Below are 128026 nucleotides of genomic sequence, written 5' to 3'. Positions count from 1 at the left end.
CTAACAAGCTAAATAAAATTTAATTCACCTCTCGTAAACTCCCCGGCATGGCTCCCGGCCACACTGCCGCCTCACACACGCACCACGTCATGCACACACGCACAACACTATAATTCTCACCCTACTTCTAATCGTTATAACATGTAAACTTATTCCATAACACAAATGAATGAAATTCTTACCTTTTTCTTCAAATTTCAACTTGCATAAGCGTGATTTCTTTCGCTAAACTAAGTATGCCACGTCAGAGAGCGTCTTGAACTTGTTAATAATTCAAGAAAGACAAGATTTTTGGATGAAGCTAAAGGGCTTGAAATTTTTTTTTTTTCCTTTTCTTGTATACGGCCGAATGCCCCCCTTAAACTCTTGCTCTCTCTTGTGATTTTGTTTCTTGAAGTTTCTAAGGGGATGAACACATATATAATCATCCCCCTTGTATTAGTATGTCACATGATTGGCACATGACTACTTGAATGGGTTTGGGCCAAGGCCATGTTGGCCGGCCACCCCCTAATTTTGGGCTTCAATTACTCTCTTTTTTTTTTTCGGCCCAATTGACTTTGGTTCCCATTTTGTAATTCACGGAACTAATTTTTAAAATTCCAATTTTTGCCCTTGGCCTCCTCCAACGTCTTTGCGCCAATATTTTTCCATGAACCACATAGACATATTAATTAAAATCAAAATATTGACTTATGACATACACGTCACAATTATTTCAAAATTTCCGAATAGGCGAAAACACAGGATATAACATTGGGACTCTCCCGAACTTATAACTAACACTTCCTTTTGTCAACTCTTTCCTTTTAACTCTTATAACCAAATTCTATGCCTCCCTAATCTTCAATAGAAGGTAATGATCTAAGAAGGACTCCGAAAACTCTCCCCACTCAGTTGTTGATGCATTCGGTCCCCTGGACCGTTCCCATGCTTCAAACCACATATGCGCTCTAGCTCGCAGCCTAAAAGTTATCAATTTTTCTGCCTCAATTCTCTGAGCATGCATGACTTTAAATATTGTGTTCGGGTTTGAGTAATAAAATTAAAGGGATCTTCATCTTGCTTTGTCCCTGAGACCTCTAGGGGACTCAACCCGATAAACTCTCTAACTCTAGAACTTCCCGGCTCTTCTAGTGGTCCCGTATAAGTTGGCACTGCGAGGGCTATTCTTGAGCCTAAAACGGCTACTAAGCTGTCAATTATTGTATTATTCTCCTGGTAGCTTGAGTTGACGAAAATGAGAGCGGAACTATAAATGTTGGAGCTCTATAAGGCTCCTAAGGTACTAGATGAGTGGGAGATACTCTAGAAAGTGACTCGCCCCGATTCCCAGATTAATCTACATCAGTCGATGGCGGTCTACTCATACTTCCCCTCTCAGTTGTCTTAGCCTTCTGGCTAGCTGTAGCTTTTCCTGTCACAGGCATATCTATATAACATAATCAAAGTAGGGACTTAGTAGCTCAGTTGGTTGGCTACTTGAAATTTCACCTTATTGGTGAGGGTTCGAATCCCCACGTTGTAATCCCCTCCCCCATTTCCTCTTCAGTTTTAAAAAATATATATACATATAATTTGGGACAAGTGACATCTGACTTCTTATAACCCAGTTCTATAGCACAATTTAAGGGTAACCAATTCCTAAATGTCCTATAACTTCATGTTTATATGATGTGGTGCATAACACACTTATAAATAAGACTCTACTAGACACGGCTTGTAGATTCTCTAGGACATAACTGCTCTAATACCAAGTTTATCACGCCCCAAACCCGGAGAGGCGTCGCCGTCACCCAGCCCCAAACTCTGCCCGAGCATACCACAATCTCTCAAGGTAACATAATTAACTTACTTTGTATAATTTCAAGGATGATCTCATTTCCGAGCTTACGTCAATTAACTTACGACGTACTTGACATATGAAAATGCGGGATGTAACACTCTATAGGCTGCTATCCTCAAGATGGTCTAAGCAGAATTTATGTTTGTTGTGTGGAATGAGAGAAATGCAAGGGTGTTTAAAACAACAAATTTGGACCCGATAGCTAAAATTGCAATAAACTGCAGCATCAGAGCACCTCGAGAGATGAAGACCAGATTGAGTAGCTGCAGATTTTAAGATAGCATTCCTAGTGTTTGTAACTATAAGTCTAGACTAGTATTGCTCATTCATAGTTACTTGTAGTTACTGATTAGAGTTTCTTTGGGGTGATCTCACTCAGTTTAGCATGTTGAGTTAACATTGATGGTTTGTAAATATTACTTGGTAATTAGTGAAAGTTGACTATTATCAAAAAAACAAAAAACAAAAAAAACAAATGACCCCTTACCACAACAACATACCAATGTAATTCCAGAAATTATGTATGTAGAGGATGGGATGTACACAGAACTTTTTTCCTAGCTTTATGGGGTAGAGATGTTTTCGATAGACCCTCGACACAACGATGCAGTATAAAAAACAGGTTAAAGGAAAAACATAAAAGAATTTATCGTGTCTAATTTGTTTCCCTTGTTGATGCAACTCTGTTTTGACTTGGCGATTGAATGAATATTTGTTGCCTTAAAAATAAAAGGTTTTACCGCTATACAAATATTTCACACATTTTCATTATCCAGCAGAGCTCTAGGCTCTAGCTAGTTGACTAATTTTGTCGTGTTGGGGCTCGTTAAACGTCACATAAGATACGGAAAAAAAAAATACCTAACCCATCTACTCTCTTCATTCTCACTAGCCAAAAACAAAATAACGCCAATGGAAAAATTAGACTAAATATAGCAAAATTCAAAATAAAATTAATCACCTGTTATTTTATATAGCTGACTTCAATTAAATTGAGATTGAAACTTCTTCAACAGCTGAAAACAAAGAAAAGAGGGACTAATGATTTTTGCATTTTTAAAATACATTTTTTTTTTTTGGTGAGTCATGAAAAAGATAGATGCTTATATTATAAAGACGGAGTAATTTTTTTTTTTCGAATAACAATAATAATATCAAGTTATCAACTAGTACTAGTCTACTACTACTATTATTGCGTATGCATTTAAAGATAGTACTACTATCAAAATTACATTTCAAAATTAATTAGTGAACTTAATGATGTATGTGTCAGATATCAAGTTATTCAACTATGACTAGTCAAACATTGCACCAATGGCATAATCATTTGAAGTGTTACCTGCTCAAGCTTTTAGGGCCCCACAAAAATTAGAGCCCGTTTGGATTAACTGAAAAAAATGACGTGCTTAAAGTACTTTTAAATGCTGAAAGTTATTTTATAAATAAACAATTACGTATTTGGATAAAAAAACTTAAAAGATTTTTAGAAGTAAGGGTAGTATTGAAATTAACTGAAAAGGATAAAGTTGTTGATCAAATCAAAATGGCTTTTAAGCAAAAAAAAGTTGGGGTTAAGTAACTTCTTGATTTTGACTTATTTTAAGCACTTTTTAACTTAATTTAAATTATTTTTTATTTTATTAAACACCTAAATAAATTAAAAATGACTTATAAGCTAATTTTTGACTAACTTATAAGCCAATGCAAACAGGCTCTTAGTCACTTGTTTGTATCCCACATCAGCCTTGATAAGGATTAGATCCATTATAAGATAAGACACCACTTGGAAACTAGTTATTTAAAAATTTATTCACAGTCGGTATTTCTATTTTCATTAAGAAAAATACATAACATGTGTCTTTCCATGCACTCATATGATTAAATTATAATTAATTATAACATAATTTTTCTTTAACATATTATTTAGTTATAATAAATATTACGTGCACGTAAATTTTATCGTTGAAAATAAAGGCCATACTATGTTGAAGTAATGTTATTGCATTTTGTAGGATTACATTTTGAAGTTACTGTGTTATACTGTATTACCTACTTAGTTTCTTGTTGTCACATCCAACTTTATTTCTTTTTCCATTTTAAAAATTTCTAGTACTATCAAATGCATGACATTATTGCATTTCCAATAAGTTGAAAAAAGTTTTATTTTGTGAGGGCTTTAATCAATTCCTTGTTACTTTATGTCTATGATGGGTTATATAAGATAAGATTGAATATTATTGCCTAAGAACTTTTCGTATTCATAATCATATGACATGATTTTAGTTAGAAAAATTATGCTTCTTGTACAACCAAAGAACAGAAAAAATTACCCTTGTAATCACGTAGGTCACTTTATCCTTTATACCATCTTATCTTGCCATCTTTTATTCTTAGCAAATGACTTGTAATGAAGCTTGATAATCTCTTATGTCCCTTAATTATTGGTAAATTTTGATTTTATTCCCTAATATATCTAACTAAGTATATAAACTTTTGAACTTATTGAATTTGCACTTTTGATCATTTTCTTTATGAAATAAATCTATCATGATTACTAACTGTTTCATCACTTAGTTACTTATATATTAGGCAGAATTACCCCCTCAACTTGACAATATGGAAGACCCCCTAAACCCATTGTGACACACGCATTGTATTCGATTTTTTTGTCCATGTGGCATTTTTAGGATAACATATATATATTTTTTACCTTTTCAAGTTCACCAATTATTTAGATCATTTTTTGGGGCCAAATGCGAAAAAAGAATTTGACAACAATATTTTGACCATACTTTTTTTATTTGGCTAAAGATAATGATATTCTAATCAAGTTATTTTTATATATTTGGACGTGTGAAGAAATACACAGTTAAAGCAAATAATCATTGTATCTAAAGAGAAATAAAGAAAATATCAACCAAATATTTTAAGAATTTGACATAATGGCATTTTTTAAGGATGAAAATATATATATTTTTTTTTTTTTTTTTTGTAGAAATACATAATCAAGTTCATTACTTTTGCAAACTTATTTGGCTAAAACAAATAGAGTTTCATTATTTAGATTTGGATCCAAAAAAATACGTAGAAAACATAATCATTATATCTAAAAAGAAAAAAATACAATTGGGATAAAATATGCAATGAATATTAAGAAAAACCAAAAAGAAACACAATTGGAAAAAATAAATCATTATTGATTATATGGCGATTAATAGTTGAAAAATACTCCATCAAGTTATTTTTTTTTATTTTTGATTTCACGGCCTAAAAGAGAGTGTAGTCAATACACGGCGTTAAACTATCAAATAATCATTGTATCTAAAGTTTGGGTGTGCACTAAATAAAGAAAATATCAACCAAATATTTATATTATAATTAATTTTATACTATTACTCCGATTTAATGGTAATATAATTCTATAAAGGCAAACTTGAAATAAACCTTAAAGGTCCAACTTACTCCCCATAGAATCTTTTCTAATTTATCATCCGTAGCTAACATTCGATTTTTTTTTTTTAGTATTTTTTTTATGTAAAATTTTTTTTAATGTATTTTAGTGATTTTTTTTTTTTTGTTGCTTTGATGTATTTCATTGTCTTTTTTTTTTTTTTTATCTTCTTTTGTATTTGGCTAAAATAAATAGAGTTTCGACTAAGTTATTAAGATTTGGATCCAAAAAAGAACATAGTTGAAATACATAATCATTATATCTAAAAAAAAAAAAATTTCAAAATACAATTGTGTAAAATATACATATGAATATTAATCAAAACCAAAAACAAACACAATTGGAAAAAAAGCCAAATCATTATATTGATTATAAGGCATATGAGAAAAATACGTACATATGAGAAGACAAGTGTTTTTGACCCTTCCACGCGCCTGGTTCAGAGTGTGGTCAAATTTTTGTAAAAAATAAGTAGAGAAACTATCATATTACCAAGTTTGTACGGGTAATTAAGCCAAGCTCATCATAGGTGTGCACTAAATAAAAGATGACAAGTTCAGGAGGGTCCTAAGTTATTCTACCTATATATTATACTATATTAATTTTATACTATTACTCCATATTTAATGGTAATATAATTCTATAAATAGTCAAATATAACATATTTTTTATAAAGGGACCAAAAACACATATTTTAATTAATTAAAAGTTAAATATACTCGGTCATATTTCATAAGGACCAAAAACAAAATTTATCAATCACTTACGGACCAAAAATGTATTATTCATTTTTTATATATTTGGGTAGTATTTTAATATAGCTACCAATTGGAATTAGCTACTAATTATAATTAAATAAAAGGGTAGAATTGGGTGTAATTAACATGCCAAAAACACATATTTTAATTAATTAAAAAGTTAAATTACTCGGTCATATTTCATAAGTTTGACCAAAAATGTAATCACACATTTAGGTGAGCCACCCGTTTGGAATTGGGTAATTGACGATTTGGTGTAATTACACTCTCCAAATCTCGGGGGAGGGGGGGGGGAGAATTGGGTGTAATTACAGGGTTACTTTTTAGTTTTTTATTTATTTATTTACTTTAATTTCTTTTTATTTTTAATTTCTATTATTTTAATTTTTTTGATTTTTAATAGTTTTTATTTCTATTATTTTAATTTCTTTTTTTATATTTACTTTTGAATTATTTTTATTTTTTAAAATGTATTTTTATTTTTATATTATTTATTTTTCATTTTCTTTCTTCTCATTCCCAACCTTTACTTCTTGTGGTTCCATGTAATTGTTCATATTTTTTTTTTTATTTTATTCATTTAGCATAACCATGTTATTGTTCTAATATTTGAAACTACACCTCTTAATATTGGAAAGAATGAGTCATTAACAAACTTGACATATAACGAGTGACGTTATTAAAGTATAATTTCATCGTGAATGAGGTTATAGACTTATATTTTTCCTTTCTTTTGAATTATTTACTTAAGTTACGTTGGAACTTACTTATGTAATGTTGGAATTTGACATAAGAGTATTATGTTGAACTTTTCTTTTGGATTTTAAATTTAGGTTATATTTCCAATTTTAAGCTATTTGCTTTCACATTGCATGTTGTTTATTTTTCACTTACATTTGATGGATTTTTTGTGTCAAACATTTGAATAATGTTATGGCATTATATTTATTAATATTATTTTTTTTGTCAAACATCCAATCCATGACGTTCTCACAAAAAAAGTCTTCTTTAAAGTTTTATAATTAATTAAAATTAAATATTAATTTGAAAAATATATATCAATTATTTTTGTTACAATATTATTTACAAATATATGATTATTAATTAATATATTTTCAAGAAACAATGTGTTATTAAATAAATAATTTAATATCATTTATAAAGGCAATATTTTTAAATATTAATTTTAAATTTTATTTTTAAATTAAAGTGACTGTGTAATTACACTTGTGCAACCAAACGAAGACGCTTGTAATTACACCGTAATTACGTTATGACAAACAAACGAGTTAGTTGTAATTACACTACTGTGTAATTACTAGGCTGTGTAATTACTACCCTAGTAATTACACCAATTCCAATTACCATGTGGCTTTCCAAACAGGCCCTAGGAGATGCTCATTATGTAAGATATTCCCATAAACAAAAGAAAGGTAAAGAAGATATGGTGAAGTCTCTTGCAAATTTTATTTTAAATATCTTCAGTCTCATTTATTAATAGTACTAAAATAAAAAATAAGGTTGTCAAAACTCATGATTCTCCGCACGAAGTCGTATCTCGTATCATGTAGTACTATGCAAGTAACAAGTCCTTATTACGTAAAACATTTTCTTTGAATTTTTAAAATGTAGTACACCCTTTTTTAACAAGCTGAACATTATTGTATCATACTCATCTATTATGTTATAAAGATATAAATTATTTACTTCCCTATTGAAAAAAAATGGGATGTCTGTTTGGTCAAATTAATAATACACATTAAGTTAAGTAATTCATTCTTACAAAGAAAAAAAAATCGGTAGTGTTTGAAATACGCTGGTCATCACATTTAATTTTGAATTTTCTAGTTAACTATATTTAAAAAATTTAGACATATCGTCACACTTTTTTGGGATTAAATATTTGTCAATTGATTGATGAATTAATCAAACAAATAGGAGGAAAAGTTAATCAAAAGATCGTTAAAATCTCCACATAAAATAAGGATATTATTTTAAATATTTCAGAGAGGGATATATTTCAATATTCCTTTTTCATTTATGAACATATTCTATATTGTCAATCACTCCAGCCCAATCAGATTAGCATGATGAGTCAACCAAATTCCTTTAACTTGATTAGAACAAGGAAGTAGGTTCCATCGTCCTGATACGCAGTTAATGCCAAATGGCAAAAGAAATAAGTGGTCAAAGCAATTAAGATACGTAGTTAAAACAGGTCATAGCTCGAAATCATTTCTACATAGTGCCATTTGGTACTCCTGGTCCTAAAAATGTGATTTTGATCATGACTTGAAGTATTAAATGATTGTTTTTCATTACGATATTTCAATTTGTTCACAAGAAAATTATGATTTGTGAAAGTGTTTGACAAAGTATTACATTTCAAAAATTAAAAAAGACTTTTGATATATAAATAAAGTATATATTATAACGTATAATTTTTATACCATTAAATTAATGGTGAGAGCTCCATGCATCTTTTTATTTTATCTCTCTTTATAAAAGAATAAACTTTTTATCAACTGAGTCTTAAAAAATCACACCATTAAGATGTGGAGGTTCAATGGCAAAACCACCTTTGTCCAATATTTGTTAATTAATACTCTTTTGTTGAAAAATTACACTGTGTAAATAATTAATTTCTTTTATACTATATGCAACGGTGGATATAAGGGTAGGCATGGTACGGTATATACCGATTATCATACCGAAATCAAAAAAATTTATACGGTGGTTTTGGTATTATGGTATTTGGTACGGTATTTGGTATGCATTTTTAAAAAATTTGATATTCGGTACGATATTCGATATTTATAAAAAATATACCGAAATACCAAATACCATATCGAAGTATATAGTTACATATACAATTCATGTATATTAGTATTAAAATGCTAACAACTATATAATATAGCATTAGTACAAAATTAATTGTTTAGATGTTTGAATTTTGACTAATGAAACTTGATTGAAATGCCCTTTTTGTCTAATTGATTTACAAAGGGGATTGCTTGTGCTTTCTTTTGAATATTTTTACATGTGTAAGGTGTTAGCGCGATATTATTGAGACATTTCTTAAATAGCCGAAGTCATAATTCTCTATTATATGAGTATATATAAGTCGAAATCGAATATACTATGGTTACCGATTTACCGTACCGCAAAATACAGAAACCCAACTTCAAAATACCAAACCATACCAAATTAATTTGGTACGGTACTGATATAGTATTTTTAAAAATCGAAAACTGAAATTACCATACCGAAGTTTCTAATACTGTATCATATCGTACCATGCCCACCCCTAAGTGGATATACCTTGCGTGAAATGCTGTTACGGGCCACCGTTTTGTCGAAAGGACTTATTAGATATGTATATATATATAATAAGCAAAATAAAAATATTTGATACAAATATAATAAGTGACACCGCTTGTTATTATAGTGATTTATTAATTTGTTTACTTCATTAAATGTTGGCAATGTTTGTGAAAAATCTTATGTACACCACTAGTATATGTGTTGAATTCCTTTTGATTTTTTCGTGTGTTTTTCTTTATATTTTGATTCCCTTTTTGAGAAAATTATGACTCAAGAGTGTTTACAAAAAGAAAAACATTTCATTTACTTTGGGACAGACCAAAAATAAAAGTGTGTCACACACAACGAGAGTATAATCTTTATGTAAATCTTAATTATGTATATTTTATTTCAAACTAAATTGTGCTACTCCCTTCGCCTCAACTTATCTGTCGTTGTTTCTTAAAATAATTATCTCAAATTATTTGTCAGTTTAGAAATTTAACATAAAATTAATATCTTTTTCGCATTTTATCCTTACTAATAATTATTCTTGAAGACTACAAACAAGTCAATGATGAGGAAAAGACATATAAATAGAGTAAAACACAAATTATATCTTATGTTTTAGCAGCATATATAGAGGGACCACTCTGTTGGTTGAATAATGGAGTTCAGAAAACCCCCTATTTAATGAATTAAAATAGTGAGACAAGGAAATCCTAAAGTCCTATCAATTGGTCCACCTAACATAATCGTTAGGGCTAGCTTTGAAAAAAGAGAAGATGTGTTTCAACACAAAGATTGGTGGCTTCAATTTATCCTGTCCGAAGTGATGATAATACTACTTTAATCCCTCCAGTTACTTTCCTGATTTATGCAAGTACTTATTTATGTTAAAGATAAGTTTCTGGATTTTAAAGGTAAACCAGGCCCTGATGCTAAAATTTTATCCGCACTTACATCAAAGCCAATAAATGAAAGACAAATGTCTTGCATAGACGATATATATTCACTTTGATTTGTTGATTTTCAAAATTAATTATTTACCTAGGTATAAACACCTAATACCAATCAGTATTTAGTATGTCCTCATTAACACAAGCCAATTAATTCAAATCTTTCCAGATTCTAGAGAGATGGACCGTAGAATTATATAATTCAAATATTGTGTAGTATTTCCTTTGTACGAATTTATATTAAAGTATTTGAGTTGAAAATGATCTTTACAATAAAAGATAGATTTTTTAAATTTATGTTTTAAGCAGATATATATGTTATTGTATGATTGAATTATCTCATTAAGGTAAACCCCCTAAGTTTAATGAATTAAATTATTGCGTTATATAGAGTCTATCAATTCCACCTAAATAATCGTTAGGGCTACTCTTAAATATGTAAGTTAGAATAACAATTGAATTTGGATTTGAAGTTAAAGGGCACGCATATTATAAAGATCAAATATTAATTTCTTGATGTTGAATGACTCGCTAACAAGGATAATTAAAAAGATAAGTTTCTGGATATTGTAAAGTAAGAGCTTGAATGTCTTGTGATGAAAAATATGAGCTTAATATACAATGTTTGTTATGAAAATCAGATGTCTTACAAGTGAGTATATTCACTTATATTTATAGTCTAATTTTAAGTAACGAGTTGCATATATTCAGTATAAACACCTAATGATCATGATCCGTATTTAGTATTACACATGTGGATGTATAGGCACAAGCCAAGTAACCCTAAATTTCCCGAATTCTAGAGAGATGGACCGTAGAATTATATAATTCAAATTTGTGAGTACCTTCTTGTCATATAATTTATGATTCAAAGTATTACATCGGTTTGGGGAGAATCCGAATCTTAACCCTGACATGACCATATAAATTTATGGGCTAAAATAAGTCATAGATATATATGTTATTGTATGATTGCACGTGTTATCTTTATACTTTAAATCGTCAAATAAGTATTTTGAAGTTAAATTAAATTGAGATGGAGGGAGTATATAAGAGCATTCAAAGAAGTTTATAAAGGTGTTATGTACTTTAAATATGTAAGTAACAATAACAATTGAATTTGGATTTGGTTTAATTTTTTAAAGGGCAAAACTCGAGATTAATTAGATCAAATATTTTTCTTCATTTTTAATACCCTAACAAGGATAATTAAAACAATGAACAACAACAACATATTGTAAGGTAAGAGCTTGAATGTCTTGTGATGAAAAATATGAGCTTAATATACAATGTTTGCTATGAAAATCAGATATGTTACAAGTGAGTGGAAGGGGTATATTTATAGTCTAATTTTAAGCCGTAAGCCCGATTGCGTATATTCGACTCCTCTTAATTAAAAAAGAAAAAAAGAAAAAAAAGATAAGTACTACATTTATTACACATAAATATTTTAAAAACATTTATTAAATTAGAGTGAACCCTAAATTTCTTTAAAATTGTATTTTAAAGCGAGCTAGCAATATACCTTTGATCGGTATATAGTATGTATTAGATTGTGGTAGTACTTATCTCAACAAATATACCTTTGATAAATCATATAATTTCATGAAGTGATTCAAGCTTCCCCCCCACCCCTACATCGGATAATTGGGGAGAATGGACTTGTGGAGATATATGTCGTCACATAATGTTGACATTTATACCTTGACTCGCCTCAAAATACATCCACACCGCACTTGAAGTTGATCTTCGAACTTTGACTCTCAAGTGTCATAGTTGAATAACAAATTTAGATAAAGAGAGAATATGGAAAAAATTGTGTGAAAATGAAGAAGAATGGAGGGGTATTTATGGAGGGAGAAAATATGACCAAAGTGAAGTTATTCATAAATTTATAAATAAAATTAGCAACGACTAATTTTTAAATTTACAACGGCTAGCTTTTTGAATTTATGGTAAACATTTTTTTAATTTAGCAATTTTATCATTAGATGTAAATAATTTTTATTATTATTAGTAAATGTAAATGTCTATTTTTGTAAAAAAAAAAAAAAAAAAAAAAAGGCCCACTATAAACTCGAGATTAATTAGACCTGGTTTTGTGGTACTATTTTTATACCCTTCATTGCGCCCATAACCGGCCCAAACCCTTAATCCGAAATTACTAATTTCAAGATCAAACATCAAAATGACTTTCCCATAGGTCTTCTCCCAAAGTCCTTCAAAAAATCTAAGACCAAAATTGAAAATAAAATAATTTCTTAACTCATTCTAGGATAATTTCAAATATATGTTTCATATTATACTCTTATATCTTATTTTTTGTCCAATAAACCAAACATTTCTCAATAATTATATATTCACTAAATTATCCCTTCACTATTTAAACCCTTCTATAATCCGGAATTCCGGATTAATATATTCACTAACTAAACGACCTCTAACTATTGTCTTAAAGATAAAGAAATTTTTGATCCCGAAGAAGGCTAGAACCTACCGCATCTTAAAATTATACTTCTATTTGTCAAGAGCGTAACGCTATTTTAAAATAAGAAAAAGATTTATGAATGAAATAATAAAACATATACTGTTGCGAGAAGAAAGTAATTAGAATTGGAGTATTATGAAAATAGGGAGAAAAACCTTTTATGTTAAATGTTCATATTCTTCCAAATATTATTATAGAGATTGGTAAAACTTGTCTTCAAGTTTATTTTCTTTTATCTCCATTTACAAAGAAGTACTACAAACTAACCCCAGTCAGAGAAATTTAAAAATAATATAAAATCAAGAAAATGAAACAGTATTTTCATTGATTTGGCAACCCTCCACTTGTATCCAAGAACGATTACAAATGATGAAAAATGAGAGATAGAGATGAGAAAGCGTAAAAGAGTGGGTCAAAAAACTTAAAAGGGTTTGTCTCTGGCAGACAAGGTTACATTCACAATTACTTCCTTCAAAGTACAATCATTAATTAGAAAATGACAAGGCTTTCTTACTGTTTGTGCTCATCCTATTATTTATCAACAAATGAGAAATAGAAAGAAAAACTCTGGATTTTTTTTTTTGGAAATACATAAGAGTCATAATATAGTTTTGGGACTTTTTTAAGGGCTCGTTTGGTATGAGAAATAAGGAATAATTTTGAGATTAAACTTGAGATAAGTTTATCTCACGTTTGGTTGGGATAACATCGCAGTATAACTACTTAATCTCGAAATTAATTATCCTGAGATTGTAGTGTTATTTTTATCCTTGTAGGAGGGAGGAATTATCCCTGGATAATTAATCTTGGGATAACTTGTTCCCCAACCAAATGCACAAAGGGATCTAGGGTCCGCCAAGGGTGTTCACCCGAATACCCTCGGCAAAATATTCCACCGTATATACAAGATATTTTTTTATGTATATATATAGATTTTGAATACTCTGCACACAAGAGAAGAGGTTGGTTCAATAGTTTAGGGCGTTCAAAATTCACCTTGAGGTGCCAAGTTCAAATCTCAGTCACTATATTTTTATTTTTCGGACCCCCTCAATGAAAATTCTGGATCCGCCACTGCAAACGACCCCTAATTGTCATAGTGAAAAATTTATATCCTCAAAAAAAAAAAAAAGAGTAATATTTGAAAACCTTAGTTGTCATAATATACATAGTTTTGGGACTTTAAATTGTCACAGTGTAAGTTCATGACACGTATTGTTCTCTGCTGAAGGCATTGAGCCCAAAAGCGTACATACCATATGAACTTGTGTTGTCTTAGGTAACTTTTTATTTTTCTCTTTCTTTTTATATGAAATTTGCCTAAAATATTATGTGTACCCATTTCCCAAAAGGAATTAGTAATATATTGCCAAAATCTTTTCTTTTTATTTTTGCATAAAGAAAATGTGAATTATTTTTTGGATGATTTTTTGCTTCTAATTAGAGATGTTCTTTACTTTGGTCAATATATGACTTGCCACAAACGCCTCTTTCTTTTTTTTTTTTTTTTTGAGACCCTCGCTGCTTTAATTTTCTTTGTAATCTCTTGTAAACTAACACAACCGACTAATTAGGCATACTGGAAAGTAGAGGTGTTCATGGTCCGCTTTGACTCGATTTTTGGTTAAAATCAAACTAAATCAAATCAATTAAGTCGATTTTTTCTAATATTCAAATTTACTACAAAAAAATTGGGTAATTTGTGGAGGCTGAAAGTTGCAATTCGCGGAGGTTTTAGCCTCCGCTATTTGCTAGAGGAGGCAAAAACCTCCGCTAATTGCAACTTTCAGCCTCCGTAAATTACCCCTTTTTTTGTAGTGCAAATCAAACCAAACCATTATAATATAAATTCTATCGGTTTCGATTTTGTCAGTTTTATCGGTTTGGTTCAGTTTTTGCAAATTTTTTCAGATTTTAAGAGTGTATTAACAAAGAACCTTTGAATCAAATGGTAACTAAATACGGCTTTGACCGTGATCCATTCAAATCTAAGAATCTTCTTAATTAATTCATTAGCTTTATTTAGGTATAGGCCTATGGCTATGAGTATAGGAATTACAGAAACGTAACATCTACTTTTCATAATTACTGTTCACTCACCTCTACATATAACCTTTGATATTACGCATTTTCCTTCGAATTTTTATTATCTAGACTCATCATGGTTATGCAACATTGAGAAGAAAGCACAAAAGTTAAAACGGAAAATGATAAAACAGAAAGACAAAGTCATCTACCAAATCTTTTTAAATTTCAATTGTAATTTTTTTCCCTTTAATTTGTTACGGATAAAATGCTAGCTTATTAATAGTAATTCATATGACATGTAAATGAGGGAATCGTAAAAAAGCGAATAAGGGGAAATTTATATTTTACCTTTAGCAAATTTCTTTTTATTTTACCTTAAACTTAAATGGGCTACACTTTTCTTTCTAATTATTTGAATTTGTACTGGACTTGGAATGAGCCAAAATTTTGAAGAAGATATATATATGTATAAAATATTTCAAATATGTATGTATCTATCGGTTTGGTTCGGTTTTGATTCGGTTTTTTTTTTTTTGGTTTAACACCAAACCAGACCAAATGTTATCGAATTTTCAAAATGTAAAACCAAATCAAGTCAAACCAAGTCGGTTTTCGGTTTATTAAGTCGGTTTGACTCGGTTTACCTGTTCGGATCTATTTTCGGTCTCATTTGAACACCCCTACCGGAAAGTTTAGGAAATTAACTTAATGTATTCCTAATTAGACTTGAAATCACTTTGCTTTTTTGACTTTAAGTAAAATTAGGATACTTAAAATTGGAGTTATATTAGGTTAGGTTCTTGTCATACCTCAACAACTCTTCATTAAAATTATCAATTCTATTAATTACTACTACTTAATTATTAGATCTAGAAGGAGAGGAATTCGGTACATGCATGATGCATCCCGTTTGGAATAATTCTGCATGGCTTGATTGACATGACTGAGATAGGTATGCCGTTTGATCTTGACGTTTATGATCTTGATTTAGTTCAAATATTTTTTCATTTTTTGCATGAACCATACATCAAAGTGTAGTTTAGCCAAAGGTGACGGTGCTTTTTGTGTGGACATAGTGTCTGCTACACTCAATTTTCCCCCTAAAATTCTTTAGAAATTGAGGCCCCAAGATATTTTTCTTTTCTGTAGCCACTCATAATGTCGAATTACTTTTATTTCGTCAAAAGTAAATAATCAACCTAAAACTTCAATAAATGAGTGGAGAATTCAAGATAAATAAATATGTAGGTGAAATAGTTTTTACACTATCGTGTCATCTAAAGTAATTAGTGGGTCATAAAAAGTGCGATTAGTTTTCTGGAAAACAAAATAGGTTAGTGCTATAATAACATTGTTTAGTTGAAGGGATTAGGTGAGTTTTCCCCATATAAATTTTAAATTAACTTTATCTCATATTTAGTTGAAGATATTAGCTAAAATCAGTATTGTTTTTGTACCAAAATTTTGGTATAGCTTGTCTCATATAAGAGGTGGAATTAATTATTCAGGTTATAATCTTGATATAATTCTGAAATATCCTTATTTCGAACCGAACGACTCATATCAATTATAGTGGTGTAAAAATTTCTTTACTTCCTATATATACGTTAAATCTGAATAAGGATGGGTAATTAAAGGTATTACTGAGTAACTTGTATTTTGTATCCTGGGTCTAACAGCATCTTCTCACCGACATTAAATTAGTCATTCTCATCTAGTAGTAGAGTAATTGACTTGTATATCATCATTGTTGATTTATTACTGGCTCAGTTCTATATTTATTTACTGTGGATTTGTCCTGAAATAGTGTTCACTTTCACCCAGGAAAATTTTACTTAGCAAAAACATAATGTGAGGCGTAGACGGTAATAAAACATGCAATAGAAGATGCATCAATATACAGTACAAAGGGCAAAGTTAGGTCTCATTCCGAGTTAAAAGTTTTGTCGAGTGACCAATTATTATTTGCCTGTCTTTCCTCTCAAAAACTTTTCTTTTGTTACTTCATTTCTGTGTTTTTATCATTATTAATGGATATTAAAAGAGCTTGATGTGATGCCCACCCAATTCCTTGGCCCATGTCGATGTTGACCCAGATTTTTGCCCCACCTCTAAATTTTTTTAGACCTTTTTCTTTACAAAAGAAAAATTGAGAGAAAATACAATGAAGAAAGGGCAACCCCGTGTCAGAATTTCCCACATTGGTCTAAGCGTTTCGATATGCGATTTCATCTTATGAGATAAAATTAGCGTTTGGATATGCGATTTCATCGCATGAGATGAAATCCCAAATCATTCAAAAAGGCATGATCTGGGATTTGAAATCATGATTTCAAAAAATATAAATATAAAATTTGATTCATACGTTTATATTTTGTCAAAAAAAGACCCAAAAGTTGGTACATATATTTACCAATCATAAGTTGGTAGATATATTGTTCGTACCATGTGGGAGGATTATATTAAAGAGGAGTTACATAACTATTCATGTTAAATTTTCCTTTTTATTGAACTAAAGTTTCATAAATTGATGTTGTATTTTTTAGAAAGACCTTGTAGTAGCGTATTAATTTTATTATGAACTATGATTTACTCATTTGATAAGATTTTATAAGAGTTGGGAAAATTTTGATGGTTTTCACAACTTGTGGGATTTTTATGTTTATAAAAAAAACTACAACTTAAGAAATTCAAATTGCATGTCCAAACATGATTTCATCTCATGAGATAAAATCATGTCCAGACAGCTCCTTAATGTGTGATTTTTATCTCTTTATATGATATTGTGTAATTTTCACCTTATAGTTGGGTTGAGTTAGACACAATATTTATTTAAAATTCACAAACAGTCACTTTTCAATTCATGTATTTGAAATAATAGCCATTATTGTACTGTTTCAGATTCAAAGATGAAGCTGCAAATGGTCAGTGAGAGCCATCTCTATACTCCCTTTGTCCCAATTTATGTGATACACTTTTTTTTTAGTCCGTTCAAAAAAGAAGGATACATTTCCTTATTTGACAACAATTTAACTAAAACTTTATCTTTTACGCTTAACGAGATGATTTAATAGCACACATATATCTTTGACTTGTTTTAAAATACAAGATTAAAAAATCTTTTTTTATTTCTTAAATTCGTGTCCAATCAAACTATATCACATAAATTGAGACGGAGAAAGTACTTTTTATCATGATATCGATCCCATTTTTTGATTTTTTCGAGATTGGATTTCTTCTGTATCTCTAGTTAGTAGTAGGTCTAGGGGTATGAGAAGTGTCGGGATTTTCCACATGAGTATTTAGTAAATTGGTCTTTAGCGATTCTCACTTTATGAGCTAGATTTTAGAATTAAATTAGGTTCAATATTAATTTCTTATCAGCCGGTCACTTAGATCTATGTGCGACATCTGAAGACGGTCCATACTACATCGAGCATGCAGTCTAAATTTTGTATTTTTTATAAGATATTTTTTTCATAGTTAGAACTCGTAAACTCCAACAACTCTTACTGTTGAGCCAAGACTTCATCTAAAATAACAGCTGCTATATTATCTTTTTTCACCTATAATTACTGTATTCGGTAGTTGTGATATGGTAAATCATGAAATCTGGGTTATAAAGTATGGCAACAATAAGAATCTCCATTTAATCCACATTTTTGCTCCTGAGATGGATCTGAGTTTAGTTTGTAATACTTCCTTTTCTGGTATGAATGTACATTGTTACTCTCGCTTATGGCCCAATCTGTAAGTGTAGGTTAGCTTAGCTTAGTTAATCAATTAGGTTCTGGATCAAATTTCTCCTGCCCATATTGGAAATATTGAAATGGTTCTAGGCCCATTTTGCGTAATCCAATTACAGTATTTGGTTTATGGAAGTCATGAAGTTTGAGTAGACATAGCATCCACCGGTCGTTTTTTGGTTCTTTGAGAAATAGCAATTGTCATTGCAACAACAACATACCCAATGAACTCCCACAATGTGGGATCTGGGGAGGATAATGTATACACAGACTTTACCCCTATCTCGGAAGATAGGGTGGTTGTTTCCGAAAGAGAAATAGCAATTGTCATTCAGTTTCAAAAAATTCGCCGGTGAAATTCTATGATAATGTCCTACATTTTCACCTAGGAATTTCAACGAAAGATTTTGTTTTGTAGTCCTTTACAAGTGTTATTTTAGTTGCACAAGATATCCGTAAAAAAAAAAAAAAAAAAAAACGGATCTGCAAACATGACATAGTATAACTTTGTAGGATTATTTTTTTCTATTCAAATTATAAATAGGTATCACTTCCTCATTTGTTGTTGATGGGTTCTGGTCTCTGGGTAGTCATTTCTGTGAGTTCGGCGCTCGAAGTATAGTTCGAGTTTTGGGAATAGAGAACCTTTCAGTAGGTAGCCCATCCCTTACTGGCAGAGGGGTGGATCTAGTTTATAATTTGTGAATTCATTAGGACTCATTAGCTTTTAGCTCGGACCTTATATACAACATATACGTACTACTAAAAATCAGTTAAACAAGTATAAATAATAGATTTCGAACTCAGTAAATTAAATAGGTTATGGTAGAATCTCGAACTCAAACACATAATGTTCAAATCTTGAATCCCCCTCTGCTTATTATGTTTACGAATCGGTATTAGTCCAATAACTTAGTTACGGACACCAGACAGTTAAACTAGACTGATGTATAGAACATGATTAAATATCTTTTGGAATATGGAAATACTAGGTGTAACCTTTAATTTGAACATTAATCTTGTTCAAATGTTGACTGGTAACTGGCTGCAGGAGACCTTAATCATGCAGAACTCTTCCTAGAAGGTTTCTGTGTTGGTTTTAGGTACTCTTTTGTTAGGTCTGATATTTGTTATTTGGATTTTTCGTTTGAATGGTAATATTTACAGTTGTTACGAAAAATACATTCAATATTCATGCTAAATCTTGTTTTTCATTTTTTTGCAGAGAAATCTTGGAAAGCGGCAATAGAAATAGATGGAGAATCCACTGAAATCACCCTGAGGCCAACGGAAAAGTCAGATGAGGAAGATCTCAATGAGTGGACAACAGAATATAATGCCAATCGTTTTTGCACCGTAGAGGCTTACATTCCCAAAAATGACCAATCTTTAAAATATCGCAAATATAGAGCCATTCCCTGAGACCAATGGAAAAATCTTTTGACAAGAATTTCATGAGTCAATTGGGCAGCCCAAGTTTTAGCTGAGCTGAAATAAGCTGAATTAATAAATGAGTGGGTCACAGGTTGGTCGGATTATATTTTTGTGGACTAATTTTGCCACTCCTATACAGATGCTCCTCTAGCTTAGTTTTTTTTTTTTTTCCTTCTAGCTTAGTTATTTCTAAAGTGGAGCAAAAAAATTTAATTTATGACTTCTGAATCCCATTCCTTTTTGCTTATTGGATTTTAGATAAACTAATTAAACACATGCCTTTCTTTATCTGGCTTTTGGAATTGGGAAAACTTTGGATTAAAGTTCTTACCTAGAGAAAACGGGTGACATGCGGACAATGAAGTTTAGTTCAAGTATTTAGTGAGGTTTAAGTTTGAACATTTATGGTCCTAGATGTACCTTTCCTATTGCAGCTACACCAAATTTATGTGATAAATTATTAAATGTGAGCACCAAATTAAGAAATTGTTGCTATATTTATTTTTACATCTGTGCTTAGTAGAGAAGTATCACTTTAAAGAATTTTGTGTGAAAAGACAGAGGGTTTTGACAAATTTAGTTCAAAACTTAGAACACAATGTTGTATCGTCTAACAATCACATATGAGCTTAGAAAGTATTCTAATTTTTGCAAATGGATTTTTAGACAAGGTATTAATTGCTTAGACTTTAAGTTTTCATACTTGTTCCAATAATTGGTAACTTTGTTGTATCCACTAATTAAAGTATTTTATTTATTTAGAAAACAGATCAAAAGGGAAAAAATGGGGGAGAGTGACATAAGGGTTGAAGCAAAGAGAAAAGGGGTTTTGCTTAAAGATTAAAAAGGTTAGATGGAGGGACAGGTAGAAAAATGAAAAAGAACAAAGAAAATGACTCTGATTTTGTGATCAATATATTTTATATCAAGGAAACCAAAAAAATTATTACCGACTTTTTACCATCTGCTTATTCTTAGAGTGCAGAATCATCATACTGATGGAATTATTTATATATTAAATAAAAATTGTTAATACAAATATGAGGTTGAGCTAGAGATACTAGTTCTGTCGAACCCGTAGCTATACCCTAATTACTTCAGTTTCCAGTTAGTCCATAAAAGAAATTAAGTTATATACACTAACAATATTAATAAAGTATTATTTATATCATACCTTTAGTGAAGGATTATCTAATAAATAAAGTATTATTTATATCATACTTTAGTGATTATCTATTGGATTATCTATTGTCTATTTATTGTCTGTTCATAGCACTTAAACTCGCACTTAAATTATTCATCTTTTCACCTTAACTTTGTCATGATATAGCCATAAAGATTTGTTATTCATATTTTAGAAAAACGACTTCTAGTGAAGGATTATTTATATTTATACATACTTAGATCTTTAACACAAATGTTAAAAAATTCATGTTTTCCCTCGTGGATTCACCAATTGAAATATACAAGCGACAGTATTCTGAGTGGCTGAAAATTTTAAGACAAGGAGCCTCAAATGGTGGTACAAATGATCATAGTAATTTTGAAGATTAACTATGAGAAGCAACCCTTTTTAGGCTATAGTTTTCACAGAATTTGATCAGTTGATAAGAAGCTATAGATGAACATATCTCTAATTTCACCTTTGTTAAAACCATACTTAAACTCGCACTTTCTTGAAACCAACCTTTTCTCATCTTTTTATAGGTTCCACCAATTAAAAAATCTTTGTCACAATTTGTATAGCCATCTTTAGTGCCACAGTAACAATTCCTTGTCCCCAATAATCAGAACCAATGGCATAGCCAATATGAGTTTATAAGTTCTTGAATTTTCATCCAGAAAATGGATCGACGCCATGGATGAATTTTTGGATATATATTTGAATTATTTATATTTATACATACTAAATAGATCTTTAACACAAATAATACGTTTTTAATTTTTTTTAAGCGCCAAAGCATGTGGCTTTTTATTTTATTGTTAAAAAATAGCTCATGTTTTCCCTCGTGGATTCACCAATTGAAATATACAAGCGACAGTATTCTGATTGATGTTAAAGTAACTCGGAGCGATTTTAGAAAATTTTTCTAAGACAAGGAGCCTCAAATGGTGGTAAAACGTGACACACAATAACACAGTAAAGTTTTGAAGATTATAAAATATAGAGAAGTTCAACCCCAACAATTTTCAGCTATAGTTTGTGGCCTATTGTTGGAACAACATTAAAAAATTCAGTTGATAATTAAGTCAAATATGTTGTATATGAAATATCTCTAATTTCACCTTTGTTAAAACCATATTAATAATAATAAGTGTCTTATTTTCTTGAAACCATGGCCAATTTTGAACATAATGTGAGATTCTCTGTTTGGGGTGGCGAAATTCCACCAATGCTTCTAGCCTCACCAAATTGGAAAAATCTTTGAACACAATTTGTATAGCCATCTTTAGTGCCAAATAGTAACAATATATGATTCCCCAATAATCAGAAGTGCAATGGCATAAGCCAATATGAGCTTTGTCATTTTGTGACATTTACTCCTTTCCCTTTCTGTCATCTTTTTATTTACTGATTTAAATGTAAAACGATTGAAATACTTAATAACATTCCAAGCAAAAATATATTATTTAAAAGAAAATAACTAGCTAAACAAAATTAAATCCTAGAAAGCATATTTTTTTTGTGATATTTCATTTTGAAACACCAAACTTGTACTCTAGAAATAGAAGTATTTTTGTCCCATTCTTAGATAGTAAATAAACCTAATAAATAATTATAGAGTAAAATCGACATATCAAGACTAAAATTAAAAGAAATATTTAATAGGTCATCAGCATCAAAATCTTGAATGGCTTATTGAGAGAGACTAATCCCGCTTGAGTAGTCCATATATATGAACTGATAAAAGTTTTAGTCCTATGGCAAAATATTATTCTTTGTAATTGACTTTTTTATTATAGTGTATCCTTTTATAAATCAAAATAAAAGTGAGGAGAAACATATAGTTAGGCTATTTGAAGGCACATTTGTTTACTTTAATCTTTACTCTGGTAATCATATATCAACAATTACTCAAAACAAAATGTGGAAAATTATCAAACATACCTGGATGGTTCTTCTAATTGTGAAATATGATGCAAGTGAACAATCACTAAAAATTGTCATAAAGTATGGATGGGTCAATTAATAATCATGCCATTTTGTCATTGTTTGATTTTTGATTTATTGACTTAGATCATGTATCTACTTAAATATATTTTTCAGTTTTTTGTAGCTTTTTAAATTTTTATTTAAATATATTTCACAATGCTAAAATGTGAGAGAATCCATTTAGTTTCCATAGGCACACAATCGTTTAACTTGGCACTAACACTGAAAGTCGGTGTGCACTTTTTGTTATCCTTTCTGCTACATGATATGACCCAACCATGTGTTACTTCCAGTTCCACTTGAAAGAAAACAATGTTTCAGACCCCAAACTGAGAGAGAAAAAAGCCGTCTTAGACATGAAATTGATTTATAATTTTTAAACAATTCCAACGTAAGAAATTAATCACTAAAAAACATTATTACTGGTAATGTTTGGAATTAAAAACTCAACATAATACTGAAATAACATCGACAATCACCTAAAAATTTGAATGCATAAGCTATGACATTTCCGAATATAGTATGTAAGTTTAAGAATTAGTTCATAATTTAAAAGAGTCTACTACCGGACCGGAAAAAATCAATGGAGTTTGGGAACTAGATAACAAAGTGTAGAATTAATTATGAACCTCATCACTTACATTCCTAACACCTACACGATGTATGTAGACACTAAATTGAAAGTACCACATCTAGGGCACCCGAAGTCCCGTTGACAACCCATGAAACAAGACTAACCTAGGATAAATAATTACAACAAAATGTAGTGAAGTAAATGAAGCCATTCATTTAACCAACACCGAATTCAATAAGCGGAACCGAGTCATGAAATCTAAGCTATGCATTGAAGCCGAATTTAACCGAAGACATGTATTTTAAAAAGTTTAACAAACAATGACATTTGCAAGTGTGGGAATAGTTGGCCTACCCCCATGAAAGATATATGTATTCACACTTGGGATCAAATATATCTAGGTTGACATGACTTCGTATATATATGATTATCAACATACTTTCCTATCTTCCAAAATTTCCAAACCTAAAAACCATAGACAACCTATATATAGTATATATAGTATATAAATATATATATATATATATTATCACTATATATAGTATATATAAACTCCAAATCGTATATATAGTATATATATAATATATATATTATATATATTTGGCATCCTATATATAACAATATATAAAAGTATATATAGTATATAATGAAAATATATATATATATAAGTATATAAGTAAAGTATATATATATATAGTACATATATGAATATATATACACCATATATATTGAAGTATATCCACACATATATATTCATCGTATATATAATATATATACAATATATAGTTAAGTATATATATACGTGACATATATATATTAGATTCAACCAATGTTATATATACTATATATAATATATATATATAACAATATATATACTATATATACTTATATATATACTATATATAGTATATATATATATAACCATATATATATAAATATATTACTATATACTATATATATAAGACACTTATATATTATATATATAACGATATATATAAATATATATAGTATATATTTTAACATATACAACATATATTAATTATATATATATATAAATATATATAGTATATATATTAAGTTTATATAGTATATATAGTTGGAATGTGTTTGAACATTCGTATATATATATATATATGATCTGTGGTATATTCAAATATATAAGGAAGAGGGACTTTAGTATATATATATATATATAAGTTTTACATATATACGTATACTATTGATCACATATATATCAAATCGATATTCCCAAGTATATAAGTAAGTATATATAGTATATAGTATTATATATATAAGTATATATAGTATACGGAGATATATTGCTCGTATATGGATATATAAGTATATATAGTATATAGTGTATATATAGTATATATATATAGTATATATAATATATAGTGTATATATAGTATATATATTAAGTTATACATATATATAAGTATATATAGTACATATATATTAATATATATATAAATATATATTAAGTATATATAGTATATAAGTATATATAGTATATATATTAAACGTATTATTTTGGTGAATTGTATATATAGCTTATTTTAGTCATATATAATAGTATATATATTATCAGAAATCTTGAATGGCCTGAGAGAGATATATATATATATATATATATATATATATTAGTATATATCTTCTTTGTAATATATACTAAGTATATATGGATATATAAGTCGTAGTGAGTGATATATATATATATATCTGAAGGCACTATATATCAATGTCACATGTGATAATGTGGAAAATTACAAACATACCTGGATGGTCTGTAGGGACCTGAACCAGAGTATGGATGGGTTTAATAAAATATTGCTTTAGAGTAGAATATGACTAGATATAACAAAATATTGTTTTTCTTTTTAAATTTTCTTACAAGCTAAAAGGAGAGAACCCTTCGTTTAACTTGGTAATGAAAGTCGGTGTGTGCACTTTTTGTTATACTTTCGGCTACATGGTAATGTGAAGTTCTGTGTTACTTCCAGTACCACTTTAAAGAAGGAAAACTGAGAGAGAAAAAGCTCTTAGACGAGAAATTTTCAGGTAATCTTTAAACAATTTCAAGCGTCATGGTCCATGAAAATGTTTTGGAATGTATTAGACACTGAACTGAAATAACATCCTACCGTAATACTCCCTCTGTCGCATATTAGTTGTCCTGTTTCATTTTTCAAGAGTTAATTTGACCAATTTTTAAAACTAAATTGGATTAGATTAGTTCAATATTTTAAAATTATATTTTACATATTTAAAAACTACACGAAAAGTACTATAAAATGCAATTTTTTTCATATAATATGATGAAAAAATATATCTCAAAATATTAATCAAAATTTATTTAATTTGACTTTTTTAAAAAAAAGTAAACAATTAAAATATGGGACGAAGAAAGTATATTTTTTAGTACTTAATAACGGACTTTCCAAGAAAAGTTGGAAAGTAGTCAGTGGGGCGGCTATAGATGAAAGTGAAGTTCTCTTTTGTCGTCTGCAGATGACCGGTGATGGATCCATTCCTTGGTCACCAAGTAATAGAAAAGGTAAATAACTAGATGACTCCTTTCACACGGTTTTATTTTATTTTTGTAATTTTGTAATTATAGGCTATTCGAAATTTACTAGCCTAATTAATCTAAATTCTCACCGTGTAGAGCTTATTATAGAGAAAGTGTTTCTATCAGGAATTTTTTAATTTTCCTTAGACCTCTCTGATTAAAGGTGAAAGAATCTCATTTCAACTTAAACAATATTTTATGCGGTTTCTAGGCCAAAGTAATTTCCATGAGGATTCTTAATTAGCTGAGTCCTCCATACTAATTCCAAGAGTAATAATATAAATAGGCCGTGTGTCACTGATCTAGAACTATACAATCTTATAACCTCTAGAAACAAGAAAACTTGGTTCCTTTTTGCTCCAGAAAAAAAAAATCATTTTGAGCAATGGAATCTGATTCATCCTCTGATCTTACTCACCTTAATGAAGAATTGCCAAAGAAAATTGAAGAGAACAAAGAAGATGATCAACCAGACATAATAAGTCTCAGGTTATTGGACAAAGAAGATGATCAACCAGACATAATAAGTCTCAGGTTATTGGACCTGACAGATGTCGATGATTTTATGGAATGGTTTGGAGATGACAACGTTAGCAAGTTCTGTTCTTGGGACACTTTTAAATCCAAAGAAGATGCCATGAATTATGTTATTGATGTTGCCATACCACATCCATGGTTCAGAGCAATTTGCCTAAATGGCAAGCCAGTTGGTTCTATTTCTGTATCACCATTTCATGGAACTGATAAGTGCAGGGGTGAACTTGGATATGTGTTAGCATCAAAGTATTGGGGCAAAGGGATAGCCACGAAGGCGGTGAAGATGGCGGCGTCCGCCATCTTTGTAGAGTGGCCTCACTTGGAGAGGCTCGAAGCTGTGGTGGATGTTGATAATCCAGGATCACAAAGGGTGTTGGAAAAGTCTGGTTTTACAAAGGAAGGTGTATTGAGGAAGTATTATCTTCTGAAAGGGAAACCAAAAGATATTGTTATGTTTAGCCTTTTATCCACTGATCAACAAGTTACCTACTTTATGTAAGTAACTAGTAAGTTAGTAAATCTTTAATTAAATTGTACTTTTCAGTCCCACAAAGAAGTCACCAGAATCAGAAAATAATTTGAACAGCCTGAGAAGTATTCTTGAGAGTCCAATTTTAGAAGTGGTTCTTGCTATGATCTCCTCTGTTATTGGATTTGTAAGTTATAGTAGTAGAGTGAGTTTTTGATGCCACATTAGTGATTTGAACTTGCCAACTAAAGCAAAATTTTCAGCCATCCTTGCGGTTTCGCTGAAGTATACTACTATTAGTTTCCCTTATATCAAGGGAATACAACAATTTATCTATTATCAAAAATTTTGCTGAAGAAAATTCAATTGTCCACTATCAATGCTTTTCTTGCATTTAAGTTCAAAGCAAATTGCTACTTTGTCCTTGTGCTTCTTAGCTTTCTAGTATCATTCAGTGTTCACACAGTCTTTCAGCTCATCTAATCATCTAGATGATGAAGATGCTACTGTAAAGTACTCTAGATAGATTTTCACTTAAAAGAAGGAAAATAAAAGAAAATGGCTCACAAATAAATATCCTCCGGATGTAGCCTTCAGATTTTGAATGGAACTCTTTGAACATTGAGCTACTCTTTAAAGAACTTTTAAGCTAGTATTTACAAAATTTCAAATTTTCAATCATTTCAAACATCATGGTATTATTGCAATGTAAAAGATATTGAACTGAAAACAACATCCTAATTAATTTATAGTATTTATGATGAATTCTCCAAGAAAAATTGGATAAAAAGACCTTGTTGACTCCGTGTACTAGACCACCAAAGTATTTTCCCGGTGGATTGGTTATTCTTCATGTTGAATTTTATATAGGGTCAGCTTGGTCATGTTTCAGTACTTCTCTAAAACTATATGTAATTTGTATCCTATAAAACCAAGAAAATTAATGAAATTTGAGGACAGGTTGAAGTTGAGTGGCCATGAACATGCTGCTGCAGATGATTATTCAGACATAAGTCTCCGTTTATTGGACCTCAACGATGTTGATGATTTCATGGAATGGTTTGCAGATGAAAACGTTAATAAGTTCTGTTCGTGCGACACTTTCACATCCAAAGAAGACGCAATGAGATGCATTGCTGATATTGTTATACCACATCCATGGTTTCGAGCAATTTGCTTAAATGGCAAGCCAATTGGTTCTGTTTCTGTGTCACCATTTCATGGAAGTAACAGGTGCAGGGGGGAAATTGGATACGAGTTAGCATCAAAGTATTGGGGCAAAGGGATCGCCACCAAGGCAGTGAAGATGGTGGCAGCTGCCATATTTGCGGAGTGGCCCCACTTAGAGAGACTTGAAGCTATGGTGGCTGTTGATAATCCAGGTTCACAGAGGGTGTTGGAGAAGGCTGGTTTTAGGAAAGAAGGTGTTTTGAGGAAGTACTATCTTCTTAATGGGGAACCAAAAGAAATTGTTATGTTTAGTCTTTTATCGACTGATCCACAAATCACTTACTTTATGTAGGAAATAGAAAAGGCCAAAGTCATAGATAGACCCTCGAACTTGTCCTAATTTTTCATTTAGACCCCCCAACTGAGGGTTGTACCATATGAACCCTTCAAGACATCTGTTAATGTGCCATTTAAACACAAAATTAATATGCAACAACACACAAATGGTGCGTGTAATTCACTCTCGCTGATGTGGTAAAAAAAAGCCAATGAAAAAGAGACATGTGGCGTTTAATTCCACATAATCCAAATATAAAAACAAATACAAAGAAATTTGTTTTTTCAACATTGAAATTAAAAAACAAAAAGAAAAAGGCAACTATCTCTCTCCTCATTCATGTTCCCAATCCCTTTTTCTCTCGTCTGCACACTTTCATCCGCCATTGACGACCAAGGTTCCCAATTTCTTCTTCCTTTTCACGCCTTCACACTAACCTTCACTTTTTAATCCACAAATCCCTCTCCTTTATCCCTTTTAATTCATTAGAAATTTCATCGTTTTTCTTCAATCATGAGATACTAACATGATTCAAGTATTTCTGGTTCTTCTTCGTCCTCGTTCAGTGAAGGTTATGGCAATGGAGTGTCGGGGTGGCGTGTATGGTGTATGACTTGGTGTTTTAGGGGTTTTATCTTTGAAAAAAATTGAACAAAGTTATTTTTTGATCAGAAATGGTATTTATATATAGTGATAACAGGGCGGTATGATTTTTGATAGACGAATATTGACTAATTTTAAATGAATGTTGGCGAGATGATGGTGGTTTGGTGGAGGCGGTTATGGCGGCAAAGGATCTCTGACACCCAATTTTTTATTGTTGGTGATATTAAATTATGTTTATAGATGGGCTATCTAACTTTTTTTTGCTGTTGATGTTTAATTTTGATTATGTGGGCGTAAGGTGTTAGTGGAGCAATCAAGAAGTGAAATATCGGTGGCTTCAAAATTTTTGAAGAGCAAAAATATTATAGAGATGGGTGGGCTTGGTGCTGGAGGAAAACCATGACGGTTTGGTGGTAAAGCCGGTGGTTTTGGCGGTGGAGTCAGTCAATGACGACGGGTGAAGAGAAGATGAAACCAAGGAGAAATAGAGAATTGTGTTTTTCTTTTAATTGTTTTTTCTCTCGTTGACACTTGTCATTGGGACCCATGTCAACAACATTATTAATGCGATTCACGCTCTCATGAGCAACAGCGTAACACGCATAGTGCCAAGTGGCCCGAGGTGTCTAAGTGACACGGTAAAAGTGATCTTAAAGAGTTTAAATGGTAGCAGTCTCACTTGGGGGGTCTAAATGAATTTTATGGATAAGTTCGAGGGTCCATCTATGACTTTGGCCAATAGAAAATCTTTAATAATTGGTTTCATCAGCATAAGAATGTTTAACCCCCTGTTTGGATGGTGGTTTCCCGTGGTTCATTAATGTATGGTTTTCTATGACACCATGTTTGTTTTCATTGTTTTTAAAATTATGTGGTATGGTGTTGTAAACCCGTGATTCATTTCATGGTTATATAACCATGAAAAATCTCAATTTTTGAGACCACGGATTTGGTGGTTTTTTCGTGGTTACGTATTTCATTTCTCCATTATACCCCACCCTCCACAACCCCACCCTTGCCCTACCACCCACCCCTACCCCCAACTACCCCACTCCTCTGCCCCCCCACCACCCACTACCCCTCACCACCACCCAACCCCACCCCACAACAACTCACCCCCACCCTCATTCCACACCACCCACGTCACACCATCCACCCCTCTACCACCCCCACGTACTACCCCTCACCACCACCCAACCCTACCCCCACAACCACTCACCTCTACCCTACCACCCATTACCCCCAGTCTCATCCTACAACCATCCACCCCTCCACCACCCCCACCCACTACCTACTTATTTTTTAAAGTTTCTATTTTATTCTTTACATGAGTTTTATTAATATATATAAATTAGTTTCTAATTAAGAGTTAAGGATATTTTAGTGAACTTACAAGTTATTATATAGTATCATACAGTCAAACCAAACAATACAAATGTTATTAAACCACAACAAACGATACGATATCCAAACATTGTGTTCATTAATACAGTACAATACAATACAACACCATACTGTACCATACCATACTATACATTAATGAACCACGAGAAACAACCACCCAAACAGAGGGTAAATGGCCTGAGATTCTTGAGGGCTCCATTTCTAGTTCTAGCTATGATCTCCTTTGTTGACTCTGTTATTGGTTTGTAAATCTTAAATGAGTGAGTTTTGGACCATATCAGCATGTGATCCTGTGGAGAAGTGTAAGCCACCAATATTTTGTAAATGGCAATGTGAAAATATGGAAAAATAGGGTCATTTGCACTTGGCCCTCATAGCAAACAACTTTTCCCACAAGTTATGACCCACGACATTAAAAACTTATGCCCTGATGGGATTCCTAAAGGGAAACTCTAGGAATTCAACACGAAATAAATTGCAAGAAATTAAAGCATAAAAGCAAGACACAATTAGTAATGGATTTATGGACAAACTTGGATTGGCTACCAAATCCCCCCAATCAAACCCAATTATAGGCACCTATACTATTCGAAATTAAGTAAGAATTAACCCAAATGAATCCATAAGTGAGTAACTCTAAATGAAATCAAGGATAAAGGTTCATTCAATAATAATGAAATCACAATCTAGAACTATGCTTAAAACTATGCTCTCGACTAAACAAACTATCACGCAAATATATTGTCATGGGCGGCTTTCCAGCCATGCCCCATGACCCCTTGGATGCACCCCATGGCGCCATGGCAAGCCTCTCAGCGCCTAGCGCCATGGTCGGCCCCGTGGTCTCGGACGCGCCAAGTGACAAGGTTGCTTCTGCCTATGTCACCCCATCAATGTCCCTCGCTCGCGCCCCTATGCTGGCCGTGCCCCAACACGTGCCCAGCGCCCAGTGTCTGTACCCCAGTGTGCGCGCGCCTTGTGCCTGCGCGCGCACGACAGTGCCACGACCGAGGGTGCACATGGACCTGCTCTAGTTAGGTCTCTTTTGTTGTAAATATAGAGTAGTTTACTTTATGTATTTTTGGTTGTGATTCTCTAGCAAATTTATGTCTAGTCCTGTAACTTGGGTTTTTATTTTTAAAGCATTATTAGGGGGGATCAAGCAATCAAAACTTTCACGCAAGCATTCAATTCTCTGTACTGGTGTCTCTCCCCCTCGATACTGCTTGCTATCATTGTAATAGTTTTCATTAATGCAAACAAGCTCTCTTTCTTTCTCATTCTCAATTCACTTTTCTGTTCTCTCAATTGCTCTTGACATTGGTTTTTCGGCACGACACTGATAGTCTCGTCTAGCGTGCGGAGGGGACCCCGGTTGGCAGATAATAACCTTGGAATCATTGGTTGCTTAGCCTTACGTCGCCCTTCCAAGAAGTCTCAGGAAGGCGCCGCGTAACAGTTGGTATCAGAGCCTAGGCTCGATATCGGACGAGGGAACACGTTGCTATTATCATTATTTTCTGACCATGGTGAACCATGGAGACCGCCTCTTGATTTTGGAAACTGCGGTCAACAGACTATGACCCGTGACTGAAAGAGTGGAGGACCTGGACCGCAGGATGCGGCAGGCCGAACAAGACATTGTAAATATTGCTACTGACACAGATGCAGCCGCGCAGGCAGCTGCCACACAACGAGATGAGGATCTGGCCTACAGGACTCAGGAGGCAGATAGAATGACTGCCATGCAAGAAACCATCGACAACTTGACTAATCAGCTCAATGTTGTCAACGCTGCATTACAAGGCCTACTCCGAGGAGGGGGCAATCCTATTGGGGGCGAGGCAAACATTGCCTCAGCACCCCAGAAACTCAAGATTCCTGAACCAAAGCCATATCAGGGTGCTCGAAATGCCAAAGAGGTAGAAAATTTCATCTTTGACATCGAGCAGTACTTTGACGCTATGGGAGAATTGGAAGAGCCCAAGAAGGTAGCAACTGCTGCCATGTATTTACAAGGTGACACCAAACTCTGGTGGTGTGTGAAATACGAAGCCATTAAAGCTGGTGAGGATGCTCTTGAGACATGGGAAGAACTAAAAGCAGCTATTCACTTACAGTTCTTCCCCGAGAACGTCGAGTATAATGCACGGAGGAAGCTTTGAGAACTCAGGCAAATGAAGTCAGTCCGAGATTATGTGCGCGAGTTCTCCGCACTCATGCTGAACATAAGGGACATGGGCGACAAGGACAAGCTTTTCACGTTCATGGAAGGTTTGAAGCCCTATGCCCGCGTGGAAATACAAAGATAGAGGGTCGATTCCTTGCCCAAAGCTATCCAAGCTGCAGAATGCCTTAGTGACTACCAAGTGGACGCTCGAAAGGATAGACCTCAACCACCAGCCCGTGGGGGATTCAAAGGGGGCCAATCTCACAATGCTGGCCCCAGCAGAAGTGGAGGAGATCGTAGTACAACCAAATCTAAAAGCTCCTCCTCAGGCAGCAATAGTGCTGCATCTCATAATAATGATCGGGGGTGGAAGCCCCCCTCAGGATGTCGTCATTGCGGTGGACCACATTGGAATAATGAATGCCCACAGGCACAGATGAATGCCCATTAAATTCTGCATGATGGGACTGACGACGATGAGGATGATGCGGATCAGACAGAACCGATAGGTGCCTTCAATGCACTTGTTTGTTCCATTTCTAGTACTGTAGAGGGCACCAGTGCCGGTATATGCAAAAAGAAAGACCCAAGCTCAACTTCCAAGAAAAGAAAGATAAAGGCAGGAGAGGGGCCTCCTCCCAGAAAGGAGAAAACCCTGATGTTTGTCGACTTGAGAGTAAATGGCAAACCTATTAAGGCCATGATAGACACAGGTGCTACGCACAACTATCTGGCCACCACAGAAGTAGAACGCCTTGGCCTAGTGGTTGGAAAGGGTAAGGGTCGCGTCAAAGCTATCAACTCACCGCCCCAATTGGTGGGTGGACTAGCCAGAGGAGTGCCGGTGAAGATGGGTCCTTATGAAGGCAAATTCGACCTGCGGGTAGTAATCATTGACGACTTCGACTTGATAGTGGGGTTGGAATTCATGAGACAAACTAACATCATTCCCATACCCTACGCGGATGTGCTACTGATGATGGGAGCAAACGGGGCCAAACCCTGCATTGTCCCATGCACAACCGTAAAGATGGCCTCAGGAAATATCTCTACATTATCGCTAAAGAAGGGGGTCCATCGATAAGAACCCACGTTCCCGGCTACCCTGTGCATTGAAGAGATTGAGCATTCTTCAGGCCCCATTCCTGCGCCTGTGAAGGAGATCATGAAGGAATTTGAGGATGTCATGCCGCAGGACATGCTAAAGCGGCTTCCGCCTAGGCGGACGATCGATCATGAAATTGAACTGGTGCCGGGTGAGAAGCCACCTGCCCGAGCACCCTATAGGATGTCACAACCCAAACTCACCGAGCTTCGGAGACAGTTGGCGGAGATGCTGGACACGGGGATCATTGTGCCCTCCAAATCGCCTTACGGGTCACCTGTGCTATTCCAAAAGAAGCATGATGGTACCCTAAGGCTCTGTGTTGACTATCGGGCTCTCAACAAGATCACCGTGAAGAATAAGTACCCCATACCACTAATGGCGGACTTGTTTGATAGATTGGGCGGTGTCATAGTGTTCACCAATATAGACTTGAAGACAGGTTATTAGCAAGTCCGCATTGCAGAAGGAGACGAGTCCAAGACGACATGTGTGACAAGATATGGCTCGTTCGACTTCCTAGTCATGCTGTTCGGCTTGACCAATGCTCCAACCACGTTTTGCACTCTGATGAACCAGGTCTTTCGAGAATACATTGACGAATTTGTGGTGGTATACCTGGATGACATTGTGGTGTATAGCAAAACGCTGGGCGAACACCTGGAGCACCTAAGGAAAGTCCTAACTCGGTTGCGGGAGCATGAGTTGTATGTGAAGTTATCTAAATGCTCCTTTGCCCAAAAGTAGATTGACTTCCTCGGACATGTTGTCGAAGAGGGTCGCATCAAGATGGACCAACAAAAGATCCAGGCTGTTACAGATTGGCCGCCACCCAAGGATATCCATGCCTTGAGGGCATTCCTTGGCCTATGCAACTTCTATCGACGGTTCGTCAAGAACTACTCTCTTATTGCATTGCCGCTGACTGATAACGTCCAAATTCACTCTATTAATTAGAATGAGTACGGTCGTATGCAAATATAATTTACCCAACTATGAGTCGGGGTCGAATCCCACAGAACAATATATAGGCGATTAGGAAAAAGTATGGAATTTTCACCAACTAAGCTAAACCCAAACGATGGATAATATTTTGGTTTTTGGAGAAAATTATAACTAATGCGAAAATGTAAACTAACCTAGAAAGCAAGTAAAATGATCAATGGCCACAAGCACGGATACAAGGGAAACTACGCTCGAGTAACGATCCAATGTATTTCATGATTTACAAATAATGGTGAGTTTATATTACTTAGCCTCGGATAATGACTCTAAATTAGCATTTCCGAAGACTAACTAGACTACCTAATTGAATATCCCTAAAGCAATTAGGAGCATTAAGAACACCCGAATATGGCTACAAGTGGTTTACGCCTATTCTAGGTCGAATTCCATTAGATGAGGGTTAACGCCCCAAATTCTTGTTAATTAATCTTTCCCAATCTCGAGTTTGCCTCTTCCAAGTTTAAACCGAAATAAATGGGCAAGTCTTAGGGTTAGCTACTCCCTAAGAATCATTCAAGTGAGATTAATTAAAACAACAATAACCCACTTCATTAAGAATAGAATCATTCAACACATAAGCAAAATAAGAGATTCAATCTAAACATAAACAATGTATACTTCCATAAACAAGGTTCAAGTATTGAAATGAAATACCACACATCTAAATATTCAATACAAAATAAGGAATTGAAGAAAGGATTAAGAAATATCTCATTAAAGTGCCTCCAATATTCTCCTCCAAGGTGTTGGTGATGAAACCCTAGCCTCGAACTTGTGTTGTGCAAAAAATGAAAATGTTTTGCCTAGTCTTCCTTTTATGTTTCCCAATTTTTCCAAGTCCAAAAATGACAAAATATGCCCAGATTTTCGTTTTGCGTTCTGCCGTTTTTGCAAATCTGTCCCGTTTTTTGCAAATCCACTTTTTTGACAGTTTTGCAAAAGCTGATTTTGTCCAATTTGACCTCTTTTTGACTTTATTTTCACTTGGTTTCTTCCGATCACTTCTAAATCACATAAACCTGTAAAATAGATGTAAATGATATTAAATGCTATTTTCTCACAAACATAGCAAAAATATAAGATTAGAGAAGAGATAAGTTGGTAAAATACCAACTTATCACTGACAGAGCTCCTTAAGAAGATCATACCTTGGGATTGGGCGCCAAAGAGAGAAGAAGCCTTCAACTCACTAAAAGTGGCTATGTTTAGTAGCCCTGCGGACCAAGTTCGAAACAAGGATGCCTACGATTATGCATTGGACGGAGTCTTACTACAGGAGGGGCACCCGGTCGTATATGAGAGCCGGAAGTTTAAGGATGCGGAGCGGCGCTATGCTGCCCACGAGAAAGAATTATTGGCTGTCGTCCATTGCTTGAGCCTTTGGAGGCACTATCTTCTGGGGTTCCCATTCGTGGTGAAAACGGACAATACGGTTGTCAGTCATTTCATGACCCAGCCAAAGCTAAATGGCGACAAGCCGGATGGCGAGAACTCTTAGCGAATTTCACTTCAATGCTTTGAATGAAGACCAATCATGTTGCGGATGCACTAAATCGAAGGGCTGATTTAGCATCGGTATGTCTGCTTGCCACCTTTAGGGGGAGTGAGGTGGCTACCACCATAAAAGATCAAATCTAGGACCTCCTCACCAAGGACCCTTCTGCACAGTACTTGGTCGACCTAGCAGGTCAAGTAAAAAGTCGCCAGTTCTACATGGAGGATGGGTTCCTAAAGGCAAAAGGAAACCGTATTTATGTTCCTAAAGGAAGGGATCTGCGGAGTACTCTCCTGATGGAATGCCACGACACTCTATGGGCAGGCCACCCAAGAGAGGAACGTACCATGGCACTGCTATGCCGTGCTTATTATCACGGATAATGTTGCTCGGTCGATGTATACTTGCCTAGTATGCCAAGTGCGAGGATGATATTGGATTTCATCTTTTGGGAAAGCGTTTACATCACCGACTTGCCCAAGGTTGGAGATCACGACTATCTTGGTTGTGGTCGATCGGTTCTCTAAGTATGCCATTTTTATTGCGGCACCCAGTATATATCGCGGATACAACTCGACTCTTCTTCACCCAGCATCAAATATTGGGAGTCGCCCAAGGATATCGTTAGTGATCGCGACTCTCGCTTCACTAGCAACTTTTGGACTCAGCTCTTTAAGTGCCTAGGGTCCAAACTGAGTCACAACTCAAGCTTCCACCCGCAATCTGATGGTCAGACGGAGCGATTCAATGGCATGCTGGAGGAATATCTGTGGCATTTTGTTCTCGGCTCGTAGAAAAATTGGGTGAAGCTATTGGATGCGGCCCAACTGTGTTTCAACTCACAAAAGAGCTCTAGCACAAACAAGAGTGCTTTTGAAATTGTTATCGGACAAAGAACCGCTACTCCCACACACTGTGAATGCCCCAAATATGTCAAAATCTCCACGAGTAGCTAGCTTCTCGAAAGAATGGAAGCATAATTTGTAGATAGTGCGGAGCTCTCTTGTGGAGGCGCAAAAGCGGATGAAGAGACATGCTGATCAGAATCGTCGCTTTGTGGAATATCAGGTCGGGGACAAGGTGATGATGAAGATCCCAAAGAGATACCTATTTGCGGGGTCCGCTGACCCCCGCCCGCGTGTAAAAATACATTGGACCTCTGTCCATTGAGAGGCGCATTGGAAAGGTAGCATACCGGGTGGATACCCCAGCTAGGTGGAAGATTCATCCTGTGTTCCATGTCAGTTTTTTAAAGCCTTTTCGAGAAGACACGGGACCCTTCACGAAGCCCATTTCCACAATACCCGCATTCGAGGCCCGCAAAGAACCGGGAAAAGGATAGTAGAAGCCATCATCAACGATCGAGTCATACATGCCTCGAGGAAATATCACCAAGAGTTCCTGGTGAAATGACTGGGATGTGATGCAGAAGAGAATACATGGGAGAGGGCACCTTGTGCTTACAAGCACCTGATCGATGAATATCTTGCAAGTAAGGCGCTGAGGACGTCGCCAACTCAGGTGGGGGAGAATTGTTAGGACCCGTATTTTTTCTTGTACATTGGAACAATCCGGATTAATTATGACAAGTTAAGGACAAAACTATTTCGGATACAAAGTCGGGATTTTTGACCTTTGATTTTTTTAAGACATAAGTTGTGCATGAATTGATTGGTATGGAACAATTAGGAAAATTTGGGACCAAAAGTGATAAAATTGGAAGTTGAAAAATCATCCATTTTCCATAGTTGGCCATGTGAGTGGATTGAGGCCCCCACACAATTTTTGTGTCAACTTTTGAGTGAACAACACGTGTGGGCCACAAGCAAGTGGAGATATTTAGTATGGCTTAAAAGATGACTTTCAAGTCATCTTTCTTCTTTACACTTAGCCAAAAAAAAAAAGACCAAGAAGTTGGAGAAACAACCCCAACCTCACGGCCAGCCCTCCAAAAAAAATCACCTCCCCTTCCAAGCGTTCAAAAATTGATTTCTTGGTGTTAACCCATTATTTTGAGGTCCCTAAGTAGAGTGGAAGCATCGTTGGAGCGATCAACCTATTAATTTTTCATCTTTTGGAAACCCTAGCCTATTGGAAGTTGAAGAGAAAAAAGGTAAGATTTGATCTTGTTTTTGTGTTATGAAGGTTATATTCATGTTGTAGTATGTTAATATGGTTGAAAATTATGAAATAAAGTATGTTGAAGTTGAGGCCATATGTATGAGGGTTGGGCGTGTGATGGGTGTGTGTGTTGTGTGATATTGAAACTATGAATTAATGCCTAATTAGTATATTATGACCATTGTAAGGTGAAGAACGATTGAGAATCATCCATGGGTGTATGTTAGTGTGCTAGCCGAAAATGGGTCACCTTATGTGCAAGAATTGAATTAGTATCGCTTATTGTTTTAGTCGTCGTCGCCATGAATTCTATGTTGGAAATGAAAGTTTATTGACTCAAATTGATGTTGTAAATGTTGCGGACTGATTTGGAGGCTATTGTATATTTAATGTAATTGGTATATGGATGAGATAGCATTGTTAAAATAAATTGTGAATACAAATCATGACGTGAAAATGAGGAATGGGTATAGGGGGCTGCTCTCGGTTTAGGGGCGTTTTCGGCTAATTTGGAACAATTTGGGTTGTCGGAAATGTTGTACGAATTGCTTAGAATGTCCTTAAATATTGTTGGTAGGGGTTTGGGTTAGTATGTGAATGTATAAGCGTCGATTTTGGCTTGAAGGTAAGTCGTCGAATTGAATTTACGTAAGTTGTTGAATAATGGAAAAAGAAAGCTATTGTTATTGTATTGCTTTCCGGATTGGTTGTTGATGTTGCTAGGTTGGTTATTGTTGTTGTTGTTGATTGATATATAATGAGTTAAATTCTCGGGGTGTCCTATTTATGAAATGCTGCCCGAATTCCGTAGAATTAAAGGGCAAATTTGGAATCTAATGCCCAAAAAGTCTTTAGCCAATATTTGGCATTTTATGGCTTGTTTATAGATCGTGGGCAGCCCGAATCATAGGTTGGGTTAGCTTGAGTTTGGATCGTTTTGGAGAGCGTTTGAGGTATGTAAAAAGTAACCTTTCTTTTGGGCATGCCTTAGCTAAAGTAGGCTATGATACGAGCCTCTAAAAACTCTATTCTCGAAATCCGAGCTTGTCTATGATTCGCATGTGTTTCCTTGGTATTCTTGTGCTCATATGCCATAACATTGATCCTTATATCCTTGGAATTCATAGTTTGTAAAGATTTCTTGAAAGCTGATTTTTGGTTTTAAAGCTTATTCTTTAGTGATTCCAAAAGTTCAAACGCTCATAACTTTCTCAGAAAAGCTCGGATTGCTTTGAAATTTTTGTAGGAGTTTGTATGATGTAGGATGAGTATGTTTTTCATAGGCGGGCCCAGCTCGGGTCTACACCCATCCGTGGGTCCCGCGATACCCTTTTATGTAATTTAGACAATTTTTGAAGAAAATGTTGTAATGATTATTCCGATTTCAAATATGACTATTTTAACTACTTTATTGAGTTTGATAATAAAGTTTGACACATAAGGACGATTTCAGAAGGTTGTAGCTTTGATGTACTAATTCCGATAAATCTGAAACTTGTTTCTGCACTTTCCGATGTTAGTAAATATATTTGGTCACCGGATTTTTGAAAGGTAGCTTAATTATTTATTTGCTCATATGCATGTGATTTTGATACGGGATTATGATTTCTGAAGTTTGGCTTGATATGCTTTCGAGGGACATTCGGAGAAAATTTGAATTGACTATTTCCTTGGGTTGGAAATAGTAGTACGCTTTGGTTATTCTATTGGGTTTGTAATAATGATTTGTATGTCGTTATATGATATTGCCGCTGGGTATTCGGCCGCGGTATGTTATGTTATGTTATGTATGTTATGTTACGTGATATAGCCGCTGGGTATTTGGCCGCGGTATGTCCTGTGATATTGCCGCTGGGTATTTGGCCGCGGTATGTTCTGCGATATTGCCGCTGGGTATTTGGCCGCGGTATGTTATGTGATGTGATAGTGCCGCTGGATTTTGACCGCGGTATGTGGTGACACATTTGGTTCTATGCATAGTTCGTTTTCTTGAGAAAATATTATTAATAAGTAAACGTTTTGGTATTTTGGATATGTACTTACGCTTCGATTATGGCTCAGATTTGATATATTGTATATTTCTACTTTGCATACTCAGTACATATTCCGTACTGACCCCCTTTCGTCGGGGGGCTGCGTTTCATGCCCGCAGGTCTTTTGGTGATCCGCCGGCCTAGGATTTTCATCAGCGGTCTTGGAGTGCTCCTTATTCAGAGACCTTTGGTACATACTCGTCCGTGGTGTATATATTTGTTTGTTCAGGGGTACGGCGGGGCCCTGTCCCGTCATATGATTCTGTCTGTCTGTTTAGAGGTCTGTGGACATGTTTGTGGGTTGTGCCTACTTCCGTACGGTTGTGTTTGTATCTGTTGTGTTTGGGCGATCCCATTCGCCGCGGCGGCCGGTCCGCATATGTATATATGATGTTTTGTTGGCCCTGTGTGGCCTTTGTTGGTATTTTCTGTGCGCAGGGTTATTTTGGATAGTCTGTAAAACAAAGGAAATTTTTCTGCAAATTACATAAATTTGAAACATAGCCTTGTCGGCTTCTGTTATATACTTGGATGTGTTTGACATAATTTGAGATAGCGTTGGATAAGTGTGTTTGGGTGCCCAGATAGGGCACTAGTCACGGCCTACAGGGTTGGGTCGTGACAGAAGTGGTATCAGAGCGGTTTGTCCTCGGAGTGTCCACAGATCGTGTCTAGTAGAGTCTTGTTTATCGATGTGTTGTGCACACCTCTATAAACGGGAAGGCTACGGGACATTTAGGATGTTGTCTTTTTTCTTCATCTTAGATCGTGCGTTAGAGATCGGGATGATCCTTTTCTGACGAAATGTTCTGTTTTCAGTGATGCCTCCGGAAAAGCCAACGGCCCGAGAAAGGGTAAGTCGTCGGCCGGAGAGACGCGAGTCGGGCTCGAAAGGGTACTCGGACCCTTGCTCAGATGATGCGTGATATTGCGTCCCGGCCAACAGACTCTACTACGTCTTCTTCATCAGAGGAGTCTGGAGCACCAGTACCTGTACCTCCAGTTCCCCAGCCAGGGGCGGACGATGGTACCCTACGAGAGGCAGTACAGTTGTTGACTCACGAACGGGGAGCAGGGATAATCGTGCAGACGAGCGCGACGAGTCACGGGCTCACGTGATTTCTTACTTTGTGGGCCGAGGCGAGGGCCGAGGACCGCCGAGGAGTTCGTCGGCGGTGCGGCGTACCTCGATAGTGCTCTGCGAGACGAGGAGTCGGTTGAGATGGCGTCATCTCGGTTGCATGATGTAGCGACGATACGAGTCATGCTGTCCCGGAGGGTGAGGGCCACTCGGCATGTATGGGGTGAGTTCCTCGTTTCCTGGCATTTGTTGAGCGACGGGCGAGAATTCGGGAGTACGGACTTAGAGGTTGATTCAACGGCCCGATATGCGCTCGTATGTGGGCGCTGAGCCGGCCGGTATATAGTGAAAGTATATAGTGGGGGCACGGCATCGGTATTTCGTTGACGGTTGCTTGGTATTGGCGACCCCGATGCGGTATGGATATCGCCATTATACGGACCCGCCCCGAGCATGGAGGACGACGCGGCGCGGCTGATAGGGATGATGACGGGGGTCGGCCCCGAAGGGCCGGATGGGTATTACCGGAGTCTCGATCGGCGATATGGCGATTGAGCATACCTCCCCGGCGCGACTACACCCCCCAGAGAACTTAGGCGGGGCGAGTTCCGGGCTCCGGGTTCACAAATGGATGGAGATTCCGGCCGGTGGAGGCCATCCACCCCGATGTCCTTGTAGGGGACGCCATTCGGGAGTGTTATCGTGCCACGGGTGCTTGCTTTGTGGCCGGCGGGGCCACTATATGAGAGATTGTCCACTCGGGGCGGTGCGGGGGGAGCGGCTCGGCCTCGGGTCGGTTCTTGGTTCGTCTTCCCCTTCGTATCTATACGCCCCGATGGGGCGGGGCACGCGGACTCCGGCGGGCGTGGCGGGCCGTGGCGGAGCCCCGATTGGCGGTCCATCGAACCGACTATATGCGTTGACCGTGGATAGGATCGGTAGGCGCCACATACGGCACGGGTGTAATTTGGACCCTTTAATTGGTTATGTTGATTGATGTATGAGCTGTTTGTGATTGTTGTAAAAAAACTCCCCAAAATTGTTTGTATGACCCGTAAGGTTAATTTAACATTCGAGGACGAATGTTCTAAAGGGGGGGAGGATGTTAGGACCCGTATTTTTTCTTGTACATTGGAACAATCCGGATTAATTATGACAAGTTAAGGACAAAACTATTTCGGGATACAAAGTCGGGATTTTTGACCTTTGATTTTTTTTTAAGACATAACTTGTGCATGAATTGATTGGTATGGAACAATTAGGAAAATTTGGGACCAAAAGTGATAAAATTGGAAGTTGAAAAATCATCCATTTTCCATAGTTGGCCATGTGAGTGGATTGAGGCCCCCACACAATTTTTGTGTCAACTTTTGAGTGGAACAACACATGTGTGGGCCACAAGCAAGTGGAGATATTTAGTATGGCTTAAAAGATGACTTTCAAGTCATCTTTCTTCTTTACACTTAGCCAAAAAAAAAAAGACCAAGAAGTTGGAGAAACAACCCCAACCTCACGGCCAGCCCTCCAAAAAAATCACCTCCCCTTCCAAGCCTTCAAAAATTGATTTCTTGGTGTTAACCCATTATTTTGAGGTCCCTAAGTAGAGTGGAAGCATCGTTGGAGCGATCAACCTATTAATTTTTCATCTTTTGGAAACCCTAGCCTATTGGAAGTTGAAGAGAAAAAGGTAAGATTTGATCTTGTTTTTGTGTTATGAAGGTTATATTCATGTTGTAGTATGTTAATATGGTTGAAAATCATGAAATAAAGTATGTTGAAGTTGAGGCCATATGTATGAGGGTTGGGCGTGTGATGGGTGTGTGTGTTGTGTGATATTGAAACTATGAATTAATGCCTAATTAGTATATTATGACCATTGTAAGGTGAAGAACGATTGAGAATCATCCATGGGTGTATGTTAGTGTGCTAGCCGAAAATGGGTCACCTTATGTGCCAAGAATTGAATTAGTATCGCTTATTGTTTTAGTCGTCGTCGCCATGAATTCTATGTTGGAAATGAAATTTTATTGACTCAAATTGATGTTGTAAATGTTGCGGACTGATTTGAAGGCTATTGTATATTTAATGTAATTGGTATATGGATGAGATAGCATTGTTAAAATAAATTGTGGATACAAATCATGACGTGAAAATGAGGAATGGGTATGGAAAATCGCTTCTCGGTTTAGGGGCATTTTTTCGGCCTAATTTGGAACAATTTGGGTTGTCGGAAATGTTGTATGAATTGCTTAGAATGTCCTTAAATATTGTTGGTAGGGGTTTGGGTTAGTATGTGAATGTATAAGCGTCGATTTTGGCTTGAAGGTAAGTCGTCGAATTGAATTTACGTAAGTTGTTGAATAATGGAAAAAGAAAGCTATTGTTATTGTATTGCTTTCCGGATTGGTTGTTGATGTTGCTAGGTTGGTTATTGTTGTTGTTGTTGATTGATATGGCCGAGTTAAATTCTCGGGGTGTCCTATTTATAGGGGAAATGCCCGACCCCCGTAGAATTAAGGGCAAATTTGGAATCTAATGCCCAAAAAGTCTTTAGCTAATATTTGGCATTTTATGGCTTGTTTATAGATCGTGGGCAGCCCGAATCATAGGTTGGATTAGCTTGAGTTTGGATCGTTTTGGAGAGCGTTTGAGGTATGTAAAGTAACCTTTCTTTTTGGCATGCCTTAGCTAAAGTAGGCTATGATACGAGCCTCTAAGAAACTCTATTCTCGAAATCCGAGCTTGTCTATGATTCGCATGTGTTTCCTTGGTATTCTTGTGCTCATATGCCATAACATTGATCCTTATATCCTTGGAATTCATAGTTTGTAAAGATTTCTTGAAAGCTGATTTTTGGTTTTAAAGCTTATTCTTTTAGTGATTCCAAAAGTTCAAACGCTCATAACTTTCTCAGAAAAGCTCGGATTGCTTTGAAATTTTTGTAGGAGTTTGTATGATGTAGGATGAGTATGTTTTTCATAGGCGGGCCCAGCTCGGGTCTACACCCGTCCGTGGGTCCCGCGATACCCTTTTATGTAATTTAGACAATTTTTGAAGAAAATGTTGTAATGATTATTCCGATTTCAAATATGATTATTTTAACTACTTTATTGAGTTTGATAATACAGTTTGACACATAAGGACGATTTCAGAAGGTTGTAGCTTTGATGTCTAATTGAAACTTGTTTCGCACTTTCCGATGTTAGTAAATATATTTGGTCACCGATTTTTGAAAGGTAGCTTAATTATTTATTTGCTCATATGCATGTGATTTTGATACGGGATTATGATTTCAAGTTTGGCTTGATATGCTTTCGAGGACGTTTTTGAATTGACTATTTCCTTGGGTTGGAAATAGTAGTACGCTTGGTTATTCTATTGGGTTTGTAATAATGATTTGTATGTCGTTATATGATATTGCCGCTGGGTATTCGGCCGCGGTATGTTATGTATGTTATGTTACTGCCTTCGCTGCACGATTACCTGCGCGAAGTAACCTCCAGCTGCGCGACCGCGCACCGACCACGACGTTTTAAGAGCCAAATTTCGTTATATTCATTCCCACTTCGTTTTAAACTAATTTTTCTGAGGTAAAGAACCCTAAAGAAGTCTCTCAAGCCCTAAGGACTAAGCTCTTCTCTCCCAACCTTCAAGAAACTTTAAGGTAAGCCTATTCCATGCAATCCAAGTTAATTCCAACATACGTTCATGATCATTAAGCAAGAATTCATCATTCTTAACATAGGGTTTTCAAGAAAACCCATCTCAAGGTTCAAAAATTCAAGATTTTGGAAATCTTCTTCAAAGCTCAAGTCTTTAATTCAAGTTTTGGAGCGACTAAGGTATGTAGAGTTACTATCTACGTGTGGGAACATCATTGTTTCTTCCCCACGCCTCATAATCCATAAATTATGATTCTCTACTAAAACTAGGGTTTCTATACCATGCTCATGATAACCCTAGGTCCATGTCCATGATTATATTCTGTATGAATTATTATAATTCCATCATTGAGTTCTTAATATTTCTTTATGATTATTGAGAATCTGTCCGTAATCCATGAAAATCCATATTTTGTATTCCATGGGTTCTTGCATGCATGTTTTGACTAAGAATGATTATTTCATGAATATCCTATATGTCTACAAGTTTTCATGTAATTAAATCATATAATTATTTTCATGCCATGATACAAGAAATATATATGCTAAATACAAGTTATTTCATAAAACCATGATACAAGCTATGTTACAAGTTACTTCGTGAAATCATGATTACAAGTTATTTCATGAAAATCATGGGCTTCTTAGCCAACTATATTATGTTCATGTTTTTGGGAGTTGCACAAATTACCGAGAAGGCTCAGATAGCCTGAAACTACGTAGCCACCGTAGGACAAGGATCGTTCCGCCCAGATAAGACGATACCTTAATTTTACACTGAATGGATCCATCAGGCACGATACCATCTTATACCCTGGCAAGGTATGAGGGCTCTGCTGGTCGCGGCGAGACCGGACTCCACGTACCCACGTGGTTATATCACATGTCGGTTTATGAAATGCTCTCCTACTTATCATGTTTTACTTATGTTATGTATACATGTACTCATGCTCACGCTCATGTATCCGTGTTTTCGGTTTCGGTTCTTATCATGTTATTCCATGTCCCATGTTATTTCTTTCGGTTGCTTTACATACCAAGACATTCAATGTGCGACGTCCCCTTTTATTGCCCGGGGGCTGCATTTCACGATGCAGTGCGATTCGATGACGACACGTACGCTCGTAGGACAAAGACATTCGTATCGGCTTATTGGTGAGCCCCATCTCATTCGGGTTTGGTCAACTTTTGTTTTATGATTAGTTATGCATCTAAGGTATCTTGGGGGCCTTGTCCCGAAGTATGTTTTCCAATCGGACTCATGATAGGTTTCATAGACTAGACAAGTCGGTTATGTTATGTCGACATTCAGAGTCGTATAGCCATTTTGGCTCATTCATGTTATTTCCGCACTCATGTTTAAACAAGTATTTTATTAAGTATTATGACTTACTACGTTTTATAAAGGCTCATCATGCATTCACGTTATATTCCGCTCATGTTATACCTCATGATGATTCAGCAAGCCATGTGGTTCGCTCGGTCACATGCAGTAAGGCACCGAGTGCCGTGTTTCGCCCAGGTCGTGGTTCGGGGCGTGACAAAATTGCCCAAAATTAAAGACCAACCCAATTGAAGGACAAACCGTCCAATTCCCTCGAAAAACTACAAATACATTATTTGAGCAAAAGTTAGTGGTTCTGTCGAACCCGTATGCGGGCTTCTACCTCCGCTTCTGTTTAAAAGAAGGAAAGGAAAAATGGCTCTCAAATTAAGAAATACCCTCCTAATTGTGTTTTCAGATTTTGAAGGGGACTAAGCACATCGTCAACCGGTGATTTTTTACCGATCCAGTTTTCATTTTTTGGGACCGGTTAATCGGTCAATTTTTTTTTTAAATATACCCGTAGGCTGACTGGGCTGGACCGTTGGGAAACGGTCCATTTTGCAAAAATGGCCATTGCTAACGGCTCCAAACGCCCCTTTTGGCCCCCCAACTCCCCCCCCCCCCCCCCCCCCCCCCCCCCCCCCAAGTTTTTTTTTACACTTTTAACCTATTTTTTTTACACTTTAACCTATCCCCCACCCCTATATAAACCCTTCTCCATTTTCAATTTTAATCCACACCAATTCACTCTTCTCTTTCTCTCAATTATAACTACTTTGCAACAATTAGCCACTTTAAATTTCTCTCAATTAAATATTATAAAGTTTTATTCTAGTTTCAATTATTAATTTTACAATTACAAAAAAAATTGTTGGTGGAGTTGGTGATTTTGCAACAATCCGAAGTAGCTCCAAAGCTTTGGTGGATTTGCAATTCTAGCGGCCTTCACTTTGGTGGAAATTAGTCGGGCAATTTGGTACCTTCGTTCCAACTCTATCTTTATTTTCGGCTATTTAATTTACGCAATTTACTTCTTGCAATTTAATTTGTTGCAATTTATTTTCTTGTGATTTATTTGAGTGTGATTTAAATTAATTCTATTTAATAATGTCGAAGAGATTAGACGTGGTGCCGGTAGTAGTGGTATTGTTAGGGGTGGATTTAATAAGGAAACTTTTGTGAACGAAACACTTAATTTAGGTATTGATATTGGTGGAAATAATCCACTTTTAGAGCATGAGGTAATGCAACAACACTATACCGACACTTTTAATGAAATTAATGACGACGATGATGATGAAACACAAGCCCTCGAAAATCTCATAGGAGATAAAAGTCCTGCACAATCACATACACAAGACAAACCGCCAAGAACTCATCGGCCAACCGCTAAAATTTGAAAATTTATGACTAAGGATAAGGAAAGACAAACAACTACATGTAATTTATGTAATCAAGAATTTGTTTTTAGGCAACTAACTAGTAAGGATGGTGGAACGGGTTCACTAACGAATCATATGAAAGATAAACATAGGGATGCTTGGGGAGAGCAAACGGGTTCAAATGTGTGGGGTATTCAACAAACAATAGACCCACAAACGGTAGAAATTTTTGCTATGACAAAAAAAAAGAGCGTGTAGAAATAGCTAAAATGATTGCTTTTGATGCTCTATCATTTTTCTTTCCTTCGGGTTTGGGGTTTGTTACTTATATTCAACGTTGTTATAATCCGTTATTTGAGGGTATTCCTAGAATTACTTGTAGAGCGGATATTATAGATTTATATAAAAAATATAGATTTTATTTGCCCCATGTATTTAATTCTTTAAATTGTAGTGTTTCTCTTACCACCGATTTGGGTCTTAGTCTTAACAAGTTAGGTTTTTTTGCTATTATATGTAATTGGGTTGATGATAATTGGGTGATGCAAAAAAGAATTATAGCTTTTTTATATGATGAAGGGAAAGGTCGTTATGATGAAAATTTTTTAGCAGATTCAATGTCAACTATTATGAATTTTTTTAACATTTATAGAAAAACACTTTGTATTACTTTAGATAATGCTTCTAATAATACAAAGACGGTTGATCTTTTAAAAAGGGAATTAAATCCTCCGTTAAAAAATATTTTTCATGTGAGACTTGCAAGTACTAGTTTGCATTCGCGATTGGATTAGATCGGAGCGACGCAACCAAAATTCAGAAGCGGTGGAAGGCAAAGAGGAAGAGATTGAAGATTTGATAGCAAGTGGAATAGACCAAATGAAAGACTTTGAAGATATCTCAGTGACCGAATATGATACGGCGGATATTAGCCAAATGATTGACACTTTTTGATTTTATTATTCTATTACTTTTTTGCAACTCATGTATTATTTACAAGTTAAAAAAAAAATTACAACTTGCAAATAAATGTTATCCATGACTGAATAAAATATATGGCTCATTGAGCTTTCTTCTATTTACTTGTGTTCACATTTTTACTTATATTAAGTTAGGAATATACCTAAAATATACTAAGAATATACTCATAATATACATCTACTTAAATTAAAAAATAGAAAGTTATATACTTGGAAAATAACTAAGATATACTAAGAATATACTTATAATATAAATATACTTAAGTTATAAAATAGGAATTTATAAACTTAGAAAAAACTTAAGTTATTTATAACTTAAACATATATAAGTATATATAGTATACATATAACTTGAACATGTGTATATAAGTTAGAAGTATATAACTTATATATATATATATATATATATATATATATATATATATATATATATATATATATATACATATATATATAAGTATATATAGTATACATATTATAACTTAAACATATATAAGTATATATAGTTAGTAAATATATAATATATATATATATATATATATATATATATATATATATATATATATATATATATCTTTGAGTCCGGAGCCTAAAGGGCACTAAAATGCACAAAATAAATCAAAAGGGGTGCTCCATTCCACAATATACCAAAAGGGGTATAACGTGGAGGGGCCAACGTTATACCCCCAAAAATTTTTTCCCCTGTCAGACAAAAAAAAATTAATTTAAAAGTATAGGGTGATAAATTTCGTATAACGTGGATCAGTCCACGTTATACAAAACACGTTATACCATTTCATTCTAATCTTCCCATTTCATTTCTAATATACACAAAGTCATATATATATTGTATAACGTGGATCAGTCCACGCTATATGATATATATATTTTACCCCCCCCCCCACCACGTTTTACAAAAATAGTTTCTAAGAAGTTGGCCAGATTTAAATCATATCCGGTTGTTTTTTTAATAAATTTTCTTTTTAGTGATTTTTTAATTTTAACTCAAACATACGCCACAAGTCATATAATAATTAACTCAAACAAATATTTTAACTCATACAATAATTAAATCGCATATGATACACATCCTACCTCTACTACTCCCCTAAATCGCATATATGACACATATTTAATTATTGTATGAGTTAAAATATTTGTTTGAGTTAATTATTATATGACTTGTGGTGTATGTTTGAATTAAAAAAAAATCACTAAATTTTTTTTTATTAAAAAGACAACCGGATATGATTTAAATCTGGCCTACGTCTCAGAAACTATTTTTGTAAAACTTGGTGGGGGTGGGGTAGGGGGGGTAAAATATATATATTGTATAACGTGGATTGATCCACGTTATACAATATATATTCAATCCACGTTATACAATATATATGACTTCATGTATATTAGAAATGAAATGGGAAGATTGTCGTGTATATTAGAAAATGGGAAGATTAGAATTATATGTATATATATATATATATATATATATATATATATATATAAAAGTATATAGTATACATATATCTTAAACATATATATATAAGTATATATAATATACATATTATAACTTAAACATATATAAGTATATATAGTATACATATAACTTAAACATATATATATGTATATATATATATATATATATATATCTTTGTTAGTTAGTAAATATATAAAATTTGATTCCGGAGCTTAAAGGGCACTAAAATGCACAAAATAAATCAAAAGGGGTGCTCCATTCCACAATATACCAAAAGGGGTATAACATGGAGGGGCCAGCGTTATACCCCCAAAATTTTTTTCCCCTGTCAGACAAAAAAAAATTAATTTAAAAGTATAGCGTGATAAATTTCGTATAACGTGGATCAGTCCACGTTATACAAAACACGTTATACCATTTCATTCTAATCTTCCCATTTCATTTCCAATATACACAAAGTCATATATATTGTATAACGTGGATCAGTCCACGCTATATGATATATATATTTTACCCCCCCCCCCCCCCCACCACGTTTTACAAAAATAGTTTCTAAGAAGTTGGCCAGATTTAAATCATATCCGGTTGTTTTTTTAATAAATTTTCTTTTTAGTGATTTTTTAATTTTAACTCAAACATACGCCACAAGTCATATAATAATTAACTCAAACAAATATTTTAACTCATACAATAATTAAATCGCATATGATACACATCCTACCTCTACTACTCCCTAAATCGCATATATGACACATATTTAATTATTGTATGAGTTAAAATATTTGTTTGAGTTAATTATTATATGACTTGTGGTGTGTGTTTGAATTAAAAAAAAATCACTAAATTTTTTTTTATTAAAAAGACAACCGGATATGATTTAAATCTGGCCTACGTCTCAGAAACTATTTTTGTAAAACTTGGTGGGGGTGGGGTGGGGGGGGGGGGGGTAAAATATATATATTGTATAACGTGGATATATTCAATCACGTTATACAATATATATGACTTCATGTATATTAGAAATGAAATGGGAAGATTGTCGTGTATATTAGAAAATGGGAAGATTAGAATGAAATGGTATAACGTGGATCAGTCCACGTTATACTTTTAAATTAATTTTTTTTTTTTTTTTTTTTTGTCTGACAGGGGAAAAAATTTTTGGGGGTATAACGTTGGCCGCTCCACGTTATACCCCTTTTGGTATATTGTGGAATGGAGCACCCCTTTTGGTTTATTTTGTGCATTTTAGTGCCCTTTAGGCTCCGGACTCTATAAACTTTACTTATAAACTTATATAATATATATAAATATACCTACAATATACTAAAAATACTATAACATACATATACTATACAAAAACCCCCAAAAAAAGGGGGGGGGGGGGGGGTGGGTTTTAATTATTGAACTGGCCGATTCCGATTTCCAAGTTTGGAACAGGTTAACCGGCAACCGGTGGCCGGTTCCCGTTTTTTGTCCGGAAACCGACCGGTTTCCTAACCGGTTGCTGGTCCGGTCCAGTTTCAACCGGTTAACAGGCTTAAAGGGGATTGTGTAAAGATTTTCTACATTATTAGATTTCAAACAATGAATTAACTATTTAATAAACTTTTTGGGTTCTGTTTAAAAAATTTCAAACATCATGGACTTATTCGAATATATGTAATAGATATTGAACTGAAAACAACATCCTAATTAATTCAATACTCCTACTTTATGATGGATTCTCCAAGAAAAGTTTGTGTTCACTTTGGTTGTCCGTACACGAACGGTGATAGTTCCGTTCCTTGGTGAAAAGGCATAAAAAAAGTAAATTATATAGTTGACTCGGATTACTATGCCAAAGTAATTTCCTGGAAGATTCTTTATTCTTCATGTTTTGAATTAATATGGAGGGCCAGCTTGTTGGAAAATCGATTCAAAATTGGAGTATGAAACCAAAATTGCTCAGGATTAGATATTTGTTAGTTTCTTTAGTTCATGTCTAAATAGGATTTATGGTCAAGATTATATAGGAATAGTTGGGAGAATAATTTAAAGTTGGATTAGAAAACCAAATTTGTTTAGGATTTGGTATTTATTTAATTCATGTCTAAATATGATTTATAATCAAAATAATACTATAGGAAATGATTTTCCAATTCCTAGCTAAATTAGATTTTGCACTATTATAAATTGTGGTGCTAATACCTATTTTAATATAGTAGAGAGTAGCGGAGAATTGTAGAGAGCATCAAGAAATTTATGAGATTCTGGAGAAATATTTTTGCTTCAATAGATTTTTTTAGTTTTTGGCTAAAAAGTAAGTTTTGCACTACTATAAATAGAGTTTACTGCTTTAGTAAAAATTTCATCTTGAGACAATGGAATCTGATTCATCCTGTACTGATCTTACTCATATTAATGAAGAATTGCCAAGGAATGTTGAGGAGAAGTTGAAGTTGAGTGACAAAGATGCAGGGCCGAAATTGGATACAAATTAGCATCAAAGTATTGGCACAAAGGGATCGCCACTAAGGCGGTGAAGATGGCAGCAGCCGCCATCTTTGTAGACTGGTCACACATGGCCAGGCTTGAAGCTGTGGTGGATGTTGAAAATCTAGCATCACAAAGGGTGTTGGAGAAGGTAGATTTTACAAAGGAGGGTGTTTTGAGGAAGTATTATCTTCTTAATGGAAACCAAGAGATATGGTCATCTTTAGTCTTTTTCGAAAAGGGTCAAATATGCCTCTGAACTTTGGAAAATAGTTTATTCATATCTTTCGTTATATTATTGGGTCAATTATGCCTTTGCCGTTGTACTTTGAGTCCAAATATACCCTTCTTTTATATTGAGTCCAAATATATGCTTCCTCCGTTAAAATTATCAAAGGCGGACGTGAAGGTATGACGTGGACACTAACAACTTCGGTGAGTGGACACATAGACATGACGCCACCTCACCACCCCAACCCATTTACCTCTCTCTTCCCCTTTTTCTTCCATCACTATCATCTCCTCCCCTCCACAACTTTTGCAACCATTAGCACCATAACACCACAACTTTTTAAGGTCTTTAAAAAAAGAGACAAAAAAAAAAAAAATGGCTAAACAATCAAGAAACTTAAGCAAACAAACAAAAACAGTTGAGGAGAGCGGGGGTAGTGATCAAATTTGACTGTTTCTTCTTCAAGAAAATGAAAAAGGAGATGACTTTATAATTAAATCATCATCAACAGAGGTGTATTAGTTGAGAAATTAATATATAAAGCCATTTGGACACTAAAATTGAACTCCCAAAAGACAAAAACAAGACAGCTGCCAGTGATGAATTGAAGTAACTGAAATTAATACTACTACTTAAAAAACTATGGGAGCTGACACTACTAATATTATTCCAAGATTTGTCAAGATCCATGCTATTCTAGGAACTCAATTTCAGCTAAAAAATAACACCTATTTGTCAAGATCCATGCTTTTGCGTAGTCTTTTATCCACTGATCCTCAATTACACAATTTGGCACAAGATATTCGTAGGCGTGGATAGAGCAGCTATGAAAAAGAAGAAAACCATCCAAAAAGGATAATTTTTCGTGGAGACATTACACATAAAAAATCCTTAGTTACTTACTTTATGTAATAGGTCAGATTTTTTATTTTATTTTTTATAGTCAACTACCTAATTTGTATTAATTCAAGGAATATAGTATAAAAGGATTGATTCTCTTGTCAATGTGTTTATGGTTGTGTTTGATCAAGATATGATTCATATTTTACTTGATACTTTTCTTTAAATTCTTTTCTTTCGAGCTAAGGGTCTACGGGAAACAACCTATCTACCCCACAAAAGTAGGGGCTTATCCTCCCGAGACCCCATTTGTGAAATTTTACTGGGTATGTAGTTATCGTTGCTGTGTTTGATCAATAATATGGAATAAGTCTTGTTCTTTAGGCACACGTCACGGATTCGAAACATGTTGCATACAAAAACCTATTTAAAGGAGAAGGTTGAGGGGTGGATCAGTTGGAACATGCATCTTTATTTTCTTTTATTCAAATTTTGTTTTTTTGCAATTTTTTTGGTTAATTAAGTTGCAAGTATGCTTATGCTCTGAGGTTAGGTAATTTATAGATCAATCAGCCAAATTGAAATATCCAACTAATACGTACCGAATCCAATACAAAAATGTATTATGTGTGGACACAATTCAAGAACAATAATGTAACTAAAGAATGACAAGTACAATAACTAATAATCCCCATCAAGAAAATGACTGCAGATCATATGAACTAAAACAAAAAAGAGCCAGTAATAGGTAAAATAAGAAGCTGTAAATCTGAATCTATCAACAGAGCAATTCCATATTCAATGAAAGTTGTAGCCAAAAATCTCAGGCCATGTTGAATGTTGAAGCATATGAAGCAATGAAGAGAATGAAGAAGAAAAGTGGAGCTGCCATCTTAATTGAATCTGCATCATTTGAACCATCTTGTGATGATGGTACTGCGTTAGATCCACGTCCTGTTACACATTGGTATTGTGTTAAAGCTCGAATTTTGTAAAACCTGAATTTGATGTTCTTGAAAAGTACTAGTAGTAGAATTTGAGGAAGAAAAAAAAAAAAAAAGTAATTTACCTGAAGCATCTGTAGTTGGAGAATCTGCTGTTCCAGCGGGAGAGCTATTTGGTGAACCAGCTGTTCCAAGTAACAGATGTTAGAGAGATCAAAAAACTTATTCGCACTCGATGTTTATATATCAAACAGATAAATGTAACATGTGTGCCTGTCGTACACACATTTATCAGTTAATCATGGTCAAATAATGTGTATTCTCACTATAGTGTGTGACTGTTAAGGTTAAATTTCTTAATTTGGTGTAAACACGCACCTATTGCAGGTAAGTATTTTCCATTTACATATTATATGGAGGTGACTCCAGACAGAAGCGGAGCTAGGATTTTGAGTTTACGAGTTCTAGATTCTAGAAAATGTAGCTTACAAGGTTCTTGATAAATTATTTATACATATCAAGTGATTTTTAAATGTAAATACAGAGTTTGGGTTAAAGCAACTGTGTTCTCCCAAACTTGTAGGCGAAGCTGTAGCTCCCCTGACTCCGGATGGATCTAGCTTTCTGCGGTAGTTGTGATTAGACCCCACTGCTATACCCAAAAACAAATTTTGTAGACAAAAGTACATATCCTAATAACGTATCAGTGCAGTTGAGTTTACTGATCAATTGATATATAATAGACTGGTTCAATTTGGATCCACAGACTCTCTAAGATCTATCTCTAAAGTGATGTGAAAACTCTATGTAAGAGTCGCGCATCGGCTACGGATGCGGTTATTGGTTCAAAGAAAATTCATACCTCAGGAACTAGCTTTAGACGTTAGGCACAAAGTCCATTTCTTAATAGTATTATAAATTCATAAAAGAGTAATATTCTTTAGTTTTGGAGTGAATTTTGCTACTTACCATTGCATTGGCTAAGAGGTGGAGTCTGAACTTTACAAGCAGTAGGAAGTGCCAAAGCCTGAGTCTGGTTAATAGGTAGCCCCAAATTAGAGCCACCACCATTGAGGGCCTGGCACAAACATTTTGGATTGTTCTTAACCACAGTGCCTAGTTGAGTGCAACAACCTGAAGATGGAGTAGAGGAATTTCCAGTAATATAGTTCAAGCAAGGTGACATACTGATCAACACATTCGTGCAGTCATTGCTCGATTGTGCAACAACTCCTGCCAAGAACATCGTGCACACAATCGCGAAAATACCCATTCTGCTCCTTTGAATTGCCATTAGATATGAAGTGGATTTTTTTTTTCTGATTGAAGTAAGTTTGATTACAAAATGTGTTGTTAGAAGAAGAAAAGTTGTGTTTGTTTATATAGGAAAAACGGAGTAGGGAGAGTCAAAGAAGATGTTTTAAAAATTGGTGACCGATAAACAAGTAGTAACGTAAATTCAGAGAATGACATTATTTCGTACTTTGGTCACAATTTACATAGGAATTAGGTAGATTTGACAAAGTAGTTAGTTGCGTGGGTGACCAACTAATGCCAACCAATTGTCCCATTATTTGACTAGTCACAAACAGAAAAGCCTATGGCTAAAGTGTTCACATTGGAAAACTTAGAAGAACTTATATACAAGGTTGATATCATCTCTCTCTCTCTCTCTCTCTCTCTCTCTATATATATATATATAAAAGGAGAGTAGTACGCTTAATATTAAGTCAAGTAGCGTAATATGAACATGCCACTTTGCAACAAATTTTATTTGCATTAATTATAGAAGAAGTTATTAATTGTAGTTCAAAATATTACCTAATTTAATAATCTACTACTACTACTACTAATTATAATAATTATTATTATTAATAATAATAATAATGAAGTCACGAATATACTCATACGATATTATCAACACATAGTATTAGAGTTGTTAATATGATAATCTATCTATCTATCTATCTATATATATATATATATATATATATATATATATTAAAGGAGAGTAGTCTAGCTTAATATTAAGTAGATAATATTTCATACCTTAAATAAAAATGTAGATAATAATGAAAATAATAATGAACTCACCTAATATACTCATACGATATTATCAACACATAGTAGTAGAGTTAATAATAATAATAATAATAATAATAATAATAATAATAATTAAGTCAAGTGGCATATCGAAAACAAGCCACTTGATTACCAACTTTATTCGCCTTTTGCAATTGTGACTCTTTTACAAATTCACATCCTAAATAATAGAGGATTTGAATTAGAACGGAAATATAAAGAATTTATAGACACGAGTATAGTTTTTCAATTTTAAGTGAAATAAAAAACATCCGGTTAAAAGATAAACAATTTAAAAAAAAAAAAATGCAAACCTTTTCTTGGAACTTACATTGAATTTGTTACTTCATAAACATTTATTGGCTATTTTACCAATGAAACGTGAAAACATGTTGCAGCTTAGACGGTGTTCATCGTAATGGCATGAATTGTTCCCCACACAGATGAGGAGTTCGATTAAAGCTATTTTCTATATGCTAAGGTTGTCAATTCAGTGTTCAAGGAAAATTGACAACCCGTGTGATTTCCTCACTAAATGTTACATTTAATAATTATGTTATTAGATGTATGGAAAAAGGATGTGATTATGATTCACCTTTTAAATTTAAAATGAGAGTTGGTAGTTCTAGGCTTAACCTCCTATATATACCTTTTTAATAACAGATAAGTTAAATTAGGTTTTTTCTTTAAAGTTACTCTTCTTGTCATCACCACTTCTTTCAAAAAAATAAATAAATCTTCCTCTTCCCTTTCTAATAGAAGAATCTGCCATTACATATGTATATTGGTTTAAAAAGTCTCTTTGTTTCAAATTATTTTTTGATTTTCATTGTGCTTATAAGTAATTTTTTTTGTCTGAGCTGATTGAAGAATTTTGTTTAGTTTTATTTTCCAATGAATGATTTTATGTGGCTTTATCTTGTGATGTAACATTTTATGATCTAATTAACATTATTTCTCTCTCATTTTGTTGCATAAGTCACTTTTATGTTCTTACTTTTCATCCATATCTCCGGAGAATTTATATCGTAAGTTTTCTTCTTTGTAAATCTTTTATGTCAATACAGGTCATATTGCTTAATTATTTTTCCTATCACATTAGCAAAAAATAAAAAAGAGGCTTTATAATAAGATTTTGGTTTACTTAGTTGCTTATTGGATTATGAACATCTCATAATATTTCGGATTGTAGAAGGCATTAATTTCTTTTTTGTAGTGTTTGAAACTTGGATGAAAGAGTAGGAATTGGCGATGAAAAAAACATGATAACAAATTTCTGTTACTTTCTCCCTATCTCTGTAAACAAATTCGCTCTGTCAATATTATAAATTATTTATTTATAAACATATCAATTGTATATCACAAATGGTATGCCAAAAGATGTATTTATCACAAATGATAAAATATTACATTTAAAATTTAAACTTAAAAGTTAAAATAAAAAATTATTTTCAAATTGGAAGTTTTTTATTCACCAAGGGAGTCTTCCTCTTTAAAAGATCGAGCTCCAACTCTGAATAATAATCATCATCTCGAGCTCCAACTCTAAATAATAATCATCATCTCCTTGACACATCCAGGTGATTCATGGGACAGAGCAGTATTATTATTTTTTATTAGAAAAACATATAAAGATATTGGAGACTGAAAAAATTTGCCCATTGTGTGCAATAGATATTAATTTTAAGCTTTGTCAACCAGTTAATGATGACATGGAAGGTTTTATTTTTTATTTTATTTAATATTTAAATCAGATTGGTATAGTCACAATTATTAGATGAATGTAATTTATTTCATGTTACATGTATTTTCCTGATATTCATCATGTTTAGTTTTTTTAGCAGTATTTAATTTTCATCGTACTTTCAAGCTATTATTTGATCTTTTGGTTGATTTTATGCGTTTTTATTGTTGATTAATGATGGTGATAATTATCTATTAATTCAATTTGAGAGAAATTTGGAAGAATTACCCATAGAAAAGAAGATTGAGAACTTGGTAATTTAGCCTGTTAAGCCAAGCTTATGAGAAATCAAATTTTTTTTTTTTATTTTTAAAAAAAGTGTTTATTTTAGAAATTGAGGTGCTTGAGTAAGATTTTGGGAAAAAAATAAGTTCTTTTAAATAATATTAGAAAATATATTTTAGAAGCTAAATAATTGTGCGCAAATATATAGCAAGTCAGAATTCATGAATTACAGTGCAATTTCCATTATTAGCTCACATTTTGAGCCTATCATTTGTTTCAAGTATACTTCGAATTAACTTAGATAATATAATTGATAAATTTAAAGAATATTATTATAAAAAATAATGAAAAATTTAAAAAAAGTTTGAGTAATATAAAAAAGATTAAAAATAATAAAAAATTATTTCAAGAGTAAGAGAATCTATGTTATACTTTATAGTCAATAGAGAGAACTGAACAAAGACAATTTAATAATGGATATTGCAATGATAATAGACAAAAATTGTAGAAAAGAGAGATTTTCGAAGTTTTTTTATTTTTTTTTTATTTTTTATAGTGTAGATATATTTGGATAAGATTTATTTGAATGTGAGATGTAAAGAAAATCATTTAAATTATCGTTAGAAAAGTTATATTATAGATAAAATCACGTATCTGAAACTATAACAGATATAGTTAAAAATAAGAAATATTGAACAACAAAAGAATTTCAAGTCTTGGCAATGAAATAATACCAAGTAATAAATATAATACCTATAACGATAAACAAGGAATAAAAATGTAGTATAGTTTAATATAGAGGAATTAGACTTAAATATGCATAAAAAGATTGAGTATAAAATTAAATAGATGATATTCACCGCGCATCGCGCGGGTACGTATACTAGTATTATATAATACTAAAAGTGAGAAGGCCATAGTGTAAAGTTAATGTACTAAAATACCCTTTAAAAGTTAAACAACCAAATTACCCCTTATCTAAAAGTAAAATTACTCCCCATTAAAAATTAACATTTAATATTTGTCCCTTTTTTGATTCCTTTCTTGAACTCTACTTCTAAAATATTTTTGTATCAAAAGGTAAATCTATCTTCTAATAAATGATCAGTAAACATAAAATTTAATACTACAATTAACTTGGTAAATGAAAAGACAATTACTGAAAGCTACTATAATGAAGTAAGTAAATGATACTTCCTCTGTCTCATATTAGTGCGTCCACATTACTATAAATATTTGTTTCAAAATACTTGTCCATTTATAAAATCAAGATAGAGTTGATTAAGCTTTTCCTACTTTTGCCCTTAACATTAATTATTTTTTAAGTAACCAATATTGATTAGAGTGTCATTAATTGGAGATATAAGGATAATGTAGTAAAAATACATTTTTATTTATGAGTTTTTGAAGGGCGTGTAAAAGGAAAAGTGACCGAGTAATATAAGACGGAAGAAGTAGAGAATTACATGGATTCACTGCACTCTTTCAACACCCTCATAAAGTTATACGCTGTTAGTTACTCTTGAAAAAGTAAATTTGAACAGTCACAATCCACACATTTACATTAATATGGTGTCATATAATGTTTGATATCTGCTCATAAAGCACGATCAACAAATTGTTAATTCTGACATTTATTGAAACCTTTACTTATTAGGCAAATCCATCACATAAATATTGCAAATTCTTTTTACATATAGTAATTTTTATCTAGCCTGTAAATGTGATTACTTGAGATATAAAATTAAAAATCTCACCTCCATAACTCAATCATTTTCAGTTACGTCTTCATAATTTCTCGTCTTAAGAGTATTTATTCCTCTCCTGCCTCTCATGTTCATAACCTCAAAAATATTAATGTGTAAAATTATTTCATCTATCCTTGTATACATCACAAACATGAAAGCTAAATGGGAAAATTCATGTGGTATCAGGTTAGCATTTTATTCTACGCATGCCTATTTGTCTGCAGAAATGGTTCAACGTAAGTTGCAAAAGTTAAAAAAAAAAATGTCACTCCAGCATATTGACACTAAAAGGTTTTGAATAGTTGATTATATCTCATTATCTCATCTCTTTTATTTATTTAGATGCTACTTCTGTTTGCTTCTCCTATTATCTTATACAGTAACTCTCTTAAATTGTTAACTGCTGCCATTTGCAAGGGTCAATGAGATGGCAAAACAAAAGGAAAAAATGAAACTGATAAAAGCAACTGAGGACTGAGGTGGATGGTGATATGTGTTGTCTATGTACCTTCCATCTCATGCTATATTTATATTATCATTCTTTTATCATTACTTATTTGAATTGGTATTATTCTTTTATTTGGGAACTGTCAGCTTAGGTAACTACCTGCATATTGTGAGGGCTTGGCCAAGTAAAGATAAATTTTTAATTACTGACTTCAAGTTGAATTTAATTATAATTTATTCATTTCTCTTTTTCAGGATGTTTTTATTAATTAGAATAAACCATCCTATCTTTAAACGCTTGAGGCGAAGATAACTGTATATTTTTTAGTTATGTTTGTAGGTGTTGTGGAGATATGTATTTCTTTGTCGTGTCTCTATTAATTTCGTTAAAGATATCTATATGCTTTTCTTAAATTTTGAGCAGGAATTCATCTATATATCACATACATTAGATGCTACTTATGTTATGTTAATTAGTTTTACATATTTAAACATTTCCTATATTTTGCGAACAAAGTACTGAAGATTAAATAAAAGAATTAGCTGACACGGTTGTATTTGTATAGAGAAACAATAATTAAGTAGAATATATTTTAGTCCAGAAGATTATATTTGAAATCATTCTTCTCATTTTTTATTTTTTTAATGCAAAAGTATGCTCTATATATAAACGCATTAACCAATACAGGGTCTATCATATTTACAAAAATATATGAGATAAATACCATAAAATGATCCTGCACAAAGTTCAAATAATAGTAGGGGACAAACGTGCAACGCACATTCCCAGAGATTAGTTATTCTAAAAGTGGGAAGATCCTAAGTTGAAAAGTTGAATTATCAAAAGTTAAACGGCATTTTTACCCCTCATCTAAACACTATTCCTATACTATTTTAACACCAAATAATAAATTTACCTACCAAAAAAAATGATAAATGAATCCATTAAATGGGAAATAAATCAATTAAATGACAAGATTCATGTATCAAAGACTTCTTCCATTATCTGTCATTATTATGCTCTTTAAAATTCAATGTATAATTCAATTTATTATAATAATTTATCTGTTTGCTTTCCCGCAAAAACCCTCACTCATCATATTATTATTTTTAACCGGCTGTTGAAAATTAATCCGTTAATTTTGTAGGATGTCAGTTGTTTTATTCAAGCCGTGAAGGATTGTCTCTTTTATCTTTTTCTATTCAATTGTTAAGCCTCTTTAATGACTTAATCCCACGTTCCATCAACTCTATAATTCCAAGTATCCAAAACGTACCAATTATTATTTGCAGTTATTTAATCACTGAATTGAATTGAATGATGCAATAAAAATAAAAGAATTCACTGATAATGAATCTTCAACTCTCTTCTGTTATAAATTTGGATAGCTAATTCCTATATATATAATGGTTCGGTAACCCTTTCTTTACTTCGTGTGCGCACTGTAATCTCTTTTCGGATTTGCTTTGCTCTAATATAGTGGCATTTTCTTGAATTGTGTTTGCTAACTAATTCTTATGTGTTTATCTTCATTTCAGGTTTTACTTTGCAAATGTGCACTCTTCACTTTTCAATCACATCATCAGGTACATAATAGATATACGATGTTTACAACTCTTCTTTTATTACCAGTGAATTTAACCGTGCTTCGCGCGATCTTTAAAGGAATAATTCTCGTTGGCGAATCAATCTTTTCTCTTCGATCAATTTTATATTCTCTCTACAGAAAAGGGTCAAAAATGCCCTTAAGCTATGAGAAATTGAACAAAAATGCCCTTTAGCTATGTGAAATTGAACAAAAATGCCCTCCTTTCACAGTTTAGTCCAAAATGGCCTTAAACTATACGAAATTGAACAAAAATGCCCCTATTGTTACTTTATTGGGTCAAAAATGCCCTTTTCCTAATAAGCATTGTTTTTTTTCTTTTTAAACACATTATTTTTATAAAAATATTATTTTTAAAGAAACTTTTCTTGTTTCTTTTCTTTTAAATCCCTTTACCTAATAAAAAGTGGAAGGTAATTTTTTCCTTCTTAATCTCATTTTATCAATTAAAATAAAATTACCCCATGTATTTTTTTTTAACTAATAATATATATCATATATATAAGAACCCCATCTGTAATTTTCATTTAAATAACGATAAAATTCTTTTTCCTAATAAAATAGGAAATATTCTTATCTCTTAATCTTTTCTGAATTGAAGTAGGATAAGCATTTGATGATAAAAAAAAAAAAAAATTCTAATAAAATATGAAATATCTAACACAACACATTTAGCACAAATGTTTTAAACATCTACAAATGGATTAATTTAATAGTTTCTCCCGATACAACAACACAACACTACCGACACATACATGAAGTTACGAAAATCTTCCAAAATAGATGCAAGAGCATTGAGAATAATGATGAGCTCTCTATTCAAAACTGCCCAATATTTTTTTGCAGCGAACTCAACCAACAGATTAATCATGGGATGTGTTAAATTACCTTTAAAAGAATTTCTTTATAATTAACATTAGCATATATGAAGTGCTCCATTGTCTTGGCCCTATGAATTTATGAGAATAGCTCTAGAAACCTGAAAAAGAACAAAACCAAATATTTACCTACTTCGCACCCAAAAAACTCAGTGAAATAACATGGAATGTAACAAAAAGAATTTCGAAAAACCAGTAGAATAGCCGTACTAACCAAAAGTTAATGTGGAGTTAAATAAGACATTAAACAAAACATACAGACCTAGAACATTGGAGTAATGCCAGAGCCTCCAGCAAGCGTTCCAAATGCTATGATTTGACCATAGGCTGGTACTTCAAGGATGTGAATGTATGAGTCCACTATAAATAAATCTTTTTAACTAAATAATTAGAATATAATTACAAATGAAACAGTGTTAATTGGAGCTTACCCCTTATCTAAACCCCCAAAATATCAAATTTCTTGGGTTGTAAAGCATTTCGGTGAGCTTTTGGTACTTCATCTACACCATCATTCTTCACGTGTATACCTAGTTATCCAAAAAGCACAACCATGGTAGATGAGCATAATCATTCAAAAATCTAAGATTATATAATACTACGGGGAGAAAGGAAGAAATACCTTGAATTTGTAAATACAAATGATGATTAATCCAAGAAAACGGTAAATATTATCCCTTTCATAGTTGGGATGAACGTGGGGGAATGCTCAGGAATACTAAATGTGTTTTAATTAATTAGCATTAAGTGATGTTACGTGGGCTGATACATGGGTCTGTGGCTTGATTACTGATACGTGCCCTTTAATCCAACATTTAATTTGTTAGGCTTTTTTAAGCAATTTAGTTAGAAGATTATGAAGAAAAAATTCATAAAAAATTCAAAAAAAAAAGGAGAAAAAAGATAATTGTCAATTGAGGCTATAGAGAGGTGCCACATCACCTTATATATGCCTAGCTTTATATTATATATAGATTTCACATAAATACAATATAATTTGCATGGAAACGTGATATATGTACAAGAGTTTTTAGAGGGACAACTACGTATATATACATCTTAAGGAGAAATATTTACGAAACGTGTCGATAGTTTTATATTTACAAAACATAACATTACAAACCCTATACAAAACATACTTTTAAAAAAAAAAAAAAAAAAAAAAATATTTTTTTATTTTTAAAAAAATATTTTTTTATTTTTTTAAAAAAAATATTTTTTTTATTATTTAGTTATTTATTTATTTATTTTTGTAATTTTTTAAAAATATTTTTTCGCTCAAAAATTTATGTATGAAAGTTGTATGAAATGTGTATATCTCGCTCAAGGCTTAAAAATTTCGCTCAAAATTTAGTGTATGAAAATGGTATGAAAAATGTATGAAATTTTTATATCTCGTTCAAGGCTTAAAAAATCCGCTCAAAATTGTGTGTAGGAAAACAATATGAAATTTGTATCTCACTCAAGTGTTAAAATTTCGCTCACATTTTCGTGTATAAAGTTCATGTTATGTTTCTGTAAAATTAATACAACTACAACAACATTGTATACAACTTTGATACAACATTCAAGACTTAAAATAATCGCTCAAATTTTTGTGTATCAAAAGTGTATATCTTGCTCAAGGCTTAAAAAATTCGCTCAAATTTTATGTATGAAGAACGTATGAAATGTGTATATCTCGATCAAGGCTTAAACATTACGCTCAAAATTTTATGCATGAGAATGGTATGAAATGTGTATATCTCGCTTAAGACTTAGAATTTCATTCACATTTTTTGTATACGTAGAATTTCATTCACATTTTTCGTATATAGAGTTCATATTAGGTTTCTGGAAAATTAATACATTTCTGAGAATGGTATGAAATTTGTATAAAGTTTTCGTTCACAATTTTGTGTATGAAAATTATATTAAAAATTTAAGCCACACATACACATTTCATACATTTTTCATACAGCTTTCATACACAAAAATTTGAGGTAATTTTTTAAGCCTTTGAGCAAAAAAAAAAAAATATATATATATATATAAAAATTATATAAAAAAATTATTTTTATATATATATATATTTTCGAAAAAAAAAACGATAAAAATTATTTTTAAGGAAAAAAAATTAAAATATTTATTTAAAAATATATATATATATATTTTCCGAAAATAAAATAAAAAACGAAAAATATATGAAAATCCGTCATGTTTCGTAAAATATCGTTATGTTTTGTAAATAAGAAAAACTATCGTCACGTTTCGTAAAAATTTCTCCTTAACATGTATATATATATAGATACATGTAGTTTTCCCTTTTTTAGAAGTAGAAAAAAATATAAACTTCAGACCCTTGTTTGTCATCAATTGAGATCAAATTGGCTGGCTCAACACAACCTAGCCCAGTCCACATTGGCAGCAGCCCAACCCAGCCCGACCTATCATTTGAATGGACTTCTTAATTAAGATTCTAGTCCAACCCAGTCCTGTACGGGCGTGTACTAGCTCGTGGGGCGTGAATGTCTCTTCTAAAATTAAAATTATACTCCCTTCACCCTAATTGATTTTCACCCCCTAACTTTGTTTAAAAAATCAAATTCCCTCTTAACTTTGAGCAATATTCATTCTACCCCCTTTATCCTAATAGACTTTTTAAAATTCCTATTTTAACCTTACTTTATCAACTTGTCTTTTTTTCTTTTACTTCTTTAGAATCATGATTTTTTTTTTTAATCTATGTAACAAATTTTCTATAAAAAATAAATATTATTTTCGAGATGAAAAAGGAAAAGTGAGAAATACTAGTTAAGTATATAACTTAATGTCGTTCGATAACGAAATAAATGAGAATAATTTTTTTTTTTTTAAAATAATGATCAAAACTCTGATATCTACTTATACAAGTAAAAATAATAGGTAATAATAACTTTATAAATATATTTTAATGCAGGTAATACAAAATAATTAATAAAATAGAGGTATATTCCATAACAAATTCCTAAAAGATTATCTATATATATTGTAAATGAATTTTAAATTATAATTTGAAATATTCCATTAATGACAACTAAAGCTCGCTTCTATACCGACAATAGAAAATAAGAGAGAAACTGAAACTATATATATATATATATATATATATATATATATATATATATATATAGAGAGAGAGAGAGAGAGAGAGAGAGAGAGAGATGCATGTACATACATAATATACTTAATCCATGTAATACTAAAATATCAAACATAAAAAGTAACATTAGATTTTGTGATAAATTTATAAAAGGATTATTCTACCTATTATATGAATTTAAATAAAAATCTACACATACCTAGGTTAAATGAATAAATTTTATATAATAGAAAAAGGTATTACATAGATGGAGGATTGAAAATGTCAAGGGTAAAATAGACATCGCATAGGATAAATGGGGGAAAACGTTTATTGTTCATAGTTGAGGGAGGAGTTTAATTTTGAAAGCAAAGTTGGGGGGTCAAATTGATTTTCACCCAATTTATGTGATACTTTTTGCTTTTCTAGAGTTGATTTGACTAAACTTTAAAACTAAGTTGTATTAGATTAACTCACTATTTTAAAATTAAAAGTTATATATTTGAAAAGTACTATAAGTTACCACTTTTATCATATCAATTTGGTAAAAAATATATTTTAAAATATTAGTCAAAATTTCATACAGTTTGAATCTTGGGAAATAAACTTATCACATAAATTGAGACAGAGGGAGTAGTTGTTACCCGTCAAAAGTTGATGCGTTCTCTCCCAAAGGTTGAAATTACCTTGGGTGATTAAAACTTCAAAGAACATGTATCTAGTTATCTATATTGACGTGTTGGAATTGGATAAAGAGGAATTAATGGCATTTGCCTATTAGTCTTGACTTATTTCAAGCAAAGATCATTTCTCGTCCACAGCGTTGTTAAGATTGACGTGTTGGAATTGGATAAAGAGAAATTAATGGCATTTCCCTATTAGTCTGACTTATTTCAAGCAAAGATCATTTCTCGTCCACAGCGTTGTGTCTTGAACATTTTTTAACTTGGTTAATTAAAGTAGTGTCTTCGAGTAGATGCTATCAATATTTTATACTTTAAAAATATTGATTGAAAAGTGTAAAGAACTTAACTTTGTTCTACAGTTGTGTTATGAGTTTTCTATTAATTATTAAAACTATTTAATTGTTGAGAAAAGTAAACTTACAAGAAAGAGGATTTTGGGAATAAATGATATATTGAAGACTTGAAGTAATGAGTTTTATATATATGTACTGGTCTTTATTTGTCTTTCATATGTTTATTTCTAACGGGTTAACTTCTTTAATGAATTATAAGACTAGGGATTAAGATTTAGTGTTTTTTTTTTTTTTTTTTTTTTAAAGACCAGCCCGTCTGAAGAACAAAAATTGAAGACCAACACAAAATAGGGCACAAAAGTGCAAATAACCCGCTATGATTTGGTGAATTACGAAACAGTCTTCATTTTTTTTTTGCGCTGATTGTCCTTCTTTTGGGTTGGTCTTTAAATTTTGCCTCTCATATTTGTGGTCTTTAATTTTTTCCCTTCATATTTGTGGTATTTAAGTTTTGCCCTTTGCTTGAAAAGGTAGACGAATACCTGAGGTTCTGGGTTTGAACCCCTGCTCAGGCATAAAATAAAAAAATAATTTCGCAAGGCAAGGCTGGGGGGCGTGTATGCCGGATCAAGGAAAAACTAAAGTTATGCCAGATCCGGCATAAATAAAAGTCTACCCCATAAGGTAGAACTTTTCCTTAAGGCATAGTTTAATTATGCCTTATGGGACAGACTTTTAGTTAAGGTATAACTAAAAGTATGCCCCATAAGGCGGAACTTTTTCCTTAAGGCACAACTAAAAGTTTTCCTTGAAAAGTAAAATAAAAATAAAAATATATGTCTCAAGACAAAGTCTGCTCCCTCCGATAGAAATTTAGTTAAGCATAACTAAAAGTACGCCATTAAAGGGCAAAATGTTATATCAACTGGAAATTCAAATTCTGCCTTGCGAATTTTTTTAAAATTTTTTCTATTTTTCTTGAAATTTATTCGAAATCACTATCTAAAGAACCTAAATTTTAGGCGAAGAACAAAAATTAAAGACCACCAATTTGAGGGACAAATGTTAAAGACCACCCCAAAAGAAGGAAATTCTGCGAATTGGCCTACAGTCTTTAATGCTTCGGCCCATGCCTGCTGCCAGCCTAATCCAACCTTATGAGGCAGATGGGCTGATAGGGAATAAGGCGAAGAAGTCCCAATATTAAATGGGCTAGAAAAATGTTATATCAACTAGAAATTTTCATCAGTTTTCCCTTTTTGTCTAATTGTTTAGTAAATAATTTTTTCTATTTTTCTTGAAATTTATAAATATTTTAAATCACTATCTAAAGATCCCTTTGGAGCAAACATAAATAGTATGAGTAAACGTTAGATGTAAGGCTAAAACGTAGATGATTGCAAACGTTAGATGACCATAATAGGTTTTGTCTGTAAGGTTGAGCAATGTATAAGAAAAATTAGACCGAGACTAACGTTGCCGAGAAGAATAATTTATTAAGGGCTATATTTACACAATGTTTTAAAAAAGGACAAAATCTAAATAGTTACTTAAAAAATTTGTAATCGTATCGCTCCCCCATTTCCCCTTCCCCTGTCCCTATGTAATAGAAAATTTTCAAAAAAAAAAAAAAAAAAAAAAAAAAAGGACTTAAAAAAGGGACATTTGCTAATCGGATTGGATTGGCATGCTCATGGGCCAAGTCCATTTGATGGCCCTGGAAGGAATTCTCTCAAGTAAAACTGTATTTTTTTTGTGAGGCTAGTCTCTTGACGTTACATTAACTTGAGGGAAGTTCCTCAAAGTCGTAAAAAGATTTCTTCCTTGTCATCATTTTTATCAATTACTCCTATCTTTCGATAGAATTTGTAATTTTTTCTTGAAAGTTTATTAGTAGTTTAAAATAAAATCAATAAAAGTCAGTAGCAGTATAGTAGAAAAGGCTGGGAAACAAATCAGGTCACATGGTCAATCATGCGCCACTTATAGTTTCATAATCAGATCATTTTATGTCTTTGAAATTGCTCTAAATACACGGCAAAATATTTCTTATGATAAGTTCCATGGTTTACAAATCAATATGGTAATAATTATTTGTACTTCATATGCATGCACAGAATATACAAAAAGTCTTGCGCTTAAATTAAAACTGGGCAAAAATTGAAACAAGTTTCTTCATATTGAAAAACACTTATAATTAAAAAATACACTTATAATTAAACTTACTGAATCATAAATACTGGTACAATATTAGCGAAACAAATGCAACAAGTAACAGACACACAACAAACTTAAGCCAATTACAAATAAATCACTCCCCAACATAACATGTAACATCATAGTGCTACTTTATTTAGTACTAAGATACTCCATAGCTCCCACATAAAACTCATAAACTTCAAATCATGAAAACATAGGAAGCCATGAAAAGAAGGATGGCAACAACAACTTGAATTGGAACCTTCAAAGAGCTTCCATTAGATGTACTGCTGCTTCCTGTCGCCTTTGGTACCTGCTCAATCAGTCGATGAAAATAATATGAAAAATGAACATATAATTTTTAGATACATATAATAGTTATAAATAATGAATTATCTAACCGATCATTTTCATCCTTTTCCTCTTGATATATAGTTCATATATTTGTTCATGAGATCTCGCCTATATGCAAAGTATGTATGCTCAAAGTCGAGATAAATTGATGAGGAGAATTACCGTAGCTTAATAAATGATATAAATAAATAGTCTATTAACGATAAATATTTTAGGATACAAATTATTCTTACAACATAGACCAATTAATTTGGAATTGAGGTACAGTAGATTGATTGTTCAAATATTTGCTAGGAGTAATAATTACTACTAGCTAGTGTTTTAGTCCAAAAAGATCGATGATCATGACATAGCACAAATTACTTTTTGGCTACTAGTTCAGTTTATATACGTATGTTACTTAAACCAAACCATATAGTTGTATATTGTTTTAGTAAAGTATCTATATTAACATTAACATGTTGTCGCACGTGCATGTTATGGAAATTATAGAATTTTACATTTAATGAGGTCGTAAAATAGATAATCAAGTAGGATATATATATATATATATATCTCTATATATATATATATATATATATATATATATATATTGTGCGTGCTAGTATTGAGGGAGTTACCTGTCACAGCTACATGGCCAGTCGAAGAATCTGGAGTTCCTTCCGTAGGTGCACCCTCTGGAGAAATTATCGGTGCATTACCAGCTATGAAATATTAATTAATAGCAGAATTTAAACATATATCAAAGTTAAAAAACATTCAAACACTAACATACAATAAAATGTAGCTAATTGTTTGTAACCAGCTTGTGAATTTGTAAAAGAAACTCTTACATGAGACACAATATCCACAGGACATTAATTACTACTGTGAGTTACATGTCTCAAAATCATTTCAACTTCTTCAAATGATTTCCAGTACGTTTCATGTACAACAAATTTTGCACATATGAAAATTGTTTTTAAGTTCTAAAAATATGTACATAATCTGATAATCAATTTCACTTATAAAGTAATTATAGATAGCGTGTCGGGATCAAGATTTTCATTATGGGAATTCAAAATATAACGAAGTGAACACACGAAATACTAAGGTAATTCAACTTATAGTAAATACAAATAAATGTAACTTTCCAGAAAAGCAATATGTCAATTGACTCCTCTTGGACAAAGGTAGTTGCACCTCTAATTACAGGTAAATTTCTATGATTAACTTTAATTAGTAACATTAAAAAAAATATAACTGACCTGTTATGATCACCCAAACTACACTGATCATGTAAAAGATCTTTATACTGTCATAAATATAGTAACCTAAATCCATATGAAAAACAGACGTTTAATTAGCTATAGATCATGAGTACTTACCATTACATTTACTAACAGGAGGAGTTTGCAAGTTGCATGCACTAGGCAACGCAAGTGCTTGAGTTTGATTAATTTGAACGCCTAATGATGAACCACCACCATTCACAATGACACAAAGGCACCGTGGCTTAGACTGCAACACCCCAGAGAGGGCGGAGCAGCAAGAGGCCGACGGCTTTGTCGCGCTTCCGGTGACAAAGCTAAGGCATGAAGCCATAGTCATAAGTGTGCTTGTGCAATCAGATTGAGCCATGACCACTTGTACTGAAATCATGGTCATTATTGGAAGTAAGGCCATGCATATTATAATTCCTTTTGAAGCCATTCTTGGAGAAAATAATTGTATTTATCTTTTTTAGCACACACAATCCTCCTAAGGAAGATGATGATTTCTCCAAAGGAAGAAGATGGCTTGTGTGTGCCTTAGCTTTGTGAGTAATGTTCTAAGCATGCAGTGGGGGATTTATAGTGTCTAATTTGAGTGACTAATTATTTGTCTTAGGGCGTGTTTGGTATGACGAAGAATATTTTTCTTAAAAATAAGTGATCTTCTTATTAATTGTCTATTGTTCAACAACAACAACAACAACATACACAGCTAAGTAAAATTAAATGGAAAATTGTTCGGTAAGTAAAATTAAATGGAAAATTGTATCCAATATAGTAATGGGGTGGGATGGAGGTATTAATTAGGGGTGAAGAGTGGACAATTACTATGGAATGCCACTTATGAATCTTTATTTTCCGTAAAAAGTCTTTTTCTTTATGTTTAAAGAGCTTATTTTTCTATCTAATGACAAACCAAACATGAAAAAAGGGGAAAACATTTTCTCCGTACCAAACATGCCCTCAAAGTTTTTTTTCCCCTTTAGAAGGGATTTAGGGTTGAAAGTGACAAATCACAGAAGGGATTACATTGGTTAACTAATGTAAGAGTTATGAGGTAAGATTTTGGAAGTTTTGTGAACACGGCATTATCCATAACGTGTCACTAAGACTAATCAAGTCGGAGATTAATTTATTCAACTATAGTATTAGAAAATAAAATGTACGCATGCATGCCGTGAAATTTATACGGCTATAGTCGGCTACAATGTATTACCTAAGACTTTGGCAAGAGGGAAAGTTGCCTGTATGCATAGGCATCCTATAGCTGTAAGCTGATGACCTAACTCCAAGAAATTAGTATATATGCACATTTAGGGACTAGTCAACTAGTGTTGTATAATTGAGTCAATAAAATGAATATAAAATACACAAGGTCTAAGAAAATTCGTCATTCATCCAAGCTATGATCTGCTAAGAAGATTAATTTATTCATTGTTCTCATGAAAGAAAACTTACTATTTCATAATCGATGCTCTTCGTTAGAGGGCAAGTGGAAGCCGCCATAAGCACTTGGTAAACTGTTGTTCGTTCTCCCTTATTAAATATTTTGAAAATTTATTTATTGATTCCGAGTTTAAATCTTATATTGTGATAATACAAAAGTGTTTTTACCATTCTAAAAGGTAATTAAGAAAGAAAAAGGAGAAAAATATCAAGTGGGCTCTTGTCCTACTTATTGCAAAGCATTCGTTCATTTCCTTTTTTCTTTCTTTCTATTTTAAACGAATCGTTTTTTTCTTCCTTTCCCATGCGAGATTTCGTTGTTTTAGGTGAAACAATGATGAAACATTTTAAGAACAGATGTGGATTCAGGATTTGAAGTTTATACGTTTTAGTAATTTCACAATAATAATAATAATCGGATGACGGAACATGTACTAATATTCAACATATATTTAAAAAGTAGTGAACCCCTCAAACATAATATATTAATATAAACATTAGGAAAAATTACGTGATCTAACTAATTAAGCCACTTAATTATCTCTTTTAGCAATACTTTCAAATTATTACCTAACATAACTATAGTTTACAAAACATAACAATCACTTGATTTTAGGCTTCAATTTGATAAACTTAATCCCTTCCGATCCACTCTTTTCAGTTTTTTCTCGTCCTCCGTTTCCAAATTTTCATGGCAGCATGAGTTGGTTTTAGGGAAGACTCAGAGTACTGCTGGAGGTGCAAAATACTGACACCATTATCTAGTTTTATTCTCACCTGTTTCAACTTTCAAACCCACATTGTGTGAATCATAGGCTGCTCATTGTTGATCTAGCAACTGGTCATACACTAATCTGGGCTTTATAAACTATCGGGGAGTGTGTATCGGGCCAGCTGCTTCAATTGGGCTTCAAGTGACTGCTTCTGTAATTGGGCTTCTTGATCAGTGGTAAGTCCAAGTCCAATTTTAACAGAGTGCAGATGGTGTTATCTTCTTATTAGTGATAACTGATAACATTGAATGTTAAATGTGGAAAATAATGTTTACATTTAGTTGAAACACAAGTAAATTGTTGAGTAGGTCCCTCAGGACATGTAAAAAATAGTAAATGCGTGGTAGTTCACGCGCGTATAAAAAGCAACTTATTTTTTTTGTTCACGCGGTTATTCACGCGGTGAATGTTACTGTTTCACGTTTTAAAACTTATAAATAGAGTTCTAGCTTCATTTGGAAAACACCAAGAAAATCTCAAAATAAATGGGTCAATTATTTTTTTGAAAATTTTATTTTAAGAAAAATAGAAATGATATTGTAGTAAGGTGGAAAAATCAAACACTTTTCAAAAAATTTATACTCGTTAACAACTTATAAATTCAATCCAAACGTGATATCGCTCTATTAGTGATAACATTGAATGTTAAATGTGGAAAATAATGTTTACATTTAGTTGAAACACAAGTAAATGACCTAGAGTGAAATTTAAGACATACAGTGCAAATGACTTACCATCGATAATGCAAGTCGTTTCTCTTTGGTGTGCAATATTTTCTTTCAGAAAAGTTATTTAGTTCAAGGCAACAAAACATTAAAATATGATTTTATCAAAAAAGATATTGTTGAAAATTATATAGGGAAAAGGGTAAAAAATGCCCCTCTATTTTTGGGAAAGGGCTAAAAATATCCTCGGTTATAAATTTGGGTAAAAATTTCCCCTTTCGTCATTAAAGTTTTCAAATACACCCCTATCTTAACGGAAATCCCCAAATCCTTGAAAATAACTCGATTTCATTTTTAAACCCGCTTCATTTAAACTCGACCCAACTACACAAAAAACCCATATGCGACCAACTTGTTCCTGAGTTATACATCTGGAGCCACTAGGCATAGCCTCATAGGAGCAACTAACCCATATGGGTTTTTTATTTAGTTGGGTCGGGTTTAAATGGAGCTGGTTTAAAAAATGAAATCAAGTTATTTTGGGGATTTCCGTTAAGACATGGGTATATTTGAAAACTTTAACGATAGGAGGGGTATTTTTAACCAAAATTTGTAATGAAGTATATTTTTAGCCCTTTTCCCAAAGTAGAGGGGTATTTTTGACCCTTTTCCCAAATATATAACCGGATACCAAATACATGATAAATTTCTCGCACACAATGGCCTGTGAATTGTGATTACTGAATATATTGTACAATTACCTGTGTTACTTTTTTTAATAGGTCCATCCAGGGGACTGAGGGGAGTATATTGATAAGTCAAAAGGAGGTAGAGAGTGGGGCTAAAGCCTGACCTCTGTTTACAAATAAGACCAGATTTCAATTTGACATAATCAATATACAGGATGGAGATAATTTACCTTTGCAATAGGCAATAGCCATCAACATTGAGTTTGTACACTCAAATAGCAGGACATTTCCAACTCACTGGAATGATAGACAATTGAGGCCTGATTCTTTCCACAACTGGAAAGATATTAATTAGGAAAAGAAGGGAAGAAGTTTAGAGTGGTAAATTGAGTTGTAACTTGTAAGCGTTCTCTGCTTCAGCATGGTGATTTGCTCAATCACTTTGTTAGTAGTAGACATTACCTGTATTATTTGACACTTGGCTTATTGAGAGCCTCACCAGAGACAGAAGTCCCTTGGCTGGAATGACTAATTGACCCATCACAAGAAAACGATTGTAATACTAATTAATTTCATCCATTTCAATTATATCGATCTATCAACTAAACAAGATTAGCTTTTATGCTTTCTGGCATTTACTTGCTTCTATAAAGGCATTTTCTTTATTTGATGGGAAGTAAAAATAATTTTTTAGCTAGACCCATTTGATACACACATCGGTAGTGCGCAGAATTTTTAGTAATTGGTGTTAACATATAAAGATGTAAACAAATGAACATTCATCGTAATGGTATTATATTAAAAGAGACAAACTGAACTATGAAGCACAATTAAAATATTGTTACAAGTCCTTTCAATAATTTTCTTAAAAAAATGTATGCATGATAATCTCGTTAGAGATACTTTTAAGTAAGCCTTTTTTCATTTTAAGACAAAGGAGTTTTGGCATATTGGTTTAGTTTCTTATAAGAAGATTGAGGTTCAAATCAACTTTTAACATATGAGGGCAAAAAATTCAAGACATATATATCTAAGCGGAGGCTCAAACCCCTGATCGTGATTAAACGTATAGTGTGTTCAATAGATTGGACTAGAAATTGCACATCATACATTGCTAGTGTCAATTTATATCTATACGTTATTTTTCATTTTTGCATAATGTATATTTAGTATAAAATTTGACCAATAGCTAGCCTTGTTGAGTGACACCGCTGGCCTAAGGTGGCTCCGCCCACCCACACTTTATATATATTCATTTGTTTATTTGCACTATTTGTATAATTGTATTTTGGTTTGGTAATTAAGAGAAAAAGTATTTTGTTTGTTGTTTTCAAGGCTAAATATAGATCTTCTTCTATGTAGTTCGACACTACAATGCCATTGAGATAGATATCTCCGTTTTCTACTCGAGGATAACTAATGATCAGAAAAGTTCTTTGGGTCTCTTCTAACTTCAAACTTACGTGTTAGTAATAACAATTATGTGCCACGGCAAGCAAAGCCATGGAGACAAAAGCAGCAAAACTATTGGAGTGTTTGTATAAAAGTTTGTTAAGGTTGTTGAACTTCAAACACCTGCTAATCTTAATTCAACTACTATAATTAATTTTCTTCATTATCTTCTCAGAAATTCTCCTTTATAAATTCCCCATTCATTCTCTCTACTTAACCATTACTGATCACAACTATTACTGATCACAACTTACATGTACAATTTCCAAAAACCAATCGTATCCTAAAAATTTCTCAATTATAGTTAGTGTGACTCAAACTTTTGACCTATCAATTGAAAGTAGAAACGACATGGCTTTTAAGCACTTAACTTCACCAATTTTGGTTCTTTCATGGTTGTTGATCGCGTCTTATCGGACTGTTGAAGGGCAAATAATCAGTACGCCATGTACAGGATCAATGATAACTAGTTTTACACCTTGTGTGAATTTCTTGACGAGTAGCAGCAGCAATGGGACTTCACCAACTGAAGATTGCTGCAATGCACTGAGAACTATGATGACCAACAGCACCAATTGCCTCTGCCTTATTGTAACGGGAGGCATTCCCTTCCAAATGCCGATGAATCCCAACATAGCTATGTCTCTTCCTCGTGCTTGTAACATGCCTGGTGTTCCCCTCAAATGCAAAGGTACAATTCTACTTCTTGGAGACTAAAATTTATATCCATATGATCCATAATAAGTGTCATTTTAGCCTTTGGCATACCCCTTAAGAAAAATGCTAGTAATTCCTAAAAAAAAATAAGTATTTTGACTTAGTTACATATTTGGAGTTAATTAAAAGACTTCTAGCTTAGGGATATGTAAATAAGGGACAAATTTGAAAAAATACAATTAATTCCTTCTTGATTTTGTAAAAATGACACTTATTTGGTCCAAAATGAAAAAGCCAAAAGAACACTTATTATGGACCGGAGGAAGTATCATTTAACTATATACACTCATAATCTAAAACAATTGAAATTTGTAAGTATAAATTAATGTTTCTTCAACCTTAATTTTATGTGATGAATTTTGACTAAACATAAACTTTAAAAAAGAAACAAAGAAAGAAAGAAAGGTTTTTGAAATTTGTGATCTAAAAAGGATTATCGATTGTGTGGATATAAATTATCTAAGAGTAATAAGTTTAAAGTTAAATTATTTTGAAATATACATTTCATTCTATTTGGAACAGAAAAAAAAATTAAATGCAAAAATTCATTTATACTGATCAGTTTATAGAAGTTAAACTCAAGTCAGATTAATTAACTTTATTCTGGGTTATGAGTTATGACTTCTAATTTATAAAAAAGTATATTTTGAAATATTTGCATCTTGGCAAGAAGTAGGTGGTCTACTTCCTAGCACCCTTTCGGTATTCGTCGTTTATCCATTAGGCACCTAATGGATTACGCCACAAATTCGTTGTTTTTATTTATTTTTGGTGCATTTATTTGCTTTTGATAGTATTAGACTATTAGCTTCTTGCCATTTTAATTTTTTTTCCTATAAAGAAATTGGTTACATCACGCTTGGTTATTTTCTTTTACTTGCAGCCCCCAGTCCACCTACGGTTGTTGCGCCAGGTACTTTTTTATGTTTTCCAATTGCACACTTTATATATTATTGAAATATAAATGCTTGTTAATTAATACTGTACTTATTTTTTTCCTATATAATTAGGTCCACGTAGTGATGCTGGATCTCCAAGTGCTTCACCAACAGCTGCTCCTACTAGCGCTCCTCGTAATCCTAAAGGTGCTTACACAATTTTGTACATATTTACAGCATATACAAAATTTAGACTATATATTTATTTTTATTACTCTCTCTCAATTTATGTGATACATATAAATCACAATAATTAACAATTTAAAATATTTAAAGGACATACAAATAAATTGAAGTAATTTTTTTTTGTTTGATTCTTGAAATCCGAAGGTATCACAAACTTCTAAGTTTAATACAATATGATTTAACTCAAGTACAAATTTTTCTCAGATTCCACTGTTTCCCCGCCATCGCCATTGAATTCATCGCCACCGGGTGATGAAATTCCAAGTCTAACTCCACCATCTCCGCCGGTGGATTCTTCAACTCCGGCGACAAATTCTGGCAGTCAAACTCCGGTTACACCATCAGCTGCACCTACTCTTGGTTATGGAATTTCATCATTATTGGCTGCTTTTGGAGCAATTGTTTTGAGCTTGTATTAGTAGAATTTGATATATGACTACAAATCTATTAATTAAAATATATTCCTTTATTTATGTGGGGGATGAGGTTATAGCATTTATTTTCATATTTTGTAACGAAATTACCAGAATTATTCATTAGTGACGACGTAGATGTTGTATAGAAACATAAGAACATAGTGTACTTATTATATTAGTATTATATCAGTACTTCTATTTGATTTAACGAATTTATGTTATGTACTTCATTAAGTTTTTCTTTATGAATCTTCTGTAAATTTAATTCGGTGCTTATTAAGTTCTCAATTGGGAAATGACGCTGAAAGTTAAATTCATTCAGCTGAGAAAGAGCTTGTTAAGTACTGCCATTAATAGGCTTCTTTGCAAATACAGTGGTACCCAATATTCATGTGCATTTGGATCTTGTATTTGCTAAAATATTTAGGAAAAGAGGAAAATTCAAAAGGGCTAGCACACAATCATAATTTTGCGTTAAATAAACAATTACAGAGGAATTACAAGTCATTCAAAACTTTGCAAAATTTATTTGAAGAATTTGGTCGTTAATTACAAGGAAACAAAGAGGAAATGATCTCTTGTTAAATTTAAAAGAAGAAAATGATCCTACAAAGATTTTCTGAGTTATATTGTAACAAACCAATTTTCAACACAAACACTGATGTATATTATAATTACTAGAACGGAATTACACTGAAAGAACAACAATTACTGGGAATTAAGGAAGCAATGAAGGATAACGAGGAGGGGATGAGGAACATAGAGAATTGGGGATGAGAAGCACAGTCATTGCCTAATCATAATCACAATTCACATAACCGTTCTTTCTAACCCGTCGTCATTTTTAACAGTTGCTGCTTGCTAATTGGACCTGAATCCCAAATAAAACTCTCTAATATTATACTCGGCCCAATATTCTCAGCTGGATTAGTCTTAGTTATCACTTCTAGCCCATAGGCCCTTATAGAGTGTGCATGGTTCACGACATATATTCATCAATTTCTTATGTTAAATTTTCCAATCTCATGTGAAAATAGTCCTATAACTAAAAAGAACATTTGTAATAATCAAAAAATTGATATACATAAAACAAACGATAAAAAGAGGGGAAAAAAGAAAAGTTTTAACTTAATCTTAAAAACTTGACTATATTGAGTATTTTGTTGACTATATTAGCTTCTTAAGAACTTCCGGCTGACTCGATTCAATTTTTTTTTTCCATCTCTCTCACCACCCGTCTCTTAATTCTATAACTCATAATGTTTTGATCCTTGAATCCTTGGCTAAAAGAGAAATTTAAATAACCGTAAATTACATTGAGCTTTCGGTCATTGAATTGTTTTCACTAATTTTACATCATAATGTCTGCCCGAATGAATTATTTGATACTAAAAATGTTCAGAAAAGTGAAAATATCAAAATGTGAAGGACCATTCAGAACTTTGAAGAATTAGAAATACATCAACAACACTGGCTAGATTAAGATAGATCCAAGACTGAATTGTGTGACATCCTTTGTAACACGTTACTCTTGTAATACTTCAATCTGATTGTTCTTCAAAGCGGTCTTCTATTAATTCTGTAATTCTTCTTCTTCTTCTTCTTCTTCTTCAATTTTATCCCTTTATTGTGGGAAGGTAATTATTAAACGTAAACAAAATAGACATACGTCACACGTTTTAGAACCCAGAGATAGATAAACAAGTTCAAAAATAAAAGAAGAAAAAAAGGTTACAAGTAATCAAAGTTCTTCTAGGTCAAGAATTGGATATATGGTAAACGACACCTAACTATATCTCGCAATATTGGTCTATTTTGATACCACCTGTATGGTTAAGACATTCCTAGCATTATTTAATGATTTATTGGTTATTACCAATTACTCTTCCTATTTCCTTTTGAGTTCAAGTTTAGTATGCACTCGACGCGTAAAAGGTTGTTTACACAATCATATCACTTAATCTCTAATAACTGGATAAGCATCTATAGTTAATTTGATAAAAGTTATATATGTAATTAATTTATTATTTCAAGTTAAAAGTCTATGATAGTATGAAGTATTTTATATATATATAACATAAAAATGGGCGAAATTGATGAACTTTTTTTTATTGGATTCTAAATAATGATCACTTAATAATTCTAATAGCCTGTTTGGCCAAGTTTATTTTTCTTCAAATTTTTTTATTTTTTTCCAATAAGTGCTTATTTTGAAAAATTGAGGTGTTTGTCCAAGATTTTGGGAGAAAATAAGTGCTTCTGGGGAGTAGCAGAAGTAGTTTTATAGAAACTAAAAAACTAGCTTCTGCCCAAAAGCACTTTTTTGAAAAACATTTTTGAGAAAAATACACTTAGAAGCACTTTTTAAAAGTTTGGCCAAACACGAATTGCTATTCAAAAGTGCTTTTTAAATTAATCTGCCAAACACAATCAGCTTTTCACCAAAAATATTTTTTTTTATAAATATTTTTGAAAAAAGTACTTTTCAAAATACGTTGATTTTAGAAGTTTGGCCAAACGTGCTACTCTATAAGATAGAATCTTGAACTTAGTTATGTTTAATAAGTAAAGTATTTTAAATAAGAATACAACTTGAATGCTTACTAATTGTATGCATTTCAAGTTTAATTGTTTGAACAAATCTATCCCATGTCTCCAAAATATATTATGCCCAATAAAAAAATAAGAACATTCTTTCCATCTCGCTCTCTCCCTTTCTTAAATGAGTACATCTGTACATATTCATCATGTAATCACAAACGAAATCATGCATTTCTTTAGTTATAATAAGGAAGTCAATGAATATATTTTGTCTCATTTAAAACACTAGTTACCTTCTAAGGATTTCCAAAGTCAGAACCCATACAAAGAAAAAAGAACTTGCAAGGTCACCTAAATACTCTGTTTGATTTGTAGTTAGTTAAGGTAGTTGAGCTTCAAAAACACTTTGGACTTTCGTATTTTCTTCCCTCCATTTTCTTCTGAAACCTAAATTTTACATCTATAAAATACACTTCTTGTAATCATTCTCTCACAACCAACATCAAGTTCTTACACAATTCCCTTTCACATTGTTTTACCATTCTTTAAAATCTCATTAAAAAGAAGGAAAAAGTAAACCTCAAATGGAAGGGTACAAATTCTTGAAGGATTTTCGACGATTTGTTGTACCATTTTTGGCCATTGTTTTGATGTTTTTCAGCATCCAAGTTAGGGGGCAAATTAATACAGCATGTAGCGCCGCAATGTTACGTAGCTTTAACCCTTGCATAAACTTCATTAGCAGTGGGGGTTCAGGTTCACCAACATCAGCTTGTTGTCAATCTCTCAAGGAACTTACGGCGAGTGGCAAAGATTGCCTATGCCTTATTGTTACTGGAAATGTTCCTTTTAAAGTACCAAACAGAAATGTCGTAATTTCCCTACCCAAAGCTTGTAACAATGGTGGTGTTCCCGTTGAATGCAAAGGTAATCAAGCATTTTCCCAACATCTTTTTTTTGGTTCTCTTCATTCTTTTCTCATCCAAAGTTCTATACTTTTTGTTTCAGTCTTACCATCTTAGCTTACTATATGGCTGATTTAGCAATTAAAATGACAATAACACCCTTTACCTTGAGTTTTAGCTCCAGCGCTAGTGGCTAAGTCAGTTATCTATATAAGGGGATTCAAAAATAATAATCCGTAGAATGTCATTGTTAGCATTCAAACTTGTGAATAAAAGCAACTTTTGCACCCCCTTTACCACTACACGAGAATTTTATGTGGAGCGTACATTTCTTTAGGTGTTACGACTTATGAGGGTATAAGTGTCATTTGGTAGCCAAATTTGCTTGTTGTTGAACTAAGATGTATATTAAAGCTTAAAGTGGTGGTTTTATTGTTAGTTGGCAGAGTTGAATTTCTGGCATATGTCTGATGTTTATCTTTGCCCCAGCTAGTAATTGAATGTTGAGCTATTGATTTGGTGACTAATTCTGTTTTCCATTTTCAAAATGGCAGCTTCTTCTAACCCTCTTCCAGCTCCAGGTACCAAAACAACTCAATTTATCCAATCTTACACATATTTTTCCAGATAGTAGACGGGAAAAAAATAAAATCATTTCCTTAAAAAAAAAAAGTTACGTGTGACAGGTCCAGCTGCCTTAGTACCATCAGGATCTCCAAGATTTCCGAATCCTAGATCACCTGCAGCTCCTAGCCCTGAAGGTAAAATTCAACATTTCTCGCGAATTTTATTAAACTTGATGAATTCTATAAGGTCTAAATGTCTAATTTGGCTTAAGTATGATAGGATTTGTTAATTTGGTTCATGTAAATTAATGGCAGGTGATGATGTTCCTGAACCATTCGATCCTCCTTCAGGACCAGTGGGTGATACAACACCATCTCCACCAAATGGCGGCGGCTTAGGAAATCCATACAATGGATTTTCACCGCCATCTTTATCAGATGGCGGCTCTGGAAATCCTGATACAAGTTCAGGATTCAGGCCTGATTTGACTCCTTCCTCTGCCACGGATTCAGGGAGACTTTCAGTATTTGTTGTTCTAGCAGCCTGTGGAGCAATTGCCTTGAAGTTGTACTGAATTGATTCCCCCTCACTCCCTTTTGGCATTTTGAGATGTACTAGTAGTTTATGAACATTTTTTTGGTGTGTGTATACATTGGAGAACAGGTTGGAAATATTTTTTGTTGTGTCTTGTAATCAAGTTGTACTGCAATATAATGAATTTTTTTTGGGTTTTTGATATTTATATTTTTCAATTCTTCCTTCTTTTTTTGAGAAAGAAGCTGTAAAACTTCCCTCCCCTGTTACCAATAGAATTTGATTACTGATCAGTTGGTGTTTCCTACAAATTTATAAGGTTATAATGACAAAAAAGGATCCTCTTGAAGGATCACGTTACTCAACATAGGAGTACTTCAGTAATGACCTTAGCATAATTTGCAAGGTTTCATCCAACTGCTTTCTTCTTTGACTTAATTAGATGTGTCAAATTTAGTGGCCAAAATATAGTTCCCCTGCTTAGGTTTGGAAAGCAAGAAAGATTAGCAGAATGACGATTGGCCAAAAAAAAAAAAAAAAAAGCCTAAAACTAGAGAGAGGCCTTACGAGGGCAAAACTAGAGAGCGGCCTTACGAGGGCTCTTTCCGCTTACAGCGGTTGTGAGTACGAGTAGGAAAGTTAGCCAATTTCTCCTGCCTAGTTTAGATAAAGCACCCCTTATCGCCCCACGATATCCCGGTTAGGACACAAAGCTTACTCTATTCCTAAAATAGCAGATTCCATAACAGCATTCTGCCTATTGGAAAACAGAACACTCGTGTCACACACTTGGCCCATTTGCCTTGCAAAGAGTTCAAACCCACTTGAAATTGGAAAGGGAAATCGGCATAGTACTGGAAAGTACTGATTAGGGGTTCATCCCTCAATGTAGCACTACTTGAAAGTCAGGATAAATTCCACTCTCAGTTAGTACGTACCTTTTTTTTTTTTAAAGCAAAAACTCTTAATCGTTGGTATCCCATACCCATGATCTATAGAATCCTCATCCACCTCAAACTCATTGAATCAAAATCAATATTAATATCTTATAAGTTTCAAGTATTGCTCTGACGTTCTTATATCAGTAACTAGAACAGAATCCAATTGGATTCTTCTCTTTGATCCAGATATTCAAAATTGAAAACTAGCTTCGTTTCTTCTGACTATTGATATTTTGTAACACAATGGCCTTCAATTGTCAGGAATCATCTGTTCAAAGGACTATTTACATATGTTACATGGATCTTTCTCAAATATATTGTTTGTAAAGTTGGTTATATTACAAAATAAAATAAATAGAAATACGTCAAAAAAAATTGATGGAACAAATTGCATAATCAGTTGAACCGGGCCATTATCAGTAGAGAATGAATTGTGAAAAGTTGAGCCCAAAAATGGAAGAAAAAGAAGTCTAAAAATGTTTTTTGTTTTGTTTTTTGTTCAGGTGTGGCTTTGATCCTATTTCGCGCTTGTTAATTTACCTGCATTTGATTTTTAGTTCATTTTTAGGTGTATACATGAATCTACTTATATGAATTTTCAAAATCAAATTTTATCGTTATAAAAAAAAAATCAACTAACATTAGACTACTTGAAAGTAAATGTTGTTAATCTGAGCCTTCCTTTCCCGCCTATTCGCTACTTTCTTCCACGCACAAAAACACCTCTCAGAGTCTCAGTAAAATCAGTTTCCACTAATCTGTTACAACAACAATCTCTCTCAATCAAAAAACAAAAAATAACTGTCTCTCTTTCTCTCTCTAGACCAATGGCTGAAGTACACGTACTCCTCTTTGTTTCCCTTATTCTCCTACTCACCGCCGGCACACTTCAAGCACAACCAGAACAACTACCGTCGTCTTCATCAACCGGCTGTGCCGATGAACTTGTAGCGTTTTCTCCATGTCTTCCTTACATTTCTGAGTCGCCTAACAATATCTCCGATACGCCTCCTATTCAGTGTTGCGACAACTTCGCGAAGGCTTTTGATGATAATACTGCTATTTGCCTTTGTTACCTCGTTCATAACCCTCAGATCCTTGGATTTCCTATCAGTTCCGTGAAACTGTTGTCGTTAACTTCTGTTTGTCCTGTGAAGGAGAAACAAGGCGAGGAGATATTTTCTCTCGAGTCTCTCTGTTCAGGTGTGGCTTCGATCTGATTTCGAGCTTGTTTAATTTACCTGCATTTGATTTTTAGTTCATTTTTAGGTGTATACATGAATCTACATATATGAATTGAAATTTTATCGTTATAGACTGATGCTAACATTATACTACTTGAAAGTAAATGTTGTTAATCTGAGCCTATAGTTTGAATTAGTTGCTCTGTTTTGACAAGTGTGTGATACTTCGGTTTCAGGTATTATCTTAAAAATGTATACTAGTTTGATTATTTTGATATGAGGATAATTCTGGCTTACTTAATCATGTAGTATCTGCATAGAAATGATTTCAGTTGAGCGCTGAAAATTTTCAATCCGATTTCGCGCTTGTTTACCTACATTTGATTTTTATATATTTTCAGGTGTATACACATGCTATATTTCGTATCTCTGAGTGAATAAATCTACTACTATATGAATTAGAAGTTTGTCGTTATGGACTGATAGTAACATTATACTACTTGAAAGTAAATGTTGTTAATCGAGTCTAAGATTTGAATTAGTTGCTCTGTTTCAAAATGCAGTTTGATATATACTTCCGTTTCACATATTCAGGCAAATTGTGAGTTAATCGATATTTTAAAAATGTTAATATGATTACTAATTTTTATACGAGGAGAATTCCAGCTTATGATTCAATTAGCTCTTAAAGTTAGTTAAATCTCGATAGAGAGGAGAATTTCTCTCTCGAGTCTCTCTGTTCAGGTGTGGTTTTGATCCGATCTCGCGCTTGTTTTAAGTACTTACTAAATTTGATTTTTAGTTCATTTTCAGGTGTATACACATATACTATATTCGTATCTCTGACTTAATGAATCTACTATATGAATTTAAATTTTATCGTTATATGGACTGATAGTAACATTATGTATATGCTTGAAAGTAGATGTTGTTAATCGAGTCTATGATTTGAATTAGTTGCTCTGTATCAAAATGTTTGATATATACTTCCGTTTCACATATTATACTAATTGCGATTTAATCGATACTTTAAAAATGTATATTTCATGTTACGTTTGATCGTTTTGGTATGAGGAGAATACTAGCTTACGTAATCGTGTACTAGTTTCTAAATAAAAATGATTCAATTGAGCTCTAAAAGTTAGTCAAATCTCGATAGACAAAAATGGCAAAACAAATTGGAACAAATTGGGCTTTTGGTATATATTGGTTCTCGGTAGAGTTTCCGAATGTGCTGTTTATCTCTGTATAGTACTTGTTATTTCACTGTAAGTTGAAAATCTCATTTAGCTAATGCATCCATTTGTTGTTTTGAGTAATCCGCCACATATAGCTTGTCATCAAGTGAACACAAAGGAAGAACTTCTACTGTTCTACATGTATATGCACAAATGTTGTTACTACTATCAATTATCCTGTTGTTACTACTATTACTTGCTTCAAGTTCTTATGGATGTGAAAGATATTTCTAGTAGTTACAGTATTACAGATGTGAAAGTAGGAAGTAAGATGAATTCTTATTGAATCCCCTAATTTTGAAGACAGATCTTACATGTAATAATCCATATTAATTTACTAAGGGTTAAACAATGAACTTTATGTAAAAAGCACATCTTATAAACTACTTGTAATGCATGCATCAGTTGTAAGTATGTCCAATCCACTTGGTAGATCATGATCCCAAAGTTGCATTAACTTAAATGAATTGCAACTTAGCCATATGTGACTTAAGTCCATCTGCAGTAGCAGTAACTACATGACAGTTCCAAACTGAGCACTACCCGTCCCCAAGCACCAATATATACCATAACCTTTTTCTCTTTTGCCCATTTGGTTTGCTAATTTGATACTTGAGTTTGATTCACCATTCATGTTATCTGGAATCCTTTAGGGATACATATATGAATTGATATACTTGCAAGAGTTCTGTAACACACACACACACACACACATTTTACACCTGTTCGATGGAAATATGTTATAGTTCACTACACAGAAGATTTTTGAAGAACAATCAAAGATTAGCCATTTCATTCAGAATACAAAATATTTGTCGATGTTAACTATTTTGTTTTCCGTGACTCAGGACCAACTATGCTGCCTCCTTTTCGAACGATAACAGGTAATTCTCCTTTGATCTTTTGCCATAATCAAACTGGTGATACTACTTATTCACAATCTCCTGATCACTTCATTGTGTAAAATTTTCTAGCAGATCACAGGGATTCAAGTTCAGGTCCGAGGAGTCCTAGCCCTGGCCCTAGCCCAAATCGTAAACGTAGACCTACCCCACCACGCAATCCACCCCCAGGCAAGTTACTACAATTGATCTTATCTCTCCTCTGATTCTTCAAGCTTATAACTTTGACATTCCAACTATTCCCTTCCATTTTCATGAATACATTGCTACCCATTTAGGAGCACTACTGTATCTCTGAATAACATTTATAAGTTGATAAGCAAAATTCACAAACTGCAGTTCTTAGAAGCTTAGGTACTACTAGCTTCGATGGACGAAAAAGGAAGGGCAGGAATAAAACAGGGGAACAAATTTTGAAGGGGGGAGATTGATTTTGTACCAGAAAAATTGAATTATCACTTTATTGCAGGTCATCGTGATCACCCTTCACCACCCTCCGATGTTGATGTTGATAATCCTTTCCCTGCTGCTCAGGCCTCACCACCCTGTACCTGTTCATCAGCCACAGGAATGATGTGCAATTACCGTCTATGGGTTCTTTCTGCAATGTCTATTTTCCTGCATCTCTCTTGCAAGCATGCAACTTAGGTAATAAACAGACAGTTCCACTGGAAGCTATTAAGTCAAAATCAGAGTTCTGTGGATAGATGTAAAACTACTGGCAAAAGAATTCTTTGTTAAATTCCTGTACTGGTTTGACATGCACTGCTTCAGTATCTGATGTACACATAATCTTCTTAGCCTATGATTGAAAAGCGATGCCAGGTGCAATTTGAGTAATTGGCGAGTCATTTATAGCAGCAAGTAGACCAAGCCCACTTCTATTATTACCCTTTCCAGAAAATCAGTCAGCATTACATTTCAATTTTAACAAGTCATTCTGGAGATTAGGAAATTCAAAATGCAAAGCATCATTCTGGTGTGTAATGTTGGTAATAATCTTATATGTTGGATCTGAGGTTCAACATGGCAGATATTTTCAATAAATGACAAACCTTTTTATCACTTAGCCCTTTCAATGAAGGTTTTATTCCATTAATTCTCCCGGAACTTTTTGGTCCTTCACTCAACTTGGTGTTGGGTCTAGAACGTTCTTCTTTTCCCAATCAAGAATGTGTCTTTTAGAGTTGTAGAAAATATACCATGCGCGCTCCAAAGTTTGAGAAGGTCAAGTGAAGTCACCCATCAACACATTTAGAATGTTAATCTAGTAAGGACATCGTAGGGGGTAAAAAAAGATCTGATTAGCTCCAAATGATCCATAAGAAGCTTCAATTTTGCTGTACGCATTCAACACATCCCACATACTTTTCTTGTGGAGCAAAAACGTTTTCTTTTTCACAAAATAAAGTAAGATGATAAGGTCATTTCTCTGGGACTATTTATAATCTCGTGTTACTAATCAATTAGTTAGCCAAAACATTCATCCACAGATAGCTTTTTATTCTTAATCTAAATTATTACTGTTTTGTTACTCAATCCATGCAAAACAGCTTCCAGCATCCCCACCTCCCAACTCTCTCTTTCACCCCCACCCCAATATTAATTCACTTGAAACTTGTCCTCCAACAAAATCCACATGCTTAACCGAGTCGTTTTAACCAACAGTCTCATCAAACCAACTCTGTTTTTGTCTGAAGCTTATTAGTGATCCCTGTAATACCCCTAAGTCTTGCAAATGACTGAAGAAACACTTTCCAGCATAAAATAAGTGATTGTTGAAACATAAGAAAGTCTAACACCACCAGCTCTCCATTTACCTGAAACTTGAAAATAATTAAAACTAGATTCCTTAACACTACAACTGGAGTATCAATCAAACAACGAACACTTATAGCATCAAATTTTTTGGCAGTTATAATGACTGAAGTTTTTTTCCCATCACATAAGATTCATATGCTTAAAGAGTAAACATAACACGCAAAAGCAGCTTCAGGAGTTGGAAACAGGGGCATCTTTGACAGACTCGCGCCAAGCATATTCCCTTGCTCCATCCTTGTCGACAATTTTAATCACAAAGTTTGGTGGGGCAACAACCAGCCTAGATCGGATCTCCATGATGCACTTATCTGCCAAATCAATGGCTTCTTCAACTGTCATGTCCTTCCGGTAGTGCCTATCCATCATGGCGAGAGAGAAATAGGAGCCATAACCGAATGCTGCCTTATCCACCTTGTGAAGAGTAGCGATATAATCAATGTAATATAGAGATGGGCCTGTCTCCTTGTCATATCCAGCCAGGATAATGTTCACCATGTATGGATTCTACAAAAACAAACATTGCAGTTAACCAATGTGTATGCGAAAACCAAAGTGGCACATCAAAATTTTGAAAACTAACCCTTGAAAGATGATAACTTTTCAAAGATAAAAACAGACGGGAAGTTTTCTTTCCCCAACATCCTCCTCTCCATAACATTTTGTTTAAAAGAGCTTCACATGTTATGGTTAAACAGAAGAGTGACACCTTGGTTCCCATTGTCATAAAACTCATCGTGCTTATAAAGAGATCATAGGAATTAGGAAAGATCAATAATGCACCAACTCAAGTGGACCCTACAGCTATATAAATCAAATTATTACCAGACAATAGCAACTGAAGCATGTAGCAATAAATGGATATATTGGCTTTAATGTTTTGCCCGTTCATTATAGTTTGTTGAGTATCATTCTGTAAAAACAAATTATGAGAATCTTGCACATTTTCTTTATCTACAGCAAAACTGCTGCCCAGGTCCGGCTTTATTTTGCTTCTATACTTTGTAACCAAAAGACTAAGTTATATCATTTGTATGATACTCTAAATTCAATACTCTTACCGTGTAAAATCAAATCAGAAAGCAATCTCTATTTGTGCCAAAAGTTCCTTCTAGTAAATGTACTCTTCTTGCTGTTTCAGAACATGCAAAGTTTCTCTGCCTATTCAAATATGATTAGTTCTTTCGACGTGCTGGGGAACCAGGTTCCTCGGTGGTAGAGCTTGCTCAAACTGTGTCTTTGCTACCACCATTCTCCCTTAAAGTATTGTTTGATTTTTCCCCTATCAGACTTCGCTATTCTGTATATAAGATCTCTATACCTAATCAACACAGTGTCTCATAAGTGAGATGGAAGGAGATATACAAAAAAATATTTCCAAATACAACATTATTTCCTTTCTCTTTTTTAGACTAACCTGTATGTTCAAGCAAGCTCTCTTCTCTAATCCTCTTCTCAAGTCAACCTAACCTCAAAGTCTTTATGTTACCCATTAAGTAATTATATATTTTTTATTTTCAAACAACATGTATATCTTAGCTTAAGCATTCTAGCATTTTTAACTAGAAGTTAAACAAATACGGGGTGCTAATGCACTTAAACAGTTCTTCTCTTTTCTTCTCTTGAAGTGTTCCGTTCATTCCGTAAATGAAACTCTACATAATGGCATCATGCTGAAGCATTTAGGGGTGCGTGAATCTTTATTTTGTTCTCCCCGAGGCTTTAAGCAGGATAAAGTTTAAGATGTTCATATGGATATCTACATGATAGTGGTGCATAATTTGCTGAGAAATGTGGGTTCACAGATGTCCTCCTGAATACAGGTGATTCTTCTCTTGTGAACAGATCCCTATTTTTTCCCCCCAGTCAAGAGATCCAATTCAAGATTTTTAAGTGGGTGGATGACTATCCGCCCACATCTTCCTTATATTCATGCTTCCTCTTTATGTTGGCCTGTTCTTAACAACTTCATTTCGAACTGTAATATACACATTAACAGTAGTCAGTTGGAGCGGACCCCCTCCCTACTTGTCAAACTTAATTTAGATGGTTGTTCTAAGGGTAGTTTAATTGAAGTGGCAGTGGAGGAGACCCTCACAAACTGTATGGCAACATATCCTAGGCCTATTTATACTTGTCATAACAGGAGCAAGGTGGTTTTGGAGTAACATGGTATTGAAGCACGTCACTGTTCTTTTCTTCATACTTCATAACTATGAGATTACCAAGAATATATCGAGGCCAGAAAGGTAATTCGTTAGCATTCATCTCACTCCATCATCTCACTATCCATTAGCATCATTGATACATACCAAAGCAAAAAGGCAACTTATATAGAATGTAGAGTAGCAACGTTAAATGAAAGTGAATGCTGGCCCTTAACAAATCCACAAAGAAATAATCTAAGATGGATGTGCTTCATACAAGATTAGACAAAAATTTTGAGGATTACAAGATTAGGAAAATTTAGACAAGATTAAAAATGATCCACATCCAGCAAAGGGTTGAAGTGACACACACAGAGGATAAAATGATAATGGTCATGAAATAGTTTGATCATGTTTTATGTGAACCTACAGCACCAGTATGTAGGTTGAGTTACAATGATGAAGGTGAAAAAGAGAACGACCTAAACCTAAAACCATATATACGGAAGTTCTCTGAGAAGACCTGCAATTTCGCTACAATCTATCTAAGTCCCTATGGATTTAACTAAAAACAAACACAATGGAAGCAAAATGATCCATGCAAATGATCCCAATTAATTTTAACAACAACCAAGTCTTAGTCCCAACTAAATGGGATCAACTTTTTTCTCTCAGAAAAAAAGGTGATCGCAATTAGTTGGGACTAACACTTAAATGTTGTTAAAGCTACATTAAGTCTCATACTTGCAAAAAACTTTTAGTTTGATAAAAGATTTGTATTTCAGGGCAGGAATAAGTGTAAGATCTAAATAAACTCTAGTTTTAAATAACTCTTACTTTGTCTTAAAAGACAATCTATTGAGTATCAAAATAAAATGGGTCCCGCAAGAGAAAAATGAATGTATCATAAGCCAACCTCAAATTAGCTTGGAACTGAGGCTTAGTTGATTTATTCAATCACTATCTTCTAGCAAAGTTTACATTGCGCAAACAGACAAGTTTGCGCCTCAAAATCTAGTTAAGTATGCACTGATAAAGAGGGTTCACAGTGCATGAAATGCTCCCTAACTAGCGGATGGGTAGGGAAAGAGTAGGCACATACTGTACAAAACATGCATCTAGCATTTTGCAAACAGACTGTTTCAACTTCTCCAACCTGTGACCAATAAGTCATCAACGAAGCAAATCTGACGTTGCGCCAAAAATCCCCTTATATATCTTCACCGGTAAACACACTAATACTACAGATGAGCAGGAGATTTATTTTAAGATAAAAATGGTGCCTCAAGATTGTTTATCATCCAATTATACTCAAAACTACAGATGGGCTACATATTAGAGGTTATACTAAGTTTTGTAAAAGGAAGTTTCTCTACTTCCTGGAACATAAATTTCGTCATTGAATGTTCATCTCCAGTCAACATTGTCACTAAAGAAGCTAACACAAGAAGGCAGAACTTTCACAGAATCTAGGAGTGCAATCAAAGGTAAAATCTTCATATAGTGAAGCTAATGTATGCACAAAATAGAGAGAATTTAACTACATTAAATGATGCTATACAGAATTGTTACTGCTGCAGACACTTTGAACACAAGGTTGATTTTGTTTTCCTTTTTTACTACTCAGCCTCTAAATCTTCACCTATCGTGCTATATTGGTATCAAGTGCCAATAACTTTGCATTTCTGTACACATTAATACATGTGTAGTCTTCTATAGTTTTCAGTATACTGTCTGTCAATCAAGTTCACAAATTTGAGTAATCAAATGTCTTCACATTTGCAGATATAAGGGGCATGATATGTTGGCACCTTTTACAGCCGGGTGGCATACTACTAATTTGGAACCTGTAGTTATACAAAAGTCTGAGGTTGAATTCATGTCTTTCTTTTTGCAATATACTTCAGAAGTTACTTCCATGTTTAATATATTTGTGTAATTTTGTCGTAGGGTTCTTATGTCTATGACATTAATGGGAAGAAGTACCTCGATGCTCTAGCTGGCTTGTGGTGCACAACCTTAGGTACTTACAATCTATGTTGCTCGGACTCTTCAAAAATGCAGAAAGGTGCGTGTCGGATCCTCCAAAAATAGTTCATTTTTGAGGATCCGACACGAAGCATGCATCATTTTTGAAAAGTCTTCACTATTTTTAGTTACCACTTTGTCCTCCTATTTGACATATAGCTGACACATTAAACAACTCAACGTTGCCCTTTTACCATTCATTTTGGAATCGTACTACAAAACCTTCTTTGGTACGTAAAATTCTCAGTAGGCCTTATCACGAAAGACAAAAGAAATCTCCTCGCTGTCCAGGTTTCGCTATAAGTTTTACTTAGATCTCAGACTGATTTTATTTTCAAACATACAGGATCTTGCAAAGCAACTCCTAGATCTGTTTACTGCAAATAAAATGGCGAAAGCTTTTTTCACAAACAGCGGTTCAGAAGCCAATGATACACAGGTTGTTACACAATTAACTTGCTAAATAATAGAAACAAAGTCCATGTTCTGTTGGAGATTTTGACAGAATGCTACAATGTTTTTGGTGTTTGCATTGGTTAACTAACTCAAGCACATTTTGAGGAATGATTTTTAGGATATTAAGTAACTTTTGACACTTACACTGTGATCTGTAGGTGAAACTGGTGTGGTATTACAACAATGCACTCGGGAGGCCAGAAAAAAAGAAATTCATTGCTCGAACAAAAGCGTAATCTGATTCTCATCCCCTGTTTCTTTTTGTGTGTGTTCACACGTGTTGTATTGCTTTTCCTTTGACTAATATAATATTCATGCTTGTCATCTTCAAACAGATACCACGGTTCAACTCTGATTTCCGCAAGTCTCTCTGGGTAATATGCTTATCAGTTCCGGGCAATCAATTATTTTCCGTTTCAATTATTCGTTATGCTAATATATTTTTTTGCAGTCTTCCTGCACTTCATCAGAAATTTGATCTGCCAGCTCCGTTTGTTCTGCACACTGACTGCCCTCATTATTGGCGATTTCACCTGCCAGGTTTTTTTACTTATCTCTACTTCTTATTGTATCGTGATCTTATTATATCAGTCGACGCGCAGAACATGAACTTTTAACAATAATGTGTATGTCAGGTGAGACGGAAGAGGAGTTCTCAACAAGGTTGGCAAATAATTTGGAAAATCTCATACTCAAAGAGGGACCTGAAACAGTAACTTCTATCAACTTTTTTCACTTATCCTGTTTTCTTTAATTGCATCATGTATAGATGGTGAAGTTATGCCTGACTAGTTTACTTGTTCATCAACTAGATAGCTGCTTTCATTGCTGAACCAGTGATGGGAGCAGGAGGTGTCATACCTCCTCCGGTGAACTATTTCGATAAGGTCAGTTTTCCTTGCACTCTTTAATTTTCGAGTGAGGAGAGAATACTACTATGAATTGATATTCTTTTTGCGTCGACAAGCAAGCTAAATACATTGAACAACGGATGCGCTTTCTTACGCGATGCTTAAGAATGAGCCAACAGCCCGTCCCCGACACCTTTTCCTTTTTATATTTGATATTGAAGTGCATAATCTTATGACCGGCCTAGAATGTAACTCGTAAACACTATGTCTACATGTCAAGCATCTCAGATTTTAGCAGCAATATAGGAATTTGTGGGGTTCCTCAAGATAATAGTCTTTACAAGAACTTACTTCTAGTTTCTTAGTTGTAATTCTGATAGTTCATTGTTTTACATTTCTCTTTCTAGGACTATTCTTATAAATACCTGAAACAATAATTTTCATCCAATTCTTTTTTAGATCCAAGCTATACTCAAGAAGTACGACATTCTTGTCATTGCGGATGAGGTCATATGTGGATTTGGAAGGCTCGGGACAATGTTCGGATGTGAAAAACACAACATTAAACCTGATCTTGTCTCTGTTGCAAAGGTAGATAGATTTAACTCTGTACAATCTATGCAAATTATACTCCATTTCTACATTCTCAATTTTCTCCTAACTATGCACCAGAAGCGCCAACCCCATGCCATTACCAACAGAATGTCATCCCCTAATAAATATGCAGTATGCCATGTCTTAGATGCAACAACAGCAACTCACTATTAGATAGAGCAGAACAGTAGCATATGCCAAACTTGCCAAGACAAACTTATTTTTCTCAATGAAAGTTTCTTATTCTTAATCCAACAACAATGTACCCAGTGTAATCCCACAAGTGGGGTCTGGGGAGGGTAGAGTGTACTCAGACCTTACCCCTACCTTGGAAGGTAGAGAGATTGTTTCCGATAGACCCTCGGCTCAAAGAAAAGCAAACCCAAGCAGTCAGGAAAAGAAATGGCAGAAGTAAAGAAGTAATGGCAAAATGGGTATAAAGCATGACAAAGCAATCTGGAAAAAAAGGGGACAATATCATAACTACCCCAAACTCATACAATAATTGAAGTAGAAGAATCGTGGATAATAACATAAATCTAAGAGCAAGAGACTACCAGAACGAGATCAATACATACAAACTAGATACTCTTATTCTTAATCCATACAAACTTAATACTGGAAAACTAGATCAAGATGCTTAATTATTTTTGCATCTGTTGAAATTACTGATTTCCACTTTGTCCAATACTCTACGAATCAGGAGTCTTTCTTAGCTACTTTACAGACATGTATATCAGTGGGGTGTGAAACTCATGAAAAAGTGATACTTGGGTGTGTAATTGACCATTATAGAAATGCCAAACCCTAATTTTGACGTTTTGGGATTTCTATAATTCAAATTTTACACGACCACCCCCAAAAAAAGTCCCAAATCATAGTAGATTACAAAACGAATTACCTTACGTAACGCTGTAGCAAGTTCCCCTCTTGTAAAATTAGCCGCAGCAGCAGTAGTCAACGGGATACCATTACGAAACTGATACAACGCCACATTTTTCTGCACATACTCCGTAAACTGAGCTCTGTATTCACCCAAAAACAAACACAAATTAATTTATAAAAAAAATAAAAATAAAAAAAAATAAAAATAAAAAAAACTCGATGAGTACCTGTCACCAGGTTCACCACTAGCGCCCATAAGTTTGTGAGAATCAAGAAGCATGATTTTGTCTTCATTGGATTTGTGAACAAGTATACTGTGTACTGCTGATGAGTCTGCCACTACCAAAGCGAAACCATTTCCCACCATTCCAAACACACACTCCATCTTCTTCTTCTACAAACTTCCAATAGATCTTCTTCTTCTTCTTCTAGAAAGTTTTGATTTGGTTTAGAAATATCAGAGCTTTTGAAGGGGGCCGTCTTGGAGAACAAGTTGAGTCTCCTTTTTTCTTTTAAGTTAATTGCAGTTTACTCCAGGTATTTTGATACTAATAACAAAATATAAGGTAGTATTTTGATACTAATAACAAAATATAACTTAAAATTGTATTTGAAATTTAAAAAGCATCAAAGAACTTGTTTTCACTTTCAATATAAGGTAGTATTTTGATTTGTTATTAGTATCAAAATACTACCTTATATTTTTCTTGTTTGGAAGTCTACTGCACCCACTTTAATGTATTTGTATTAATCGCTCTGGATAAAAGAGAATGTTCACTTAGTCTTTCTTTTCTGAGTCAAAAATAGTGTTCACTTATTAAGGGGCTATGAAAAATTTTAAATATAATTTGAAATTGTATTTGGAATTTAAAAAGCATCAAAGAACTTGTTTTCACTTTCAATACATTCAAACAATCAAATCTTTTTTGCAAAAACTATAATCAAACACAACTCCAACTCCAAAATACCAAATAAAGTGAAAAATATTTGATTTTCATGGCCAAACGCCAACTAAAGCAACAAAGAATTAACCTTATTTTTTTAGAGTTACCCCCATTAAGTTTTATGTGATCAAATCTCAATACATATTTAATTAGAGACAATTTAGTCAAATTACGTCTTTTTGTCTAGGAGTTAGTATTTTCTTAAGGGTGTGCAAATGCCTAAGTGACACTCTTTTTGATTCAGTGAGAGTATAATTTAACCTACTCCCTTCGTACACTTGAAATTTCAAGAGTCAATCAGATTTTTCTATGACCAAATTTTGAGAGTGGACCTAATTAGAGCGTATTTTGAAAGCCACCCAGGTAATTGAAATTAGGTGTAATTACACAATTTGACCTATTTGTTTGATCAAGTAATTACACAGCTAGATGGGAGTTGAGTGTAATTGAGAGGGTATAATTACACTCTCCAATTCTCAAGGGGAATGGAGAATTGGGTGTAACACCCCGTAATTACAGAGTTATTTTTAGTTTGTTTCTTTTTTGTTTTATTTTAATATCTTTTTATTTTTAATTTAATTTTTTATTTCTATGATTTTAATTTCTTTTATTTTTAATTTATTATTTATTTCTATTATTTTAATTTCTTTTTTTTTATTATTTTTAAAATGTATTTTTCTTTCAAAAAAGGGTCTAAAGTCCCTTAGACTTATAGAATTGGTAAAAAAAATACCCTTCATCCACCTTTCTAACGAAGGGCAAAAATTAAAGACCACCAATTTAATGGACAAAAATTAAAGACCACCCCAAAATAAGGGCATTCTTGCGAATTGCCCATATATTTTCCATTTGATGGTGAAGGGTATATATTTATAGTGTGTAAACTTAGTGTAGTTATGTTATTTAATGAGGTGATAATTTATATTTATTTATTATTATTAAATACTAAATTTTATGCATAAATACATGTAATATACTCCCTCTCTTCCTTACTTGCCCTTTGTACTAAAAATATATTTTTAGTTTTACATGCTCATTTTAGCAAATTAAGAGAGATATATTATTTTCTTTCAATATTACTCTTATCATTAAGTAATCACATAAAATACTAATTATCAAACTTAGATTTTCAAAGCAAAATTAATAAGGTTAATTTAATAATTAAATTTCTAATAAATACTTTTTAAGAGAAATGTCATGTAATCTAGGACAAGTAAAAAAGAAACAGAAGAAGTATTTGTTAAGAAAATACGGATAAGATACTACCTTTGTGAGGGTAAATATAATTCACTACTTTAAATAATGTGTTATGATATGTTCTTATGCAAAACAAACCAATCAGTATTTGATTAAGTTATTTTAGATAAAACTTATTCACATAAAAGATTATAAGAACTTACAATAATATCATAAAAAGATATAAGAACTTATGCACGGGCCATTATTCCCTAGTTGTCTATAAAAAGTGAAAGTTAGTTAACATATAATATGAAAAAATAAGATATGTTTACCGCAGTGTATTATTTGCAGTATCAATATATATTACTTTAATCCTTAAAGGAAAACTCAAATTGAAGATGTTCGAATATGGGATTGATTTCATAGATGTTCTAATGTTCACTTAACTTCAGTTTTATTGCACTAAAGTTACTACATTTTTTATAACGGAAAAATCATATAGTAACTTTTACTTAGGTACCACGAAAATCACTAAATTATTTGTTTAACAAAAGTCGCTAAATTTTAGTTAAGTATCACAAAAAGTCATAAGGGGAAAACAAGAGATACATTTTATATGATAGTCAGGCGGAGTTAAGTGACTTTTTGGGTACAAGAAAAATGATCTGGTGACTTTCTATGATACTTAGGCAAAGTGAGTTATTTTTATGTTATAAAGAGAAGCATTGTCATAATTTAGTGGACTTTGTGCAATAAAATAAAAGCTTGGTGACCATTTGTGAAATTATCCCTTTGGATATGTCAGGTAAGGATAAATATCTAGTCAGGTAAGGATAAATATCTAATACCACAAGATGTTTACACCAAATCATATAAACTAATTATAGTTATGTGATGTGATGTCATAAGATGAAAATGCATGTTAATTAGTAACCATGACTAATTGTTAAAAATCTAAATGCAAACACATGTGATCTTGCATGTTTTAAACATCGAAAATGAGTAAGTTTCTACCGTAATCAAGAAATGAGGAAAACTAAATTAATACCTGCAAGGAAGTTCAATGTTTTGTTATGAGCATTGATTCCAAAACCAACCATCCTTAGATTTGAATCTCCGGTGGCTATAACTATAATAGGATGACTTGCTGGGATTACAAAAAGATCACCAACTGATAGACAATCTCGGACTGTCTGATAATGGCCTTGTTTCTGGCTACCAACCATTTCAAAGCGCCCATTTCCTTCTGCAACCATTACCAACCATGTAGCCTTTGTACAGTACAATGGTAATATCATTCCACCCTGCAAAATTAATTTACCAAATATAACAGTAATATGCCTCAATCACAAGGAAGTTACGTTCAGCGATACAAATCCTCGCTGTGCATATCACTCCATTTAAGCTTCTATCATGTATGTTAAAATAATAACCATATTTAATTCCCAAAAAAATTATGGTATCATGATTTTGGGTTTTTAACTAATGTTACTATTTTCCTATTAGTCCGTCTTAAAAAGAATAACACATCTCTATATTTTAAAACATTTAATCATAAATTTTGAGTTTTACCTTAATGAGAAGCTTTTAGAGCTACACAAATATTATTACACGGCTCTGTACTCCACAAAGGCAGGGATAAAGTCTGCGTACATCCTATCCTCTCCAGACCCCACTTGTGAGGATTACACTGGTATGTTATTGTTTGTTGTTTCAGAGCACGTATTTCAAAAGTCTCATAGGCTCACAAATAATGTTATGACTTGTTTAAGATCATAAGTTTTGAAAGTCTTCACTTTTTCTTGTACTTAATTAAATTGTGTGCCAAACCAATTTATGTCACATAAATTGAAATAGAAGGAGTGGCAAATTGCAAAGAGGCTTACTTGGTTGATGTTCATGATACCAACAGCTACATTCAAATCCCTCAACTGCTCAAATCTCTCTGGAGTTGCTTCAAAGTAGTTTCCAAATCTGTTACTCAATAATGGTAGTTTCCAAATCCGTTACTCAATAATGGGTGTTCGTTCAACACATTGAAAGGACCTCTCGTTTCACCTCTCTTTTGCTTACTGGAGCCTACAGCGTGATTGCTAATTGCTCTAATTTGCTCTTCAAAGGGCTTTGACAACTATACCCTGTCTTTTTTGTCCAAATAACCTCTCTATTGTGTCCCTTGGGGTCTAATAAAAAATAATGTAAACAAAATACAAAGTGAGAATTGCAGATAACCGAAGCAGTAAAAAATGAATTTAAGATAAATAAGGGTTTTCTCCATTTTTGGCCCATCGGGCGAAATTAATTAAAGACGCTAGTAAAAATATACTGAACATATACATTGATCATGTATATTGTATATAATATGAATATTATATGTATATTTTATACTTAATACACATAGCCGATACATTTGCTGGCTATTCTGTGAATTAGATCACCAAAAGTCATTGGACTGTAATTACATTGAAAGCAGTCTCTAGGATATCAGTGCTGAAAGCTTTGTAGAAGGTTTCTGGATTTTCGCCTCCGGCACTAAAGAATTCCTGAATCCAAAGGCAAGTATATTAGCATCAAAATACATCTTATACTACCATATCCCTAATTGCCTGTATTTTGTACTCCCTCTGTCCCAATTTATGTGATACACTTTCCTTTTAGTCTGTTCCAAAAACAGTTGTTCCTATATTTAAAAATAGTTTAACTAAAAACTTCCCCTTTTAGATTACAAGTTTCAAAAGTCTTTCTTTCTTAAACTCCGTGCCTATAAATTGGGACGGAGGGAGTATCAATAAAGTCTTATTTGACCATTTTTTGAAGGTCAAAAATAGAAATATTGAACAAATTGAGAATGCAAATAGTCTCCCAAATTTTAAAGGTTGATAAAAGACTCTCTCAAGAGGGGAAACTTTTTTGGGGCCTATAATCATCTAATTGTACTATGATAACCTGAAATTGGCCAGGAATATTAACGGCCTTGGCTAGCGCGTAAACAGAGGACTTTTCTTTGTTATCCCTGTTAATAAAGTAGACTGTTGAACCTGCAGAAACTCTGATTACATCTCCATGCTCCAAGTTGAAGGAATTCCTCTCATCTTCTTCAGCTATATTTATGGTTCCTCTCCCTATAATAAGCATAAAAAAATTTACTCCTTCCATTCTAGTTTACACGAAACACTTTCCTGTTTTAGACCGTTTTAAAGGGACACTCCTAAATTTGGAAAATCAGTTTTATATATCTCATTTTAACTTTAATAAGAAGTTTTTATAATCACACAAACAATATAATACTATATTTAAAGACATAAGTTCAAAATTTTATAGCCGCGCAAATGCTATAACATAGTATTTAATAGATCACATGTTAAAAAAATCTTCATTTTTCCTGAAATTTTGTACGATTAAGTAATTCACAAAGTTCCACTCCATTTTAGTATGAACCACGAGCATATGTAAACCTTACCTCTAAGAACAAGAAGTATGACTTCAGCATCAAAGTGATGAGGAAGCATGAAAGACAGAGGTTCAAATTCAAGCACTGATATTCTGTACTTATCTATTCCTCGAAGAAGTTCAGTCCTTGCAGTGAATTTGTCAAGGACTCGAAATTCACCATGTTCTGAGCTCAGTCGAGATTTGAACCTATGTGACTCATATAAGTAGGGATTGTTCTCTTCTTCATTACATTGACAAGCAAGAAAGACAGAGCGGATCAAGAAGAAGAGGAGAAATAAAAGCTTTGGATTAGGTAAAATTGCCATAGTTTTAATTGAACTGTGTGATGGAAGCTTATTTCCAAAGTTTTGATGAGGGATGAAGATAACTTAATTTTGCGTGTGAACTTTTAATGGAAGAGTATGAGTTTTGAACTTTGCAGGTAGGTTGACAAGTTTTGACGTGTGATAAGGAATGCAGCATGCATGTGCAATTCAGGTGAAGTATGGTATACCAACATGTGAAATCAGCTTACGAGGTTTTTCATGTTTCACAGATTAGTGAATCCAAATTTCATACTTTTATTTTCACAAATTTTTGGTCCATTTTTTGCAGATTAGTTCGGGTGCGCATTTCTATATGCATGAAGACCTATATGAAGAGGTTTACACAAACTTTCTAACCGGTACAAGACATCCGACATCTAAATTAAACATGTATGCATACTTTCAATTTTTTTTGTGGATTTCGACAAGCATTCAGACAATAGTATGCTCATTGCGCTGCAAGGCTTCTAAACTGGCTATTCACTATTCTTCCAATGGACTGGAGATTCTATTTCTATTGTGGTTGATTACGTAGATGACATTATTGACGGGGGATAATGTTGTTGAATTACTTAATTTGAAACATTAAAGGTCTTGGTTATGCACATTTCTTCTTAGGAATGGAAATTATTAGAGAGTCTAGTACTAGAGGTGATTCTCAGTCAAGAGAAGACTAACCATTGACTTCTTATCTGAATTTGAGTATTTGGACCTCATTTCGGCACCTTGACCTCTAGATCCAACTTGCAAGCTTCTTCTAAATTTTTGTGAGCCTCTTCCAGATCCTAACTTTTAGACGCATCCAAGGAAAATTTGCCCGAGATTTTTGGCTATTATCAATGAAGGTAATAGAATATATTTTAGAAGAATTGATTAAGTTATTAACATGGAACCTTTTGACACCAAGCAATGAAGCTCTTTCTCTAAAAGTTTCTCTAAAAGAATTTTCATAAATTCTTTTCTAATAAAATAAGAGTTTTTCATTAACCAAAACTTTTTATATACACAAGAGGAGCCTAATTGACCCGGCCAACTCAGTCAATCTCCAGGTCCCTAATTTCCTATCCTGTACCCGATCAGACCTTTTCGTTGTTGTTCATGGCACACCTTAGTCAGTACATGTAAGATCATCGACGTCTCCATCTTGATGCAACTTTTCATTGCATGCATTATATGTTCAATGACCCAAATTTTGGCCTTTTTATGTCTTTAGATCCTTCTTTGCATATTCTTGCCTTTTGTGACTTTGATTGGGGTACCTGCCCTAGCACAAGAAGATCGGTTAGTGGATTCTTTATCAATCTCAATTGGTCTCCAATTTCTTGCAAATCGAAGCAAACTTTAGTCTAAGCGAACTTTGATCTCTTCACCCATTCTCTCTTCTTTCCTTAATGTTTCAATTCGATTCTCCACAGGAGCATAATTAACACCACAATTAATATCACTATTAACCTTGCTAACACTACGTAATTAACATTGGTAATTTTATTTTCCAGGTACTTGTTATGACTTGCTACTTACAGAGGATATTAATCTTGTTCCCCACGTTCTTTTTTACTTAATAGTATAAGTTTATGACGGTAAATCTTATATCCTTGAAGATTTTGAGATAAATTAGAATGGGAAAGGAAGCAAATTTTCTGTACATATTCAAAAACAGAAAGGAGTAAGAGGTGCTCATAGCAAGGTTCTCATTATTTTGGTTAAAAGAGGAGGTTCTTTTATTTATGTCACAAAATTAACATTGCACACGACAACATATTACAAGAGAGGCAAAAAACGCTTACAACCCTTTGGCTTAGAATACTCATACTTATTTTACTACTACTATCAGTAGTGTACTCTTGAAGCCTTTCTTTATTTATTCATAAAGCTCTCACTTCATTTACAACTAGAAAACGAAGTCCAAAATTGAAGACACATATTGCTGCTGTTGGCGCTGTTCTGGCCCTGCCACAAAGTAAGACTGACGTTGCTTCTGCAAGATTTCTTCAACCTCCCTTGCTGGCATGTTGAAGGAAAGTTCTTTTGCTTCCCTATCTACATTTCTCCATATGCTCTTTTGACCTAAAATTTCAAACCAGCAAAGAAGTTTATAAAAAATGTTACTATAACTTTATGACGGTGTAATAACTACATGTAAATGTCTATCAAAAGTTGAAATCTAGCTACATATATGAAAATAAGATATGTTAATTGCTAGTACTATTATTTACGGTTATATATTCTCTTTGTTTCACTATTTTTGTCTTAGTTTGACTTGACACAAAGTTTAGTAAAGAAAGGAAGATTTTTGAAGCTTGTGATCAATATACCTTAACATTTTGTGGCTATACATTTTTGAAATTTATGGTTTTAAACATGTCATAGCATCCGTGTGGCTATAAAAACTTTTCGTTAAGAAAATATTAGGACTGTGACATTCTATTTGGAACGAACGAGCAATAAAATAGTTAGGAAAACTCAAATTGAAGAAATGAGGGCATGTAAAAAATGTGAGGAAATATGTCAAGTAATGAGGAATGAGGAAACAAATACCATACCAGCAAGGAAGTTCATTTTGTTGTTATGGGCATTGATTCCGAAAGCAACCGTACTGAGATTTGAATCTCCGGTGGCTGTAGCGGTTATAGGGTGGCCTGCGGGGATTACAAGAAAATCACCAACTGATAGACAACCTCGGACTATCTGATAATGGCCTTGTCTCTGGCTTTGGCTACCAACCATTTCAAAGAGCCCTTTTCCTTGTGCAACCATTACCAACCATGTAATCTTTGTATGGTAGACTGGTAATATCATTCCACCCTGCAAAATTAATTTTAAAAACGTTCAAGAAAAATAATAAACTCCAAGAGTATATATTATGCCTCAATAACGAGGAAGTTAAAGTTCAAATAATTAAGGAACAACTTTGAGCATAACTCAACCCAAAAGTTATCTCATCAGGTGATAATTATTTAAGGTCATATAAAGAGATTGTGCTCATCGGCATTAATGATATGCAGACAATGTCTAATATAGTAATAAAGTATTAAACCAATTCATTTTTCAAATAAAAATCTCAAATTAGGCAAGAAGTTCACCCAACAAAAGGCTACTTTTACTGGCCACATTATTTTGACTGGCAAGCTAGGTTAAAGCACAAACTGTGAAATACAGCAAGAGGTCTGTGCTTTAGCATAAAACCCATTGTTTGTATATGTTAGGATATATTTAATTTATATGTATTTGCTTAATAAGTTAAGAATACTGCAAAGAATTTGGTTAAGTTGGGCAGGTGGTTACAACACGTTGTTTAACTCTTGAGCAGGCTGACAGAATGATATTGACACTCACATCTCTCTCATTTTCAGTAATTGTGCATTCTTAGACTAAGACTACGACATTGAAGAACCAAGCTTGCTCTCATTCCAGGAATCAGAAGGCATTTTGTCCAGTAATGAAGTTAGAAGTTTCATGCTTGCTTTCAACCTAAAAATAGCTTTTGCAGCTAGATTAGAAAAGCGTTTCCCAAGTTCAAGCAAATGCACTGCGACATCCATGCAAAAAAGGGCTAGTCATCTTGACCCAAGCAAACTTTGGACAGAGTTAGTAATGACCTTCAATATCATTTGATTGAATAGCTGACCCAACCAAAATTCAGGTCAACCCGTTCATTTGCTACCCCTAAATTTTCATAATAACAAACTACTAAAGTATTATGACTCAAGCACGAGGAAGTTCAGTTCGGCTATACAAATCCTCAACGTGCATGTCACGACATTTCCTAGTATATGTCTAAATAAAAATAGTAAGTCCCAAGAAAATTACGATCTCAAGATTTTGGTTCTTTAAATTAAATTGTAAAGTCACTTACTTGGTTGATGTTCATGAAGGCAACAGCAGTATTCAAATCCCTCAATTGTTCAAATCTCTCAGAAGATGCTACAAAGAGCTGTCCAAATCTACTACTAATTATTGCGCGATCTTTTAATATATTGACAGGGCCTTTGGTTTCAGCTTTAGTTTGCTTAGTAGAGTGTGAAGTGTGTTCGCTTATAGCTCTAATTTGCTCTTCACTGGCTTTGATTACTATGCCTTGTTTTTGTTGTCCAAATAGGCTCTCTAACCTGTCCTTTGGGGTCTAATCAAAACAATAAACCAAATACAAAGTGACAGTTGCAACTACCAATAAAAGACCACATGTAATATTAATTAGTTTGTGTTAAATTAATTAAGGAGGCTCACATTGAAAGCAGCCTCCAGGACATCACTGCTGAATGCTCTGTAGAAAGATTCTGGATTTTCACCTCCAGCACTAAAGTATTCCTGAATTCAGAGACGAATATTTTAGCATCCGAAAACATCTTATACTATTTTCCCAAATTGACATTATTTTCTGCAGATCTAATTTGACCCATTTTTAAGGTGAAAATACTAGAAATATTCAACAATTAAAAGTATTCCCCTTTAGGTGAATATCCATGTGGAGGAGCATGGTTCATACGCTCCTTGACCTATATTGTGTATTGATGTTATATTTCTCCAAGACTTCTTAAATATATATGTGTGTACGTAACCAAAAAATGTATGGTGCAATGATTATTGGGTGCACCTTTACGAGAAAAATTGGAAATTCGTATTCCACGTCTATGTGGTTTATGTATTCCACGTCTATGAGGTTTATCTTTTCTTCTAGAATTGAGTTGAGGGGTTCAAATCTCACATAGTTGGGCATGTCTGGTGTTTCCTCTTCCATGTAATAAATAAAATTAAAAAAAAAAATCTTTCAAAATCCCAATTCTGACATATTGAAATTCCTATTCCCCTTTGTCACTCCAAAATTTCATATAAGTAAATAAAATGTTCATCTTAAATCTAATTATGGGGTTCAATGGATTCCTCGGCACGGAGTATAAGTATATATCTTAAAATTTAATACTAAAATTCGCAAAACGTATTTTTTAAGTATAATTCCAAATGTGTAATGGGTTCACAGTAAGAACCCAAGGATTGAACACATTAAATATAAATTATGGACCCACATTTTTTAATAGTATACACATCTTCTTGAAATTCTAAATCTGGCTCTTTTCCAGTTCCATATGCGAATTGCCCTTCTTTTGGGGTGGTCTTTAAATTTTACCCCTCATATTTGAAATCTTTAAATTTTGCCCTTCGGCTAACACCCATAGGTTCCAGAGTTCGAACCCATGGATCAAAATTTTTTAAAAAATCGCAAGGCGTTTAAATTTCGCTATGCCGCCAACAAAGATACACTTGTGAAGGAATTACCAAAGTTATCGGACCGCGATACTTATGCCTTGTGGGCATTTGGTATACGTATGTCGGTCCGCATAACTTTGATAATTCCTTCACAAAGTTATCCGATCCGATAAAAGTTTGCCCATTAAAAGTATGCCCACACCAAGATAACTTTGTGAAGGAATTATCAAAGTTATGCGCCGGTCCTAACAGAAATAAATATTTGAGTGATAAGTCATAGCATGTTCTGTTACCAGTTATCCCAGAAAGTGGTTCAAAATATTCATCATTCTTGTGGAAGCTTGCTAGGCGTATCACGTGGAGGACCTAAAGTTTCTGACATTGTGGATAGCATTCGGTGTTGGCCGACCATCTATGGCTAGCTTACTTACACGGGGTATTGTCTTGGCTTTATCTAAGATTTACTTCTTGACAGAATAAACATGCTCTTGTCTTTGGTGGAAATGGTACAGATCTTTGGTGCAAATGCAATTCATGATGAGGTTGTCAATCGTGGCGTATGTGTTAATATTGTTAAGTTTGGATTACGTTTATTTTAATTAGGATGGGCGTAGTTAAAAATTATGTGAAGAACCCACTTTTTCTTGAATACTTATGCCTTATGGGCATTTAGCATAAGTATGCGGGTAAGATAACTTTGATAATTCCTTCACAAAGTTATGCGGTGGGGCATACTTTTAATAGGGCAAACTTTTATGCGGACCGGCATAACTTTGTGAAGGAATTATCAAAGTTATGCTTGACCGGCAAGATACTTATCTTAAAGTCCGCCCATAAGGCATAAGTATCTTACGGTCCGCATAACTTTGGTAATTCCTTAACAAAAGTATCGGTCCAAAGATAACGAAATTTAAACTACTTTATTTAATTTTTTTTTTAAAATTTTATCAACGCGTGGTTCGAACACCTGAACCTATGGGTGTTAGGCAGAAGGGCAAATTTTAAAGATTTCAAATATGAAAAGCTAAATTTAAAGACCACCCCAAAAGAAGGGCACTCCGCGCAAAAAAATGTTTTTTTAAATGGTTTAAAAGAGAGAATTTTGGTGGGCTATTATGTATCTTGATCAATACAATGATTACCTGAAATTGGCCACGAACATTAAAAGTCGCATAAGAAGGTGTTGTTGTACGGAAATTTATGTATTATTTTATACGTGATAGAAGGTGGAATAAGTAATTAATACATGTATCTAGTAGCAGAGCTAGAATTTTTTTTTTAAGGGATGTCAAATTATAAAAAAAGTAGACATACGAAAAAAATCAAGAAAATTCAACACATAATATGTATACATATAAAATTTTTTTTTACTTATCCACACAGTCAAATTTTTCAGCAAAGGGATATCACTTGAATACATGTGGCAGCATGTATTAGTAGTACATGAATAAGGGTATGTAGAGAAGGGTAAAGGTGCAAATATACCCCTCAATTTTATGATTTAGAGCAGATATATCTCTAGTTATAAAAGTGGTATATATATACCCATGTCGTGACAAAATGGTGTAAATATACCTCCGCCATTATAAAATAGTGCAAATATACCCTTTTTACCGATAGGCTTTTAAAAAAAAATCATTTAGGTTATTTTTTAATTATAAAAAATGGCACGTGACTTTAAAAAAAAGTCCACCCATTTTTTTTAGTAGACATATTTTTTTAAAGTCATGGTAAATTTTTTTTGGTGTGTGAAACCAATAATGCAATGTGAAGTTTACTAAATTACTCTTATATAATAAAAATAAATTATCTTTCCCTTTTGATTAGAGCAATCCTTTTGACATTAAGAATCCAACAATACCAAGTCACAATATGACTTTTTGTCTTGAATACATAAACTTTGTCATGTTTTGTGTTAAAATTAGAAAAAATTAGTCAATTTATGTCATAACTCTCTGAAGTAAAACTTATTATGGGGCAAATATTTTTGGCTAAGGTGACGCGGAGGTAGTATTAATTTTCGTACAAAGTGCAGTGATTCGTCATTTTCTGCTTAAATAAACAATCCCACATCACTCCACCGCCACCGCGGGCTACCTCTGCTACTGCTAACGACGACTACTTTCAGGTGAGTTCCATCCGTTTTCTTCTCAGCTCATTGTTCTTCTGTTTACGAAGTTTGGGCATAGCATTATATTGTTCTTGAAGTTTCTATCGGTGTACAGTGTTGTAAAGCTGGAAACTTCATACCATTTGTATAATTTACTTAATCGGATATTAAAGAAAGTGTCTAATGCTGTGATAGACTAAATAAGGAGAGTCCAACCCAAAAGACTAGTGTGATAGGTGGAAGAGCTCGTGTGTTTTGCTAGGACGGGAAATGTTTTCCTTCCAAGAAAATATTTTCTTGGAAAATAAGTGGTTTTTTCTATTGATTTTCTTGTGTTTGGTACGGAAGTTGGAAAATGTTATTTTAAGAGCATTTGCATATACTCAAAGCAAAAGCACTATGAAGTTTTTGAATAAGGAGTGCAACTTTTGGTGGTGGGGAGTACGGGTTGGAAGGTGGGGTAGGGCTACCGGGGGCAAGAATTTTTTTCTCATTTTATAAAAGTAAAGTAAAATATATGAAAATAAAAAATTCAGAGAGGGGGGGGTGGGGGTAGTGGGATGGTGGTGGATGGTAGGGGCGGTGGGGATAGTGAGGTGGGTGGTGGAAGGTGGGGTGAGGGGTGGTGGGGGTTGTGAGGTGGGTGGTGGAAGGTGGGGTGTGGGGTGGCTTGGTGTGGGGGTGGTGGGGGGAGGGGTGAGGTGGCTGGGGGAGGTGGGGTGGAGTTTGTGGGTGTGGGGGGTAGAGTTGGGGGTGGGGCAAACCAGGGTGGGTTGGGCAAATCGTTGGTGTGTTTTTATTAATCCAGAAAATGTTTTCCCTCAAATTTTATGGAAAACATTTTCTCCTATTTTGAGGAAAATATTTCCCATATGAGAATATTTTCCAAGATCTTAAGTGCAACCAAACAAGAGAAAATAGGAAAACATTTTCCGTAATACCAAACACACCCATAAACCGATTAACATTTCTTTCTTTAACCGATGAGGGACAATTGGCACATAACAAATGCGGACTTGCTTGATTGTTTTTTCCGCATTTGTTCAATGATAACTGTTAGTCAATTACCGGTTTGTTACGAGAGTTCTTACCCGAAATAGGGTCAACATTACCCCCATTTCAATATATTAGATAGAAAAAGAAAAATTTCGATACACTAGGTGATTTCTTCCCGTTTGTCTAATTCTTTGTGGTTAGAGTTACCATGTACTTGGTACCTGGTAGAATAGTTGAGATGAGTGTTGGCATTGACCAGAGGCGAATTTATAGGCTAAAATAGCGGGCACGTAAACCCATGTTCTTTCCGTAAATTAGGTATTTTATGTATATATTTTCTAAAATTGGTATAATATTATCTACTGACACCATGCTACAAGAAGGCTAATTGTGTACTTGGTTGAATGTTGAGTTATTTGCCTAGAGGACTAAGGATCAATTCCCAATTATTACAATTTTTCTTCTTTTATTTTAGTGGTGCACCAATGTTCTAGAAATTCTAGATTCTCCTATGGCATTGATACCACCGAAAAAAAGATGAACTTTTTGGCAATGTCGCCCGAGACGTGGGCGACTCCAAACGCCCCAAGAGTTGAATCTAGATGACGGTAATGGTGAAAAAAGGTGAGGTCGCTCCAGCATAGTGTGACTAGATTCTCAAATTTTTTCTTTTGGCTAGTTTTTTTTTCTTTGAGAATGGTAACATTTGTATACCTCAAAAAAGCACAAAGGCTGTGCTTTTACAACCAGTTTTTTACATATATATTAGGAGACTCCCCTAGCTTAATGTGAGTTTAGACGGTCAATAATATCTGTAAAGATATGGCACTTGGGCTAATTCAATCCCAAAAGCTAGCTTCTGAGGGGAAGATTGCCCAAGTCTATATAATCTGACCACTAGTCTATTATCCAACCAATGTGGGCTAACCCACTCTAACGTCCCCTTAATGCCAGGTACAACTGGAGCATCGACAATATAACATGGGGTCTCAAACAGGGAAGGACCTGGCTTTGATACTACCATGTAAAGATATGACAATTGGACCTAACTTAACCCCAAAAGCTAGCTCATGAGGGGAGAATTTCCCAAGACCATATAAGCAAACCATCAGTCCATTTTCCAACCAATGTAAGATTCTAACCCACTCTAACAATATCCAACGGCTATATAGAAGGCTCATATAAACCAAACCTTCTATAGGTAGAAAATGCACTTTGTAAGTTAAATCTTTTTGTAACCAATCTAGGATGGCAAATTTTAGTAATTATGAAAAAATATCGCTGCATCAATGTTTTCTGAAAAAGGTCAGATGTTTATTTATATATTATTACGGCATGTATCTTGTTTTTGCATTACAATAAGATTTCTATAATGTACAGACTGATTATTTAAAGTTTAGCAATTCGTGTGTGCTAACTGTGTTGTAATTTGGTTGGTAGGCGTAAAAATGGCTGATATAGAACAACGTGTAAGAGTTGCATTATACTGGGGTGGTAAAACAATTAATGATGCAGACACTGTTCGATATAGTTGTGGGCCTCGTGTTTTTGTTAAACTTCCGGTATCTCTAACGTATGCTCGTTTGGTTAAACTATTGCATCAAAAAATGGAATCCAGCATTGAAGAAGTAAAACTTGTTATTTCTGGAAGGTTTCCATATTCAGTGGTTGGTCAGTGTGTTTGTTACACAGAAATGCCTATCGTTGACGATGAATCTTTGCAAGATTTTCTTGTGGTACCTGATACGGTTCGATCTTTTATGGCATTAATTTTGCTTGAGATGTACATTAAAAGTGAAGTGGCAGTGGCTTCAGAACCACCCTCCAATGTGATGACTAATTTTTCGGATATTGGGTGTCATACTAAAGTTGCAACTCAAAATACACAACCACAACTTGATGTGCCATCAGGCAGCTGTGGTCAAGGCAATCAGAATGTCAGCACTAATTTTTCAGCAGGAACTTTTCCTTCATTCGGTGTTGGAGATGGTGAAGGTACTAGTAGTACTGCTAAAATGGGAGATGTTCCTAAAGCATCACAAATACAAGTTCGTATGAGTAGTGATCCTTGTTTGGATGATTCTAATGGTGACGCCCCACATGATGCAAATGAGTCGGTTGAGACAACAGATTCTGGAGGTAAAAGTGATGGTGATGATCAACAGCAGGCGGAGGATGTTTCTAACGGACCAGTTCAAATGGACGTTAACATAGGAGATGTTCCTACAGTATCACAAATACAAGATCGTGTGAATGGCTCGCATGATGATTCTGAAGGTGACGCCTCACATGAGTCACATGAGATAACAGACTCTAGAGGTAAAAGTGATGATGATGATCAACGGCAAGCGGGGGATGTTTCTAACATACCAGTTCAAATGGACGTTGATTTACGAGATGTTCCTACAGTACCACAAATACAAGCTCGTGTCAATAGTGATCGTCGTGTGAATGGATCGCATGATAATTCTGATGGTAACGCCCCATATGACTCAAATGAGTCTGGTGAGATAACAGACTCTAGAGGTAAAAGTGATGATGCTGATCAACGGCGAGCGGAGGATGCTTCTAACGTACCAGTTCAAATGGACAAATTTTCATCACTCTCAGAACTTCAAGGTCCTCCTGAGGTGTTTGCTTCGACCTGTGAGTCTGAGAATCTTGAGTCTAGATTATGGATGGACTGGAAGACAGACCTTAAGTCTGGAATGCTATTTGCAAGCAAGGAGGATTTGAAGAGCGCTGTTATATTGTGGAATTTGCAACACAACAGGGAGTTTTATGTTTTGGAATCATCGAGAAATGCTTGGAAGGTTGTTTGTGGGCAGTGGGAGTATGGATGTAGTTGGATGCTTCGAGGTAGGAAAACTCCATCAAATCTATGGAAGGTGGGATATCAATCAAAAGAAGATCTATGGAAGATTGGAAAATACGACGGGCCGCACAGTTGCCAAATGCAGGAGCCGTCTGAGATGGTTTATAATAGATCATTTATTCGTCAAGCAGAAAAAATGAAAACTACCCATATTCGATACGCAATGGACATAGGTCATGCAACTTATCCTAATTCATGTGGAATTTGTAAAGAGACTGGGCATCACTGGCATAGTCACCGGTAAGATTTCGTTTTTGCTTTATATGTTTTGTTGATTAAAATCATTCTGATGTATTGCAGTTATTATATATGAATGAAAAAGATTGATTTCTGCTATGCTTGACTTATAATTGTTTATATGGTCTTGATGTTCTTTGGTTTGTTGTAATCATTTTACTTCAGTTAATTGCTATCATTTAGACGATAATTGGTAATTACACCAGCACGACATTATTTAATGTACCATTATTTTAAGTTAACACATTAAGTGATGCATAATTTGAAGTACCATCATATCATATAAATCAATAAACTATCCAATGCATAATAAAATACATAAAATATTAAAATTGCTCATTAGGCATTTTGTCCTCAAAAGATATATAATCTTCATTCTTTGTATATAAAAGGAAACTATGCCTCCGAAGTTTTGGTTTAGTGGTAAGAGCATAATGCATGATGTGCAGATTAGGCACATGTCACGGGTTTGAACCCTACCGTAGGCAAAAGCCTGATATTTTAGTGGAGGAGGGTGGAGAGGCAGACCTATTATTCATTAAGTTTCAAACCTTTCGCCATGGCTTTCGAGGATTTTTCGGTTATAAAAATTGAAGTACTGAGATGGAAAAGCTAATATTACCTGCTTTAGAAGACGTCAACTACTTTCAAGGTGAAGAAGAAGATTATTGAAATATTTTGGGAAATGTATAACTTTATTATGATTCTACTTTTCCATTGTATCTAACTATTGAGAGGGCAAGGCAGACATAAGTTCTTGCCTGAAGAGTTGGATTCTGGAGTTGGACCAGTTTCTTGTGATAACAATCTTAGTAGTATTTTTAATGATAGTAGTAAATACGCCGAGTTCTTTTCTCCACCCAGTTTTTTTTGCCAGTTCAATTCAGTATCCAGAAGTTTAAAACACTGTCCTGAAATGAGGGGAAAGATGAATTGGCTTGAGGTGTGTATTGAAATTTGACTGAAGCTTATGAATGTTGGTAGATATGTAAATACAATGACAGAGTTGGAAGAATGTGCTTTAAATTGATGAAAAGAGAGGAATAGGAGATATTTCTCATGGTTAACTCATGAACTAGTAATAATCAAGTTACTTGTTAGTTGTTGAAAGAAATACTGAGATGCTCTTTGGAAATTTCATGAACTTAGACTTAACTGTTGTAACTGTCCATCTTTTGCATAAGGTCCTTTGCTCCTTTTTGAGTAAATAATCAGTGTCAATCTTGTATCATACTTCTAATTGATTGGCCTTGTATCATTGCGATTTGCGGCACAGCTTATCAAATGTCAAGAAAGTTTTGGTGGTGACTGCACCAACTAAATCATTTAGTAAAGAATTTTCACCATCTTGGGGACTCATGTGCCTGTTTTTCTTCATGGACTGTGACCATATATGTGTTGCATCCTTTAAAGAAGATATGATGTATCTTGTTCAATCCATGAGACTATAACTGGATGTCTATTTTTCCTTCTCCAGGCCAGAATTTAAGAAGAAAAAACAGAGAAAGTTTTCCGTATCAGCGCTACAAATAAATGATCAGTTGCATTCAAGTTAGTGTCGTCGCCTAATTCATTAGCTGCAGCCTGCAGGGGATATGCCAGGCATGAAGTTCCTCGCACGTTTTAGATCTTTACGCGTCTGAATAGATATTCATGGAATTACAGGGCCACTGCAATCTCGTTCATTTCAACCTGATTTTATTCCCAGAGAGAACCCAATGCCAAGCCTAAAAGATACAAATACCTTCAGACAAAGATTATTCAACTGGCTGAACAAATTGCTGGAGAAAAGCATTTGCCTATTTATATAGCGAATAGCCACAAATTGGGAGAATTTACACCTATATTAAATTTTCGAGGACATGGCAAAAGCGAGTGCACTGCCCATTCGTTAGATCAAGAAGATCATCAAGATTTTATGATTCGCTGCCGGATTTATTCCAATTCCAAGGAAGCAGATCAGGGAGGCATCACCAATGCCAGGAAGGTCTCAAGGGGAATCCGTCTTTTTGTAATATTGCATTAGCAATTAACACTAGCAATGGCCAAATCACTAGTAATAGCTAAACTTTTTTTGTGTATGCTAAAATAGTATTGCTGCTGATACTATGATGTACTCTACTGGAGCAACTTATGAATCCTTTTGTACACCAAGGTTAATCCAAGTCTAACATAAGCATCTAAGCCCAAAAAAAAAAAAGAGTACTACCTTGGTTGTCCTAATTATATAATGCATTTTCCTTTTTAATTTGTTCGAAGAAAATCATACTTTTTACTAATATTTGTAGTCACACAAATATCTGTAATTTATTTTAGATTATAAATTTAAAAAATACGTCCTTTGTCCTTAAATTCTGCGCTCCGATCCATCAAACACAACTGATTTAACACTCAACAATTCAGAGTAGGTAATGGTAAGATAAGTGTGTAGATGGTTTAAGCATTTTGCCAATAATATTATGTTTGAATAAGGCAAAGATAATAGGCGTCACTGAACTAGGTACTTTCCTACCATTTGTCCAAACTCCAGATGGGAATGAGAGGTACAAAAGGCGATTTGCTAATTAGATTTCTGCATGAACTTCGTACACAATTGCTAACAGTTTCAACTGGATTCTTTTATCCTTAATCAAATATCTCATGTTTGAATCTTGAATATGAAAATCTGTTGCTAGAAAATGTTTTACCATTTTAGCGAGCCTACCTTGTGCGAATCCAGATTGGTTGAAGGTAAACTTTAGATACTTTATGGTTAAACTAAAGTGAGGAAAAAGCAGATAAGTGTATTTACCTAACCAAAAGAACCATAAATTGTACTAACATCATTAAGGAAGCGAAAAAAATTCAATCAGTGTCATCTCTGAATACTAACTAGTAATTAATGGAAATCTAGAGTAAGCTGAAAAGAAGCTAAATTTTTGGCTGTCATAGTTTCCAGTTTTTCCAAAAATGTAATAAGACAATCACATCCCAACTACTTCTTCCACTATGTGCCTCTCTCATAAGTGCAGTAATTGACCAGTTGAATGACCATGACTTGCACTGAGAGGGTAGCTGAGTCTGATTGCACTAATGGCTATCTATTTTTTGTTTTCTTTCTTTATGTGAGGTCTATTGCTGTCTGATTTGACAATCCAAAGTAGCCATTTGAAAATAAAAAAAGGTTACCCTTCCGTCTCAATTTATGTGAGCATGTTTGATTGGATATGAAATTTAAAAGAAAAAAAATACTTTGAAAATTAACTTGTGCTTTAAAACAAGTTATAAAAATTTATGTGACTGTAAATCATTTCATTAAGGGTGAAATGGGAAATTTAAAGTTAAATTATTACTAAATATAGAAAAGTGGCATATTTTTTAGACCGGCAAAAAAAAAAAATAGCGTCACATAAATTATTTCATATGAATTTCTCAACAAATATGTAAAGTCACCAAAATTATTGTATTATGTTGAACATGTACTTCTTGAGCCCTCAACACGCTCTAACCTGAGGACAATGTTAGATCATAATTGCCCCCTTCTTGAACTCTTAACACGCTCTAACTTGAGGATAATGTTAGATCATAATTTAAAGATTAGGAGTAAATATAGGCCTTTTTTCTTGAAGAATGTGGATGTGGAATTCACTCATGTAACTGGGAGATCTGTTAATAACAAGAATAAATACAAGAGATAATTTGCTAACATCAAACTATGAATAAATTTAAAAAAAAAAAAAAAGTACTAATAAAGGAGAAAATGAATTTCCTATGACACAACAAAACTTGGTCATTGGTTACACTAAATCCAAAAAGAAAAGTGTAATAGTTATTTGGAATCGTATGGGCATATATATAATAGACATTATTCATATGGGATGAAACGTCAATAGTACTATATACAATAACAATCTGTTAGGAACTTATCTTTTATAGTTTTGTAGATTCCTTCACTATATTACGTTCATGATTTCTTGCTATGTGTATTATTCCTATTCATATTATATTATGACTAGGCACGTAACTTGACAAACGTAAAGATATATTAATTTAACTAGCTAGCACCCTGCACAAGTCACATATAAAGAGAAATATTATTTATAGATACAAAAAGTGTTAAGAAAATTATAAAATTATAATAATATTAACTAAGGATATTCATAGTATAATGTTAGGATTGGGATCATTTAGAATCAGTCAGAAAGATTCTTTTTGTTTTTGAAGTTGGAAAGATTCTATACCACTAAACGTATAACTATGGAATCTTTAATTTGTACGTATTTCTTTTTATCTTCAACATATTTATATAACTATTTAAATCTTTATACTAACTTGAGAGAGTAATCAAACTGAATATTTTCTAGGATCTCTCTTATTATTTTCTCTTCAGCAATAAATGAAATTTGTTGATCTTCACAATCAAATCCATTTACTTCATCTTTTCCCCAAAAGACTCTATCCACTATAATTTTAACCAGTAATAGAAGTTAGTTACCATTTTTACTTTGTCACTAATTAATGCTTAACGAAAGAATTTATATATTATAAGTAATCATATCAGTTAGTGCATGGTTAATATGAGTTGGTAAAATTACTTATTTGGTGAAAAATTTGATGCATGCAATTTAACCAAATGAATTGTACTTTATGTTGTGTGCCCGCAAAATGTTGTCCAGATTCAATGTACCAGAAGTATCTCTATGTTAAGATTTTGAAGAAGATTCATTGGTAAAAACTTTATTTCCATGCAGCTTTAAACAAAATTAATATAAGCACGAAAATTTGCTGCACTAGTGTCCAAATTCAATGTACCTTAAGCTTTGTGATCTTTTTTTCATCCTAAAATATTACAACCTTAAAAAAATTTAAAATACTGTTTGAATATCCGATGAATGAGGATTATGACATTACAAATTTTATCCTTATATAATGTCTTTATTATACATTTTAGGACAAAACAGCTTAGTCATCGGTTGTCACTTGTCAATTCTCTTTCTTTCTAATTTCTTGTTTCTTTGTTCTCTTAAACTTTCTGCATGCTCTTTTAAACATAATTAAAATATTATAGCTTTAAGAAAGAGAGAACAGAGGCAAAGGGAGGTTTTTTGGTGTATATAAAAAGTTATAATTCCTAAAGGAATTTTGAAGAAATGGCCAAGTTTACTAATTTGATTGGATCTGGGATTATAGCAGCCACCAACCAGGTTTGTGTTATGGTCTTTTCATTTTTTTTTTTGGAAATGGGGTTCTTGATTTTTTTATTTTTTTTTTTTTAAAATTTGTTATGGGAAATGGGATTTTTTGTTTATCATAATTTTTTCTGCAATAAAGCTCCATTTGTTTAAATTTATGAAGGCAATGTAATTTTTTTTTCTTTTTCTTTTTGGGTTCTTGAATGGTCATTTTGCTTCTTCTTGCTTTGTGGTTGGTTTTTGTACTTTCAAACTTCTAATATGTGTTAGTATGCACCTTTTGTGTTCTTGAATGTGTTTCATTGTAAAGTTTGCTCCTTTTTTGTCCCTTGGACTTGGATAGATTTTACCTCCTTTTGGTTATTTTAACCTTCTTCACAAGTTAAAATGATCCTCCCGAGCAAAGGCAAAGCTAGGATTTTGAGGTTATGGGTTCTGGATTCTAGAAAACACAACTTATTGGATTCTAGGCCAAAGCTACTCGGTTCTGTCGAACCCCTAGACAAGCTTGTAGCTCCGTCCCTGTCTTTAAGTATTCTTGAAGCTTAGTTAAATTTTTTCCAGTGTAGAGGGTTAATAGTCATTTTGGATTAAGACATGCTCAAATGGAGCGACATGGTTATTGACGACTCATATAGCCGACCCAACTTGCTCAGGATTGAGGCATCATCGTTGTTGTAAATGGTGATAGTCATTTTTTGTGTATCTCGCAGTCTCCAAAAATTTTGTTGTACCTGTACTGGATCCTCAAAATATGCTCTACTTTGGAGGATCCGACAGACACCCCGTGACATTTTTGAAGAGTTTGAGCAGCATAAGTCACTTTGAATTGGGGTACTTCCTAGTGTATTTGGGAGCATCACACTTCGGGCTAAACATGGTTCCCCTTGGCCTAAAGTTCAAATTCCTTTGCCTATTTCATTGGTCTAATATCAAAGAAAGGTTCTTGACTACAAACTAGAAAAAAAAATTGTGCTTAATCCAGATTATTGTCATGTAGTTTACTTTGGACAATGTGGCCTAATCGACTGTGAATCAGGAAATTTTACGTTTGTTTTGACTCGAAGATCAAATTATCTTGGTTAATTTACAGAACGGTCTGACATTGATTGCTAAAACAAACTGTTTTAGGGCGCTCATCATGGTTCTTGAACAATGTACCTGTTTTGTATGTAAAATACTCAATTGTGAAAATTGTTGACAAGTTCCAGCAGAGGAATTATAGTCCAAATATTGTTTTATGTTGAAGCACCATTATCTGTTTTAGTGATTTATGCTCATTTTTTTCAACCAATTTGTTGTCTTATACTTAGTTTTAGTTGCAAGATTCTGACAGCATCTGTGTAGCTTTTATCGTAACATATCTTATTCTCCAGCTTCCATTTTGTTGTGGTTCCTAATTTATCAAGTTTTTACAGGTCTGTTCCCATGTCAAGCATATCCCTGCTGTTAGCAATTTGCAGAAACAAATCTCTTGCGACCCAATACAGGTCAGATGGAATAGCACCGAGCCATCTTTGAAGAATGATCTTTCAGCAACTGACTATAGAGGGTGAATTTTGTTTTCCTTTCTTACTACTCAGCCTGTAAATCTTCACCTATCGTGCTATATTGGTATCAAGTGCCAATAACTTTGCATTTCTGTACACATTAATACATGTGTAGTCTTCTAAAGTTTTCAGTATACTGTCTGTCAATCAAGTTCACAAATTTGAGTAATCAAATGTCTTCACATTTGCAGATATAAGGGGCATGATATGTTGGCACCTTTTACAGCCGGGTGGCATACTACTGATTTGGAACCTTTAGTTATACAAAAGTCTGAGGTTGAATTCATGTCTTTCTTTTTGCAATATACTTCAGAAGTTACTTCCATGTTTAATATATTTGTGTAATTTTGTCGTAGGGTTCTTATGTCTATGACATTAATGGGAAGAAGTACCTCGATGCTCTAGCTGGATTGTGGTGCACAACCTTAGGTACTTACAATCTATGTAGCTCGGACTCTTCAAAAATGCAGAAAGGTGCGTGTCGGATCCTCCAAAAATAGTTCATTTTTGAGGATCCGACACGGGTGTAGCATCATTTTTGAAAAGTCCGAGCAACATAGCTTATAATGTTTATTGCACTATTTTTAGTTACCACTTTGTCCTCCAAATATTTGACATATAGCTGACTTGTTACACATTATTGTAGGGGGAAATGAGCCTCGTCTTGTTGCTGCTGCAACTAAACAACTCAACGAGTTGCCCTTTTACCATTCATTTTGGAATCGTACTACAAAACCTTCTTTGGTACGTAAAATTCTCAGTAGTTGCCTTATCACGAAAGACAAAAGAAATCTCCTCGCTGTCCAGGTTTCGCTATAAGTTTTACTTAGATCTCAGACTGATTTTATTTTCAAACATACAGGATCTTGCAAAGCAACTCCTAGATCTGTTTACTGCAAATAAAATGGCGAAAGCTTTTCACAAACAGCGGTTCAGAAGCCAATGATACACAGGTTGTTACACAATTAACTTGCTAAATAATAGAAACAAAGTCCATGTTCTGTTGGAGATTTTCACAGAATGCTACAATGTTTTTGGTGTTTGCATTGGTTAACTAACTCAAGCACATTTTGAGGAATGATTTTTAGGATATTAAGTAACTTTTGACACTTACACTGTGATCTGTAGGTGAAACTGGTGTGGTATTACAACAATGCACTCGGGAGGCCAGAAAAAAAGAAATTCATTGCTCGAACAAAAGCGTAATCTGATTCTCATCCCCTGTTTTTTTTGTGTGTGTTCACACGTGTTGTATTGCTTTTCCTTTGACTAATATAATATTCATGCTTGTCGTCTTCAAACAGATACCACGGTTCAACTCTGATTTCCGCAAGTCTCTCTGGGTAATATGCTTATCAGTTCCAGGCAATCAATTATTTTCCGTTTCAATTATTCGTTATGCTAATATATTTTTTTGCAGTCTTCCTGCACTTCATCAGAAATTTGATCTGCCAGCTCCGTTTGTTCTGCACACTGACTGTCCTCATTATTGGCGCTTTCACCTGCCAGGTTTTTTTTACTTATCTCTACTTCTTGTTGTATCGTGATCTTATTATATCAGTCGACGCGCAGAACATGAACTTTTAACAATAATGTGTATGTCAGGTGAGACGGAAGAAGAGTTCTCAACAAGGTTGGCAAATAATTTGGAAAATCTCATACTCAAAGAGGGACCTGAAACAGTAACTTCTATCAACTTTTTCACTTATCCTGTTTTCTTTAATTGCATCATGTATAGATGGTGAAGTTATGCCTGACTAGTTTACTTGTTCATCAACTAGATAGCTGCTTTCATTGCTGAACCAGTGATGGGAGCGGGAGGTGTCATACCTCCTCCAGTGAACTATTTTGATAAGGTCAGTTTTCCTTGCACTCTTTAATTTTCGAGTGAGGAGAGAATACTACCATGAATTGATATTCTTTTTGCGTTGACAAGCAAGCTAAATACATTGAACAACGGATGCGCTTTCTTACGCGATGCTTAAGAATGAGCCAACAGCCCGTCCCCGACACCTTTTCCTTTTTATATTTGATATTGAAGTGCATAGTCTTATGACCGGCCTAGAATGTAACTCGTAAACACTATGTCTACATGTCAAGCATCTCAGATTTTAGCAGCAATATAGGAATTTGTGGGGTTCCTCAAGATAATAGTCTTTACAAAGAACTTATTTCTAGTTTCCTAGTTGTAATTCTGACAGTTAATTGTTTTACATTTCTCTTTCTAGGATTATGCTTATAAATACCTGAAATAATAATTTCATCCTACTCTTTTTTAGATCCAAGCTATACTCAAGAAGTACGACATTCTTGTCATTGCGGATGAGGTCATATGTGGATTTGGAAGGCTCAGGACAATGTTCGGATGTGAAAAATACAACATTAAACCTGATCTTGTCTCTGTTGCGAAGGTAGATAGATTTAACTCTGTACAATCTATGCAAATTATACTCCATTTCTACATTCTCAATTTTCTCCTAACTATGCTTTTAGGCTCTTTCTTCTGGATATATGCCAATTGGTGCTGTCCTTGTAAGCCCTGAAGTTAATGATGTCATATATTCTCAAAGCAACAAACTTGGTGAGCATATTATCTGTTTGATAATATTTCTCTCCTTGTTGGTAATCAAATTGTTCATAACTTTCGCTCTCCGTTCTTTTGACTTTTTTGGGGTAACTAGGTATATTTTCCCATGGATTTACTTATTCGGGGCACCCTGTCTCGTGTGCTGTTGCCCTGGAAACATTGAAGATCTACAAGTATGCAAACTTTTTTTTATCTAACTCTCAACCTTGCTAGATATGGACTGAAAGAATTATGTCAAAATACTATGTTGATCGGATTCTTCAAAAATATGTCTAGGGGTGCGTGTCAAATCCTCAAAAATAGTGCATTTTTGGGGATTCGACATGGGTGCACGACAACATTTTCGAGAGTCCAAGCGACATAGAAAATAGTGGTTTCACTACTAGGGGTGTTGTACTTGCTAATTGCTTAAGCACTGAAAAGAGTCGAGTTATTTTCAGGGAAAGGAATATTATTGAGCAAGTAAACAGAATATCGCCAAAGTTCCAAGAAGGTTTGAAAGCATTTTCCGACAGTCCCATAATCGGGGAGGTACGGTAATTATCAGCGTTCAAAGCCAGCTAAAACGTCTTAATTACTTATCGTTTGTGTTATTCACTCTTACTTGTTGTTCTGTTTTCAGATAAGAGGAGCTGGTTTGTTGCACGGTACAGAGTTTACTGATAACAAGTCTCCTAATGATCCTTTCCCTCCTGAATGGGGTATATATTTTCGCTCTTTCTCTTGTCAAAGGTTACTAAAGATGTTTGGTCAAGCTTTCAAAATCGGCTTATTTGGAAATATATTTTTTTGTCAGAAGTGCTTTTCGAAAAAGTACTTTTGACTATTAGTAGTTTGGCTAATTCAGTTTGAAAAGCACTTTTGCTAATATTAAAGCATGTGCTTACCCAAGGTTCCAAAAGTGTTTCTGAGGAAAATTTACTTTTTTCAACTTCTGAAAAATAGTTTCTGCTACTATTCAAAACCACTTTTTTTTTCCTAAAAGCTTAGCCAAACACCTCAACTCTCTACAATAAACACTTTTAGCTTCCCAGATGCTTGGTCAAACAGGGTATACGTTAAACTTTAATCTCAATTAGACAAATTGTTCGTTCTTTGCTCAGGTATAGGTGCATATTTTGGAGCACAGTGTGAGAAGCACGGGATGTTGGTACGTGTTGCTGGTGATAGCATAATGATGTCTCCTCCCTACATTCTTAGTCTGGAAGAAATTGACGAGGTATGTTCCTATTGCTTTGCATCTGTTAGAAATATTTTCAGAAATCGGCATCACATTTGTATAACCTGAACGTTAGTTTCCTCGGATTCTTGCTCAATAGGCTTAGAACGGGTTTGTTATATATTGTGTGACATAAACACATCATGTTTCTATCATCTATTAGTAGCCATTTTTCAACTATATATTCTTCTTGGATTATAAACCGTTACATAAAGCTGAAAATCGATTTAATCCTTTTTTTTTCTTTTTTTTGGGCAGTTGATAAGCAAATATGGGAAAGCACTGAAGGATACTGAAAAGAGAGTGGAAGAACTCAAGTCCCAGAAGAAGTAAAAGCTCATGGCAAAAAGCTTGAAAAAAAGAGAGAAAAAGTGGAAGTCCAAATGAAATAAAAAGTTAGCCACTCTTAGATGAAGTATATGTAAATCAATCAGTTAACTAGGCTTATATATAAGATTAGTTGGGATTAGTTAGAGTATTTTTGTTGTTGTAGACTAGTTTTACGCTGGCTTTCAATCTACATCAATTGTTTTTACCTTATGATACCGTCTAATCTTTGTGAAATCAAGTTATGGAAAAAGGCGTTTGGACATTCTTTCGTTGAGCAGCCTAATGGAAAGAACTCAAAATGACTCATCAACAATTCAATCAAAATGGGTCAAATAGTGTAACTCAATGTGTCAAAATGCAACTACAACCTGAACATACAAAATTGAATTCGGAGATTGGGAATGATGTAAACTTGGAAGACGTAATCTAATAATTTAAGAAAAATACATTAAAATTTAACACTTATTTTCAAAAAATTAAAAATAAGAGAAAGATGGCAGATAGGACATGTTGAGTTATGACCCGTTATTTGACTGATCATGACCCGACTTATTTTTATCCAAGCAAACTTTAAACGGATCATAACCATTTTATTCATTTGACACATTTTGACCCGCCCTCGATTGCCACCTCTTGCCAAAAATCACACCAAGCATGGTTATTCAATCAAGGTAGATGTACAAGATAAGGTATAGTTCAGCTGAACTCAGTAGCTTTGATCTGGATTCTGCATATATATTAAAAAATCTACTAATATGTACAACTATTAAATTTCAAACTCTTCAACTCAAATAATCGGTGAATTTAATAAAATGTCGAACTCATAAAGTTCAAATCCAAATATACTATTCCAATGACTATGAAAAAGGTACCAAACCAAAGACAAGATATTCATATTGATCTTACAGCAATATTGGTTGGACTGAATATGAGTACATAGAAATCAAGATTTGGGTTTCTGTTTATCAGCTTTTTTTCTAGCTCTTCTCTCTCTAGAGCTAACATACTTGAATCCACCACTTTCAGATTCTTCTCCATCCTCATAATCTCTTAAAGATTTCTACAATTTCCCGAAAATGGTTGCAATTAATAAAACACAAATATCAGTAACTTATAAGCAGGGGCAGAGCTAGAGGGTCGGAAGGAGTTCATCTTAACCCTCTTCGTCAGAAAATTATATTATATATACAAGTTATGTTGCTCGGGCTCTTCAAAAATACTATCACGCCGGTGTCGGATCAAAGGCGGAGCTAGGATATTGAGTTTAAAGGTTCTAGATTTTAGAAAAAGAAAATTATGAGATTCTTGATAAATTATTCATACATATTAAGTGCATTTTTTTAACAAAATCTGCACCAAAGCTTACTGGGTTCTGACAAACGTGTAGTCGGAATACTAGCTCCTGTCCTGTGATGGATCCTTCAAAAATTAGTGAATTCTCTATAAATGCACTACTTTTAGAAGATTCAACACACAGCTGTTAACATTTTTGAAAAATCCGAGAAACACAATATACATGCACCTCTTGTGGTAAAAAATTCTATTTCTGCCACCGCTTATAAGAGTTGAATGAGTAAAAAGAATTGGAAGAAATGTAGAATACCTCTCTAATTTCATTAAAGCTGACTGCATAAAATGTAACAGCAGCTGCTGCTATAATACCCAGTACTGGAAATCCTACTTGCTGAATGGCATCCATTATTCTTATGTGTTGTGTGTGTGCGCGTGTGTGTGTTTCTTTTTCTTTTGTTCCAACTTTGAACTTAGATTAGATATTCTGGTTTCATGTTTCTCTTTTTCTTTGTTTTTTGGCTGACATAAGATAAGATATTTGTATGTGTAGATAAAGGTAAGATAAGGACTTGTAGTGGCCCAAACTCCCCTTGTTATTCGAGAGTGCGCTCCCAAGTCCCATCCTTACTAGCGGCGAAATCAAAAAATTTGCTAAGAATATTTAAAATTATATATATAAAATAAACAATTTAACCTTAACAAGCACAAGTTAATGTGAGAATATATATTGCTTAATCTTAATTAAGTGATCTATACGTGTACAAAGGACAATAACTTGTATTCATTGGTTTGCATATTGTAGTGTAAATTCATTTCCTGTTTCTCCATCATTAGCATTTCTAAAAGAGTCAAATTTAATCCATATAAATGTAATTCACCTGACTCGAATAGACTTGGACGAATTGAGTTGGAAACAAATTCATCAAAAGGTTAATTTGTGTTAATTTCATTCGCTAGTCGATTTTGACCATACTATTTAAATAGTAGATATATATGCTTAAAGTTCAGCTATATATGGATGGAAGTTCAGTCATATGTGTCCCAAGTTCAATCATATACACCCTAAGTTCAATTGTATATGCCAACTTCAGATAACTATAACTTCAAATATAAGCGTGCGTAACTTTGTTGAAGTTAACTTTGAAGCAACTTCACTTGTAAAAAGTTATGAACTTGAACTATGCCTTTAGAAGTTTTTCACAGATTGCCCTTCAAAAGCACTAGTCTTTAATTTTGTCCCTTTTTTTGATATTTGTGTCTTTACTTTTTTCCCTGCTACTCGTTTAAACGAAAATCACGCAGTATACGCTTTGGCCTTATCTTCGCACCGCATAAGTCATGTTTTGTGAAGTTTGAATGTTTTGTCGTATCTGTGTTACTTGTGCGTATAATCTAAACTATTGCCGATGAAATCTAAACTTGGCGTCGCACGAAAGTGGTGAAGGGCCAAAAATTAAAGAACACAAATTTTAAGGGAAAAAATTAAGGGGAACTTACACAATTACTAGCAAAAAAATATTAAATTATGTAATCTACAACTATTTTCTAATTTACACAATCTACCATATATACACTATAAATGAGTAAAGGAGAAAGACCTTTAGATATGGTAATTTTCCTATAAATAAGGTAATTAAATTTGATAGGTTATATTTTTTTCCTAAATTTAAGTAATCTGTCCCAACAACTACCTATCAATAAGGAAACACTATCATCAAACCCTAGAAAAACTCCATTAATAGACGGTAGAAATTGCTCGTACACTCCATCTTCTATAAGGTATATTCTAATAGTGCGTACTACATATATATTATATAGAAGGTATTATTATATGAGGTATTATTATGTTATATACTGTATATAATATACAAGCTTAAATATAGTATTTCCTACTACTGTACCCACAAATATTTTATTGTCA

At 33.7% G+C, this 128026-nt stretch overlaps 10 protein-coding genes and 1 pseudogene across 12 annotated transcripts; 5 read left to right on the top strand and 6 right to left on the bottom strand.

Annotated features, from left to right (window-relative positions):
* The first annotated feature begins 25696 nt into the window (after positions 1–25696).
* On the top strand, positions 25697–28847 carry LOC132047087 (uncharacterized). 2 transcript variants are annotated; one of them, XM_059437994.1, is made up of 3 exons: positions 25697–26802; positions 26848–27345; positions 28280–28847. In XM_059437994.1, the coding sequence occupies exons 1-3, from the start codon at positions 26699–26701 to the stop codon at positions 28839–28841; spliced, it is 1164 nt and encodes a 387-aa protein (XP_059293977.1). In that variant the 5' UTR covers positions 25697–26698; the 3' UTR covers positions 28842–28847. The 2 variants fall into 2 exon arrangements, with proteins under 2 accessions (XP_059293977.1, XP_059293968.1); XM_059437985.1 differs by having other exon boundaries at positions 25704–27345.
* Positions 28848–54817: 25970 nt separating this feature from the next.
* LOC132047077 (non-specific lipid transfer protein GPI-anchored 5-like) lies at positions 54818–56572 on the bottom strand. The gene is made up of 3 exons (XM_059437975.1): positions 56132–56572; positions 55288–55347; positions 54818–55172 (listed from the first exon to the last, which is right to left on the bottom strand). The coding sequence occupies exons 1-3, from the start codon at positions 56454–56456 to the stop codon at positions 55042–55044; spliced, it is 516 nt and encodes a 171-aa protein (XP_059293958.1). The 5' UTR covers positions 56457–56572; the 3' UTR covers positions 54818–55041.
* Positions 56573–70184: 13612 nt separating this feature from the next.
* On the bottom strand, positions 70185–72309 carry LOC132068519 (non-specific lipid transfer protein GPI-anchored 5-like). Its single transcript, XM_059462136.1, has 3 exons — positions 71893–72309; positions 71153–71229; positions 70185–70487 (listed from the first exon to the last, which is right to left on the bottom strand). Exons 1-3 carry the CDS (start codon positions 72215–72217, stop codon positions 70371–70373), a joined length of 519 nt encoding a protein of 172 aa, XP_059318119.1. The 5' UTR covers positions 72218–72309; the 3' UTR covers positions 70185–70370.
* Positions 72310–77040: 4731 nt separating this feature from the next.
* LOC132068512 (non-specific lipid transfer protein GPI-anchored 20-like) lies at positions 77041–79225 on the top strand. The gene is made up of 4 exons (XM_059462124.1): positions 77041–77494; positions 78404–78433; positions 78531–78605; positions 78849–79225. Exons 1-4 carry the CDS (start codon positions 77155–77157, stop codon positions 79061–79063), a joined length of 660 nt encoding a protein of 219 aa, XP_059318107.1. The 5' UTR covers positions 77041–77154; the 3' UTR covers positions 79064–79225.
* A 2758-nt stretch (positions 79226–81983) lies between these two features.
* On the top strand, positions 81984–83896 carry LOC132068504 (non-specific lipid transfer protein GPI-anchored 21-like). The gene is made up of 4 exons (XM_059462113.1): positions 81984–82528; positions 83061–83087; positions 83193–83267; positions 83388–83896. The coding sequence occupies exons 1-4, from the start codon at positions 82186–82188 to the stop codon at positions 83645–83647; spliced, it is 705 nt and encodes a 234-aa protein (XP_059318096.1). The 5' UTR covers positions 81984–82185; the 3' UTR covers positions 83648–83896.
* Positions 83897–85366: 1470 nt separating this feature from the next.
* LOC132061932 (non-specific lipid transfer protein GPI-anchored 25) lies at positions 85367–88520 on the top strand. Its single transcript, XM_059454607.1, has 4 exons — positions 85367–85751; positions 87819–87854; positions 87948–88047; positions 88292–88520. The coding sequence occupies exons 1-4, from the start codon at positions 85376–85378 to the stop codon at positions 88518–88520; spliced, it is 741 nt and encodes a 246-aa protein (XP_059310590.1). The 5' UTR covers positions 85367–85375.
* Positions 88521–89663: 1143 nt separating this feature from the next.
* On the bottom strand, positions 89664–97094 carry LOC132047057 (proteasome subunit beta type-2-B). Of its 2 annotated transcripts, XM_059437952.1 has the most exons (4): positions 97079–97094; positions 96879–97047; positions 96668–96791; positions 89664–90197 (listed from the first exon to the last, which is right to left on the bottom strand). In XM_059437952.1, the coding sequence occupies exons 2-4, from the start codon at positions 97034–97036 to the stop codon at positions 89865–89867; spliced, it is 615 nt and encodes a 204-aa protein (XP_059293935.1). In that variant the 5' UTR covers positions 97037–97047; positions 97079–97094; the 3' UTR covers positions 89664–89864. The 2 variants fall into 2 exon arrangements, with proteins under 2 accessions (XP_059293935.1, XP_059293926.1); XM_059437943.1 differs by having other exon boundaries at positions 96879–97090.
* Positions 97095–99793: 2699 nt separating this feature from the next.
* LOC132061924 (vicilin Cor a 11.0101-like) lies at positions 99794–102958 on the bottom strand (annotated as a pseudogene).
* A 1423-nt stretch (positions 102959–104381) lies between these two features.
* LOC132061916 (vicilin Car i 2.0101-like) lies at positions 104382–111867 on the bottom strand. Its single transcript, XM_059454595.1, has 5 exons — positions 111772–111867; positions 106760–106840; positions 106389–106655; positions 105076–105337; positions 104382–104599 (listed from the first exon to the last, which is right to left on the bottom strand). The coding sequence occupies exons 1-5, from the start codon at positions 111865–111867 to the stop codon at positions 104424–104426; spliced, it is 882 nt and encodes a 293-aa protein (XP_059310578.1). The 3' UTR covers positions 104382–104423.
* A 6975-nt stretch (positions 111868–118842) lies between these two features.
* LOC132047046 (gamma aminobutyrate transaminase 3, chloroplastic-like) lies at positions 118843–125077 on the top strand. Its single transcript, XM_059437931.1, is given in 19 exon segments — positions 118843–119138; positions 120545–120678; positions 120868–120952; positions 121033–121105; positions 121323–121420; positions 121539–121591; positions 121593–121629; positions 121805–121878; positions 121981–122019; positions 122097–122185; positions 122282–122358; positions 122458–122532; positions 122956–123087; positions 123170–123257; positions 123358–123436; positions 123704–123794; positions 123886–123964; positions 124367–124482; positions 124741–125077. Coding segments are annotated over 19 exon segments (1548 nt in total). The 5' UTR covers positions 118843–119084; the 3' UTR covers positions 124816–125077.
* A 522-nt stretch (positions 125078–125599) lies between these two features.
* Positions 125600–126645, bottom strand: LOC132047068 (uncharacterized). The gene is made up of 2 exons (XM_059437964.1): positions 126416–126645; positions 125600–125872 (listed from the first exon to the last, which is right to left on the bottom strand). Exons 1-2 carry the CDS (start codon positions 126509–126511, stop codon positions 125756–125758), a joined length of 213 nt encoding a protein of 70 aa, XP_059293947.1. The 5' UTR covers positions 126512–126645; the 3' UTR covers positions 125600–125755.
* Positions 126646–128026: the final 1381 nt, after the last annotated feature.

The sequence above is a fragment of the Lycium ferocissimum genome, chromosome 1 (assembly GCF_029784015.1).
Source record: "Lycium ferocissimum isolate CSIRO_LF1 chromosome 1, AGI_CSIRO_Lferr_CH_V1, whole genome shotgun sequence".
Taxonomy (NCBI): Eukaryota; Viridiplantae; Streptophyta; class Magnoliopsida; order Solanales; family Solanaceae; genus Lycium; species Lycium ferocissimum.
Note: the sequence above shows the minus strand (reverse complement) of the source record. Positions and strands in the feature narration are given on the sequence as shown.

Coding starts and splice junctions, on each gene's coding strand:
- LOC132047068 (XM_059437964.1), bottom strand. CDS start 126,511: ATGGATGCCATTCAGCAAGTAGGATTTCCAGTACTGGGTATTATAGCA. Junction 125,873..126,415: donor GCTTTAATGAAATTAGAGAG/GTATTCTACATT, acceptor GGGAAATTGTAG/AAATCTTTAAGAGATTATGA.
- LOC132068504 (XM_059462113.1), top strand. CDS start 82,186: ATGGAAGGGTACAAATTCTTGAAGGATTTTCGACGATTTGTTGTACCA. Junction 83,088..83,192: donor TAACCCTCTTCCAGCTCCAG/GTACCAAAACAA, acceptor TACGTGTGACAG/GTCCAGCTGCCTTAGTACCA. Junction 83,268..83,387: donor TGCAGCTCCTAGCCCTGAAG/GTAAAATTCAAC, acceptor AATTAATGGCAG/GTGATGATGTTCCTGAACCA.
- LOC132068519 (XM_059462136.1), bottom strand. CDS start 72,217: ATGGCTTCAAAAGGAATTATAATATGCATGGCCTTACTTCCAATAATG. Junction 71,230..71,892: donor TCCTGTTAGTAAATGTAATG/GTAAGTACTCAT, acceptor AATATTTCATAG/CTGGTAATGCACCGATAATT. Junction 70,488..71,152: donor CTTCGACTGGCCATGTAGCT/GTGACAGGTAAC, acceptor CGACTGATTGAG/CAGGTACCAAAGGCGACAGG.
- LOC132047057 (XM_059437952.1), bottom strand. CDS start 97,036: ATGGAGTGTGTGTTTGGAATGGTGGGAAATGGTTTCGCTTTGGTAGTG. Junction 96,792..96,878: donor AGTGGTGAACCTGGTGACAG/GTACTCATCGAG, acceptor GGGTGAATACAG/AGCTCAGTTTACGGAGTATG. Junction 90,198..96,667: donor TTGCTACAGCGTTACGTAAG/GTAATTCGTTTT, acceptor TTGTTTTTGTAG/AATCCATACATGGTGAACAT.
- LOC132061932 (XM_059454607.1), top strand. CDS start 85,376: ATGGCTGAAGTACACGTACTCCTCTTTGTTTCCCTTATTCTCCTACTC. Junction 85,752..87,818: donor TCTCGAGTCTCTCTGTTCAG/GTGTGGCTTCGA, acceptor TCCGTGACTCAG/GACCAACTATGCTGCCTCCT. Junction 87,855..87,947: donor TCCTTTTCGAACGATAACAG/GTAATTCTCCTT, acceptor ATTTTCTAGCAG/ATCACAGGGATTCAAGTTCA.
- LOC132047077 (XM_059437975.1), bottom strand. CDS start 56,456: ATGGCAATTCAAAGGAGCAGAATGGGTATTTTCGCGATTGTGTGCACG. Junction 55,348..56,131: donor ACCTCTTAGCCAATGCAATG/GTAAGTAGCAAA, acceptor TACTTGGAACAG/CTGGTTCACCAAATAGCTCT. Junction 55,173..55,287: donor TCCAACTACAGATGCTTCAG/GTAAATTACTTT, acceptor AATGTGTAACAG/GACGTGGATCTAACGCAGTA.
- LOC132068512 (XM_059462124.1), top strand. CDS start 77,155: ATGGCTTTTAAGCACTTAACTTCACCAATTTTGGTTCTTTCATGGTTG. Junction 77,495..78,403: donor TGTTCCCCTCAAATGCAAAG/GTACAATTCTAC, acceptor TTTTACTTGCAG/CCCCCAGTCCACCTACGGTT. Junction 78,434..78,530: donor ACCTACGGTTGTTGCGCCAG/GTACTTTTTTAT, acceptor CTATATAATTAG/GTCCACGTAGTGATGCTGGA.
- LOC132047087 (XM_059437985.1), top strand. CDS start 26,699: ATGGAATCTGATTCATCCTCTGATCTTACTCACCTTAATGAAGAATTG. Junction 27,346..28,279: donor CAACAAGTTACCTACTTTAT/GTAAGTAACTAG, acceptor ATTTGAGGACAG/GTTGAAGTTGAGTGGCCATG.
- LOC132061916 (XM_059454595.1), bottom strand. CDS start 111,867: ATGGTAGTATCAAAGCCAGGTCCTTCCCTGTTTGAGACCCCATGTTAT. Junction 105,338..106,388: donor CCTTCATGAACATCAACCAA/GTAAGTGACTTT, acceptor TTAATTTTGCAG/GGTGGAATGATATTACCAGT. Junction 104,600..105,075: donor CAAAATGAACTTCCTTGCTG/GTATGGTATTTG, acceptor TTGAAATTTTAG/GTCAAAAGAGCATATGGAGA.